The 126,768-nt window shown below is 40.0% G+C and overlaps 1 protein-coding gene and 1 pseudogene across 1 annotated transcript; both read left to right on the forward strand.

Annotated features, from left to right (window-relative positions):
- The first annotated feature begins 309 nt into the window (after positions 1–309).
- Positions 310–1,474, forward strand: LOC148015413 (uncharacterized). Its single transcript, XM_087665201.1, has one exon. It carries the CDS (start codon positions 310–312, stop codon positions 1,201–1,203), a length of 894 nt encoding a protein of 297 aa, XP_087521327.1. The 3' UTR covers positions 1,204–1,474.
- Positions 1,475–2,876: 1,402 nt separating this feature from the next.
- LOC148015414 (cysteine-rich receptor-like protein kinase 42) lies at positions 2,877–116,026 on the forward strand (annotated as a pseudogene).
- Positions 116,027–126,768: the final 10,742 nt, after the last annotated feature.

The following is a 126,768-nucleotide window of genomic DNA, read 5'->3' on the forward strand; positions in this document are numbered from 1 at the left end:
TTTGAGTTTGTATTTTCTATGGTTGAAAAGAAGAGAATAGAAATGTAACCTTCATTGAAATAGACAATTGGACTTTTGTCATGGTAGAAATTAGTTTAACTTAGGATTTGAACCTTGGTGTGGGCTTAGTCATCCTCTCTCTCTCTCTCTCTCTCCATTCGTAGCAGGGAACTTTAGAAGGGTAATTTACCCAGTCAATTAAAGGAGCTTATTGTACCAAGTTTGAACAATTCGCCAACATTAAACGTTTGAATGGAGGAAGACGCGTGATAGTTACTTTTGAAGAAAAAAGGAGAGCGATATTATCAAATGCGTGTAGAAAAAAGGACAGCTCAGGCTTACCTGAACTGCCTCCGCAATACGACTTCCGCAACAGCGCTCAATAGCAGCGCATTCAAGACAAACCTGGACGCGGCGCTGGAGAGGCTGACGGCATTGCCCGGGACAAGGCGGTACAGCACAGCGTCTGCAGGGGAGGACGTTAACGGCGGCGGGGCGGCGTTCGCTTTGTTCCAGTGCCGGGGGGACCAAACCATCAATGGCGATGATCAGGGGGCGTCATCATCATCATCATGCCAGGAATGCGTGAGGGAGGCCACGGCGTCGCTGCAGGCCGGATGCCCGTCGTCGGTCGGGGCGCGCATCCAGCTCGACCCCTGCTTTGAGGGCTGCGACAACACCTCAGACTTTTACACGGCGTCGCGGCCGGACTTCAGCTGGGTGATCGGCTTCCGCTTCGCCAAGACCAGCGACCCCGTGGCCCTGCAGGCCATCCAGACGCTGATGGAGGACGTGATCGGCAGGGCCCCCGCCGAGGGCGGCTACGCCTCCGCCAACGCCAGCGTGGAGTGGGCCCTAGACTCTATCATTGGGCTGTGGGAAGGACTTGAATATGCCCAACAAAGTAACCAGAATTTCATGTTCTTAAAAATAGATTTCGATAAAGCGTACGATCGTCTAGACTGGTGTTTTATCCTCCAATCATTGCAGGACATGGGAATGGGCAGAAAATTCATTAGATATGTAAGCACCCTTTTTGGTAATGCCACTGCTAATGTAGCCATTAATGGAGAAATATCAAAACCTTTCCCCTTATTCAGATCCATTAAGCAAGGGTGTCATCTAGTACCCCTACTATTTGCCATAGCTGCTGATGCACTAGGGTGGTTGATGGAGCATGAAGTCAAAGAAGGCAGGATGTGAGGAATTAAACTCCAATATAAATATGATATAGTGTTGAACCAATTTGTTGATTATACGAATGGATCAGTAAATAATGATCCAAAATCAATTAAGACATTCTGGGATTGTATCTAGACCTTTTGTATGGCCTCTGGATCACTAGTTAATCCTGCAGAAACTAGGATTAAGTCCTTAATCAAGCCTTCTCCCTAATGGCTATTGGATGAAGGGTGCAAAGAGATAGAAGATGGACAAATGTTCAGATTACTAGGGGTACCTATGGGCTTTGGCGTCACCCTAAAGCAGAGATGGGATTGGGTACTAAGTAAAGTTAAGAAAAAATTGGAATATTTAAAAGTTCTACATCTAGATCTGGTAGGCAGAAGGATAGTAGTACTAAAGCATGTCGTTATCCCAACAACCATCTATTTTTTATCATGTTGGAAACCCTCCAAAATTGGTCTTAAAAATCTAGAAAATCTGGTGAGGAACTTCCTATGGGCTGGTGACACTGAAAAACTCATAATACCTAAAGTTTCTTGGGAAACATGTACCTTAACTAAGGAAGAAGGAGGACTAGGTCTCCCAGACATATTAAGCTTAGCAGAGAAACTTGTAGCTAAATGGGTAGTTCGATCCTTTTTTCATGAGAATGAAGACTGGGGCCATTCTTTTGCACAATAGCTGCAAAAACTTCTATCCCCCTAAGTGCAAAAGATGAAAGAATTTGAATGTCATCAATGTTGCCTTCAATAAGTTAAAGCTAAAGATCCAAGGGAGTTCAGATTTAACCAAGAGCATCTAGGGGGATCTGGATATCCTACAAGGAGTTGACTACTCTGTCCAATAATAAAAACTTTACTCTCCCATGGGCTACTCTGGACTCCATCTGGTTTAGTGTGTTCCATGATTGCATAGAAGAGGACCAAGTAAGTCAGGAGTTTAAATTAAATAAAAAAGGAGTAATAAGCTGGAAGGGCATATGGGACTAGGACAGGGGAGATTGGGCTACTTCTGACTCCCTCAAAGAAAGGTATGCCTTATCACCCTCATATATCACATTAATACAACAAAGAATTCACTATTGGGACCCAAGGGTGTGTAAGACTATTCAACTAAATATGAGATTTAACATTAGAGAAATCTGCTAGCTTGACAATAAGCCTCTACTACCCATCCCATATATGAAAACAAGAAAAAACTTCTTGTACATAAGGCTTAATAAGAGATGGAAAGTAAATTGGCACCCCATTCAATGGAAATAAGTTTGGAATGATTTGGAACAGTGTAAATCAACCCAAAATTTCTTCTATGTTGTGGCTCATATTGTGCCATGCAGTATGGACAAATGACTGGGCTTTCAAACTTGGAATAGATAATGGGACCTGTCCATACTGCTATAAATATATGGAATCCATTCCCCATCTATTCCTTAACTACAAAGAAAATACTAATGTGCTAAATGTCTTGCAGGTATTGATGGCTCCTTATCACCCCATTGCAGTGATTTGGAAAGAATTACTTATGGGAGAAATATATGGGATCCCCTTGTTGTTTGGAATTGGCTTAGAGGGACATTTCTCTGGGCTATATGGATGGCTAGAAACAAAAAGATTTTTGAGGAAAAGAATATAGACCCAATGCATATGTTCTTACATGAGGTATATTTGTAGGTTCCACAGATCAAGTCCAAGATGGAGAAGGAGCACAGAAAGTGGTTGGAGGCCAAAACTGAACATAGAGCTGTTGTTCTGGAAGCCCACGAACTCACCTGCAAGAAGAGACTGGAAGAAAGAAGGTTGGTCATAGCAAGGCAAGAGGAGCTGATGGAAGTATCCCCCACATCCTCTACAAAAGGTGTTTTGGAAGATCTACATAAGAGAGCTCAACATTGTAGCATGAAATGCAACTTTATACAGATAGAATGAAGCAAAGCCCATGGTGAAATTAAGGATGCTTCTCTGTTTTGGACCCTAAATGGTTGCAAGCATATATTCCTCAGTGTTTTTGTAATGGCTATAGGCAACCTCCATTCTTTTTGCCTAACATCCGAATGGTCATTTCTTGCATTTGGTTAGACTTCCAACTAAAAACATCATCGATGTAACTATTTTTTCTTACACTTTAACGCTTTCACGAAAAAAAAATCCACTATTAATTCCAGCCATTTTACAAGAGGCTAGCATTGCGAAACCAAACTTCCACATCATCCATGCCTTCATCCTCCACACTTGCTATGTATGCCAAGTCACGTTCTCGTCCTTTTAATCCTCCAAACTCCTCCACTAATCGTCATCAAACTGGTCCTAACTCTTATAAGAATTACCACTCATCCTCTATGACCAAAAAGTTTTGACTCACTAAACCACTATCGTATATGTAATCATACTAGCCACCTTTCACAAGATATTGGTACAATAAAAATAATAAGGAAAAATCCAAATTTAATGGGAATCATGTCAGTTATGCTTCTGACTATGAAGGTAATGATACCCTTTCTGACAACTTTGATGATGTTTCAACATCCTCGAATGCATCATCTACAGAAGATGCTTACTTGGCCTTCATGGCCTCCCATGTTCCTCTACTAGATACTACTTCGACATCGATTTTAGATACGGGTGCTACTTGTCACCTTACCTCTCGCCAATATTGGCTTCATCATTATTGCCCTTTGTCAACCCCATTTGATATACGTTTTGGGGATAATGGTATTCTGCAAGCTCTTGGAGTCGGAACAACTGACATAGAGCTGTCAGATGACAACACGGTCTCTATTGACCATGTCTACTATGTTCCTCAACTTGCAAAGAATCTTATCTCCGTTAGTAAAATTATTAATCCCTCCACATTTGTCGAGTTTCATGATGATCATTGTGCCATACATCGTCGCCTTCCATCCGTCGATCGCACTTATGTCGCGACCTATCCTAAGTATGGTCGTCTTTATTTCTTAGGTCGTATCATAACACCCACTCATCCTGCGTATGCTACCACCTCTTCTCATAATCCTTACAAAACTCTTTTATGGCATTATCGCATAGGACATCCAAACCATCAATCCATGGTACACATTCTTAAAAACCGTTTAGCACTTAATTATATGCTACCCTCCCCGAGCAGCCTATCTCTATGTGAGGGGTGCATTTATGGCAAGCTGTCCAATACAAAATTCCCTGAAAATCGACATCCTACTCATCAGCCATTACAGAATATCCATTCTGATCTATGTGGGCCTATGCATGTTAGATCATTAACACACACCAAGTACTTCATCACTTTCATTGACGATTATACTCGTTTTACCATTGTTTCCTTTTTAAAGGATAAAACCTCTGAAAGTGTCTTACAGCTTTTTGATCATATCGTGGCCTTGTTGAGAATCAATTACCCTATATCATTAAAACTCTGCAATCAGACAATGGGGGGGAGGTATTAAAACTCTGCAATCAGACAATGGGGGGGAATATACCTCACATGTGTTTCGCAATTATTGTCGCATTCATGGATTACAACAGCGTCTGATAGTTACTGATAATCCTCAACAAAATGGCATCGCTGAACGACGGAATCTCACCTTAATGGATGCTGCTCGCAGCATGCTGAAAGTCTCTGGACTTGCCCCGTCTTACTCGGAAGAAGCCGTGTCCACTGCGTGTTATATTCAAAACCGAGTGCCATCTCAAAGTATTGATGCAGTACCATATACAAAATGGTTCGGAAAGATACCTGATTATGCGCATCTGCACATTTTTGGCACTCCTGCTCACGTGTTTGTTCCAAGTGATCATCGCAATAAACTTCATGATCACGCTGTCAAAGCTATCTTTGTCGGTTATGGCAAACCTCACGGTGCCAAAGGATACCGCCTTCATGATCCAAGCAGACGTAAGTTCTTCTTTGCTCGCACACTTCTTTGCTCCGCAATACGACTTCCGCAACAGCGCTCAATAGCAGCGCATTCAAGACAAACCTGGACGCGGCGCTGGAGAGGCTGACGGCGTTGGCCGGGACAAGGCGGTACAACACAGCGTCTGCAGGGGAGGACGTTAACGGCGGCGGGGCGGCGTTCGCTTTGTTCCAGTGCCGGGGGGGCCAAACCATCAATGGCGATAATCAGGGGGCGTCATCATCATCATCATGCCAGGAATGCGTGAGGGAGGCCACGGCGTCGCTGCAGGCCGGATGCCTGTCGTCGGTCGGGGCGCGCATCCAGCTCGACCCCTGCTTTGAGCGCTACGACAACACCTCCGACTTTTACTCGGCGTCGCCGCCGGACTTCAGCTGGGTGATCGGCTTCTGCTTCGCCAAGACCAGCGACACCGTGGCCCTGCAGGCCATCCAGACGCTGATGGAGGACGTGATCGGCAGGGCCCCCGCCGAGGGGGGCTACGCCTCCGCCAACGCCAGCGTGGAGTCGGCCCTGGCGCAGTGCCTCGGCTACCTCAACCAGACCCAGTGTGCCTCCTGCCTCACCCAGCAGTCGTACCGCGTCCTCTGTGACTCCACCCTCGGCGAGCAGGCTCACTACGCTAGCTGCTACTTCCGTTACGAGCCTTACCCATTCTTCATCCCCACCCACAGTACAGTCTCCACCCCTGCCCCGAGCCCTTATTACGATTCGCCTTCCACGACGACGTCGAGTGGAGGCAAACCACAAGGTGTGTGCCATCGCTAGCGCTGCTCGAATCGAACCTAGATTTACTGTAATCCGAACTCTAAATTTTGGAATATTTACATTTAATACTAAAATTAAGATGTGAGGAAGCCTTCGAAATTTGAAAGATTTTAGTATTAGAAAAACTTTCAAATACTCCTATCTTACCTCTATACTTTCAGCGAAACGTTTTTCACCTATTGGGGAGAACGTTTGCCTTTCCCAAGAATTATTTCCATGTGCATATCAAATTACTTACTCCCTTTACCATAAATGTTGGATGAACTATTGTTGGTCATTTCTATATAGACCGCAAAATCGCATCCATTCTAGGTGGGGTTGTCGATTCCCTTATCCTGGCTGCATCCTTAGTTGCTGTGGTGCTTTGTTACCGATGCAGGAGTTACTCGAGCATTAAAATGGGTTAGTAACTTTCATCTCCTCAAATACCCAATCATTTAATAAATCAAAAGCTAATATTAAAATTAAATAGTCGGCTTTGGACACAGATACATATAACGATTTCCTTCAGCCCAAGGTCACGGTCTTCTCTCTGAATCAACTTGAAATCGCAACTAGGGGCTTTCATCTCGACAATAAGCTCGGAGTGGGCGGATATGGCCCTGTCTATAAGGTATAATCGAGATATAACTCTCTACAACAATATATCTACAATTTTACTAAAAGGCATGCTAATTGTAGAATCTACTAAATTTAGTTGTGTTAAAAAACCTAGATTAGAATGCTTAAGTGACTTTAGGTGTTGGTTAGTTACTTTTAAATGCTTTGAGGAAACTTAATAAATGTCTCATTGTTCCATATCACCAACATAGATGGAACTTTAAGGAAACCAATGTTCACCACACAAGGCTTAGTATCATGTAAATTGCTAAAATTTCAAAAAATTTAGAGATCTTCGGGAGAATTTTTTGCATTTTAGGATCTAGGTGACTTGGGTCATAACATTAACAAAATACAAAATCTTAAAAACTTCCAAATTGCCAAGCTTGAAAGTTTTATACTAGATCTATCTTTTGTAAATATTGGAGGAAACTCTCAAGGAAGTTACTATATGTATATTCCCTACATCACGTGCGTTCAAGGCCTATTTATAAATATACTTATCTGTGAATTTTTTATGAATAATACATAACCCTTTTCTATTCAATCTATAAATAACCCATTTATATTACATCGTTCTATATGTAAAAAAATGTATATAATTTATATTTTAAAAATACCTTATTTTGAACCCACATGATGCATGCACATATATTCATGAGTAACTTACCCGAGAGGAAACTTCAAATATGTTCTCATGATTCTCAAGAACCCATAAATTTTTTTTTTTGTAATGTGGTCATTTGATATCAAGTTTTTAAAAAAGCATCTTACATTGACGCTTTTAGCATAAGGCCGAAAAGCTAAGCTTGGAGTAACTTCTTATACATAACTTTATAGGATAATGCAATCTTTTATTCTCAAAGATTGTAGCATTTCTATGACTCTAAAGAAACTTAATCATTAGCACCTCTCAGTAGGTGGATGAGTCTAATGGTTTCCTCATCAAAGGTTCTAGGGTCACCAAGCAATGTGAAATGTGACATTTGGATTCAACGAGCTATTAAACTTGCCTTTCTCAAGCAATCTTCTAACCTACTTCCATATTGGCTAGCCCAAAAAATACGATGTACACACTCCTTTTTCTTGCCATAGAGAGGACATAAAGGAGACATCAAAATTCTACCGTAGCTTATCACATGTGGGTAGTTTGTGGGTAGCACTCTCCAAAGCATAAAATTAAGTTAGGGAGCTTCCACACTTCTGAGTGAGAGCTTTAGAGAGGGGGGGATCATTCATAAATATATGTATATATAACATTGTTGCAGTGCGTAGGGTTGAAGGTCATCACAAGGGTTTGGCAAGAAAACTGGACAAGATAGATGGAGATGTGTCTTCAAGAGATAAGTAGATTACATTGAATGTTTGAAGGTTCAAGAGGTACTTCACGGTCAATCATAGGGGTTTGAGAGAGAAGAATGTATGGGGGTTCAAAAGCTTAGACTCCGGAGATGGTAGAGATAAGAGAAGGGTTGAAGGTTTCAAGCCAAGTTCTTGAAGATGTTGATAGAGCTTCCAATTGCATGTTCTTAGCAAAGATCACAAGAGTATTATCTCATAAGTTCTAACTCAAATCAAGCTTGTTTTCTTGATTGTAAGAGCAATCACAAATTATAAAATCAAGTACAATATGATGTCATATATCATAAACAACTCTGCATCCCAACTTTCATACATGATGCCATAGTATGAATCAACTTTGCATGATTACATTCAATGTAGACTGTTAGAGACAAAAGCTTATGAGTCAATTACAAGGCTTGTAGGGCAAAGATACTTGCTTCAAGAGAGCTTCAAATTGAGTTCCTGATAAGGATAAGTTACTATAGCCAAGAAATAAGAGAAACAACTCCTCTTAATTCAACTCAAAGCATCAATGAATGATCTACAAACATTGCCCTGCCATAGGGGCACATAATACTTGCATATTTTGACAAGATGTCTTTTGTAGAGTAAGAAATGAATTAAAAGAACAATGATGTAGCTAATTCTCTGAATATGACTGAATATGTCAGCCCAAATATATTTCGGAATTCACCTTTGATGATAGCATAAACTTCCCCTAACACGTTGTCAGAGTGTTTGGTGTCAAAAGTCCACCACAGGGTAAGAGACAGTACGGTGAAGGTAGATTCAAAGAGAGAAGTAGACGGAAGAGAAGGGGTTTGAAGAAATTGAAGATGCAGAAGAATACTCCCAAAAAGAATTAGAAAATGTAGAAGAATACTAACAGAGATGAAGCATGTCAGTTTCTTTCAACATTATGAGAAGATATAACTCTAATAAACAAAAATGTGTATAAAATAATACCTTCATCTATGCTGCTTAGATCACCAATCTGATGCTTCCATTGACTCCGAAAGGGGGGTAAAATACCAGTACACCTGAACAAAATTCTGCCAGATCTCTCCTTCTTCATCTCCCCCTTCGGAGTGCTATTCACTGCCTGAAAACAGCGATCACATGTCGCGTGATTTCGTCAATCTCTCTTTTTACATAAAATCTTCTCAAATTGGCTGAAAGCTACATGCTTTCTTTTACATGTCATCCTAATCTAGAAGTTGTCTATAGTTTTATGGATTTTTACAAGAGATAATATCTAAAATATCAAAAATTGACTAAAATCTAATATTTTTGAACCATGGACACTAACACTAATGTCTAAAATGGCATTGGCTCTCTAAATCAATAAGAAAACCACATACTATATTTTTTTACACGGTGTGCGCATAGTGGCAGGACATCCGCCCCCTCCTAACCTGCACATCCTCTAGCATGTGCCAAAGTCTTATGGATTTGCAGTGTCAGAAGAAGTATCTTCTGCCATGTCAATGTCTTCATCTTCTGCCTCTTCTTCTTGCTCTATGTCTTCATGCTCTTGAATTATATCCAAGTCTTCTAACTCATATGTTGAACTTTCTCTTCATTTGAAGAGCTTGATTCTTTTTCCAGCTATGGGTATCTTCATGCTGGTCCCATCCAATTCAACCAATGAATATGTGGCATTGTCATGAACGATCTTTACCACATACATGCCAAACCAATGCTTTACCATCTTCTTAGAAGCACTAAATTGATTGTCTAGGATGATGTCATAAACAAGCACCCAGTCATTTTCTTGAATTGCTCTTGGCTGAAGTTGATGTCACTTATCAAATCTTCTTTTGTTCTTTAGTCTTGCTGTCTTTAGCTTCTCAATAGCTGCTTGAACATCTTCAGGCGTTCTTTTTAGCTGCCATATATGCAAAGTCAGCAACTCTTATCTACTGATGCCTTCCTCCCAAGGTAGAAGAATCCATGTGAGAATAGATTCTTCAATTGGCATAATTGGTTGTTGTCCATGCATAAGTTTAGTTGGTATATGCCAGCCATTGAACTGTGAGTAGTCCGATCAGCCCACAATGCAAAATGTAGCATTTTAGGCCATTCTTTGATCTTTCCTCTACAAGACTTTGCTAGGGCTTTGAGAATAGACTGGTGCCCTCTTTCACTTTTCCCTTTGCCTTCAAGGTTGTAGGCTGATGTTAAAGTCAACTTAATACCCAATTGATCAAAGAAGTTGCATGCCTCATCAGCATCCAACTCTCCTCTATCTGCAGTTACTTTATCCACACAACCATATCTACAAAACACTTCTTCAAGCAAAAAATGACAAACAGATTGAGTAGTCTTGGTTGTTAAGGCTTTGCCTTCAACTTGATTGGTTAGATCCTCTCTTGCAAGCACTAAATACCGCATATTCCATATCCCTGTAGACATGGTTACAAGATCAATAACCCATCTATAATGTATAGACAAGGGATAAGTCGGTTATAACCCATCTCGTTGCTTGACCATAGAATACATCTAACACATATAACAAGTTTCAACAAAATGTGCTATGTTTCGATACATGTTTTGCCACCAATATTTTTCTTTAACTTTACTAAAGGTTCCCCATATGCCTCTATGGCCAACCCACTTGCTTTCATGAAATTCCTTCACATTACTTGTTGTTGCAATCTTTTGTTACCTAAAACTCATGGACATGCGCTCCTTTATTCTTCTTTGCATGCTTCCATAGATGTCATTCTTTAAGAAAAAAGCCATAAGCTTTCCTCTTAATATGCTTGAACTCTTCATTAGTCCATGACTCCTCCTTCTTCATTGTGCTCAAATATTGGCCAATCTTCAGCCAATCTTCTTCAAGGAAATGAACTAGAACTTGAGCAATGCAATGAGCATGCTGGCTTCTAGTTGACCACCCTTCTTCCATAGATAAATCTTTGATCTTTGTTGTTGTATGCTGATTTATAGCAATACCTTTTCATGTTCTTACTGTACTTAATGCTATACCGTTAAAAATATCATCTTCACCTACAAGATTCAGCTTTGGGTTTGTATATGCAGCAACTGAAAAGGTACTTTCAACAGCCATGGAATGAAATTCAGCAAGTATAGATTCTTCAGCTTCATCTTCTTCATCAGCTCTTCTTCATTGTCATATCTTGTACATGGCAGCATGTCAGCAACTGGATTCGCCTTCCTACAATATGCTTTAATTTGGGGTTGAGAGATTTAATATATGCAATCCATCTTAGCATAGCAATGTCGGGTTTAGAGCAATTGGCAATCATGCCCAAGAGTGGAAGAAAATTAGTTTCTACCACTACGGAAGCACCTATAAAGTATTCACGATCACACTTTAATGCTATTACAACTCCCCACAATTCCCTTTTTACTTGTGCATACCTTCTTTGACGTTCATTAAGAACCTTTGCTCCAAAACAAATTGCATACCTGTTACCTTCAAGGTCTTCTTGGCCAACAATCCATTCTATCCCAATGGGACTTGTATCCATAGTAAGGATGATGGGTTGACCATTTGAATAATCAGCCCTTTTGAGAGTGGGGACTGAAATTAACAACTTCTTTAGTTTGCGTACAGTGAGAGTATGCTCTTTCCCCCAAGAGGATCTTTGAACTTTTCTTAATAATTGATAAAGATTTCGGTTACATGAGCAAAATGTGGTATCCATATGAGATAGAATACACATGCGCCAAGAAATCTTCTCACCTCTAAGATATTTATGCATTTTTCTTGTATTCTACGGATGGTATCTATCTTGATTAGTGAAGGTTTACTTCCATAGGGGCCACATAGATGTCAGACCACTAGGACTTCTTCTACTCCAAAAATCGACTTAGCTCCAGAAAGGGTAAGATATAACTCTTCTAGCCTTGTCAAAATCCTGTCACAATCATGAATATGGTTAACTACAAATGTCCTGCAACCATCTTCGTCAAGCTCCTCATTCTTTTCATTGAATTTGCATCCCTTGATAGGTACATGATTAAGAAATGGAAGAGTAAGTTGTGGAATAAAGTCCCTTAAGACTTTGTGCGTGGCATTCATCATATGGGCTACGAAGTTTGTTGCATCTTGTGGTAGAGTGTACATGCGGACCAATCCAAGAGGTGTCTTCATTGTGGTAATGTCTCCGCTTTCTAATGAAAGCTAAAATTGGTCATATCCTCAATATAGGTTCCCCATAGAATAAATTGCTCTACCTGCAAAATCTTCAAACTCGTCAACAATTGGACATAAACCAACATTTCGGATTGTGACACGATTAAAGGCTGTAGATCTTGGATGAATCGTAAAGATCCATTTTTCTTGGGCATGATAAACCATCGATTTGAGTAAGGAGTTGAAAAAGGTTCTAAAATCTTCATTCTGATATTCTCATTTAGAAGTTCCAATAATTTGGGCAAATGCGCCCTTGGAACGGGAATGGGCTTGACGTTCCAAGGCATATGTGGGACCGTAAAAATGACCATAGGAGCCACAATATTTGGATCCACACAACCTATTTCACTTGGTTGAAATGCAAAAGCTTTTCCATGTTTCATTAGCATTTGCATAAAAGAGTGTTTTTTAGCCAACGAAAGGAAAGAATTCTCACATATTTTGAGCTCTTTTATACTTTTAGATGTGAACTTGTGAACAATGTTGGAAGGATCATAAAGACTTGGCTGATTTGTTACCCTATCAACCAGCCAGCCCTTCACTTTCAAAAGGCAGTGGCATTGCCACCAGGCTTGACTTTCTTATCCACCGTCTTGTATTTTGTCTCCACTTGTGCTGCAGCCTTGTTGAGCAAACCAATGTCTTCTTGCTCAACAAAATCTTGAATTGTTTGATAAAAATCCAATGTACATACTTCTATGGATTGAATTTTAGCTTGATTTTGTATATGAGCATTTTCATATTTTTCTTCCAATGTGTCAATAGTAATCAGTCCAAAAAAATACCTGAAATATGTTCATTTTTAGCCAATGTCATAAGTTTTCAGCTCCCTTTTTACATGACATAAATATTTTCTTTCAGCTTTAGTCATGGCTGGAAGAGACTTATAACAACCCATACTATTGACTATACATACATATAGATTTGCTACAGACAGTTTCTGTAGCATAAGGAGGTTCAATATTTTACATGACGCACTGCCATAGTCTCATTTTATAGCAGTGAAGTCCGAAAACCCTTGAATTTTCGGGCATTAGGAGGCACAGGATAATCAACAGTCGATCTTTGCTTTGATGATGGTTAACACACACAGTAAGAAATTGGACAGCTCGTTCATTATCCTTGCTTTGGATTTGAGCGTAGGAAGAATCATCATCAAGGGCTTTTGTTTCCAAGTAGGCTTCAGAAATGTAAGGTTTCCCAAGAATGATAGGGTAACTACAAGAGTCTTGAACAAAAAAGTGAAAATTGTCTTTAACATCTCCAATAGTTACCTGCACATTAGGACATGTAGCATATAACTCCCTAGAAGAGTTTTTTGCAGCTCTCATTCGCCAACCTAGATCAACATCTATGGGCCATCTGCCACTCTCATAGAGTCTCGTTGCCATGACGTTTATCTCTGAGCCATGGTTTAAGAGTGCAATACATGGTGCTTCTTTTTCTCCAATTTTGATGATTGTCTCCGTTGTTGCTCTTGCCCAATGCATACAGGAGTACTGATTGCTTGGAATGAACCGAGCCTCTTTCTCCTCATGCATATGCTGTAGAGGACATTCTTTTTTAGAGGTGGGCTGCCCAACTAGTTTGGACTAGCTGACCATTACATTTTCAACTTTCACTTCTTTAACTTTTGCATTCATGCTTCCTTTATCTTGAGCTTCAATTGCTGCGATTAATTCTTCAATTGCTTCAAGATGAATTCATTGTGAAGTCAACTTATCTTCATCCTGCACAAAAACTCGAAGAACTTGTAAAAAAGCATGCACCGTTCCTTCAGCTTCATCACCAACATATTGTCTTTTTCTTTTGATTACATTAATAATTACATCATGGAATTCACGTTTGGCAATTCCAAGAATTTCACCTAAGGTGAATTCAATTTTGCTTCCCAGAATTCGTTCTTCTAGGACTCATTTGAGATCGGTTGTAGATTCTATGTCAGACTGTAATTTGTAGCATGGCTGCTTGTCTTTCTTCTTTCCTTCTGTCTTCTTTGTTTGTGGCACATCTTCCATCTCTTGATCTAGGGTTATATTTTCAGCAAGCTTTGGTTGTTCAGGCATTCTTCTAGTTACATGTTTCAAAGGGCCAGAAGAGAAAGGCCCTGGTTCATCTTGTCTTCTTATCTTTTCTTCAATCAAGACTCCTTTATGATTGACGTTAGCCAAATGTGCAAAGGCGAAAAAAGAATCTACTAGTTCTTTCAAACCATTTATTCCTCGAATGCACTGATTGGTGTTAGCTAAATCTTCTTTGGCTACTTTATCACGTTCCATTTGATCTAGTGCCTGCATCCATACTTTAGATTGTACATTTTCTTTAGATGCTTTCAAATTTGTTTTAGTTGGTTCGATTTGCAGCCCATAGGTAGTTGCATCAATTGCTGCCTAGGCATTCTTTACAACTAAATCTTTTAATATTTTCTTCATTCCACCATTACCAAAATTTGGCTCCAATGGAAGACTAGTTTCAGTTGCATGAACTTTTTCGTCTTTCCAAAAGACGAGCTTTTGTGCTTCGGCCTCACGGAAGGCACAACACTCCCTCTTGTCATGTTGTTGGCTATCACACCAAATACAATGTCTCTTAAAGCCTTCTCTAATGGGTCTTTGAGTTGATGATTGTCCTCGTTCTTCAACTTTGACATCCAGTTTTTCCACCTTAAAACTAATTTCTGTAAGATTTATATGAAGGCCGCTCATTCATTTAATGAGTTCATCCATGACATCATTTTTAGAAGGAATAGAAGAAGAAAGAGTTGGTTGATTAGTCAAAGGAATAGGGGGTTTTGAAGGTGGAACAGGCTCCATCAATGGAGTTGTTGAAGTTGAAGTAGAGCCCAATCTTAGTCGCATCCGTTCTCTTCAAGCAATCATGTTAACTGCATCAGTAACATCTGTCCATGCAGTCTTGACTCCTGATTCGGAGGTAGCATCTCCTAGGCGATCAACAAGCTTCTCTTGTAGAATGGAATCTGCAGCCTTAAGGAATAATTCAATATTCTGACCTTCCATACTTTGTTGGTCTTCAGCATCAAGTTGACCAAATTTACTTTCAAACTCATGGTATAAAGCGGTTGCAACTAAACCTTTGTTGGGTTTCTCAACCCAACCAATGAAACTTTTCTTTGTCATTAGGCCAGAGTCTTCTAAGAAGAATTCTTCGTGTATGGGATTTTTTGAATATAGCCCAATCCGCATCTTGATGAAAAAGATCATGGATTCTTCCTTGAAGACCATGCTTGGCTAGTCTGGCAAAATAGCGACTCCATGCATGTTGCGGTACACCAAAGAAGAGCATTTTCTCAACATACAAGTGAATGAAAACAAAGACATTTTGATCATTAAATTGTTTTAATTCCCGCCCAACTTCCTCTATGGCCTTGATAGCTGTGAAATCAATCTTCTCTTCGTCTTGCCTTTGTTGTTGTTGTTGTAACATTTGGATTTGTTGTTGCTGAGTCTGCTGCAGTATGCGAACCAACTATTGTAGAGTATCTCCTGAAGAATCCCCCATCTTGGAGTTCTCTTGCACCGACCTTCACGTCGGGTTCACCAATGTTGCAACGCGTAGGGTTGAGGTCACCACAGGGGTTTGGCAAGAAAACTGGACAAGATAGATGGAGATGTATCTTCAAGAGATAAGTAGATTACATTGAATATTTGAAGGTTCAAGAGGTATTTCATGGTCAATCACAGGGGTTTGAGAGAGAAGAATGTATGGGGGTTCAAGAGCTTAGACTCTAGACATGGTAGAGATAAGAGAAGGGTTGAAGGTTTCAAGCCAAGTTCTTGAAGATGTTGATAGAGCTTCCAACTGCATGTTCTTAGCAAAGATCACAAGAGTATTATCTCATAAGTTCTAACTCAAATCAAGCTTGTTTTCTTGATTGTAAGAGCAATCACAAATTATAAAATCAAGTACAATATACTGTCATATATCATAAACAACTCTGCATCCCAACATTCATACACGATGTCATAGCATGAATCAACTTTGCATGATTACATTCAATGTAGACTGTTAGGGACAAAAGCTTATGAGTCAATTACAAGGCTTGTAGGGCAAAGAGACTTGCTTCAAGAGAGCTTCAAATTGAGTTCTTGATAATGATAAGTTACCACAGCCAAGAAATAAGAGAAAAAACTTCTCTTAATTCAACTCAAAGCATCTATGGATGATCTACAAACATTGCCCTGCCATAGGGGCACATAATACTTGCATATTTTGACAATATGTCTTCTATAGAGTAAGAAATAAATTAAAAGAACAATGATATAGCTAATTCTCTGAATATGTCTGAAGATATTAGCCCAAATCATCCCAAATATCTTTTGGAATTCACATTTGATGATAGCATAAACTTCACATAACACACTGTCGGAGTTTGTGGTATCAAAAGTCCACCATGGGGATAAGAGATAGTAGGGTGAAGGTAGATTCAGGGAGAGGAGTAGATGGAAGAGAAGGGGTTCGATGAAATTTAAGATGTAGAAGAATAATCCAAAAAGAATTAGAAAATGTAGAAGATATAACTCTAATAGACAAAAACATGTATAAAATAATACCTTCATCTATGCTACTCAGATCGCCAATCTGATGCTTCCATTGGCTCCAAAAGAGGGGTAAAATACCATCACACCTAGCCAAAATTTTGCCAGATCACTCCTTCATCTCCCCCTTTGGAGCGCATCTCACTTTCTAAAAACAACGATTGCGCATTGTGCGATTTCGATCTCTCTTTTTACATAAAATCCTCTCAAATTGGCTAAAAGCTACATGCTTTCTTTTACATGTCATCCTAATCTAGAAGTTGTCTATAGTTATATGGATTTTTACAAGAGATATTATCTAAAATATAAAAAATTGACTAAAATCTAATATTTTTGAACCATGGACACTAACACTAATGTCTAAAATGGCATTGGCTCTCTAAATCAGTAAGAAAGCCACACTCTAGATTTTTTTACATGGTGTGCACGTAACGGCACGACAATGTGGATTTTCAAAAACCATTTTTACATATTTTGGACTTGCATAAGGGTGCCATATAAAGGGGTTATTTAGAGATTGAATATAAAATGGATGCGTTTTATTCAAGGGAAATTCATAGTTAAGGGCATTTATAAATAGTCCTTGAATAGGTGATGTAGAAGATATACATATAGTAAACCCCTCGAAATTGAGGAAATCTCTTTTTTCAAGTCTCAGTTGTTGCGTGAAGTGTAATGCACATTATAGACCACCAAAGTTTTTGTATTGAAACTTTGCAACCAATTATGGTTCCTCTATTATCTCCAAGAAAGCATATAAGAGGCTTATTAGTTAGCATTTTGTCTAAGGTCCAATTGTCCTTTTTTCTTCCATAATTTCTTGTAACCGAGAAACTACCTTTTTAGATGAACCAAAATTTTCCTGAAATTTGCCAATATTGATCAAGTCATCCTTCGGTTTATCCCATACTATCTTCCCATCTTTGTAAACCTTTTGCATATATACTCTTCGGAATTTTGGGTTCTTGAAGAATAGGTAAAAAGGGGGGAATATGGGCATATGGAAAGGTCCACAAACCCAGTCCCAAGGAGGAGTACCTTTGCCTACCATCCAAATCAATCCATTGAAGGTCTTGAATGATGCCTCTCCATTCTTTGATCAAAGCTTGAGCCACTTGAGATTGAGGTATTGAGATGGGAAGCAAGCTATATTGGACATCTTCCCATCTCATATGTTGCCAAAGCCCTCATTTAATATGCACTCTAGTAATTCGGCTCCTAATGATGTACATCCAATGGTAGTTTCTCTAAACTCTTTTAGCAAGCCTACACTGAGAAAGGTAGCATTATCAACCAAACTAGTTAAGCCCAAGCATGTGTTATCCCAATCAATTTTGTGACTATATGCTAGGGAATAGAGTGCCAAGTCTTCTTGTCCTCAAACATCCACAAAAAAACCCTAAATAGTCTTTAACCTTTTCCCATGGGGTCATATTGAAATGCATTATTGTAACAAAAAATATAGTTGAATCCATTAAGTTACTTCTCAAGATCAACAACCTCCTAGTTAGGGCAGTTGGATATTTCACACTAGTAGAAAACATATTAAACTGCTTGCCCAATGGGTGATTCCCACACCCATTGGGCAACCCAAGTATCGGGACACTTGGCCATGCTGAATGATTTGAAAACTAAACTAAGACATCTATTGTAGGTAATCTCCCCACCCAAGCATAAGGATTTTAGTTTTAGACTTGCTAACTAGAGAGGATTTTTTTTTTTAAATTTCTTGATAAACATACATTCAAGATTTTGTTGATTGTCGATAGGCTTGCACAATGCATATGTTGTCATTTGTGGAGAATAGTACCATAAAGGACTATCCAGCTAGAAGCAAAAGGCCTCTAATCACCCCATCTTGTACTTTCTTATCCACTTTCCTCAAAAGAGGATCAATGACTATAGCAAAAAGGAGGGGGGCCCCATGGGCACCCTTACTGTTGAGAATACCAAATGATGCTTGCCCATAAGTGGCTTTGTATGAGAAATATGACAAAGATGTATGCTCTAGAAGCTCTAGGAAGAGATGTCCAAAATCCCATAAGCACAGAGAAGAAAAGTGCTACTATCCAAAAAGCTATAAAGGCATGTACTTGAAACTCATTTCATTAATATAGAACAATCATTTTGTGTCACTCAAGATTGTGTTTATGAGTCCAAGTTAATCTATCTTGGAACCTAATTCACTTGAGTTATAATTATTTATCTCAATCATGTTTTATGTTTATAACCTCCGTCCGCCATAGCTAGCATACCTCTAGATCCGTGTTTCTTAACATGGTATTAGAGCCATGGTTGAGCTAAGCTAGTAGTGTGATTTCTTCTTCTTTGCAAGCTCTACAATTTGTCACTCTTTCACTCTTCTCCTTGTATAAGTCCACATCCTATTTCCATCTCAATTTCTTCAAGCCATCCACACATCCATTGTCTTGTATGAGGTGAAGGAGAGAGAAGGGGATAGATCGATTCCAATTAGGAAAGCACAAAGAAAAGCAAGCATGATTGGATCAACATCAATTATTATCTTTCTCAAATCAATCCATGCTTGCAACAAGTCTTCCTTCTTCTCAATTACTTTTGGAGTCATTTCTGAAGATTGCACATAGTAGCACCTTATATACCATTCTAGAGAAAAGAGGGAAAGGAAATATGAATTTACAGTTGTTTCAGAGGCATATGCAGAGATGGATCAAATAATAATTAGAGAGAGACAGAGATATGGCCTGCAACAAGGATCGGAAATCTCAGCACAAGTTGTGACTATCATATGGATAGAGACAAAGGCTCTAATTGCATAGGTAGCTATAGAACTGAATTGCCTCGTTGACGAATATACAAGAATAACAGTTTAGAAAAGGAGGTGAAGTCTTTCTTGAGGAGCTACTACCTTCTCTGATAGAGATCGTTGTATATTGGAGATTATATTTGTACTGTGTAATCTGGGTTGAAAATTTTCAAAGGAAAGAAGAAGCACAAGAGTACAGAAACTCTGAAACTAGAAAAATTGGAGGTCCAAAAGGACCAGAGCCAATATGGTACAACAATTGGGAGAATGGCGACCTCACCAAGGGCAAGAAGGCTGTCTTCTTTGCTCTGCCCGAAGCCTTCACCGCCACTTGCTCCCAGAAGCACTTGCCCGTCGCCTGAGTTCGTGGGGAAGGCTAATGAACTCCGTGACAAGGTTCTGTTGCTATTAGACGGAAACCTTGGCTTCACCAAAGCCATTGGAGCGACCCTGGATTTGAGTGACAAGCCTATGGGACTTGGTGTGTAGTCAGTTCGTCTTGCCGAAGGAGGAGGAGAAGAAGATTAAATGTTTGCAGGCTGGAAGATTCGAAGTAAAGCCTTCTCTTACAAACCCTTCTTCATGCCATCTCCTTGAGACCAATCCAAATTTATATTTATTTTAAAAAAAATCATTGTTCACATTGTCTTGTCCATAAACCCTTTCTTACATTGTAAAAAGGCTAGACAATGCCCGAGCTACTCGTGGTAAGACCTCCTTGCATTAATGGTAGACCTTCCCAAAGAAGAGATAATCTATTTGCACTATTCATAAAATCACCAAGCCATGTATGTCAGAGAGAATCTGCTAAGCCAAAATAATGTATTCATGTGTATCCATCTCAAGTTCACTAAGCAGAAAGAATATGTCAAGAAGATTGGAGAAAAAAAAAAGACACATACCACACATTGACAAAAGGGATAAGGAGCACAACAAAATCCAAGGAGCATGAAGATAAAGAAGTCCAAAAAGACGAAGAAGATCAAAGGTTGCCAAAGGAGCAACAAAACAAAAAGAATGAAGAAAATATTTTCCGCTACTACAAACCAACACAGTGTTTTGCAAAAATTTCCCATAGAGGATCTCAAATTCCCTGAGTGGATCCACTTCCCTTAGTGGATGTAAAAATCCTACCAAGATGTAAGTTTCAAGCCTTAACTTGACTAGGCTGCCAAAGAGCACAGAGAAGAAAAGTGGTACTATCCAAAAAGCTATAAAGGCACGTACTTGAAACTCATTTCATTAATATAGAACAATCATTTCGTGTCACTCGAGATTGTGTTTATGAGTCCAAGTTAATCTATCTTGGAACCTAATTCACTTGAGTTATAATTATTTATCTCAATTATGTTTTATGTTTATAACCTCCGTCTGCCATAGTTAGCATAGCTCTAGATCCGTGTTTCGTGACACTTACCCTATCAATGTTCTTGATGCAAAAGGGAAACAAATCTATCCATTTAAGGATATACAAGCATTAGCATTAGTAAGTAGGGTTGCAACCATTTCCTTGAATATTGGCCCAAAGCCCAAGGTTGTAAGAGTGGACAAGATGTGACCACCTAATCTAGTCAAACACCTTATCTAGGTCCTTGTTCAAGAGGGTGAAATTAGTACATGAGCTCAATGCATAGAGTGCAACAAATGGAGGGATATAGAGAAAACTTAAGATATGAATATGCAAGAAATTGTTCCCAAATGATATGCCTTGTCATCAGAATAAATGTCGATAAAAGCTTTAGTATGAGTACATCGGTAAATGTGTTCGAATTAGAGATGAAAACATCATCCAAATAAACGAAGGTATATACCAACAAATTTACCAGCACTTATTTTGATGATTGCAAAAAACTCTTACCAATGAATATACCCATGGTTGTAGAGAGAGAGAAAAATTATGTAAGGATCTAGCCCTTTATAGGGTCAAAACCCTACTTATCCATATTTGTTATCTAGTCAAACATAGTCTAGTGCATTAGTGCATATGTCTATATAAAACCTAGTGGATGCATAAAACAAAAATGATCATAACTAATTAAGTCCAAAAATAAGATATTAAGTACCAATTGAATGTATTTAAAAGACAAAATGTTGTAAAGTCTGTACATCTATATATATAGAAAAATAGATAAGAAAAGCAAGTACAATAGAATCTATACATGCATAGATAGAGAATAATACATAAAAATTCAAGTATAAGATGATGAGATCTCTATTTAGAGATATCATCCTCCGCACATGTAGAACTAAAGATTATTGGATCAAACATTACTACTACTCCTTCATGATGGAATAGTTTTTTCACAAGATGGTCCACTCCATGTTATTGCCCATACTCCCTCTCTAGCATGGTCTTAGCGAGCAATCCACATATGAGAACTTAAAAGAGAAATAGACACAATAAAGTAATATTTCTAGAAAACTAAACATGTAAATATAAAATAAATTCATGAAATAATATCATACTTACAAACTTTTTTTTGAAAGTAGCATAACCATCACTCCCAATGTATGATATTGAGCTAGACTTAACTCACACATGCACCACCTCTCTCTACTCCCACTTGTTAGGATTTTGGAAGATTTTCTTTATTATTATTTTCCATTGTCTTTTCTCAAGCCAACTAAGATGAGATAGGCCATTATTGTAGGTGCCTTGAGCCTCAAAAAGAAGGTGGGAGGGATGTTTAATGATGTACATATGCATATAATCATGCGATATATGCTCTACAAATGGTTGTGGAAATTTGTTATGGAGTGTCCTTCTTTGGGGGTTCTTACTCTCTCCATCCTACTATAATGCACTCAATATATATATCCATATAAAAAATTCATGCATATGATTAATAAAACTTTTTCACTTTGTTTTCATGACCAAGAAACTTGTCTAGTTGCTGATTTTATATGAAAAGCTGAGAAGAGTCACATGCATCCTAAGCCAATGTGGTGTAGATGCCTTGGACATGAATGGGAGGTTGCTATGGGATTGGCAGTCGTTATGGGATAGGCTCTCCTCTTTGCTATATGTATGTGGCTCATAAGCCATGGTGTCGATGTTTATAGTTGGGAGAGAGAGGATATGGTTAGGGGGGAGTAGAAGGTGGATCTAGGGTAGTAGGATCTAAATTTTGGAGAGAGTACAAATGCTAAAGCCCATAAAGCCATAGTCAAATGTGTATGGTATCTAACATGAGAGTGCCACCTACTAAGTGTGGTTAAAGGGCCTTTGATGGCCCAATGGATGGAGGAATTGACTTGGGTATGGATTGAGGAATAGACCAAGTAAGGTCACTCTACCAAGCAGATGATCAACAGTCTCTTCGGTAACAAAGCATCACTGCAATGGTAAGGGTTCCAACCACAAATTTGGTCACAACCCAAGCACTAATGATGTGAGCACTAACTCTACATGATATAAAGTGATCGCTCTAACTTTGCTTATGATATCAAGTGTGACTGTGTAGCCTAAATGACCCACTCTCTGTTGTCAACATCAAGGCTTTGCGAGAACGTGAATATCTCATTGTTTGACATTTTGTGATTCTAGCTCTTAGTGTGCTCTCACTCTCCTCAACTTGTAAGAATAAAGTGATGTATGTTTTGTGCACTTTCTCTCTATCTCCCTCTCCCCATTGCTCACTCTCCCTCTCTTCCTTAGATTTAGCATGACAAAAATCTTCCTCTCTTCCTCAATGTCGCTCAACCAAGTGACAAAAATCTTGTAAGAGAAGAGAACTATGACACTCTGTAGTAACAATTATTGTCATATTCTCTCTACTCCCTCTCTTCTCTCTTTCTTCGCTTACCTCTTTTCTCTCTCCTTCTCTTTTCTCAGTCTTCACTACTTTGTTGTCCCTTTCATCTCTTTACTCTTTCCTTTCTTTATTGTCTCTATATTGTCTCTACTTTACTGTACTTTCTCTCTAACTTTTCTTTGCCTCTTTTTACTCTCTTTATCCTCTCTCTATTTCTTCTCTCTCCTCCCTACTCCCCCTCTCCTCTCTCTATCTTTTCTTTGCCTCTTTTTACTCTCTTTAACCTCTCTCTCCTCTCTCTACTTCCTCTCTCTTCTCCCTCTCTTCACTCTTCTTCTACTATCTTCTCTCTTCTTTTATCTCTCTCTATCTTCTTTTTTCTCTCTCATCTCTATACTCTTACTCCCTCTCTTCTCTCTCCTTCTACTCTACTCTTCTCTCTTCTCTCTCCTCAACACTTTAGAGTGGTCCAAATAGTGCTCTTCATACTTACACCCTGCCTTCAAATGATCGTGCAAGTTTTGATGAGGATGTCATAAAAATTGGTTGTGGTATGCAAGAAATTGCTAATCTTGCTTCAACTTAAGAATTAATGTATGAAGAGAGATTGACACAAGGGCTTGGAATGCCCTTTTTCTTGTAATGGAGGTCATGCTTCATTTAGCCTAGCCTGATTGATTTGCAATCTATGTTCTACTTCCACCATGTTAATCTATGGGTATCTAGTAGCATATAAGAAGCCTAGTTCTGCACCTCCATCACACAACCACTTCTTTGCACTCCCATCTCCCTCCTCCCATGGCATCTTGCCCATTGTATGTATTTATACATGTATTAGGGGAGCAATACCTTTAGAGAGTGAGTGTTAATAGTGTTAAATGGTATTAGTGTCCACTTGAATGTGCCCCCATTTTAGTCCCTTGGTCATTCTTCGACAACCCAAAAAAAAAATCTATTATTTTCAAAGGTTTTTGATTTCAATTCAAATCATGTAATTCTGATTCCAAAAATAAGCTTGAAACCAGTTCTTGAACTAGCTCATGCTCATAATAGCTTACAGATAGTGTAGTAGATTGAAAATCACCTTCAAGAAGTGGGAGTTTCAAGCACTAACTTTGGGTGATAACTTTGATTCTCTCTCTTTCATTGATATAGAGTTAATGGTTTTAGTGCAACAATATAATGATTTAATATTATTTTATTTTTCATGAAAAATGATAGAAGTTTAATACTTAAATAAAAATATCATTTTCCAAAAAGTTGACGAAAACATGATTAGAAAGCTAACGCTAAAACCACGGTCAAAACTAGTTCTGGTTCTGGCCTACACATGGGCAACTTCAACTTCTTGTCATAACGGCTATAAATACTTGCTTTCCTAATATAGTAGTTTTTCATTCATGAGTGCATCCTCAATGGTATTTTCCTATAAAGAATTAAGACATGTAATTTTACACATGCATGGTGAGTGGGTTTAATTAGGAGATATAATGAGTTTTACTAATGAGGTAGATAAATTCTGAGAAAGTGACTGCTTGATGTTGACTAAATCATAGTTAGGATCATAGCAACAAACATACCTTATAAATCTTCATCAACATGATAACGCATGAGAGAAGGTAAATCTTAATATTCAATGTGAGATTAGAAAAGGATGTGATTTAAGGTACATTACAATGAAGGGATTAATCCTCTATATTTACAATAGATATTGGGAGATCTCCCATATCTTTAACATATTACCATATAGGAGTCTAAATAACAGAGAAATCTTAAAATTTTGAGCCAACTACTTGTAATCCTGGTGATATTCATCAATGCTTTCACTATGGCATGAGGAAATTACCGATTACAACACTAAGATATGAATTGACTACTTGGCACATTCTAGAGGTATGATTGAAGCCCATTTGCAACAAGGACTTGAGAAATTCGATGGTTACATCGAGTCCTCCAAGTCTTACCTCAAGATGAATCAAAGTTAGAAGAAGACTACCGACCATTTTCATCTACATAATGAATCTTATTGCCCATGAATATTCTAAGTAAAAGTGCCAATATGAATTTATTTATTTGGCTTTTATGTCTTTTATTTGAGAAAATTGGGGCCTACACAATCAACTCAAAGAGTCCATGGGGAAGAAGATACACAGTGGGGGTGTAATGACATGGCTATGGTTAACTACCTCTCAAATTTGGTTTAGGGCTATGTAAAGACTTGGAGAACTAATCCAAGCACGGTACACTTATTTGGAAGAGTGGAAACAATCATGGATTTGTTTTGTAATTATATTTAATTTATATATTGGTTACACAATCTTAGTTATTTATGTTGAACAGTGCATGAGGGAGACGAGGAATGGAGGAAGAGAGAGAAGAAGAGAAACACTAGACACCAGAAGTCGAACCCCAAAAGTGTGTCAACTAAGCACACATGATAGGAATATATAGAGGGGACATGTGGTGCTATATATAGACAGATTATATATAGCTAACACCCCTGCTCAAATAAAGGTCCCTTACTATGGATGAAAAAACCCTTGGGGGCTCAAGGGAAAAACCCACACCTCTATATAGGCCTACTGTTATATTAATACTCAAAATATAAAATTACAAAGTTGAACTTACAAGAGCCTATTCATAGGCATCAAAGGAGCTACGTCACTCGTGAATTACAACATCAACGAAGAAGGAGCTACATCACTCATGAGCTACATCACTCCTGAATTACAATAGCCTATTCAGAGGCATCAAAAGAGCTTTATCACTCCTAATGTTGTAAAATAAGGATAAGTGACATCACTGCAAAAGATAAAATCTCCAAGAAATTCCTTCAACTGAACTTGGGATGTAAGCAGTATATTTGTCACATCAAAACTTAAAGAAAAATGTTACAGTGACATTAGAACAATACAAGAACTATAGAGACGGTTTGCGACGCCGCTCTATAGACAACATAACACATGTGGGGCCCCATGAATAGAATATAAATAAAACAATTTGTCATCAGTTGGAATATAGACGCTCATCAGCTGGAAAGAATATAAATGAAATAATGTGTCATCAGCTGGAATATAGACCCTCATCAGCTGGAAAGAATATAAATGAAATAATGTATCATCAGCTAGAATATAGACGCTCATCAATGGAATAACAAATGAGGAGATCATCATGCGGGGGAACCGAAGGTATTAGCACTCTCCTGGGCTTATGACATCTGCCTCTTTTGATTCCCAAAACTTGAATGAAGTTGCAACCTCATTGATGAAAGCTGCTTAGTTTGGACAGGACTGAAAGCTTCAAGGTACACTCTGCAGCTGCCTTGCCGTCCCTCACTGCAACTGCCTTAAAAAACTCCAAAATATTGACACGATCATTATGCGACAGCTCTGCTGTCAAGCCTGCTGAGATGTGTTGCTTCTCGAGCAAGATCAACCTATGTCAACATGAAAACTGCAAACTATCGAAGATACAAAATAGCTCCTATGAACATGAAAAGAAGCTCCTGCATAAGTAGCCTGGACTGTGTCACCAGCATGATAGCTGATAAAAATATCCTCATGTCCTGAAGATTTCCTTCCTGCTTCCAAGTCCAAATATGCCCTTAAAGGTTCTCCTTGCCGCCTCATTAAAGGACGAGTCGCAGACTCAAAAAGCAACGCATCTGGATCATCACCTAGCACCTCACTAGACTTCGTCAACATGCAATTGAGGCCGCATTGGCAAGAGTAGAGATTCTCAAGGTTGTCTGGAAGCCATGACCACTGGTTGATATGGACCAATACATGCTTCATGTTCAAAGAACTGCACAAAATTGCATTCGGATCTTGTAGGCTCGAACTTTTCGAATACACCTTGTCGTGTTTTTTTTTTAAAACACACCACATCTCCATCTTGCATCCCACCGCTTGTACGCATCAAGAATATCAGTGAAATTGAAGCCTGCTAAGCTATCCTGATCTAGACCTGGTGCAATTGTCGCCGGTGGTGTGATCCGCACATCACCGAGTGTAAACAGGCAGACGAAAAGCACAGAGGCTAAGCCATCACAGTGCAGCCAGGACCTTCTGGAAAATAGTTTCCATGCAAGGGCTATTTTGTAAACAGGCAGACGAAAATTAGCACAGAGGCTAACCATCGAGCATCCGTAGGGCAAGCCCGGATCGCCAACACCAGGGTTTGATGCAAAAGCATCTGGGCCGAAACCATCTAGGCTTGGTCCATAGCCATCAGCCGAGGACCGAGAGGCGCCGTTGCTGCATGGTGCAGGGTTGCTGAGAAGGGCCCTGAGGAGTCAGCAGGGTCGCTGAGAAGGGCCCTAGGAGTCATGGGGTAGCGGAAGGCGCCATGCCATCAAGGTGTACAAAAAGGCGGGCAGAATTGCTAGCTAGGAGTGTCTAAGGAATGTCTCTGCTTGGACGTTGATGCCATCTCGCCGGGATGGAGAGCACCTATCGATCTCCTCTCTGGAGAAATACATCTCGGTGCTGCTGGATGTGCCGGCCCTAGAGTTGCCCTAGAGCTACTGCTACTGACGGGGGGATCATCTGATTGGCACAGCACGGCAGGGACCTCGGAAGCTGCGACCACTTGGGAAAGCCAGCAGCATCTGTCCTGCTGTTGATGCTGAGGCTGCCGCCTGCGCACCCGGAAGCGAACAAGAAAACACTTAAAAAGCGCCCTTCAAGCGCCCTTCAAGAAGCTTTCTTGATCCACGACAGTGCTTTCAATTCCAGCAGATGAGGATTACGGCCACTATACCTGTTAGCCATAGCCGTGCATGGAAAGGAAGGAGAGGTTGATCGATGCAGACTGCACAAACGATGCTCTAATACCATGTTGAACAGTGCATGAGGGAGACAAGGAACGGAGGAAGAGAGAGAAGAAGAGAAACACGAGACACCAGAAGTGGAACCCCAAAAGTGTGTCAATTGAGCACACATGATAGGAATATATAGAGGGGACCTGGGGCACTATATATAGACAGACTATATATAGCTAACAATTTCATATCTTAGTGATAGGCTTGAAGGATACAACTACACATTCAAGTGTAGCCTTGGGGATCCATTCTCCTTATACACACATTCTTGTTCCATCAAAAGTTACAAAACCCTAAACCCACCATCAAGTGTGTCTTTGATGGAGTTGAAACACCATTCCCTTATAATGAATGGAGCCTCATGACAAAACAAGAATGTACATATGGGGTGAAGCTACACTTGAACATGCACATTACTTTTCACGCTTATCACTACAACACGAATACACTTGAACAACAAGCATTATTTGTCAAGCCTATCAATATAGCATGCACTGATGATTGTGATCCTAAGATATCAATTGAGCACCTAATACATTCCAAAGTTATGATTGATTTAGTCTCAAGAATAAGAAATAGAGTAAATTAGTAACCCAATTCCTCTTTGTCATCCCTTCAAATGATTAATCAAAGTCAAAAGTGGGATAGAGAGCATCACTAGTCCCCAAGTGGTTTTTATTTCTCGTTGATTATAAGTAGTAAATGTGTGGGAGTTAATTTAATTCTTGGGCTTTAAGGCTCATTTGAGTAAATTGGGGCCTACTCACCTTAAAGAATTCAAGGGAAATACAATTCATGATGGGGTGCATTTGTGGCTATTGTCTAATACCTTTGATTTTGTTTGTGATTTGAAGACAAATCTATGAGACTTGGAGGGATGATCCCTCTCAAGTGTCGACAATCTCACTTCCATAGCTTTTGCATATAATTATAGTTAATCCATATCTTGGTGTATGTAATTGCAACAACTAATTCAAATCCTAGTGATAGGCTTGGAAGATTCCAACATGCATTGAATATAGTCTTGGAAGTCCATTCACGCCTTTTACATGTTCTTGTTGTTGTCTAAGAGGTCAACCATTGACCACACTAGAATATCATTTTCCCACATCAACTTCTAATCTTGATTTTTTGGACTCTCTAGCAAAGTCAAAGCCAAAAAGGATGAGGCTTTGACTTCATTGGAGAGTCTTCCAAATCAAAATTGAAAGCCAAAAAGTCAATGGACTTTTTGATGCTACGTCAACCCAACCTATGCATTCAATTTTTTTGGGCTAAGACTAGTTAATGGGTAAACCTTCAAGCCTTCAATGCCATGACCTCCTACTATCACTTTCCATACATAAAGCTCATATAGTGACTACACGTAAGAATTTAAAGAATAAAAAACTCAAACTTGTTTTGCAATGGAGATTCCTAAACCTCCATCCATGGTCGTAAAAACATAGGACATGCAAAGAGGAGGAGGTGACCTAAAAATAATAAACAACAAAACCATGTACAAAAAAATTGAAGGAGTAAGGTGCCATACTTTGAAACCTTGAACCATTGAAAGCCTAGAGGTAGATGAAGAGTGTTTTGAAACACCTTTTGTGAGAATCAAAAGGGTTTCCATATATAGCTCATGGAAATGCCATATCTTTTGGTGTCCCTAAGATTTTTATCACCAAATAATTTGATGGGCACATAAATATCAATTTTTCCCTTGGGTTTGAAATTGAAAGGCAAAATAATATTTTTGTAAAGAAACTAGTGCATCCTCCTCTTTTTGAGAGGAACATCTACTTGTCTTTGTTGGGGCTTGATGGAAATATGGCACATTTTGATCTCTATAATGAGGATGTTTTACATGAAATGTTAGGGGCCTTTGCTCACAAAGCTAAGAAAATGACATGGTTAAACAAGACAAGAGTGGAATTAGTAAAGCTTCAAGAGGTTAAGGTGAAGGTAAATGGGAAGGAGTAGAAAAACCTAGGTTGTGATGTATTTTCTAGTTCTTGTCATAGAGACAAGGTGGTATGTGGTTGCTTGTCAACAAGCAAGAGTTCAAGCGAAAGATTTTGCGCTAGTTAGAGGGTTTTAAGAGCATGATTATGATGAGGTTGCATATGGGTGATAAGTCCTTCCTTGTGCTTTTGGTATATGAACTTTCTACTATATCTAGGAAATGGAATGCATTGGAAGATTTCCTAAAATAAGATTTTGTTTTGGTGATGGGGGATTAGAATACAAGACTAGGAGAAAGTATTACATCACATGCTTCATGATCACTTATTTATGAGGAAAGATGGAGTTGGTAAGTTTGTTACCTCAAGATCATTTAATTAATAGATTCTCACTTAGCATAAGAGGAATAATAATAGTTTGTGGAGGGATGCTAGATTAAATGAGCTCTATGCCATTCATGGCTGGTAGTGGCTTACTTCAATATATAATGCTATATGCTTTACATCATGTTGCACCCTCGAATGATGTGACTTTGGTACTATCTTTCAATTAAATTTTAATTAAAATGGTATGGAAAGAGAAAGACAATCATGCATCCATCACCTAGCAATATAGTTGTGAGTGAAAGGAAAACATTCTTGATGTGCTTGCATGCATGAGCTTTGTACCTTGTTGATTGTGTTCTCTTATAAAGATATATTCAAAGTTAGAAGCTCTTAAAATTGAAGGTATTAAAGTAAAATTCAAGGTATTAGAAGCATTTAACATTGAAGGTATCAAAATACATTGAAGGCATCATAGAGCTTAGAAGGAGATGCACCAACTAAAATATTTCAATGCACTCAATTGTGAACATAAGAGAGAATAGTTGCAACATTAAAGGATGCATATGGTTACATGTGCTAAGAATAAAAAGGTAGTTGAAAGATTTGAGTCTTAGTTGAAATTGCACATATTGAGCCAGATTGTGATGGATTGTATGTGAACAGACTCAAATCCATTCTAGACTACATGGAGAAAAGCCTTGTGGGTAGACATACCTTCAATACTTAATCAACCTATTTCTCTAGAATAGATAGAATATGTTGTTCTCAATATTTAGAGAAGCAAGGAAAATATATTGGCCCTAATGGTCTAGTAATGGAGTTCTTCTCATAACCTCAGGATGTTTGTGAACATTATCTATGCAAACTTTGGAATGAATGCATGAATATGGGACATATTTCTTGTAAATGAAGATCTCCTCAAGCTCATGCCTAAGAGTTTGGACAGAAGGGTAAATTGTTGGAGACCTTTGGTCATGGTTAATTTTTTGTACAAATTAATGGCTAATGAAATGACATTAAGGATGAAAATTTTGGATTTTTAAACTAGTGCATTGTAGGCAACATGGGTATGTTACAAGAAGATCCATGGTGCCATATTCAACATGGAAATGGCTATGTATTATTCTATTGATTTGGAAGCAACATGGGGTTTTTATCAGAAGGTGCATGATGCCATATTCAAGATGGATATGGCTGTGGATTAACCTATTGTTTTGGGCAAGAAATTCACCATGATCAATCTAGTCTTAGATAAGGTCTATGATAGGGTGAGTTTGAGGTTTATGAAAGGAATTGTCAAGTGATTTGGCATTCAATAGCAATTGCTTTGAGTCTTGGAGGCCTTATTTAGTAACACTTGTAGATTTTCGTATTAATGGGTGTGATCCATTGCTAAGGACTTTGGAGAAGAATGTAAGTGAAGGAGCTATGGAAGGTTTGCATTTACTAGATAGGCAAGTTTTCAATGGGAAGATGTTTGTGTTGCTGATGATAAAAATATACTGAGAGAAAAAAAAGGATTTCTTAGTGGCTCTAATGGAGCCATGTGAGAAATTGATGATCCTCTTCAACTTAGTGGTACACATTCACAAAATCAAAATCACATTGATCAATTGTGAGGTGGAAGAATTTGATTGACTGGTGGACTATGGGTTTAAACTAATAGACCCTAGCAAGATTTTCAAATATATAGGTTGTTACTATCAACACTTCTCAACACAATATTAGTGAGTTTGGGAATCTCCCAATTCCCATTTTTTGAATACTGAAAAGGTGGCACCCGGATAACATGCCCATAAGTTTCTCAAAACAATATGATGTGACCCATCATTGGAAAGTGCTTGAAAAATGGAATCTATTGAGCTATAGAGCACTCGATTTGGAGTTATAGTGTTCAAGTTATGACAAATCCAAAGATTTGACCATGTGTCCCAAACTTATGGGAAATTCCCATATTCCCCAATATGGTGTTTCTCCAAGAAAAGTTTGAATGGATGCATATTAAGGTTTAGAAAAAGTCATAAATATGGAATTGAGTTCCATTGAGTAATGAGTGGCATACTTTGGGCTTCTTCTTAATTTGTTGTAGCACTCTTTTCTAATTAAAAGGTTGTGGCTAGCTTGAGAATGAAAATAGGAGGGAAGATGACTCCTTGATTTGTTAAATATAGTTTTGCTGATCAATTAGCCAAATTACTACATAACAAAGGTAGAAAATGCATATATCTATGGGATGAAGGAACAATCCAATTTAAGTGCATCAATTTGACTAAAGTGGGATGAATTAGATATGTGATGAAGACAAAGAAAGAATCTTGGATAATGTCACCCTTTAAGAAACATGATAGCACCTTAAGTATGTGATGAGTCCCTCCAAGAAGCCCAATTTGGAGTACAGGCATTGACATGACTTGCGTAAGAGAAATAACTCTATTTCACAAAGCTAGGGAGGAAAAGTGGAAAAAGGAACGCCCTTGCAATACCTAGAGGGTATGAAAGCACCATATTTTATGGACTTGGAAGGCTACTCTATCACCCATACTCAATTTATTAACATGAATTCTAACATGAAAGCTTTCCACTCATTGGATTTTGGCTAAGTTTGGAAGATCTTCTCCAATGTGTCTTGAATCTACAATAGTGTGAAAGAGGACTTCCTAGAATTATTGAGATTGCATCACTATGGAGAAAATTCAAAAAATGGATTGGAGTAGCTAGACTCAATTCCAATGTTAGTTTTAAGCTTGCTATTATAGGTGACCAAGAAAAGTTGAATAATAATCTTAGAAAAATGGGAAATTTTCTTGAGGGCTTTGGCTTGTGGTGACAATTGTAATTTCATGCATGGCTACATTTGACAAAAAAAGGCATTAGAAATTCATAAAATAATTAAAATATTATTTGATAAAACAATGAGAGAGAGAGAGAGAGAGAGAGAGAGAGAGAGAGAGAGAAGATTAGAAAATTCTCAATAAGGCCACCACTCTATGGTATGTGAATTACCAAGTTGGTCTCTAACAACCCCCAAGCCAATACCATAAGAAAAAACCCAAGGATCGTTAAACATAGTCTAGTATAGGTAGCTCAATGGTAGCCATATAATCAACCTTTTCTTTAATTGTGTTGTTTGAAACCTCAAACCATAGAGTCAAGAATGGCCGATTTCTCTACTTGTGTACAAGTCTAAATACATTTATGGCTCATGACCTTTTAACCATCCATGAAAATAAATTTTCAGTCTTCTCTTGAGCTATCAACAAAGGCATAAAACTTTCTAGCTTTGTAGGTCCTTCTCAATTATTTCCACAACAAGCAGCTTTATGCATTTGAAAGATCTCTCAATATTCTCTATCCATTTAGAGAAGATTGACTTGCCCTAGTGAGAGTGAGCTCCACTACAAGCTTGGACCCAATTATGTTTAGATTGAATCTTTGCAGCGAAGCCTCACTAGGTTAATTCCTGTCTGTGTAATTTTTTCGGTAGATTACCGCTGGAGGAATTATGCATTGTACACTAATTTTTTTTTTAGTTTTACTAAATTGTTCACCTTATAATTAAGAGCTCAAATGCCTCTCTGGATTGTAGTGCTGGAATGGCTAAGTCGTAGAAAATATGTGAACAGTATCAGGAGCGACTTTAGTCGGTTAGCTGCTCATTCAAGCAGCACAAAGTAGGTTATAGAATTTAGCTTGAACAGACGTGGCACATTCTATCTTTTCAAGCATTGAAATATTATCGTCTCTCAACCTCATGTCCGGAGGTAGGTGCAGGTCAGTCATATTGGTCTCTCATGGTATAATGTGCAGGTCACCACGATAGCAATTGTACAAACGGCTTCAATCATGAGTTAAGTAAGTTAATACTAGCCTTGAATCTTATGTCGTGACGTTCATGCGATTTTCTAACTCTATGGGACCACATCACAGGAAAGAGAGACACTATAGGGTCACGAATGGATTTGAAGGAGGTAGGCAAGATGGAGGCGCTTTGGCCGCAGTCGAGCGCTGATGGTGGAGTGCAGCTTCCTCGCGCTCCTTGGGTTTTTTCCACCAAAGAAGAGCGCATTGTGAAGCAAGTAATCAAGTCTATCCGCACTCCGACGGATATGATGCGTTCTCTCAGGTCCGCATTTTCTAAAGATGACCAATTGTCGGGGCTAGAATCCCATGATTGGCATAAGATATGTCAGGTTTGTGAATAGAATGGATTGTAATTAGCGTGGGAATTTTGCAATTTGAAGAGTGTCTTATTATTCATAATGCTTTCTCATTTGTGGCAGTTTGTCCTACCGATCGCGATCGCAGGATGCCTTACTCCAGAAATTCGCGGGGCCATTTACAAGTTGTCGACTTTGGTGCAATGGATCTCACAGAAAGAGATTAAGACGTCCTCTATTGAATCCGCAAGGCGGGGATACCTGCCCACTAGCATGCTCACGATACAAGTCCACCTTCTTGTGTATCTTGTGGACGAAATGGAGATTGTTGGACCTGTCCATACGCGATGGATATTCTTCCTGGAACGCTTCATGAAAACCCCGAAAGGCTTTGTGCGACAACGAGCTCAGCCAGAAGGTAGCATGGCCGAAGGTTGGTTGGTGTCAGAGGCGTTAGTACATATCTCACAATGGCTACCAACGGTGGAACCAGACAATGAAATGCTATGGACGTTGAAGGACGATGATAGACTGACTGGAGATGTGGTGGTTGGAAATGGGGTAGAAAAAATAATGGATGCCTCAATGGAAGAGAAGGTGAATCGCTTTTGTATGTTGCACCATGCCTCCATGGAGACGTGGCTTGCCAAGTACTAGATTGCAAGGCAAGATCGAGAGGAAGCGCAAGCTGAATTTTGACGCAATATGCGTCATCGACCGATTCGATATCCAGAAGGCATGGAGGAGATGCTGCGGTTTATGTCAACACGATGGTTGCATGGAGCCTTGACCGCAGCATCCAGCGAAGGGACAGAGCTCTCAATGGAGGAGTGGGAATTCTCGAGGGGATGTAGTCCAAAGGTGATGAGGGGTTTAGAATATGTCATATCTAAATTTTATAAGCGACATCTAATTTGAGTGTTTCAATGTACAGTACAAAATATATAGTGCAGCGTGGTTGCACGGACAACATTTTCGCGTGGAGCGTATTGACAAAATGCGCTCCATAATGGACTGTGGTGTCATGGCAAGGTTTGAGCAAGAGAGCCGGCGACGAGCAACGGATCTGAACACGGTTGTGGATGAGATGGAGTATTTTGGGAACTTGCAAAGTATTATTACGATGGATTACCGTAGCTTCTCCATGATACTATTCGATGTGCAGTGGTTCAAAGTGGTACTTGGAGGAGCTGGAGCAACAGTTCGACGAGGTCCATCTGGATTTCTCGAAATAGATTCCGAAAAAAAATGGACGGATTTGTACGACACCTTTGTGTTGCCAGCCCATTGTGAACAGGTGCATAGAGTCATTTGCTTGCTAATTGTAATATGGCATGGTTTATGTCACAATGGTTTGAACTCGCTTTGTACGTGTTTGTGAATAGGTAATCTTCTATCCAAACCCCCGACAACCTCGATGGTGGTATGTTATACCTTCAACTCCTCGAAGTGCGAGAGTATATGATCAAAGCGATGTTCCGGGCATAGATGAAGATAATATGCAAATAGAGGGGTCGATATTACAAGGGGTGGAGGCCGCCGCAAGCTTGGAGCCGGCATCGGCTAAGAATGATGGAAATACAGGAGTCCAAGAATTTTTTGAGAATGAGGTAGACTTATTCTTTTATGGTGACATGTCTATCGACCTTCCAGTGTATGCAAAGTTATGTTAGGAGATTAACATGGGACCATAGGATACTTCATTCTTGGAGAATTGTATTACTCAATTCGTTGTTTAGATCTCTTATAAAGGTACATAAGATATGCATTTTAAGAGGGATTTTTTAAAAATGATTTATATTACTGTGCTTTGTATAGTTTAAATTGATTATTCTAACACCATTTTTTATTTGTACAGGTGACATTTTTAGGATGAGTCGAGGGATGAGTCGAGGGATGAGCGATGAGGAGTTTCACGAAATGATGGCACGCATGTCTCCGGACCAGCTCGCGAGATTCAGAGAGATGGCAGACTAGGAGCTGTCTCATTCTTCGTCAGGGCGCTCTGCTAGATCTGCTTCAGCGCGATCAGATGCTTCAGCTTCGAGCAGATGATCTCGACGCTTACGACTTGGGCCAGAGGGAAGGACTGCATCGGGATTAGGGGGATGCTGCTGTGAAGACACGGATGTGGTATCTCCGTCTCGTCGTTCAGCTGGAGCTGCGTCACCTTCGGGATTTGTCACATCTATGGGGACGTCTACTCCAGTTACTCTGGCTTTTGCGCAGCCGTCAGCAGGTGGCACCCCTTTTGGTGGCACCCCTTTGAGTGCCACTCCGAGAGAGGTTACCCCCGTTGGTACATCGGATGTAGAGGGGTCTCCTGGATATGCCCAGGAGCATGGACGGAGATGGAAGAGGACCCATCTTAGGCAAACTCCTAGGTGTTATGGATATCTGGTTGATAGTAGGTCAGGAGCCATCATCATGAATGATGAGGGGAGGAGGGTGATGGCTCGTATGAGAGAGTTGTGCCAACAAGTTTTTCGGCACAACGTCCTAGATCATTGGAAGAACATACCGGAGGGGAGCAAGGACTACATAGTAGCATCCTTGCACGAGGAGTTTCCAGTGCCAGTCGCAGTAGATAGATTCTCTACAGGCTGGATGATGGATTGCATGCATGCATACATGTCACATAGAAGATCCGACGCACGCAAGGCAATCAAGAGTGGGGCTACAAAGCCCGAGTGGTTAGATGTAGACGACTGGCGCCGACTGAGGGAGGAGGCTACAGATTCGCCAAGACGTTGGAGTCAGCAGCAGGAGGTGGCGAGGGCACGACTCGAGGCCGGAGTAGTCTATCTTGGTAGTGGCGGCCACAAGACATATTTGGAGGACTTTGTAAGTTTCTCTTTTGTTTTGCTTGTTTGTTTTTTTGAAATATTATTTGTACTGACAATCATGTTTCTAACAGTTAGCATTTTGTTTTCTTTGCAGCACTCCACTACAAATTGCGATCCACAAGGCCTTGAGACTCGATATGCAGAGAGGCACGGTCTCAATGCATTGATCGACCGATTGTATAGATGCAGCAGCCCTGTAAGTCACTCATCTTTCTTGTCCGTAGTTACCATGAGATATTTGAATGCATTATTATATGGTGGATTGATGTGTTGTTTCTTTTTCTGCAGAATCCGTTCGATGCTCCTTTGCGACAGGACGAGCTTTCGGGGGACGAGGATTTGTAGCTCGCCCTTGGATCCTTGGAGCTCACACACCTTTATTTTTTAGTCGCCTGATCTATGTAGACATTTTCTATGTATTAGTGATATCCTGTCATGATTGTACCAATCGCTTTTTATGCAATCATGTATTTATTTCATATATCAGTTTTATGATTTCAATATACATGCTTTTTGTTTGCAAGCGCTTTGTATACAGTAGTGCAGAACATATTTTGTATGGCTCTCATACAGCACACAGTAAGCTGCCCTGCCACAAAATTTTTTTTCCCTGTTACCGTCGCTATTTGCGTCGCAAATTTACTGGTTGCATCGCTATTGGCGTCACTATGTGCATTGCAAATTTACTGGTTGCGTCGCTATATGCGTCGCATTAATGCGACACATATAGCGACGCCAATAGCGATACCAATAGCGATGCCAATAGTGACGTTTCTATGGCGTCGTCAATAACGATGCTTTTTGCGACGACGGGGGCAAATTTTGTTGTTTGTATTTTCGTCACTTTAAACGTCGGTATAAGGTCTATATCTTGTAGTGATGCCTTTTGAACTAATCAATATGCCTACAAACTTCAACAAGCTAATGCAATACATTTTTTGGCCCTATCTTAATGGCTTTTTCCTTGTCTTCTTCAATGATATCCTAACCTACTCAAAGAAAGATTAGGATCATGACCCACAATTCCAAGTTGTCAGTAAAAGAATGAGGATACACAAGCTTTATGTGAAGAATAAGAAATGTGGCTTCTTCAAGAGACAAGTTGAGTGTCTTGGATTTATTGTATCCAATAAAGGGATTGTGGTAGACCCTACCAAGGATAATAATGGTTAAGAAAGTCCAAAGGTTTTTGGGCTTAATTGGATGGTACAGGATTTTTATCAAGGATTATGCTTTGATTGTTGCACCTCTAATTGATTTACTCAAGAAGCAAGTTGCTATTGTGTGGACTCCCACTAAATAGTCTAGCTTTGAGAAGCTTAAACAAAGCATGGTCACACTTCCTATCTTGAAATTACCTGACTTGAGCCAAGGCTTTGAATTTATCACCACTGATGCAAGCTCTCTTACATTGGGTTGTGTACTCATGCAAGAAGGCTATCCAATAGGCTATTCTTCTAGGAATTTGAAGACTCATGAGAAGAATTATGCTACCCATGATTTGGATCTACTTGCTATGATTCATGCTCTCAACTATGGAGGCACTATTTTATTGGTAACAAGTTCACTTCAATCACTAACCATAAGAGTCTCAAATCGATCTTCACTTAGCTAGACCTAAACATGAGGCAACAATGATGGATAGAATTCTTGCATGAATATGACTTTGAGATGAAGTACAAACCAGGAAAGGAAAATGCCACTGTGGATGCCTTAAGCTGCAAAGCATTCCTCAATACCCTTATCTTAGAGGAACCCTCTAAGCCAAGATCTCTAGTAGCAATGGTGTCAATTCCCACTAATTCAATCATAGAAACGGCCAAAGAAGAAGCAAGTAAGGATCTAAAATATCAATAGATGATAAAAGAGATCCTATCCAAGGACATACACCCTAAGCACAAGCTCAAGCATCCAAACGTCTCTATAGAGGGAGGACTTGTCTACTTCAAGTCTAGACTATATATCTCCAAGAGTCAAGAACTCAAGAAGAAGATACTTTAGGAATCCCATGATTCTCCTTTCTTAGGATGCCTAGGCTATGCAAAGACTCTCAATGCTTAAGAAGAAGCTTTCATTTGGAAAATATCAAAAGAGATGTACTTAAATATGTCACTGAATGCCTGAGCTACTACCAATGGGTAAAGGTTGAGTGTGTTAAGATGCCAAGAAAGCTCCAACCACTCGACATCCCACAAATGAAGTGGGAATTTATGAGCATTGATTTTGTAGTTGGATTACCTTGTGTTCAAGGAGGATACAATTAAATCCTAGTGATTGTGGATATGCTGACTAAGGTTTCTCAACTTATGCCAATTAAGACCAACTACAAGGCTTCAGATTATTGCAAAGCTCTTTGTGAAGGAGATCTTTAGGCTGCATGGATTGCCTAAAAGGATCATCAATGATCGTGACTCTCATTTCACTTCTCACTTATAGAAGAGCTTATTTGAGGCCATTGGTGCCCAACTTTGTTTTAGTACTGCTTGTCACCCCCAAACTAATGGAAAAACTAAGCAAGTTAATCAAATCATTGAAGACATACTTAGAGCTTACCACTATAGGGAACCTAAACAGTGGATATAGTACCTACCTTTGGTTGAATTTTCCTACAGTGCATCCGATCATCAAATCCTTCAAATGACCCCCATGGCAATAATGCCTTTCCACTAAACTTTTCCAATCCTATACTAAGGGTAGAAGCTTCCACAAAGATTTTGGAAGAGATTGATGAACAAGTTAAGGCTATTAGGCAAGACATCAGACAAGACATCTATGCTACCAAAGATCGGAAAAAAGCATATGCTGATCTAGGAAGACAAGAACGGATCTTCAAGGAAGAAGACATGACTTTTATTCGTGTTTGTCCTAAGAAGAGTTCCTTGTCTTTGGAACAATTCAAGAAACTAAGCCCAAGATATTATGGGCCATACAAGATTCTCAAGTGTTTGGGACTCAATGCTTACAAGTTACATTTTCTTGAACACTTGAAAATTCACAATGTATTTCATGTTAGCCTACTAAAAGTATATGTGGCCAATCTTGATCATGTTCTTGATGATCAACAAGTTGTAATGCCAAGCCAAGGAGTCCTTGAGCTTCAACTTGATAGAATACTTGATGTAAAAGAATGCACCATCTGAAGTAGAACCCTTAAGGAATATCTCATCAATCCAATGGAAAGACTATCATAAAGAGGATGTCACTTGGATTGATGAAGATGCCCTATGTAAGCAACATCCCCAGTTTCTTTCAAGATGAGGACATCTTGATTCCTCTCAGGAGAATAGGATGTAATGTTTCTCTCTTTTCCTACCCCCCTTCATGTGAACTTGGGTCTAGGAGGGGACACACTTTAAAAAAATTAAATCTTAGAAAAAAAATTGAGCATCGAGACCAGTCGAACTACGATGCCATCATTAGATCAAACACTGCTACCTTCCCTTGAGCTTGCCAGCATCATCTACATCACCGCCTCCCATAAAAAATAAACGATACTTACTGCTCGATGCCTTCTAGACTGCCATGCCATATACATTGTGTGATACAATCAAATCAGAGTGTACGACACCACTATCATAATAAGGCACTTAGCCCTTAGCTAAGGCTTATAAAAGCCTTGGCTTAGGCTAGCTAAGAAATCTTTTCTACTTGTAGTTGCTGCTAATAAATGCTCAAAGAGAGAGAGAGAGAGAGAGAGAGAGAGAGAGAGAGAGAGAGGAGGAGAGGAAGGTAGGAGGAGTAAGAGAAGGAAAGGAAGAGTAAGAAAGGAGGATAGAAGAAGAAGGAAAAGAGTTGAAGGAAGAGGATAGAAGAAGAAAGGGAAGAGTAGAAGGAGAAGGAATGAAGGGGATAGAAGAAAGGAGAGAAGAAGTCTAATGAGAAGAACTAAAAATTTTAAGGATAAAAACGGGATAGAGAAGGAGCGAGAGAAGTAGAAAGAGAGAAGAAGAAGAGATAAGGAATGAAGGAAGGGAAGGAGAGAAGAAGAAGAGGGTGGAGCAGCAAAGAGAGAGAAGAGGAGAGCTGCAAAGAAAAGAGGGTCAAGATTATCGAACCAAGAACCACTACCGTCGATAGAGCTCTACTTGCCTCAACTATAGCATCTACTACAAATGTCTCATTCATCTCTAAAGGATCTCCGACTTGAATCAACGCTCCCAATCATACCCTTTAAGACCGATGAAGATCAGAAGCTAATGTACCAAGACTCCCTATCTGCAATGGCTCTGAAGAGACAATATGCTACAGCGAAAGTGCGGGAGTTGCCAAAAGAGCCGTGAGCGTGGACAACACACCATCTCTTGCAACACATTTCTAGGTTCCTTTCATAAGCATAATGTAAGTTTTTCCAAATTTTAGATGAAAATTTTGTAATTAGAAAATAAGAAAATAATTTTTTTGTTGGAATGGAGTAGAAAATATTAATTTTGAATGGAAAGATAATTGTATAGTATCATAATGTATTGAATAGACTCGAACTCATTTTTTAAAGAAAAAAAGAAAAGAAACTCAAGGGTAGCTACATGTAATCAAGTGCATCAAATAGATTAATATTAAATTCAAAAGGATTAAATCAACGAAAAATTGTTTAACAAGAAATAGAGACCATGTAATTACATCAAAAAAATATTTTAGACATACAAACCATGTAGGCATAGGGAAAAGTGATTAAGGTAGTTAAATAAAGCTCATTAAATTGGTTATTAATTTAAAATAATTAAGTAGAAGGTACTTTCTTTATAGAGTAAATTATGTTCATTATTAGTTAAGTTGAAATTATTAAATTACGTACTTAGTTGTTAGCTAAGATGAAATTATCAAATTGCATACTTAGTCATTAGTTAAGATTAAATTATTGAATTGCATTCCTAGCCATTAGAAACTAAGGATAATTAGAATAAAACTCATAAAAGATTGTAGTACTATGAAGATTAGCTAACTAAAGAAGCAAAATATAAAAGCCTAAGTGATCCTCTTTTGGAAAAATTAGAAGCTTAAAATTTCCTAGGAAAAACACTTGCCTTATCAGCTTATGTAGCTTCTAAAAAAGTTCACTTGAGAGGACTCTAAGGTTGTCAACTTAGCTATCACAAGCTAAGGCAAGTGTTAGCTATACCCTAACATATAGAAGTCTAGTAAAATTGTTAAGGCTCGTACTAAGTAAATCGACCAACCTTCAACAAGGGATTAGGTAAACTGATAATACTCAAGGAGAGGTCCAACGTAAAGAACCATTTGAGGGTTCAAAGGAACCTAAGAAAATCCAAGAAGGGGAAAAACCAAGTTGGAAAGAATTGATGCTAGGCTAAATCCTACTCTGATTGCCTTTATGTTTGTGTAGAAATATTGTTTGAAAAGTATTGCTTGTGATTACAATGGTGCATGTAAATTTTCTTGATGCACTTAGGAGAATTGATTGTACTAGTTAGAATCCTAATGTACCAAATTTACAACATGGTTAAAAGGAATCATGCTAGACCTCCCCCAAGACTAGTTGCGGAATCCTTCACCAAGGGGGATTGGTTGTTTTACCACCTTGAAGAGCTCAAACTAGCCCCGATGGCGAGAGGTTGCTCCATAGGGAACCCTTGGGTAGGAAGAGATGAGGGTGCCAACAAGGAGGCTTTGGCTAGTAAACTCCTTAGGCTCCTGTGAGCTACCCAAACCCATGCATGATTCAAGATGGACTTCTTGAGGGCTCTATTACTAGTTAGGGGTGAAATCTTGGTAAAATAGAGGCCTCCGAGTCATTCTTCTGTATGGACGAAAGGTAGAAAGTTGTATAATACTCTTTAATAAATAAAGAAATTGTATGCCAAAGTATTGTTTTCATTGTTTTTATGTTGTGACTTAAGTTACATGAATGAACACTATGACTTAAAATTCTAATTCGTGACAAATCTACCCTAAGGAAAGGTGGTCTTAATAAGCCAAGAATTTCTACATAGTTTGATGCGTTATAGTATAGGTAACATTGACCATGTAGAATCAGCTAGTACTATGACACTATATCATTTTAGGGTAACAGAGTGAGACTTTTCCCTATGCGCACATGGTTGATGTGCCCACGCTCCCCTTCATTTCTTACTCTTCTTAAACCAAGTGGAACATGAGTTGGCTCCGGTTTGAGTGATTTGGCATAAGCAGATGCTCGAAGATCATTGATGCTAGTTAAACTAATAGGTGACCTTATTTTACTTAGGATATTAGAATTCAAGTCGATTCTTGTGGGAATGGCTAAGTCCTTCCATTACAAAGTGGACTTGAGAGAGCCTAGATAGCAAACCGCATGTTATTCCGAACGAGTACCAAGCGGCATCCCCTAGGAAAAAATCTTGATGGACCATTCAATCATGCCACTAAGGATGTCTTAGTTATTCATGTCTCACTCTCTATGATTATCCTCCCATCTCCTAAGTCAATTATGGATTATAAACAAGGGTATGGGTGTTGGAAAAATGTTCCTGCAAATGATCAAGGCTTCACTGATGGGAAGTTGATGGTGGCCTTTGACTTCTTAGGCTTGCTAACAAAGCCCAAGCTTTGTTCCTTGGATTGCTTAAAATGGTGGATGGGCGGGTTGATGTCTACATGGCAAGAGATCTTGTCCAAAACTAGGTGGGTTGGGTCTCAAGATAAAAGAGGAGATGTATCCCTTAGGCAAGTGATTAGGACCTTTAAGGATGCATATGACCCATCTTACAGGCCTTTGCAAGAAAAACCCCAGGTGGCAAGAAGGTCGGCCTACAAAGCCATGATTAGGTGGGTGGACTTGCGGGACTTGGCCTCAATGGGCTTCATCAGTTTGGATGAGATGGCCACTAAGTTTGAGTTGTCTAGCTCTAAAAGGAGCTTTCTAGCTAGAATACTAAGAAAGCTCAAGGAATCATGGCCCATGTCCAAGAGGGCGAGGGGTGGAAATATCACTAAATACATGGTTTCTCATAAAGGAAAATTGCTTATCAAGTGTAGGAGCAATAGAGACTTGGTTAAGAAAGACCCCTCACATATCATGTGTGCTATTGATAGTTGGAAGAAGTGGCATCCTAATGCAAGGAGAAAGACGGGTTAGTCGAGTGCTAAGGACCAGGAGAGGCACACCATCTTGAAGGCTAGTTTTTTTTCTTTGCAAGTGAGCAAATGAATCCACTAGACATATCTTGTGGGAATGCAAAGAGGTGAGGGGAATTTGGAGCATGATCAAGATGTGGATTGTGAAAGCATGTTTTGATGAGTAGCTAGATGTTAAGTTAGTTCTCTTTGGTGATCATGGAAAAAAAAGATGAGCAAACACTCAAGTTATAGAAACTATTGGGAGATGTGACCCACCAATAGATGTAACACTCAAGTTATAGAATCTATTGGGAGATGTGACCCACCAATAGATGTGAAAGCATAAAAATGAGATTGGTTTTGGCAAAAGAAAGGGGACTTGTGGGACTGATGATTTGTGGAATAGGATTAGAAGGAAAATCCTAGTAGCACTTTGTGGTTGTGTTTTGTTTGATAAAGCCTTTAGGGTCTTTTATAAAGCTTTGTCTAAGACCTAAGAATTCTTCTTAAAATTGGCCTTGCTAGTGGCTATGTACATATTCCATTCTACTTTGATAATATAATTTCATAATTTTATTATTTAAAATTTTGAAAAATTTAGCATTTATTCCAATCATCACTTTCGTCCCAAGTATATTACGACTTCATTTCTTGATGAAATAAATGGAATGTCCTACTCACTAGCATTGGGCTATGACTATGAATAAATCACAAAAAAAAAGGCATCTTGTTTAGAGTTGCACCTAAAAACTCTAGTTTTTACTCATGAATTACTTTATGTTACATTCCCTTGTGAGAAGTCACCACATGGATTAATAATTTTACTTAATGATGAAGAGGACATACTAAATACCACCATCAATATTCTTTACAAGGAAATTCTGCAATAATCTCTCATTCTATACTTCACTAGTCTACCAATATTTTGGTTAATCAATGTATGCTTTTTAAAATATGAGAAACTTCTTCGAAATTGTTCAAAAATTGGTGTGATCCCTCATTTCCTATTTCAATAACCCTCTGATTTATTTTATTCACATAAAGTCCATCATTGAATTTATTTATTCAATGATAGTAGTTCTCTTACTAATGTACTTTCCAATTATATTAATTTGCTAATGCATGTTGCTACATTTATATTATTTTTGTCATTACATTTACATGATCATAATGATAATATTCTCTAGTGTTTTTTATAACATTTTTTTGTTATATGGCTACTCTATTGTTCATGATTACTGTGATTCAACTTATCAATTGAAATTGCAAGTTACTTAATGTCCGATAGCTATAAATGACATGCTGTGTAGAAGTATTGCATAAGTTATGGAGAGTCTTGCTAAGTGATTCTTATTTTCATATATGTGCTCCATTATACTATAGCTAGCAATGTTATTATGTATTGCCATTTGACAATTGTCATTTCACTCTAATATGAGGTCTCTTTCATAGACACCAAAATGATATCCAAGGATTTGAGTAAATGGAAGCTCTAAAATTTCTTATATTTAGTCACTTTGCATTAGTTCCACCTAGAGTTTGCATTCCAACCAATCATATGGGCTTGATGTTGCCTAACAAAGTACTAGCATTTCGAAGCATGCAAGGAACACTCTCCCACTTTGTTGCCACAAAGTGGGGTGACAGGGAAGTATAGGTGAAGTAGAGCCCGAAACCAAAGTTTGTTCTAAGACTACACTAATAACTTTGCACCACAAAGTCAAGCATCAACAAACCACAAAGCATTACTCCTTGATTGTGCCTATGCATTTGTATCCAAATGTTACACAAAGGGTCTCAATGTGAACAAAAAATCAAAAATTTCCTATGGAGCCTAACCAAAACAAAGCCTTATTTTCTTTGAGGAATCATTGCGGATTCCATTCTCCAATACAACATGGTTAACTAAAGCAAGTCCTGTCGCCACTCCTTGTCTTGGCAATGGTACAAGGAACATGATAGTCTTTCCTCTCTTTCTTGCACCTAAAATTTTAGAAATCCACAAGGTAAATGCAAACACATCTAACAATTGACAAAGAACACTTAACTTTAGAATAACAATACTCGGCCTAACATCTGCAAACCACTCAATAGGCATTGTCATAGCTTGATGTAGTGTCACAAAGCAACCGAGGTCTTTAAATTCATATGTCAACCACCCCCTTGGTATTCTATCAGTGTGGGATCATTGAAATCTCTTATCCTATTCAGCTTCACCTATATGCACTCAAAAACACCGAGTATATCCACAATGCACCACCTCAATAAAAACTAGAAGTAAAATCTCTATATTGATATCATCATATAAACACTCAATGACCCTTACAAGCATTCTTCTTATAATATCACACGTTGTTACTGTGTGCAAGATACATTGCAGTTCCTTTTGATACTCAGAAGCTGGATAATAGCCCCAACTTGGAGTAGGCATCTGCAAAAATTAGGGCAAACACTTAAATATAGCGTAGGAAACAATCAGTTACTACTGAGTATATGCCAACTAAACATGGTAATCAGTTACTACTGAGTATATGCCAATCAGTTAGTTACTACTGAGTATATGCCAACTAAACATGGCATAAAGGCCATTTCACATATGTGCCGAGAAGAGACTATGAAGCTGTCAAATTTCAATAGATACATACCGCCCTCCAAAAAACACGTCTATGTATGCATCCCTGCAAAAAATTAATACACCTTATTGCACCTTTTGAAGCACATCCTTGTATACAATGTTCATTGTGACATTCACAATGCTCCCATTTTCATCCAGCAAGACTCTTGCACCACATGAGGATTTTACCCTTGAAAATGCAACATACTACTATCCATGTGTAAATACCAGTGTCTTTAAGTAAAGACCAACAATAGACAAAGTCTGGCCCTATGACTTATTGATCGTCATAGCAAATGGCAATCCAACAAGAAACTGCCTCCGCCTCATAGTAAATGGAAATTGCAAAGTGCTAGGAATAAAAGTGATCCTAGGAATGAAAACTTGTTCCCCTACATTTGTTCTCGTTATTATCTCAGCATCTATCACCTTTTTATTAAATGCCTTACATATCAACCATATACCATTACATAGACCTTTTCCTGGATTTAAGTTCCTAAGTAGAATAATAGGTGCATTCATCTTTCGCAGTAATAGACCCACCTCTAAGATCTAGTGTATTTAAATACTCTTCGGAGTACAAAAATGAGCTATCACTCGTCTCTACAATTGAATCCGCACTATAGTATTGTATAACCTCTCCTGGCATCAATTGCAATGCATGATGATTCAAAGAAGCCACCTCTATATTTTGTGCTGCAAGTATAGCACGCTTGCTGAAATATGCTCCAAAGTCTCTCATTGTGGATGCTTCACTATACACAATATCAACCAACGTTTCAATGGAGTGTCCTTCCAATACCATGCCAAATGGAATATGTAACTTATCACAATTCTTTGTAATACCCACTCCATCCCCTATCCCCTGAATCCAACTAATAAACCCATTATCCATTACATCACCAATGGTGGACATTCGCATATTGCCAGACAACCTTAGCACCTTAACATACTGCCATAAATGAGAGTAACATAGTGTCACATTAACAATGTCTTCATGGGAGCCCTTCATCACGACATGTGGGATTTGTCTAAAATCACCTCCAAGTAAAGTGACATTTCCACCAAATGGTCTATCACAACTCATAATATCCCTTAAAGTTCTATCAACCACTTCAAATGCATACATGTGCATCATGGGAGCCTCATCCCACAAAAGAAAGCTTGACCATCTCAATAGTTGAGCAAGATCGCTCTGAACAAGAATATTACAGGTGAATCGATTATTTAGATCTAATGGAATTTTAAAACTTGAGTGAGTAGTACGACCACCCTGTAGAAGCAAAGCAACAATGCTAGATGATGCCCTTACTAATGCTATACAATGATCATTGCATAACCTAGCAAGCAAACACTTATAAAGAAATGTCTTCCTAGACACACCGAGACCACCCAAAAAAAAAATCTTCCACAGTTTGCACCAATAGCATCTATAAATGCACTACATGCAACTCTCTGTCCATCATTCAACATTGCCTCCATAGAAACACAAACTCTACGTTGCTCCAATACATCATATCTTCCAAAAGAGAGTTAGCACATAATTGAGAATTTGTTTGATGAGGTTCTAGAAATCCATCAAAGTCAAATAATCTTCTCCCATGTTGTTGTAAAAGATCTTGAAGATGCAATAAAGCCTTGTTTTGATGCCTCTTGTTGTAGAATTATAGAAGATGCATTCACATGTACTAGTTGTAATTTAAACAGAATATCCTCTACCATTGGTGCCATAAACCTATCCCAAAGCTAACCAGGCTGAGCATGCTCACAAAAGACCGAAATTGCAACAAAAAAAGCATGCTCAGCCTGGTTAGCTTTGGGATAGGTTTATGGCTCCTTAAAAGTATTGTATATCACATTGCCAATGCTACGCAAATCCTCAAAAGATGTACATCCCCAAGACATTGTCAAGAGCATTTGTAAGTAATAACTCTCCCCACACATAGGCATCACAAATTATATTCGACCACATGTATTTTCACGCTTTCTCTTCGTCCACACCTTTCAACTGTGCATTCCACACCCAATACACTGTGAAGTCTTGATAGCAAATAGCTCGAGCCTCTAGATGAATACAATTGCATGTAAACCATTCTATAAGAGTGGTTTTCTTGATATCTTCATTTTGCATAATATTTGATATATTGTACGTATCTTGAAACACCACACAATTCTCACTGGGAAAGTGCACCTACAAACACTATATAGAAAGCTTCTCATTATGCAATGCATAGTCATATATTCGCCAACATGATTCTGAAGTAGAAACATATAATGCATCTAAATAACTCTCAATCTTGTCCACTTCATGGATGCTTGTACCATTCAACCCTGAGCTTCCAATAAAAAATTTAATGGTTGCATGATCATGTCACTTGTATATATACTTATACAAATACCTAACATCTGCCATTGTTGAGCACGCCTCAACATTTATATGTACATTGTATTTTTTACTTAAGTAGGGAAGAATCCATCGATTATCAATAGTATTACCCTTTATTGTGACTCTATTTCCATCATCCCATCTTCTATAAATAGGATAGCCAAAGCTATCAACAGTTGTCACATTCACAAACCTCTGAGGAAAATTTATAGTACATTGACCATCACGCATGCAAGGGCTTCTGGGATTCAATGCACTGCAAGGACCATGGACATTGCACTTTGCGATAGTTTCAAACAAAGCTGAAAACCTTGCTCTATCTGGAAACTTGGCACAAACAAATCTATCATAATGGCATGCTTCAAAGGGTTAAAAAGGATGCTCCAAAATTAGCAAAGTATGAGAATGTGGTAGCCCTCACTTTTGAAACTCAATCACATTAACATAGCCTACAACATTTCCAAACAAATTCCCTTTCAACAATGTATGCATCATATCAGCATGTTTTTAATGAAAGACCTGAGCAGTCAAATCAAGTCGATCATAATCGGTCTGCTGTCCAGGAAACAAAGCATTAGTTATCTCTGACTACTTTGGATTACATGTCATTGTTATAAAGAGATTAGGTTTCCCCTTACTCCGCACTATAGCCATGGCATCTTGATATAACTGATATATGTGTCTTGGCCCACCAGTAAAAGAAGATGGAAAAATCACCCTTTTATCAACAGAGGCACCAATAACTTGTATTGGCCCATTATCCATCACTCCCATCATATCTACCAAGCCTTTATAAACTTGCAAGCGTAAAACTGATTGATTTTGATGACACCAAGCCAATCTACATTGCTCTATACTACAATAAGCATCAACAACAAGTTGTTGCAACAATCGACCACCACATGCAACATGCACACCTCAGTGTCCTCATGCACTTGTAATTGAAATTCACAAAATTGCATCTAAGTAACACGGTCCTTATTAGACAATGCATGTATATTAATTGGAATATTAACATTACTATAATGTATCTTTATATGCCAGCCATCTTCACCCATAAGAAAAAGAAGAACATATAACATTGACATACATGCCCTATGCAAGTTTGAAATAGCAAAACATTGTCCATCTCGACTATAACATGCATGTCTCGATGATCAAGAGTATTCTCATCACCTTATCTTGGCATGATAGTCGCAAATTTAGTTGCCTTTGGAGCTGAGTATTGTTTATTAGCCTTTTGAACTCCAAAAATAGTCATTCTTAAATCATGCAAGGGATTGTTTTGCAATTGCATACCCACATATCTAAAAGCCTGGGTATACACATTGTGTTGATGCATCATAGATTGAAGCTCCCCAAGTAAATTCGGTAATAAATTAGGCATAACACCCAATCGATTAGATAACTCATGCTCAGTATCATCAACATAAAGTTGTGCAAATCTTGGCCTTTCCTATCGTTGCACATTAGGAAGCAGAGGGCCTATATGATGATAAATGGAGCCATGTACTCTAAAGGTATAAGAATTCCTGCAATAGACAAAAACTAATCAACATTGGCACCAAGTGACACAAATGCAAGAGCACTATTATATGCCCGTATACTATCTTTGAATACTCTACTTTGAGGATGTATTCCATGCAACAAATCATGCAATGGTTGCGGTGGATGTTGCAACGGTGGCAACATTACTTTTCCATTCTGATAACAATGTTTACCAAACAAAATTGATCCTTGCACTTGAGTCTCACATCTCCACAATTTAGTTGAACATTGCTCACACACCTTAGAAAGACTTCCCATGGAATGCAGAATCGGGTCTTGAAATAGAAATATTGTAGTTGTAGGATGAATACCCATTGTGGGTAAAGCATGCAAAATGAAGCAAAAACCTCCACTTTGAGGGCTAAAGATTGGAGCATTATTGACACGTGACTCATCAATAATAGGATTTCCTAGATTTTGGTTATTTTTAGTATTGCAATTATAATTCATAGCAAATTGTTGCTCGATTCACTATTCCCACCTAGAATCCTCACGTGAAAAGGCATATTTTGCATACATGCACCAAACCCTGAACTCCCACATGAATCAAGCTATCATGACTTAGAGCTTCTGTTTGTGAAATATCTTGGCATCCAATCATGGCAGAACACATCTCTTTGTGCCTTCTCTGATTATGTTGTAGCCGAACCATTTGCGTCGTAAGCCTAGCAACTTGTCGTCATCTATGCCGCATAGAGTTGAGTCTATGCCTATGAACATGTAATACATTATCTCTTCTAATTGTCCAATGTGAAAATCCCATATTGATTGGATTCCCACAAAGCCTGCACGTCAAGAGTTTTTATGTGTTCTTTCAAGGAGATACTTGATCGGGATTATTATTTTCAAAAAGACTTAAAAGTAGAATCAATAGAATCACATAATCCAAAACATTGTAGCAATCAAATTTAAAATGATATATTCTATATAATCATATATCTCATCCAAAGAGAGACAAATAAAAAGTCTATCTAACCAACAAGCAATCCCCCAAGCCTATAACTCAAATGAATGCACATTGTACCCAAAACATTAAGATTCTTAAATTATTTCCAACACTAATCACTTCCTCAAACGTTATACATGGGTATCACTAAGAGTTGAGAGAGAGAGAGAGAGAGAGAGAGAGAGAGAGAGAGAGAGAGAGAGAGAGAGAGAGAGAGAGAGAGAGAGAGAGAGAGAGACCCAAATGAATGCATACGTTTTTAACATTACTCAATATTAAATTATCTACACATGATCTACATACAAATTCAAACACAAATCTCTAGCCACAAACTGGACATTTAAATGAATCTCAAAGCTATTTTCATTATCAATTACCTTCCTAAGTGCAATGGATGCACAGAGAGAGAGTGTGTGTGCAAGTGAAAGAGAGGGAGAGAAACCAATGCATACATATGCATTTAATATGAAATTATGCCACTACTTACCGAAGACTTGACGGAGATTCAGAAACTACCTTTGCCATGACAAAAACAGTAGCAGAGTTGTTTCTTGATACATCTACTCTAGCTTAGTTTAAGTTTGTCACATGAAAAGTGTTGTGCCCATGAAATGCAACTTTATACAAAGAAAGCACACAACATTACAAAAAGAATGTGTCATGCACTAAGTATTTTGTAGAGAATGTTAAATCCTAGATATCAAAATTAAACTATACACTAAGTATTTTGTAGAGAATATTAAATCCTAGATATCAAAATTAAACTATACACTAAGTATTTTGTAGAGAATATTACTCTCTCACATGTATAACATTGCAAAAATCAATTAAGTCTTCTCTCTAGATTGCAAGACACAATAAGTCTTTACATAGATTAAACCTCAAGAAAGAGGCATTACATTGTATGTACCCATTACAATTCAAAACCGATGCAGGCTTCACAAAAAGGAAGTATATATTACCACAAAAAAGGGTCGGCTCAAGCACTTTACAATAAGCAAGACAATAGTAGCTTATAAGTTTCATCCCGAGCAACAAATACATAACACTATAAGTACCCAATACATTTTACTTGGCCTAGCTTTGTCACATCAAAACCAACACAAACCTCACAAAAAGGGAGCACACATCATCACAAAAAAGTGGTGGCCCACACACTTTAAAACAATAAGTGAGATAATAATGGCCCATAAGCTTCATCCTAAGCAAGTCCTCCTCCTTAGTTGTGACCATTCATTTGAGAATTCAATTGTTGCAACAAGGCATTAAACCTATTAACATTCATTTGAAACTGCAAGAATGATAGTCGACAACCCCTTTGGCAAATCACAGGCTCCTGGTTATCTCCAAGCCCCCAAAACAATGGCCACATATCATTCACCAATAAATTCATCAACCTGCTTGTCTCAGAGACAATTGTCAAAAGTTCCCTTACTTCACCACCCGAACCACTCAAAACTTGTTGAAGAACAGTCTGGGTGTGCTTTGTCTTGCACACAACACTATACAAATCTTTAGTTATTCATGTAGCTTTTCAGAGTAAACGGCAAGTGCATGATCGACAGTGTGTATAAACTCATCCGCAATTTCATCAACTCATTCATATTGGTCTTGAGACGCTTCAAGTCTGAAGAACTTGAAGTAGCATTTCTGGTTCTTCGAATCCTTGATGTTCTTGTAGATTTAGCAACATGTGTTCCCTGTTGCCTTGCCACTTCTTTCATTTTCCTCACATTAACTTTATTCACTCTATTAGACTCCACATTTTGGCTACAACAAAATATAAAAATAATTAACTCCAAAAAAAGCATACAACACCTTGATATAAACACAATTAGAACTACCCCCCATACCCATGTGAATGGCTCCAAGTAGGAAGAGATGATGTCATGGTCATTTTCATTAATTCTACTGAATGAACTGCATTCAATGAAGTCGAATGCACTATGTCTAGAACATCATCCATGGCTTTGTTTTGTTCCATGATGGCTACACGAAACTTTCAAGAGAGTATAAGAGTTCTAATAGAGAAATTTCAAAGATATTCAAGATACAATTAATAAACACATTTGCAACCGAAAACCCTAAATTGATGACCCAGACTCAAAGATGAAAGATGGAAAAATAAACCATTAAAATGGTTCTTTTTTTTTGATAATTTGGAAGGGATAAACAATGTATTTCAAAATGGAGATTTTCATCATAACTCATTCAAAAAGCCTTGTAGAGGTTATATATATATATATATATATATATAAAGCAAAGCATGGATGATGTGCTTGTGTGGCTATTCATCCAAGTCAACATTGCCAAAAACTATCAAGATAAACTTTGAAAGAAGCAAGTTGCACATCAAGGGCAATGTTCTCTAGTGCAAGGGGATGAGCCTACATGGCGACTCATCTCGGTCAACATCATTGAGAACCTATTAAGACAAACTTTCAAATAAGTAAGTTGCACATCAAGGGCAATGCTCTCGGGTGTGACCAAGCTCTCATTCTTGTGAGCAGTTAACTCACATACTCCATCCTCTATACGACCCACACTGTCAATAAGATCTTTCATCTTCTCATCACAATCATCCAAGGATCTGGCATGTGGCCAATATTTTCAAATATGGTCATATATCTCCCCTATATGGCCCTTGATTTCTTCCAACTCATCCTATATCCTCACTCCATCACCAAGGTTCCCTTCATATTTCTTCCCCAATATTCTCTCAATCCTCTATAGATGGCTACCAATGTTCTCACTAAGAGAAATCAAAGCTCTTTGATGTGGAAATAGTGTCTTCACTTACTTCTCAATCCTGTCCAAGCAATGAATGATTCTCAAGAACCCAATAGAACTATCATACCCTCCAACATGCTTGAGTGCACGACAAATTGCCTTCTTCCTTGTAATCTCTTTTGCCTTACGCATACCCATTTCCACGTTGGGAATGCATTGTACAACATTTGACGTAGACACGTTCTTGTTTGCTACAAAAGTCTCCATCCTACGCAAAACACATGCGTTAACATTGAGGTGCATATCAACTATCCTTAAAATTTAGAAACATGGAAAAATCCTAGACGGCATTACATTAGCCTTCCAATGCATTAAATTTGAAACATACGTGCTTTACACCATGTGATCGATTACGATAAGATTTACTATAGCAAGCATCACTTGGAGTGAGGTTCCAATATGTTTATCTCACACAGAGAACTCAAGTGGGTCTTTCACCAACTCACATACAAGTCATGCACGTGTCTTCAAGCTTCCTAGTAGGCGAGAGATTAGAGTTGTTGTCGCAATGGATGTATTCATTTGAATATCCCTATGAATACATCCATCATGATGCGAAACCCCTCTCTTAGTCTCAAGTTTGACAATTTATCTTTGTTCACAACCCATGGAAAAATTCAAAGTTCTATATAATTATACCCACCTCGCAAATTGTAATGAGCAAAATTGAGGATGGATCTTTTAATGCACCTAATGTTACAAAAACTAGTGAGTTGGCCTTTTAATTGGAATGAACAATCCCCATCCCTGCTAATAAAATCCACATTAAAAAACTCCCAAAGTTTAAAAATCTCAATAATAGGGTTTTTAATGTCATTAAAGTATTATTATATGCATACTAGCCTCAAAAATTACAATGAACAAAGTAAAGGATGGATCTATCTCTCAATAATGAAAGTCATGAATAAATAATATTATCACTTAGCCCATGGTGCACTGAATGCTACAACTACCAATGAGTTGGCTTTTCAATTTGAATGAGGCCTTTTCTCCAGCACAAACAGCCTCATTACTTGATCTCATTCGCATGTATAAGATGGACCCCTATAGTCCAAGGGTGCACACCACACAATATCCTTCCCTAGAAAAGCGTTATTTGATAATCCGTGAAGAACATGAGTATAGAAATTCGTAGTCTCTACATTTGAGTTTAAGATATATGGCTCCATCCTGGTACCTATAGGGGTTGAAAATCTAACACATATCTTAAAATTAATACAAGAGATAATAAAATAAACATAGATTTAAATCCTCATATTGTTGATATCTTACATTCCAGGTCTTAAAATGCATATCTTAAAATGCTTATACATAATGTAAATCCTCATATTTTAAAGTGTGTGGGCAGGTGTTCTCTATATAAATCCAACATTAAAAACTCCACTATTTCAAAAGCTGAGAGAGAGAGAGAGAGACACACACACACACACATATTTTGCCTATAAAACCAAATTATTACACAAACTCAAATCAAAATACTAAAAATTCATACCCTACATGTGAGAGAGAGAGAGAGAGTATTGAATCTTCCACTCCATGTACTAAAATCAGTGTAAAAGATAATAAAATAAACATAGATTTAAGTCCATGTATTGTTGATATCTTCCATTCCATGTCTTAAAATGCATATCTTAAAATGTTTATTCTAATCTAAGGTAGATCTCTCTTCCCACTAACAAATAAAATGTTTATTGAGAATTTTCTAATCTTCTCTCTCTCTCTCTCTCTCTCTCTCTCTCTCTCTCTCTCACGTCACAAAGAAAACTCTCACTAACTTTAATTATTAACTACCAACTCTAACAAACAAACAAATATAATATAATAAAACCAAATAAAAATAACTAATTAATCAATATCCAACTAACTATAATTAGTTAAGGACTCTCTCTCACTCTCTTACTCTCTCTCTCATTAACAAATGTGATAACTATATAAAAACAACTAATAACAAATAACAAGTTTTAAAAAAAACTTATCTTAATCTTAATCTTATCATTATTAATATTAATTATCAACTTTTAATAATAATATAACCATATAAAAACAACTAATAACTTATCATTAATAACTAATCTTATATTATTATTATTATTATTAACTCATCAAAATCAAAATCAATAATTAATAGCAATAACAATTAACAACAACAATAACATCAATATTAACATTAACAATTATAGTTAACAATAATAATAACTTACCTAACAATAACAATGTTAATAATAACAATATAATATAACATGATAACTATTAGTAACTAACAAATACAATATAATATACCTATATAAAAACAACTAAAAACTTAACTAATAATAATAATCTAATCTTATCCTAATAACTAATAAAAAACTAATAACTAACTATTAACTTAACTAACCATCTTATCTTAATTTTAATATGAATTCTTATTGTTAATAACTTTAATAAATATTAATTAATTAATCAACTATTAGTTAAATATGAAATAATAATAATCATTGTCAATTAAATTAGCTATGCTCTAATTATTTAATTATATATAATTAGCATTAACCATAAACTATATATTCATAACTATAATAACAAAATAACTAATCAAAATCAATAATTAGCAATAACAATATGAATTAACATTGACATTAACATTAACAATTTTAATTAATAAAAATAATTAAAATAATAAAATAATAACTTACTAACTAACAATAACAATAATAATAAATAAAATGTAATAATAATAGAATAATAGTAACTCATCACCATGATAATAATAACAACAATAAAAATATAATAACTATAACAAACTAACAAATACATACAATATAATAAACTATATAAAAAACAACTAATAATAATAATAATAATAATAATATAATATAATAATAGTAATATGATAATAACTGTAACAATATAAAAATAACTCATAAGTTAACTAATAATAATAAAATAATCTTATCTTAATTGTGTGTGTGTGTGTGTAATTAATTATCAATCAATCATTCAATTAATTCATTCACTCAATTCAATTCAATATTAAAATCTAAACTAAATAATAGTTATAATTAATAATAATAAGCAACCATTAACTATTAACTATCAAATAATAATAATAATCTATAATGTATTTATAGTTATAACTATAATATAATAAAAAATATTAAAATATTAATTAATTAATAATTAATAATGTATACTAATAAGTAATAATTAACCATTAATTGAAATGAATAGTAATAATAACAACAATAAAAATAACGATAACTAACAATAATAATAATAATAATAATTAACAATTAAAAAATTAACATTAATAATAAATAAAAATATATAATCTATCTATAACTATAGTTATAATATAATTAAAAATATTAAAATATTAACTTAATAATAATAATAATCATCATCATCATCATCATCATACTAATAATAACTTAATAACAATAATCTATAATCTATAATAAATATAATAATATAATAACAATAACAATAAATATTAACACTAATATTAACATTAGTAATAATAATAATAATAATAAATAATTAATAATTAACTATTTAACTAATCAATAATTAATATAAATTAATTGTAATATGCTTGTTTATTGGCTGTCCAAGTATGTTTTAGCGGTCCATCAAGAGACGAATCTAAGCGAAGCTGCACGCCGACATTTCCATGGAATGTTACGGGGTTTGTCGCCTAGGGTTTCTCGAGTCTGCCTTGCAATGGAACGTTTGTGGCCGAACCCACTAAGATCGACCTGAAATTTGGGTTCCTAGTGGTCGAGGTCTCCTAACAACATTCTAGCATTGGATATCCTACTTTACACAGAGATACACAAGCCAAAGCAAATCCATGTCGTACTTGGTTCAAAGATAATGGAAAATGAGAGGGATGCATCACTTAAACTCTCTGCCCATAAGGCATTGTCCCATTTTAGTCCCCTAAAATGATATGAACCAGGGTTCTAACCTAGTATTTTTCTAAGATGAAGATAACTTGTGAGAAGCCTCCCAGTTCTCTGGGACTACCCTGCCGTAAGGCGGATCTGTCGAGGGTTCCACCCACTCGCTTCCCTTAGTAGGCATTCTCTAGTTATTTAATTAGGTCCTACCACAATTATGTGTGACATTTAAAATCAGCTTCCTTAATTAAGTCTTTTAGGGAACGTGGTTCATTCGCGTAATTTATAGCACAGACACGAATACAAAGCAAGTAGTCCTTTTGACAAACAAGTTCAAACAAGTTCCTGAACTTATCTTCAAGTTAATATTTGTCTCCTACTCATGCAAGAGAAATTATATGTCCCTTCTACCCTGCAAAAGTAACTGGTCCAAATCACATGGCACCACAATTTCCATCCTCTATCTAGAATAGGATCTTCCAATGCCACAAACATTGGGGCCACGGAGGTCTTCAACTCCATTTCGGACTTGGCAAGGGGTGTCTAGAGCTCCCTTGACCCACAAACTGCCTGAGAGTGAAACATTATTCCCGTAGTTGGCCTTTTCACCACTCGACCTTCAGCCCGTGAATCGAACAGTGCCTTTTTTTGGGTTGATCTGTGATACAATCATGGAGGTGATCCACCTGTGCAAAATATCATTCCTTAATTAATCCAATTAAGAATCAAGCACAATCAATGCATTCAACCCTAATATCAATTTTCAGAAAAGGCATCCTTTTATCTCCATGGCAAATTTGTCATCACAGACCCTACCACGAAATTATGTAACTAATCAAGCACTTGGACAATTGTCCAAAATCGCAACCAATAATTAGTTTGGAAGCACAACTATTATGGCAGATGTTTGATTAACCATCAAGACCATTGCATTTCTTCAAAAGGTGCACGAATAAGTACAATATCACTTTTCCCTCATGTTCGCTCTCCCCCTTGGGATGCAGGAGCAATACTATGCAAAATTTTTCTTAACACTCACTTCCTTTGGCTAAGGCGTATGTTAAGGTCTCATACAACTATACAAGTTGTAAGTTCTATTGATCACTTACATTGATCAACAATCCAACATTCTTCCTGTAACGTGTCCACCTGTTCACTTGTAGGACACATCTTAGCAGCCCATCGGGAAGAGAGTCTAGAAAGCACCGCCCGGCACTCCCACGGAATGTCACGGGGTTTGCGATCTAGGTCCTCCCAAGCCTGCCATGTAGCGGAAGTGTTCCGGCCATTCCCACTTAGGATCGACCTGAATCAAGGTTTTCCTAGTGGTCAAGTTCCTTGGAAGTAACTAGCGTCAAGCCCCAAACGAATTACTTTACATAGAAACGCCAGGGTTGAAGTGGATTCATGCTACACTTGGTTCAAGGAGAATGGGAAATGAGAGGGATGCAAAGCTTGACCTCTTTTCCCATAAGGCATAGTCCCATTCCGTTCCCCTAAAATAGCACAAATCGGGACTCTAGATTCCTAGATTCTATGCCATCGTTACCTTGTTGTCAACTTCTTTGAGAAAAGTTCTCGGCCAACCGGGACCACCCTTCCGTAGGAGGACCCATGGTCACATCCACCGCACTTTCCTCAGGGTTGCTTTAGTTGTCTAATTACCTACCACATTTAGTTTGACGCGCAAAAACAGCTTTCTTAATTAGCCAATTAATCACCGATTCCTTCACGTAATCTTAGCACTGACATAGAAAAAAACAGTGTCAAACAAGTTCCTTTTCAACAACTAATCTTATTTATCAGTCTTTGGAATACATCATATAATCCAACCCGAAGGCTATTCCATAATCCGCCCGAAGGCTAATCCATAATCTGCCTGAAGGCTAATCCAGCAATCCTCAGGGATTACTAATCCAAGTTTTTGCCCGTAGACTAGTATGCAGGCCTCGAGATCCAATCTCGAGTCATGTTGGCCTCTTGTGCAGGACCCGAAGGCAAGGGATTTTCGGCCAGAGCCCCCTTGGCACCCAAGCGTCCTCCTGCTCCAAGTAGCACCCACGGAGAGACCTCTCGTGGGGGTTCGGTCCACGTATCCGGCGCGGCTAACAACCCCCTTGATTAGGGTCAGGCAGACAGTCGGGGGTAACTGATGCTGCCTCTCCCTCCAGGCCTTCAACTTGAAGCATTAATTGTTTTTCCATCTTTAGTTCCTTGAGCAAAGAAGTACAAACAGTGCTCCTAATTGTACAAACACAATTAATCCAATGGTCATTTGTTTGGCCAACTGCTAAGGTGTGAATCCTTCTCTCCGAATGCATCCAGCATCCGATCAGGGATCAATTGCGACTTGACAAGATCCCTAAGGGTTTCGTTGCTTGTTTACCCTTTTAACCTTGGGTTAGGATTTATACCTTGTTAACCCAACTAACAAACACCTTAGGTTCCTTAAACTAAGACAGTAAATCCGAGCAACCTTGTCACTCTAACTTGATTTGTCAATTGCTTGCTAGGCAATTCATAGTTACCCTAACTTGGCAACTTAGTCTCATAGAAGGGTGATGTAATAGGATGACTACTCATCCACTTGCAAATTAAACTTGTATTTAGATCCCGCCAACCTTGTTCCAAGGAGTGGAAAATCTTTCTTATGATTTAAACACAAGGTCATGCGGCGTTACAACTTGTTGCACGAGACAAGTGTCGTACCTAACTTGTGGGATCATTTCTCCCATCGTACGGTATTCCTTGGTCAAGAGATACATTTGGTCAAGATGTAGGGTTTTGGGATGTCCTCTTGACTCAACCCAACCCTAATGTTACTAAGTTGACAACGTTTGGCCCTAGGGTTTCTAAACTCAATCGGAAGTCTAGTATTAGGCCAATTTACCCTTAGGGTAAAAACCCTAGATCGTTCTTGCATTTAACTAATCTTAACATTCCGTCAATGTGGGTAGGATCTTTAGGATTGAAAATATTAAGTCGGTTTGCCGAGTGCGATACTAGTAGGCAGAATTTTAACGCGGCCTAACTCTACCTAGCGCATTGACGTGATCATCGCTTGAGTTACACCTTTGCAAGCGAATTACCTAATTGATCTAATGGTCTTCCGACAAGAGGTGATCTCTTCTTAGAGATGCAAATATTTTTTTCCTAAAAATACGTAAATAATTTCAAAATGCAACATTCCATGCAAATATGCGGTTCATGGACTTTTTCCTTCTATGCAACTATGAGATTTACAATGACCATTTCTATTCTTTGCCTAAACTATAAAGATTGACAATTTAGGGCTAGCTCGTATAAACCCTACATTGAATTTCAATAAGAACTATACTCATAACCCTTCGCTTAATGCATTGAATTCAAGCTTTAATATGAAATGCATCTTTTTCTAAAACTTCGATAAAATAAGTTCATGCATGAGTGAATGTCATGGGACTATTTATTGACTTAATCCGTCCTACAACACCTAATCCAACCTAGGATGTAATTAACATCGCATGCAACTTGCAAGGTACATAAATACCTTTCATGCAATGCAACTACTTGGACAACATCCAATGGGCAACAACGATTATCTCATACAAACCCACAACTAGAAAATTATTACCTAAATTCCTTATGTGTTTTTCTTTTTTGTGGGCAATCAAGGTTGCATTTAACAAATCCACCTTTTATGAAATATGCGATTAGGTTTGCAACTTGGAAGTATAAACAATGTGCAACATGCAACTAAATCTTGTAAGACGAATGAGTAATTGCATTCATAACTTTTCCCATGAAAATTAAACGTGCCTAATGCATCCCTTTTATGCGGAATTAATCTTTTAAGAACCTGGGCATTGGGGTTCAGGGTGTTATCCACACGCGAACTCGAAGTAGAAACTCCCGCATGTGCGCCTCGCGTGTTTAGCTTCGGAGCCATCTATGCAATGTATTTTGTCACAATAGCTTCGTTTCAGCAATTATCCTTGCCCTTGTTCTTGATCTCCAAAACTGCCTATTAGGCCGATAATTCTCTCCTCTGCAGAAACTGGGGCCTTTCAGTTACGATTTTGGAAAACCTCAAAACATGGGGTGAACAAGGATTATGGAGAGCTTCAATAGAAGCTTCCAAGCTTCTTGTGTCAGGTTGAAGTCGTGGAGAGAGAGTGATGATGAATAGGAGAGGGTGATGATGTTGATGACGGTGATGATGATTACGACGAAGATGGAGATGGGGACGGTAGGGCGCACAGCCTGGCGGCAGCAACACGGCGGCGTGAAGGAGCACGGCGTCCTCCTCAGGCGGCACCAATCCGTCTCTCTCCTCCCCCCAAGCTTAAGGGGGAGGTTATATAGCCTTTAAGGGGGGGGAATAGCCACCCTCGTGGCATACGTGCATGCCTTCTCCCTCCCCCATGCTCTCCACCTCTCAAAGACTTCTCACCCTCCCTCTCACACTCCTCTTCCCTGCCATGCATCGGCTGAGGGGGAGGGGTTATTTTAAAAAAAAAATGCCTCAATTGTAACCATTATCATTTTTCCTTTCCTGTAAAGGTTGTTCTTGTGCAGCCTTGCGGTCTTCAAGCTACGGCCTCTTATGGACCATGCGGGTGGAGTTTATTAACGTGCAAGGGTGGAGCATTTAGCCCAAGATTCTTTTAGTCACGGGGGGATTATTTTAAGCTGCTCTTGTGTGGGGCGTGTAGTGATCAAAATTCATTAATATTTTATGCGGAAATGTAAAATATTACACGGCGCAATGAACAGAATCTGGGAAAGAGATAGAGAGTACACAACAGATAAGAGGATAATCAGTAAATTCTTTAACTCCAAACAACTGATACAAAGATGGCTCTGTCCACCCGTGCACTTCCACTGTGTGAAGCTTAGATGGTGATCTAGACAGAAGATAGGTGAAGAGCTTAAGGCTAGCTGGAACAACAACTCTGACTGGGTGAAAGATGAGTGATTGATGGCTATGAAGGGGTTTAGCTTTTATAGCCTGCGAAGGCTGTTAGGTCGGCCTTACCGACCTACCATATGAGCCTCCACTAGTCGGCCAGGGAATATTCCAGGGAATATTACCTTTACCATTGGGCCGGGGGCGCTGCCCTTGGACCCCCGCCAGGGGTGGCCATTGGCCCCCTTGGGACCCCCTAGCCAGGGGCCACTTCCGCGGCCCCCGGACCCCACAATAGGGGCCCCTTTTAACTCCCTTACCCCGCAACTCGATGCAATGTGCCTCGAGTTGCTACCAGCTTAAGCACTCCATCTAACCCAAACATTAGACCCACAACGGTTACCTTTTTGCCATCCGATCACATAGACCTCATCTGATATACAAGTCAGGACTCAACCAATGTTCGGGCTCATATTTGGCTTCTCCTCATAATGGGGGCCTTCAACTTTGAGCACCATGGATCATTGGTGGCACCTAATGAGGGTGGGGCATTGATCATATCTAACACCCCCCCTCAATGTCCACCCATAGGTGAACTATCTCCTCGGCCCAATGCCGAGTCTTTGAAGATGAACTTGAAGCAGATCCTTCGTAAGTGCTTTGATGAAGATATCTGCTCCATTCTCCTCTGTTGTACAGTAAACCAGTTCCACTATCCCATCCTCCATAAAATCATGCACATAGTGATACTGGATCTCTATATGTTTGGTGCGTGCATGAAACACTGGATTTTTGGCAATGGCGATGCAACTCTGATTGTCACATCTCAGCACAGTTGGTTCTTCATCCTGCACTCCCATATGCCATAGAATCCTTCTCAACCATACTGCTTCACATGCAGCAAAACAAGCTGCCTTGTACTCTGCTTTAGTAGAAGACAATGCCACTGTTGGCTGCTTCTTACTAATCCAAGAGAAAATTCCTGAACCCAAAGAGAAACAATAACCAGAAACTGACTTCCTAGAATCACTGTCTCCTACCCAATTTGAGTCATAGTTCCCCACAAGAGAAGTTTCGAAACTGTATGTGATACCATAGTCAAGAGTTTTCTTCAAGTATCTGAGCACCCGCATCCTAGCCTTCCAATGACTCTCATGAGGTTTGTTTGAGAATCTGCTCAAAACACCAACAGCAAAATTGATATCTGGTCTGGTGTTACACAAGTAGATCAGACTGCCGACCAACCTCCTATACCTCCCAATGTTTGCTAGTGCTGATGTATCCTCGATGGATAAGTTTGCATTCACCTCCATAGGTGTAGATATCTCCTTGCACTCGGTCATGCCAAATGCCTTCAAGATCTCCCATGCATACTTCTTTTGAGAGATGAAGATCTTTCCTGGCTCTTGCTAGACTTCAATCCCCAAACAATAGTGCAACAAGCCCAAGTTTGTCATTTCAAACTCAGAACTCAAAGCCTTTCGAGTTTGGTTGATCATATCTTCATAGTCACCTATAATAAGAAGGTCATCCACATATAAGACAATCACTACAGACTTTTTACCATCCCTGTAAACATACAAGTTAGCATCTGAGGCACATCTTTTGAAATTTAGGTTTAAAAAGAACTTATCTATCCGCTGGTACCATGCTCTAGGGGCTTGTTTCAGCCCATATAATGCCTTCTTCAACTTACACACTTTGTTCTCAGAATGGGGGGCCTCAAATCCTAGTGGCTGAGCCACGTACACCTCCCCCTTAAGATCACCATTTAAGAACGCTGACTTAACATCCATTTGGTACACTGGCCACTTCTTGTGGGCAGCCACTGCAAGTACCGTGTGAATAGTGGTCATTTTGACAGTTGGGACAAATGACTCTTGAAAATCAAACCCTTAAACTTGTGAAAATCCTTGGGCAACCAGTCTAGCTTTGTACTTTTCTAAGGTACCATCAGTCTTGTACTTTACCTTCCAGATCCATTTGGTGCCAATAACCTTCCGCTTTGCTGGTCGATCCACTAGCTCCCAAGTGTCATTCTTTATTATGCTGTCATACTCCACCTGCATAGCAGCCTTCCATGATAGATCTGCAAGTGCTTCTTCTAAGTCAGTTGACTCCTTTAATTCTCTCATAATCTCAACCATCAAGGCCATATTGACTATGTGAGCAGAAGCCCTCCTTGGTCTATCTGCCTTCTCCTCAACAGATGCAGGCATAGGATTATTGTGGTCATAGAGCTGCTTCACCCAGCGCGGCAATGGATTTTCCGGTGGGGTGATGTCAGGTTGGTGAACTTTTTCCTCATCATCTGAAGATGATGCTTCCTCCTCCTTAAGGATAGGGATAGCTCTCGGGACAGGTTCATAGTGGACTCCTTCTTCGCTTGATGATAAAGTGGAAGAACTTGCCTTCTCCTCCTCCACTGTATGCGGCTCCTCCTTGAACACCACATCACGGCTCGCGATGATCTTCTTTGCCTCTTGGTCATATAATTTGTAAGCCTTCTGCTCATCACTATAACCCAAGAAGATACATTTTTTGCTTTTTGGTTTTAACTTGTTTCTCTTCTCATCTGGAACATGTGCATAACATTCGCATCCAAAAATTCTGAAATGTGAGATAGATGGTTTCTTACCAGTGTAAGCCTCATGAGGTGTTTTTCCCTTGAGAGCCTTTGTGTAGCTCCGATTTAGAATGTAGACTGCAGTATTAACAGCTTCAACCCAAAAATGGGTAGGCAATCCCTTGCCCTTTAGCATGCATCTTGCCATCTCTGCAATGGTGCGATTCCTGCATTCCACAACACCGTTTTGCTGAGGTGTGTGAGGCGTCGTCAATTGACGCTTGATCTCTTTGCTTTTGCAAAAGCCTTCAAACTCCTTTGAGTTGAACTCACCACCACCATCTGTTCTAAATTTCTTCACACTTTTCCCTATTTCATTCTCAACAAGTTTTAGCCATGCTTTAAACTTACCAAAAGCTTGAGCCTTATTACGAAGGAAGTAAACCCACATCTTCCTACTGTAGTCGTCGACAATCAATATAAAATAAGAAGATCCCCCTAAGGCCTGTGTAGGCATCTTACCACACAAGTCAGCATGCACCAACTCTAGAGGAGCCTATGCTCTATTCTTGCTTTCTTGTGGTGAGAGCGGAATTTAGGTGACGGGAAGTGCTTAAAAATAGCTAAAAATTATGAATATCAAGGGAAAAATATTCAATGTCAAAGGCGGCGGCTCGATCTAGGACGATTTTAAGCGCCAAAGTGCTTTAAAGGCGCCCGAGCGACACTTGTTGATTTTTCATAATTTTTCAGACAGTCGTGCGGGTTGACACGAGCTATTGGCCAATGCGGGATGCTAAGCCAGACGCCCAGGATTTTTGAGAGCTCGATTCCGAGTCCAGACGGGGAAATGGCCAAGAAACCGGTCAAGATGCGAAGGGGTGGACAAAATTTGGCCAAAATGGGCAAGTGACCTTTGGGAGCCCAAAATTTAAATGTAGCATGAAAGTTTCATGCATTAGAGGAGATGAAATCGTGGAGAGAAGGCGTGGCTATAGGCGCCAAAAAATGCGCTATGGAGATGGAGGAGCATCATGCTGCTTGCAAACAACCCCTGCAAATGATGATTGCCCCTCATTCCCCTCTGAATCCTGACTCTATCGCCGCCCTTTGCTCGCGCAATGATGCCCTCTTTGAAGATCTCTGATTTCAGTCGTTCTCTCTCCTCCCTCTCTCTCTTCTAAAGGCAAGTTCATGTGGGAAGAAGAAGGAAGAAGAAAGAATGATGGAGTCTTGTCCGGCATGGATCGGATTGCTCCACGGGCTGGAAATGGTGATTTGTGATTGTGCTGGACATGAAGTGCTGCTGATTCTCAAATTTGCAGCCATGGACACAAAACCCGAAACACGCAAATCAGCGGTAATTCAAGATTTTCAAAGGAAATTTGAGGTTTTATGGCTTTTGATTGATAAAATGTTGTTCATGTGGGCTAAAAATTGTTTATGTTGCTGTTTTCCATGAGTTCTTGCTGGTCATAATCAGAAAATCGAAAAAATATGCATCTTGTGGTTCAAAATAATACACTAAAACACGTAAAATATGGAAAATCAAGGGAAAATGATGTTTTTGGGCATAAAAATGGAAAAATGAATAGGAACACCAATTAAACTTTCAATTTTGCTGCAAGAAGGAACTAAGGGCCACAGCCCATAAACTATCTTGAATTTTCAGTAATAAAATAATGCGGAAAATAAGGGAAAATAGAGAAAAACCATGAAAAATAGGGGAAAAATGCATTTTGGGTGCAGAAAATTAATGATAAATAAGAGCAATGTTTGTGAATGTTTGTGGGGACTGAAGCATGAGGATTTGCCTCAGTTCAACCGCATCTTCTTGTTCTAGTGTGGTTTTTCCCGCTTTTTACACATAAAATGATGGCAAAATGCCCTATAAACCCATACAACAATGCAACATTTGATCGATGGGAGGGTAGGGTAGTTGCAACATGTCTAAATGCCGTATGAGATGATGGAAAAGTTTCTGATTTCTATGCATAGCATTTAGGACGGATAATAATTATAAAATAAGAGCCTAGTAGCACGAGGGTTTCCCTTGGTGCTAGGTTTGTGCAACGACGCATAAGAACGGTAGTTGAAAGTCATTGAAAGGATGTTTTCCACATGTGCACAATATTGATTTCATAATTGTTTGAGCACTTGGCATCCACACTATGCACAAATCATGGCAATATTTAAAGGTATCAGAAATCCTGGATGCACAACAATTGTTTTCATTAGGACATTGACCTACGTTGAGCGAGAGACAGGACACCCTAAGCCATATGCTAGTCGTGGGGTCCAGGGAAAAGAGAAGTAAGGACAATGGTACATTCCTGTATACGATTAAATGGTACCTTGAGTGGATTTTGTGCAAAATGTTTATATGTTGAGCGACGCATCGAGGGGCCAATCCCCAAGGTGTAGGAGAGTCGCAGAGGGTTGACGGCATTCAGCCATAGGAGGAACCCCATGTGTATGTGATTCAAGCCTTTTGGCTATGTGCAAGGGACTCCCTCTGAGGAGTAGTGCGTGAGAGAAGAGTGGACTACAAACGACATATTACAAACGCAATGTTTAGGAAGGCATAGATTTTGATAGACACTCCTGGCCGCGAGGCCGAGGGGTTGTCTTGTGCGTAGTGACGAGGCCCGGTTAGTGCATGAGCCAGTGCCGGCCCGTTTTTAGGTCCATCACTGGTGCGTCTGCTGGGAGCCGCTTAAAAGTGGCGGTCCTCAAATCCTGGTCCAACTAGCAGTTTATGCCAAAGGATACTGAGATTGATCCATTATTTATCGATAAGCATCGTCTAGCAGAAATCCAAAAGCAAGAAAGAGACGAAAGAGCTAGGCGACGTGCTGAAATTTTTAGGAGATATTCCCCTAAACGTAGCGGTGCTGAACCTTTACGAGGGAGTGGATCTACTGGTCTTGGGGTCACAAGCAGTAAGTTAGGAGAAGGTGGAAGCTCTAGTGCTCCCCTTTCTGCCATAAGTCAGTCCACATCAAGTGCGGGAGGTGTAACCCCACCGTCCCTTATTCCTAGTGCAAATCCAATCCTCGTCATGGCGCAGCCTATTGCAATTCTAGCAGGAATGACGGATTTACCGGCTCTAGGTTACCCGCTACCCATTTTTAATGGGCTAGTAGAGGAAGATGCGGAACTCCACATTAGGGAGTTTCAAAAGCTGATGTTTAACTGTCGCATTCAAGAAGAAGGACATTTAATGATGTTCTTCAATATGACTCTCAAAGGAAGAGCCGCTATATGGTATCATGGTTTAGAAGCCGGAACCATATTGAACATCGATGTATTTTATGGAGCTTTTCGAAGGGAGTTTGCCCCTGAAAGGGGTGGGCAATATTGGTTGCGTGTACTTAATGTGACCCGCCAAGAACCACACGAAGATATTCGTGCTTATGCGAATAAAATAAAAGAGGTTTTCTGTAAGTTGGACACCTCTATTCCTATCCCCACAGCTGCCCAATTGCAATATTTCCTACATGGTTTGGACTTTAATATCCAATTGCAGTTGAGTAGTGTCCCCTTGGGGGATATAGATACTGCCATTACACGAGCACAAGAGGTGGAATCCCGACTACAAGCAGCCTATGCTTCTTGAGGCAATTCGAATATGGGTTTAGTATTGGGAAATAATATGGCAATGGCCAATGGCAGTAGTGGCCAAGGGATAGAAATGGCTAACCCTAATGGGAGAGGGAACATGATGCATAATGTCCCTTTATTACTAGCTCCCCCTAGCATGTCGATGTCTACAGGCAGTCAAATGACTCCAAATGGTGGAGGCTAGGCGGTCAATTCTAACGCCATGCCTGTGGCTCAACAACCAGTGCCTAATCGAATTGTTAGGCCGATGGAACAACATGGTAATGACCAAGGCTATGAGTCGAGTTCTTCCAATGTTCTTGGCGAGGTTAAGGACATGATGAAGCATTATACCGACATGATTACGGAGCAGTATCGGCAAATAGCCGTTGATGTCAACTTCCTTAAAAAACAACAAAATTTGATAGGAAGTAGATACTCAGATGAGGGTGCACCTTCGAGGTTTAGTTGCAAATGGTGTGGTGGGCAGCACTATCCAAGAAATTGCCCAAATGTTAAGTGCGACATTTGTGGAAAATCTGGCCATTTAGCAGCTACTTGCTGGAGTAAGATCAGTTCCCTCCAGCGAGGAAGTCGGCAACCAGGGCCTGTTAATCATCGTGCCCAAGGAAATGATTCCTAGCGAGAAGATGGGCCTAAACAAATACTTCAACGACCAAAGACTACAGTGGAGGAGCTACCTAGTGGTAGTGGGGTTAGTTTGATTGAGGCTGTACGTGTTAATGATGCTGAAACCTCTAATCTGCGAGTTGTTCTTACAAGAGGTCAAAAGGGTAGAGAAGCCGACAAGGATAAACCTGTCGACGGAAACCCTAAACAAGGCGACAAAGGAACGCAAGTTTTGGATCCTGCCCTGGAAGGGGGACCTTTGAAGCTTGTAGAAAGTAAAGTCGATAAGGAACCACCAAAGAAGAAGGTGAAAGTTAAGAAAGAGGCAATAAAGCCGGTTCAGCGACCTAAAGAGCGGATGGTGTGGCGTGAAAAGCGAGCTCTATCGAACTATCATGAATTCGATTTGGCGAGCTCTCTTTGTGAAGTCAAGCCGGATGTGAATCTTTTACAGCTTATTAAGCTTTCCCCAGGAGTACGCAAGGAATTTAGAAAGATTTTACGTACCGGTTATATCGTAGAACCTTTGAGTATTGCGCGAGTTGGTGATGACTGGTTCGAGCATGCTGAGAAGCATTGCCCAAGGGTTGTAGCCTATGTCGATGGGATATTAGTAGATTATGCCATTGTCGACACGGGATCATCTGTTAACATTATGAGTTCAGAACTAATGGAATGGTTGGGTCTTGCGATCCAGAAAGATACCTTCACAATTCTCAGAATGGCAGATGATAGTTTGAGACAGCCGGAAGGCTGCATTACTAAGGTCCATGTCACTGTGGCAAATGTAGAATGCCTGTTGGACTTTAGGGTGATTCGTTTTGCAGGCCGTCCAAGTTACCAAGTATTACTTGGACGACCTTGGATATTGCAAGCGGACTGTCAAGTAGATATACCCGCCGGTTGACTAATATTCGGCAGAGGTGCCTAGCGTGTGGTAGTTGATGCTTATCCTGAGTCCCCGCAGAGTGAGAGAGCTCCTCTATCTTCTACAGAATTGGAGATATTAGAAGATTTATCTGCCAGTGAGACATCCTCGAGTGATGAGTCCAAAGAGGGATCCACCACGGAAGACATCTATCAGATCACTTTGAATGAGCCGATAGAGGGCCAAGATCGTATAAGAGATGCAGATGTTATCGAGCTAGACCTTGGTACGCCTGATGATCCGCGGCCAATCAAATTAGGTTCTATGCTCAGCACAGCAGAAAGAGAGGACTATGTATCCTTGATTCAAGAATTTCGTGATATCTTTGCCTAGAGTTATGATGAGTTGAGAGGCATTCCTCCTAGTCTTGCTGTTCATACAATTCCGTTGAAAGAGGGCAGTCGTCCTGTACGGCAGAAAGTAAGGCGGATGCCTTTCAAACTGAGGGACGGCCTGTTTGAAGAGTTACAGAAGCTTCGAAAAGCGGGTTTGATTTTTCCTGTGCAACACACGGAATGGTGTTCGCCGGTTGTGATAAGAAAGAAGAATAATAATCAAATCCGATTATGTGTAGACTTTAGGGAGCTGAATAAGCAGACAGTTAAGGACTACTACCCGTTGCCATTTATTGACCAGATTTTGGATCAATTAGCGGGTAGGGAGATATATTCGTTTATGGATTGCTTTGCAGGATACAACCAAATGGCAATTGCAGAAGAGGATAAGTTGAAAACAACTTTTATCACTGTATTTGGTACTTTTGCGTACCATGTGATGGCCTTTGGTTTATGCAATGCGCCTGGTTCGTGGCAACGAACAGCAGATAAGACATTCGGTAACATATCCCCTGAAGAGTTGAAGGTGTTTATTGATGACTTAGGGGCCGCCACCGTGAGAGAAAGGCAGTTGATCATTTTAAGAAAATGCTTTGAGCACTGTAGACAATTTTGCATCGCCCTGAATCCAAGGAAGTGTGTTTTTGGAGTACCTTATGGGCTGTTGCTGGGTCATGTGGTCAGTTCAGTAGGAATTGCGACATACCTCGAGAAGGTTAAAGTTATAGTTGCCATGGGTCCACCACGCACTCCAAAAGAGGTTCATAGCTTTCTGTCTTCGGTTGGTTACTACCGTAGATTTATTAACGCCTTGGCAGAAAGAACGTTGCCACTTACAAATTTATTGTCTTTTAGCTGTTCGTTTGTATGGGGTGACCCTTGTAAGGTAGCATTTGAGGATGTGAAACAAGAGCTAGTAAGAGCGCCCATTTTAAAAGTACCTAAAAGAGGTGAGGTGTTCTATATATTTTCAGCAGCCACCATGTATAGTATTAGCTGCTGTTTAGCCCAAATTTGGGAAGAGAAGTGGTATCACCCGATTGCTTTTGCTAGTCGGAAGCTGGGGGTATCCGAAATCAATTATACCTACATGGAGAAGCTGTGTCTAGCGATGGTCTTTGGGACCAAGAAATTCAGGCATTATATCCTCTATGAGAAAGTCGTGCTTTATACGAAGGCGGAGGGGCTTCGATTATTGATGAATAAGCTACAGCCGCCTGATCATCTAGCAAAGTGGTTGATCACTTTGCAGGAATTTGATTACAAAATCAGGAGTAAGCCACCAAGGTTGCAAGGCATCGTGGAATGTCTTGTGGACTTTGGGGAGCCCAAAGAATCTGTGGCTGAAGGTAGTGACATGGAGTTGTTATTTAAAATAGATACGGCATCTATTCCCTCCTGGTATGCTGCAATAATACATTATTTATCAACGGGAGAGGCGGGATCCGAATTATCTAAAGCTGAGAGAAGGAAAATTAAGCAACAAGCATTAAAGTTTGCCTTGATTGTGGGTACATTATATGGGCAAGGGGTTGATGACATCTATCGCCGGTGTGTGATGCCTGACGAGGTGCCATTCATTTTGGAAGAGTGCCATGATTCTTCTTGCGGAGGCCATTTTGCTGGACGGCTTACAGCACAAAAGGCTTTAAGAGCAGGTTATTGGTGGCCTGCCATCTTCCAGGATGCGTTTGCGTATGTTAAGAGATGCGATATTTGCCAACGACATGATAGTCGAGAGAATAGGAAATGACCACTCACCCCTATTATGGCGATACTTCCATTTGAGAAGTGGGGAATAGACTTTGTGGGTCCTATTACTCCGTCGTCGACTACGCAAAAGAGGTACATCATTGTAGCGACCGACTACTTCACGAAGTGTTCAGAAGCACGTGCAACAAGGAAAGATGATGCTAAAGAAACTGCTAGTTTTCTTTTAGAGCAGATAATATGTCGGTTTGGTCCGCTGAAAGAATTAGTGTCAGACCGCGGAACCCATTTCCTAAATAAGGTGATTAAAGGTTTGACAGAGATGTGGCAAATCAAGCATAACAAGACAACCCCATATAATCCGCAAGCCAATGGGCAAGTTGAGAGCACCAACAAGCAGCTTGTGGGCATCCTGTCCAAAATTGTGTCAGAAAAGAAACGGGATTGGGATAAAAAGTTATACGTGGCAGTGTGGGCTTATAATACGAATTTCAAACGAGCCACTGTCCATACCCCATTCAAGTTAGTATATGGGGAGGAGTGTGTCTTGCCTTTAGAAATTGAGCTGCCGACCATTCGGTTTGCCATTAATCATTCTTTGAGCGATGAAGACACACTTTTTGAGCGCTTGACGACATTGGCACATTTAGATGAGCTTAAGTTGCAGAGCTTATTGCACCAAGAAGTGGGGAAGCGCCGAATGAAGCAGCTACACGACCTCAAAGCCAAGAAATACACCTTCAAGAAAGGATAGCTTGTTCTGTATTATGATGCACGACATGAATTATTTCCAGGCAAGTTAGAGCCCAAATGGGATGGGCCCTATAGGATCGTTAGAATAGGAAAGAATAAATCCACAGTATTGTTAGCTGACCTTGAAGGGATAGAATTTAAAAATAAGGTTAATCTTAATAAGATTAAACCTTATTATTTCTGATTGCACTAATGCTATGACTGCCTTGCAGGTCTAGGCGAGATCGATCAAACATCTGCAAGGAAATCGTGATAGAGGTTGATGGGTCGTCTGATCCCTTATTTAGAACACCCATATTTGGAACAGAGGTATCATCAGGGAAAGCTCATTTGGTGGAGCAAAGGATACAAAGGTGATTGAGCAAGAAGGCGGGACATTTATTTGGGAGATCAAGGTCTTTTGCCATCACTGCCTACAAATTTTGACGAGCATCCCTATTGAATTCAATCATGATGGAGGGATGGAGCCTACAGTCCACCCGTTGAATATGCTGGATTTCGATTACCATAATTACGAGTAGAGTTCCGAATGGCGAGATATGTAAACCCTTTATGGACGTACACCTTGTACTTTGATGGGGCGTCCAGGGGTGCATGCAAAAAAGGAAGTGTAGGAGTTGTCATCCGAGACCCCCGACGACGCATTGTTATGAAGTTAGCTGCTTATCTCGGGGCGAATTTTACCAATAATATGGCAGAATACAAAGCCCTGATTATGGGTTTGAATATTGCAAAGAAGGGTGGTATCTGCCAGTTGTTGGTGAAAGGGGACTCTGAGTTGGTTTTAAATCAACTCAATGGGACGTACATGGTGCGAAACCCCATCCTTTGCATGTACCATCATACTGCCATAGCCCTGCTAGACGAATTTGATAGAGTATCTTTTCAGATGATTCCACGGAATTGGAATCAGTTTGCCGATTCTTTGGCTAATTTTGCGTATGAAGAAGACCTCTTCTTTAATTGTGGGCCTTGTCCCGATATATCTATTGATGGTGAGACAGGACCTGGTCGTTTGTGGGGTATGCTTTCTGAACATGCCCTCTTTGGCAGGCGATGGTTGATTTGGGTGATGTAGAGGGTAAGCGAGACTCATCTGCCTTTATTATCTTGGACCCATAGACTGATTAGACGACATGTGATGCGAACACCTCTTGCGATATACGCAGGAGGGATAGGTCATAATTTAATGCACCTAGTTTAGGGCTACGAGCCCTGTTCCCCTGGGACTGGTATGCTTTGATGTCTATCATAGTTGTTTCCAGGAGGATATTATGTAGTATTCTTTGATTTCATTAGGCCAAGAGGGCCAATTCAGTTTTGTAGTGAAGTGTTTCATTTCATTAGGCCAAGAGGGCCATTCCCCTATCTAGTGCGGGTGCGTTTAATCGGGTTTTTGTTTTAAGTGTTGTGCTGGACAGGTTTCGCAATTCGTGGAATTTTGTGGAGCCTGGAGGAGCCTTTGCTGCGATGGAAGCTTCTTGTGGCCAATCCAGGTGATATCTCTCCTTTATGAGTACCTTTCTTTCCTGTTATATGTGTATTTGTACTTGTCGAGGGGAGATATTTTTGTTGGGGACCGGCAACCAAGGCATGAAGTCCCAGGTTGAGGTTGAGTATGTTTGAGGGAGGTCGGAGTAGTCATTGCCTCCTGCAAAGACATTGTTAGACATCGAAAGCCCTGTTTTAGAAGGAAGTTCTAGTGGCCCTGTTCTGCTAGCCTGCTCGGCAGCCGTTCTAGGAGTTCTTATTAGTAGTGAGGCAGTTAGAGAAGCCTGCCAGAAGATAATAATGATGATGCCAAGAAACTCTGTACATCCTAAAATATGAATATAAATACGAAGGGGTGTAAAAAGGGGTTCTAACCCCTATCCCAAGAAAAGAAAAGAAATGAAAATATATAAGCAGTTGATCATTGCCTTGCGAAGGCCTGGTAGGTTCCTGGGGACGAGTCAGACCTGGGGCCGATACCTTGTCTTCCTAGGGGTGGCTTCTTGCTGAAAAAAAAATGATGACAAAACAAGGAAGGTTGGAGCGAAAATAAAAGTGAGCGTTAGAAAAGGATTAAGTGTCGCCTTGCGAGGGCTTGGTAGGTCCTTGGGTGCCGAGACAGGTCCTGAGGCCGATGCCCTGTTCTCCTTGGGTCACTACGCTCAGCTCCCTTCTTTTTACATGCCCAAGTAGGTTCATCCAATATAAACCCTAAAAGAAGAACTATACTGAAAGAAAATATTCTTTGATTAGGCTATAGGAGTCCTCGCCTTGTAGGAGCTCCTAGTTGTGTTGTCTTTAGTTGGTAAGTAGTGCAGACTACCACTTAGGGCAACCTCTTGGATAGGGTTTTTAGTTTGGCTGTGTTGGAGTAGCTGGTTAGTGACTCACTTCGGATCTTCTATTAGATGATGCTCGGCCTACTCCTTGTGGGTGTCATGCCTTGGTTCTGTTCAGGGGCAGGGGGAGCATTGTGCTGAGTTTTATTATATAATTGTGTTGTATCAGTTTGATGCTTCTTGGGTTGTTTTTGTGCAGATATGTTCGTGGATTCAACGGGCTGAGTCGCCCTATCCTGTGGTCGCCAATGAGAGCGGAATTTAGGTGACAGAAAGTGCTTTTAAAAAAAATTATGAATATCAAGGGAAAAATATTCAATGTCAAAGGCGGCGGCTCGATCTAGGACGATTTTAAGCGCCAAAGTGCTTGAAAGGCACCCGAGCGACACTTGTTGATTTTTCATAATTTTTCAGACAGTCATGTGGGTTGACACGAGCTACTGGCCAATGCGGGATGCTAAGCCGGACGCCCAGGATTTTTCAGAGCTCAATTCCGAGTCCGGACGGGGAAATGGCCAAGAAACCGGTCAAGATGCGAAGGGGTGGACAAAATTTGGCCAAAATGGGCAAATGACCTTTGGGAGCCCAAAATTTGAATGTAGCATGAAAGTTTCATGCATTAGAGGAGATGAAATCGTGGAGAGAAGGCGTGGCTGTAGGCGCCGAAAAATGCGCTATGGAGATGGAGGAGCATCATGCTGCCTGCAAACAACCCCTGCAAATGATGATTGCCCCTCATTCCCCTCTGAATCCTGACTCTATCGCCGCCCTTCGCTCGCGCAATGATGCCCTCTTTGAAGATCTCTGATTTCAGTCTTTCTCTCTCCTCCCTCTCTCTCTTCTAAAGGCAAGTTCATGTGGGAAGAAGAAGGAAGAAGAAAGAATGATGGAGGCTTGTCCGGCATGGATCGGATTGCTCCACGGGCGGGAAATGGTGATTTGTGATTGTGCTGGACATGAAGTGCTGCTGATTCTCAAATTTGCAGCCATGGACACGAAACCCGAAACACGCAAATAAGCGGTAATTCAAAATTTTCAAAGGAAATTTGAGGTTTTATGGCTTTTGATTGATAAAATGTTGTTCATGTGGGCTAAAAATTGTTTATGTTGCTGTTTTCCATGAGTTATTGCTGGTCATAATCAGAAAATTGGAAAAATATGCATCTTGTGGTTCAAAATAATACACTAAAACACGTAAAATATGGAGAATCAAGGGAAAATGATGTTTTTGGGCATAAAAATGGGAAAATGAATAGGAACACCAATTAAACTTTCAATTTTGCTGCAAGAAGGAACTAAGGGCCACAGCCCATAAACTATCTTGAATTTTCAGTAATAAAATAATGCAAAAAATAAGGGAAAATAGAGAAAAACCATGAAAAATAGGGGAAAAATGCATTTTGGGTGCGGAAAATTAATGATAAATAAGAGCAATGTTTGTGAATGTTTGTGGGGACTGAAGCATGAGGATTTTCCTCAGTTCAACCCCACCTTCTTGTTCTAGTGTGGTTTTTCCCGCTTTTTACACATAAAATGATGGAAAAATGCCCTATAAACCCATACAACAATGCAACATTTGATCGATGGGAGGGTAGGGTAGTTGCAACATGTCTAAATGCCGTATGAGATGATGGAAAAGTTGTTGATTTCTATGCATAATATTTAGGACGGATAATAATTATAAAATAAGAGCCTAGTAGCACGAGGGTTTCCCTTGGTGCTAGGTTTGTGCAACGACGCATAAGAATGGTAGTTGAAAGTCATTGAAAGGATGTTTTCCACATGTGCACAATATTGATTTCATAATTGTTTGAGCACTTGGCATCCACACTATGCATAAATCATGGCAATATTTAAAGGTATCAGAAATCCTGGATGCACAGCAATTGTTTTCATTAGGACTTTGACCTACGTTGAGTGAGAGACATGACACCCTAAGCCATAGGCTAGTCGTGGGGTCCAGGGAAAAGAGAAGTAAGGACAATGGTACATTCCTGTATACGATTAAATGGTACCTTGAGTGGATTTTGTGCGAAATGTTTATATGTTGAGCGACGCATCGAGGGGCCAATCCCCGAGGTGTAGGAGAGTCGCAGAGGGTTGACGGCATTGAGCCGTAGGAGGAACCCCATGTGTATGTGATTCGAGCCTTTTGGCTATGTGCAAGGGACTCCCTCTGAGGAGTAGTGGGTGAGAGAAGAGTGGACTACAAACGACATATTACAAACGCAATGTTTAGGAAGGCAGAGATTTTGATAGACGCTCCTGGCCGCGAGGCCGAGGGGTTGTCTTGTGCGTAGTGACGAGGCCCGGCTAGTGCATGAGTCAGTGCCGGCCCGTTTTTAGGTCCATCATGTGGAAATGCCTTTCTCTATTGCTTGCCCATCATACAAGCTTCACATGGTTCCTTCAATTCAGTTATTGTAGGTAGGTGAGCAACCATACCTTGCTTTTGCATCTCCTTCAACACTGCAAATCCGATGTGTCCAAACCTTTCATGCCAAAGCTTACTTGTGCCCACTCCAGCGGTGGCTGTAAGAGCATTTAGCTCATACAGGTTGTTCCTTCTTTCTCCTTTGCCAACAATTGTGCCAGCACTATCAAGAATTTCTGCACCTGTCTTCTTGAACCTCACTTCATGACCAAGATTAGTTATGGTAGCAACTGATAAGAGATTTCTCCTGATTTCGGGAACATACAACACATTTAAAAGCTTTTTGACTTCACCATTTGCAGCAACAAAAGAAATAGTACCTGTGCCCGCAACAGAGCATTTAGCATCATTTCCAACCGTCACAGTGATGGATTCTTGTAGAGGCTGCATAGAACTGTATAGACCTTTCTTGTTGGTCATGTGACGGGAGGCCCCACTATCCAACACCCATGAGTCAGTGGTAGATTCTTCTTGCGCCGAGGAGCACACTTCCTCAATGGTCGCCATGAATAATTCCAGCTCTGCTTCAGCCGTATTGGCTATCTCTTTCTCTTTACTTTTAAGGGTACCATTCTTTTCATCTGCCTTCTTGACACGACAATCTGCAATTGCATGTCCTTTCTTCTTGCAGTAGAAGCACTCTCCTTGAAACTTCTTCTTTCTGCCCTTCTTCTTTTTGTCACCATCATTTTTGATGGAGGAACCACCTTTGCCTTTTGCATTGGCAGAGAATGCAGCATCTCCATTGTTGCTTCCTTCTCGGGCTTTCAGCCTCAACTTCTCCTCCATTAATAATGCACAAAACTCCTCAAAAGTCAAAGTTTGAGGTCTCACCTGAGTATTAAGGGCAGTTACTAGTCCATCAAACTTTTGTGGACAAATCCGAAGACACCTCCAAGCTAGCTCTTCGCTAGTCTTTTGTATCCCAGCACCAGCCATCTGGTCGCGCAGATTCTTAATCCGAGTGATGAATGCTTCAACAGTCTCTGCTTCAACAAACTTCTCCACTGTTAGTTGATTCTCCAAGTTTTGAATCCTTGTTTGGTTTCGTGTTTTATACTGACTCCTTAGTACATTCCAAGCCTCTGACGCTTTCGTTGTATGCTGAATCAAAGTCAGAACACTGTCAGAACAACTTGTAACTAAGGCACACAATGCATCTGCATTCCTTCGTTTCCAAGCTCGTAGAAGATCTCCATTCGGAGGAATCATCACACTAGGATTTTATGGATCGGGGGTAGGCTGTGGTTCTGCGTCAGTCCCTAGCACAGTCTCCAAAAGCTCATAAGAATCAAGGATAGTTGTAATTTTGAACTTCCACAAGGTGTAGTTTGTACCATCTAACTTGCCTTCACTGAAGGTTGGTGGACGAATCCTCAGTGTTTGAATAACCGGTACAGTAGCACCACCTCCTGCACTGCTTCCTGATGTGCTAGAACCGCTTCCGAAAGTCGACATAGTTTCTCTTTGCTGTTGAAGCCTTTGCCTCTTGCACACTCTCCGATCTCTAGAGCCCCCTGGGCTCTGATACCATGTAAAATATTACACGGTGCAGCGAACAGAATCTGAGAAAGAGATAGAGAGTACACAGCAGATAAGAGGATAATCAGTAAATTCTTTAACTCCAAACAACTGATACAAAGATGGCTCTGCCCACCCGTGTGCTTCCATTGTGTGAAGCTTAGATGGCGATCTAGACAGAAGATAGGTAAAGAGCTTAAGGCTAGTTGGAACAACAACTCTGACTGGGTGAAAGACGAGTGATCGATGGCTATGAAGGTGTTTAGCTTTTATAGCCTGCGAAGGCTATTAGGTCGGCTTGACCGACCTACCATATGAGCCTCCACTAGTCGGCCAGGGAATATTCCAAGGAATATTCCCTTTACCATCGGGCCAGGGGCGCTGCCCTCGGACCCCCGCCAGGGGTGGCCGTTGGCCCCCCTGGGACCCCCCAACCAGGGGCCGCTTCCGTGGCCCCCGGACCCCACAATAGGGGCCCCTTTTAACTCCCTTACCCCGCAACTCGATGCAATGCGCCTCGAGTTGCTACTAGTTTAACCACTCCGTCTAATCCAAAGATTAGACCCACAACGGTCACCTTTTTTCCATCCGGTCACATAGATCTCATCTGATATACAAGTCAGGACTCAACCAATGTTCGGGCTCACATTTGGCTTCTCCTCATAATGGGGGCCTTATAACTTTGAGCACCATGGATCATTGGTAGCACCTAATGAGGGTGGGGGATTGATCATATCTAATAGGAAATATTACATTCTCTTCCCCTTAGAGGAATCGAGATGTCCTCATCTCGACAAGAACTGGGGGTATTGTTGGTTGAGAGCACTTTCATCCATCCAAGTGGCATCCTCTTTGGGATAATCTTTCCACTGGGACGAGGTATTCTCTCAAGGTTCTAGATCTCAAATGCCTCTCCCTAACATCTAAGATCCTGTCAGGTCGTAGCTCAAGGAAACGATGGCTGGGCATTACAACTTGTTGATCGTCAAGTACGTGACTAGGGTTAGTCACATACTTCTTCAATAGACTGATATGGAATACATTATGAACTTTTAGGTTCTCAAGGAGTTGTAGTTTGTAAGCATTGGGTCCTAGGCACTTGAGGATCTTGTAGGGTCCACAATACCTTGGACTTAGCTTTTTGCATTCACCCAAGGATAGGGAACTCTTCTTTGGCCGTACGCGAATGAAGATCATGTCACCTTCAACGAAGGATCTATCTTGCCAATTCAAGACCGCGTAAGCCTTTTGTCTATCCTTGGCGGCTTGGATGTCTTGTCTTATTGACTTGATTTGGTCATCCATATCTTCCAGCATTTGTCTTGAAGCTTCAACCCTCAGGTTTGGATCCGAAAAGTTTAAAGGACTTCAACAATCGTGCCCATACAATGCTTGAAAAGGTGTCATCTGAATGCTTTGTTGGTAGGAACCATTATCGGCAAACACAACTAGTGGCAAATATTGAATCCACTTTTTGGGCTTGTGGCAACAATGTGCCCTTAGCATATCCTCAATAACCTGGTTGACTGGCTCCGTTTGACCATCGGTTGAGTCCCAATGGCTTTGAAGATAGATCTCCAGAAGTGTGATGTGAAAAGAGAGTCATGATCACTAATGATTCTTCTGGGCAACCCATGCAGTTTGAATATCTCCTTGATAAATAACCTTGCAATGTTTGAGTCCCATTTCATTTGGGGAATGTCAAGTGGTTGAAATTTCCCTGGCATTTTGACATGTTCAGCTTTAATATGTTGGCAAGACAAACATTCAGTGACATATTTGAGAACGTCACCTTTAAGCCTCTCCCAGTAATAGCTCTTTCTGACTGTATTGAGGGTTTTGGCATAGCCCAAATGTCCTAAAAAAGGGGAGTCATGAGCTTCCCAAAGTATTTTCTGCTTGAGTGACTAGCTTGCCGATATACATAATCTCGTTCTATAGTAGACAAGTCCACTATTGATAGAGAATTCTAGATACTTTACCTATAGCTTCGGGTCTTGATCCTTGATGGGGATCTCCCTTAACAATTTCTGATAGGTTGGTTCATGGCATGCCTCTTCTCTAGCTAGCTCAAGAATTGGGTTGTTTAAGGATAGGTGTTGATACCAAGCTTTACTTTAGTTTGTCAAAACTGGATTGTTCAGCAGTTGACCATACAATTGATGTTTACTTCTTCAGTAGATCGGTCTCAGCAGTGCTACAATCAATGCATAGTTTTTGATAAAAACCTTGTACCATCCTATAAATCCAAGAAAACTACGTATTTCTTTGACAGTTGTTGGTGTTGGCCACTCCAAAACATCTCTGACATTGGTCGGATCTACTAAAATTCTTTCCGTTGAAATAATGAATCCTAGATATTCAATCTGTCGCTTGAAAAATGCACACTTCTTCTTCTTGGCATAAAGCTTGTGTGCCCTCATTGTCTCAAGGACAATGTAAAGCTGGGGTTCATGATCTTCTTCCTATTTGGATTAGACTAAGGTATCGTTGAAGAAGATGAGTACAAAGTCATCAAGATAGGGCCTAAAGATATCCTACATTAACATGTTGAAGGTAGCAGGTGTATGTGTCAGTCTGAATGACATGAATGTGAACTCAAAGTGTCCATATCTTGTGCTGAATGTTGTCTTTGGGATATCCTCTTCCTTAATCCTTATCTAATAATATCCAGACCTGAGATCAATCTTGGAGAATATATTTGCATATTGAAGACGGTCAAGAAGTTCATCTATTCTTGGAATAGGATATTTGTTCTTAATGGTTGATTGATTCAACCCTCTGTAATCAATACATAACCGAAGTGTTCCATCTTTCTTCTTCTGGAACAACACTAGAGCTCCCCATGGTGAACTACTGGGACGGATGTAGCCTTGGTCTAACAGTTTCTTGAGTTTCTCCTTCAGCTCAATCACTTCTGGGATGGACATTCTATAAGGTCTCTTTGCAATTGGTGAAGCTCTTGGTGCTAGCTTGATTTCATAATCAACTTCCCTTTGAGGCGGAAGTTCTGTCAGCTATTCAGGAAATACGTCAGCGTACTCCTTTAGCCATGAAGGTTCTTCCTTAGACTCCTGATTCTAGTCTAGCTTATTAAGCTTAATCAAATAGACTCGTAGTCCCTTTCTAACTCCCTTTATTATTCGAGATGCTTTGGCCAATTGAATTTTTGGCTTCCCAACCTCTCCTTGAGTTGTGACCAATTCCCCTTCAGAATTTTGAAAGGAAACTTGGCCCTTTCCACAGTGAATGTGGGCATCATTAGGTTTAAGCCAATCCATTCTGAGCAGACTCTCATGGATACCTAGGTTCATAACCCTGAATTTGATCGAAGTCGACTTTCCACCCAGTAGGAATTTCACCTTAGCAGTTTTCTTGGTACAAGTGACCTCACGAATTCCACAAGTAAGGTAGGTGCATCTATTGTGGCTATTCCTAATCTTTTTGCACAAACTGGTGAGATAAAGGAATGTGTACTACCAGAATCAATCAAGGTTCTGAAGCCTTTACCTTGATAATCCGATGGAGTCTGAATCACCGAAAATTGGTGATTTGGGCCTTTCTTGTGAAGGGCGGCATGGACTGTCGCCCTCTCAAAGTCTGCTTCCATGGTGGTCAGGTCTTCTTCATCGCACATCTCCCTGTTGGCAATACTAGAGAATCTTCCTTTAGTCGTGACGACGGCTCCTTGGCCACGGACGGTTCCCTGGAATGGTCCTTAACGTTGTCCTTCGTTAAGCTTAGGACACTGCCTTTTAAAATGACCGAGCTCATTGCAATGGAAGCAACGGAGATTGTGGCCATTACCTTGGGTAGGAACAAAATTATTGACAGTGTTGGTCCTAGCTTTCTTCCTTTGTCCCTGGTTTTGGCCTTGCACTCTCTTGGCCTGGGACCTATATACTCCCTTTTTTTGATCCTTGTAAGACCAAGTCTTGTTATTTCTTGGCCTGGTTTGCACTTCCTGAATTATGGGTGCAGCTCGAATGAGTGCATCCTATAGATCTGTTGAGCGCATTGATTCAAGGTGGGTGTTTATAGGTGGGTTTAATCCGGCACAAAACTTTGACAGTTGTTGTGTCATCCATTTGTCGCGCGTACTACAAAAGAGAGATGAACTTTGAATAGTATGCATCAAGAGATAGTCCAAGCTACTTTAGCTCATAGAACTCGTTCATCTTCTGCATGCGGTAGGCAGGTGGTAAATATCTTCCTCGCACAACTCTTTTAAGCTTTTCCCACGTAACTGACCCTTCCGAGATCCCTTGGTCTCTGCATCATTGCTTCCACCAAAGTCTTGCTTCACTAGTAAGCTTCAGCTTGGCGAGCATAGCTTGGTTAGCAGGTGCAGCTGCTTCGAAATAATCCTCCATGGATTTGATCCAGATCTCGACATCAATTGGACAGTCCTTCCATTGCCATCAAATTATGGTGGCTTGATTTGCTTGAGAAGAAACTTCTTCTCTTGAATCACGGCCGTACTTGGTGTAGGGTTCGGACTAGGAATCTGCACTTGAGGTTGTGCCCGGGCATTGAAATTCTCTACGTTAAAAACTTGCTAAACGTTTCTCACATTACATTACATGCCCAATTCAGCTTTTAGCCAAGTGACCTAATCACTTAACTTCTTTATCAATACTCATAGTCAAGACAATCATTGATAAAAAGTCTATTTCATTCATATGGGCATAGCCCTTTTCGAGTACAATTATTCTTGGGATAATGGAACAAGCTAATGGAGAATAAGATTGTGTTACATTCAGCTAAGGGAACTGAGTAATAGTATGGACTGGGGTCATGGATTTTCAGAAATCGATAGGTCATAGGAAGCTTGGGGTATCCTTTCCTTTGATACCCGTTCTTCTCATAACGTCCCAACACCTTGATTCTGTCGGTAGGTATTATTCGAGTCACTTCCTCATACACATATGTGTTTTGCTTGACCTTTCGACTGCCGACATGTAGGGTTGCATTTATGTGAGCTTCCACAAAGATGAACAGCTTCACGATCTTTAAGTCCTCCATCCACTTGATTCTCTTCAAGTTGGTTTGAAGGTACGCAAGTCGGTGGGAAGCTCTGTAATAAATTTCTGAATCACCCGTCCATCTCCGTTCCACGTACAAGGGTGAAGGATTGTAGATGCGGTCTAGAATATTCATCATATATAGCCTCCGTCGATAATCTGAGGCATGCATCGCAGTCATAAACATGACCTCAAACACCAAGAATCTATTCCATGCTTCGCGACTCTGCAGGTCAGCATCGATAAGTAAGTAAGGAAATGTTCTTAACAACAACATTTGCTCTATTTCCCCTCATTAAGTTTCCATGAAATTATTAGATCCTCGTTGGTTCGCTCTAATATCAACTGTAATGTGTCCACCTGTTCGCTCGCAGGACACGTCTTAGCAGCCCATCGGGAAGAGAGTCCAGAAAGCGCCGCCCAGAACTCTCACGGAATGTCATGGGGTTTGCAATCTAGGTCCTCCCAAGTCTACCATGTAGCGGAAGCATTCCGGCCATTCCCACTTAGGATCGACCTGAATCGGGGTTTTCATAATGGTCAAGTTTCTTGGAAGTAACTAGCGTCGAGCCCCAGATGAACTACTTTATGCAGAAATGTCAGGGTCGAAGCGGATTCATGCTGCACTTGGTTCAAGGACAATGGGAAACGAGAGGGATGCAAAGCTCGACCTCTTTGCCCATAAGGCATAGTCCCATTCCGTTCCCCTAAAACAACACAAATCGAGACTCTATGATGACACTCAAAAGAAACATCAAAACAAGGCACAAAAGAATCCAAGCATGCATCATATTTTTATTTTTTGTCAAGAGAAGAATACTACATTGTTACAAAATCGCCAAAAAGAGATAGAGATATGAGGGGGCCACATCCACATCTATCATAAATAAATGATATACACAAAAGTGTTACGTGCATGCATTTGTGAAGGGTAGGAATACTCAAAATTAAAGGCCAAAGGTCTTAGAATATCAAATGTATCAAAGTTTCAAAGAAATAATAAAATACAAAGGGGTGTGCTTTTTGGAGAAGAGGTGGGGGGAAGTGCACGAGTGGTTATGTGCCGCTTTCCCTTCCATCTCTTGTCCAATTACATATTCCCTTTTTGGTGGTGCAAAAAGTTGTTTTCTTTTCTCTCTCCTCTGTCTTTTGTGTAGAAATTCTTCTTTTCTCTTTTGTTCTTGTATAATGGTTGAAGATATGGATGAAGATGATGAAGATAATGAATTTGTTCATTATTAAGTGGAAGATTTATGGTTTCTTTTCAGTTTTTTGATTAATGGCTCAGCCATGTGCATAGATTTTGCACACTTCTACCTTGGTTTCATGTTCATTTTCTACTGTGGGAGGGTTGCTGTCATTTTGGTGCACAGCCGAGGAAGAGCTGATCTCAACAACTAGATCTTGAGAGGAAGTTATCAAAGGAAGAAGAACAAGAAAATACAACTTCTACCTTGGACAAGAGGGAAAAGAGCTTAAAAGAACTCTAATAAGGAAGAAGAAATGAAAAGAAGGAGAAGACAAGTATTTAAAAGTGGCAAGAGCAAGTAGGTAATGTTGGCCACCCCCACCAAGTGAGACAAGACCAAGAAGAAGAAGGAGAAATGCACCTCAGAGTCCCCGCATTAAATGCCAAAGCTGGCCTGAAGCAGGCATTGTGATGAGTCATAGAATCCAGCAACAATCAGGGAATGGAGTTGTAGGCAATCATCATTTAGGCTATAATACAGGAGGAGAAGAAAAAGAAAAAAGAAGAAAAGTAATGCCCTGCAGTAGCAACCAGAAGAGGCGAGGAGGCAGGGGCAGTAGGCAATCTCCATTTTCCTACAATGGCAGCATTGGTGGTGGCAGAGAAAGAAGGGATACTCATGCCTAGAGAACAGGAGGGAGAGAGACAGAGAGAAGGGGAAAGGGGGAAAGGAGGAGGATTGGTGCAGAAAAAAATAAAGAGGGACTATGATAGGGGGAGGGCTGGTGTATCTGTATATGGGAGAGGTAGAGCAGCAGCAACAGTCGCAGTAGTAGAGACTCATTTGATATGGGGAACCCTCTGTCAGACTCAGAGGGGAAGGCCTCGGAGGACAATTTGATGCCGCTAGACATCATCGATGGCTTCAAGTGAAAGAGCGTGGTGCTGCTGAACCATTTGAACAACATGAAGCACACAGAGAGAGAGAGAGAGAGAGAGAGAGAGAGAGAGGTTCTTGTCTTCCGTCAGTCATTACAATCGTTTCATTGGTGCACTGTTTCTCCTCGAGGTTCATGTCTTTGAGGCTTATCAAAAGTGTCAAAGCACCAAGCGTTGGTAGGAGTTCCTTCTCATATGTACTGTGCACCTACAAAGAGACAGAGAGAGAAACAAAGACAAAGGTTTCCCTTTCACCATCTAGCATCAAAACGGATTAAAGATAAGCACACTTCAACATCTGATCGACATTAGCATCGTCATCAGTGATGCACCATCTTCAAGGTCTTCCAGGACGCCATTTCCTCACAGGATGCATAGCAACCTGGTAGGATAAAGGCTAGGAGTGGAAGAACAAAAGAACCTGCTTGCCCCAAGGGGGACGCTTCCCCCAAGGACTCCCCTAAGCCACCATTGGCCAACTGAAGGGCATGCGTTTACCCATGGATTTAGAGCAGAGCAGTTGGACACGATGTCATCGTGTTAAGGGTTGAAGGTCTACCTCCGGGGCTTAGCGCAGAAGAAGAGTAAGGGATTCAAGGTACGGAGAAGGGAAAATGAATGGGGTTTGACAAGATTCGGGTTTTAGAAAAGACTTAGATGAGGAAGAAGATTTCAAGCTTTTTCTGTGTTTTTTTTTGTGTATTTAGCATACATGAATGGAATGAATGCTTCTATCTTGAGTACATCAAATGCATTTGGAAACATAGACCATTACACAAAGGATATTCTCAGATTTTTAATCCAAATGCAAATATCAAATGCAAGCTCAAATGGCTTTTATCTCATGTACATAGATGGATTACAACTCCAGGAAACAAGTATTATGATGGTAGATTCAAATACATTCAAGATATGGGACAATAGTACACGAAATGCATTGAAGGAGCATAATTTTAACTTCAGCCCTGTTTTAAAACAGAAAATTCTAGCCCATAATCAAGCTCACAAAGAGTGCATAAACTCATAAATAAGCTCCTCTGATCAATACTGAGTGAAGTCCTGATGAAAAGAGTTCATTTTCTTCTATTACAACCACATAAATCTCTTGTTTGCTCATCAAAATGGACAAGAACAGTGGGTTGCCCTGTTTATGACTAGTTATTTCAACCCATAACAGCCCATATACCTTCAAAATCCTCTCCCTTTGCTTGCCCCAAAGTCACTCAAGTACTTGGGTACAAGTCGGGCTTCATTGGACCATGAATAAGGTAGACAAAATGAGAGAAGACGTACATAAGAGCAGGCTGAATCATTTTCTCTCAGATTTTTCCCTTTTATAGACTGTCATACCATGCATTTTCGTCAAAACAAATGGATGGATAAGTGGAGCTCTCACCTTGTTTGTATCTTCATCTTTAGCTCTTGATAATCTTCAGTTTGCATGCTCCAAAGCATGCACCATAGCTCCCAGCTCTCTCCAGTTGCAGTCAGGTTGTGCAGGCCCGCATTTTGCACCGGAAAATGTGGGCTGCATCCTACTCAGGCCCATACTACTTTTTGACCTACTCAGGTCACTTGCTGGTCACATTAGTCCATAGCTTCATGTCCCCCATGAACCTAGTGGACTTTTGGCATTTTTCTTGAGTTGTAACCATATTTTTGCACTTGAATCGATATGATTTATCCTGCAGACTATCAATTACTTCCAGTTGACCAAGTTGTAGGTCCCATAGACTTATTTTTCTATTAATATACATGGTACAACTGAAAATTATATGCTAAATACAAAAGAACTTATGTAACTAAGTTGGTTCTTGAGTAACAATGACTGAGTTTTGTATGTAAATTCCTCATATAACTCCCAGTGAAGTACTTCTGTGTTCATAATAATTCCATGATTTATATTATGAACAATAAACTCTTTGACAATGATATCGTGATTGAAGACACGAGAGAGGTCATGCACGAATATATACCCATCCTTGCATTCACCATCGTTGCCTACATCAGTGCTTTCCATTAAATTACCAACAACAGCAATAGAGCAGAAGAAGAAGAAGGCCAAGAGGTGCTCGTGAAGTTGGTAATGGCCTTGGTGCCCATAGACACAGCGTGCTTGGAAAGCTCCCTAGCAGAATGAGGAAGACTGTCGTTTGGATCTCATGGATTTCCTGTTGTGATGGGTGAGGTAAGAGGTCTCATGATATTTTCCTACCTTCTTATCGCTAGCTCTCTCCTCTACCATTGTGTCACGGATCTCCTTGACATCACCTCGGGCTGCCTTCTTTGATGATCATGATGGGATCTAGCCATGTGCTCCCTCCTTCATCTTCAAGGAGGGAAGGGAGAGTTTGTCTCCCTTCTTAGAGGCGCAACCACAAAATCTGGTTAAAAGAAGACCAACAATTTTAATGCTTAGTAAAAAACGTAGCCTACATACCTCTAAGAAGAAAGAAAAAAGAGATAGAAGAAGAATAAGAGAGGGAGCGAGGATGTGAAATAATCGATGATGACAGAGGAGCAGCCGCCGCACCACAAGAGGGATCAACAATGTAAGATGAAGATGAAAATGAAAAAAAAAAGGAAGGAGAATTCCAAGCAACGGCAATAGCCACCGTACGCCCTGCACTGTTGTTCAATGTGGCCTTCAACCTAAAAGAAAAATTCAAGGGCAAAGAGGACAAGGAATGGAGGAAGTGCAGGGCGCTACCACAACCCCCAATGATAGCGAGTTAGAAGAGGAATGAATAGGTGCATGGAGAGAATGCCTACCTCGACTAGCAGGAGGGGAAAAAGGGGCACACTAATTAGTAATTAGGTCTCTTCACTCCAAAAGGGGTCAACATCACCATTTCCTCAACACAACTTCAACCCCCTCTTTCTCTTCTCGATCTTGATGTCCACATGGCCAACCCCTAATGCCCTCTTAAAGACACAAAAAATAACACAAATTTAAAGTGATGCATAATACTATCAAATAAACAAAAAGCTAAAAACATCAAACCTAAGCACATATTCTAAAATTTTAAAACACAACCTTGTGATACCTATCACTAGTAATCACAATGAAAACCCATTTGCAAGGGGATAACTAGCTCAAACAATTTTATCCTCGTAGCTAAAAGTGCTAGCAAACATTAAGTGGGGTTGGAGCCACATCATGGGAACATCTTTCTTTCCCCATGGGATCCTTTATTGAAGATAGAACCCTATCTTTTGAAGACTATACAAGTTTTTCAGTGTGGGAGTGCAATGGAGGCAGGAGTTCCCTTACTCTGGTGGTCATGGATTTGGAGTCCCCATACCCTACCATGGCTAGGCCTTGTGATCGAAGTTGTTTTACCAACAATTTTGGAAGTTGTTTATGTTAGACAGTGGTTCCTCTTTGACAAGGTTCGCGAGGACGCTTCACATTTCAGTGTGGGAGGAATATGATGACACTCAAAAGAAGCATAAAAACAAGGCACAAAAGAATCCAAGCATGCATCATATTTTTATTTTTTGTCAAGAGAATAATACTACATTGTTACAAAATCACCAAAAAGAGATAGAGATATGAGGGGGCCACATCCATATCCACATCCACATCTATCATAAATAAATGGTATACACAAAAGTGTTATGTGCATGCATTTGTGTAGGGTAGGAATACTCAAAATTAAAGGCCAAAGGTCTTATAATATCAAATGTATCAAAGTTTCAAAGAAATAATAAAATACAAAGAGGTGTGCTTTTTGGGGAAGAGGTGGGGGGAAGTGCACGAGTGGTTATGTGCCTCTTTCCCTTCCCTCTCTTGTCCAATTGCATATTCCCTTTTTGGTGGTGCAAAAAGTTGTTCTCTTTTCTCTCTCCTCTGTCTTTTGTGCATAAATTCTTCTTTTCTCTTTTGTTCTTGTATAATGGTTGAAGATATGGATGAAGATGATGAAGATAATGAATTTGTTTATTATTAAGTGGAAGATTTTGGTTTCTTTTCAATTTTTTGATTAATGGCTCAGCCATGTGCATAGATTTTGCATGCTTCTACCTTGGTTTCATGTTCATTTTCTACCATGGGAGGGTTGTTGTCACTCTAGCTTCCTAGATTCTAGGTCATCGTTACCTTGCTGTCAACTTCTTTGAGAAAAGTTCCCGGCCAACCGGGACCACCCTTTCGTAGGATGGACCCATGGTCACATCCACCGGACTTTCCTCAGGGTTGCTTTAGTTTTCTAATTACCTACCACATTTAGTTTGACACGTAAAAATAGCTTCCTTAATTAGCCAATTAATCACCGATTCCTTCACGTAATCTTAGAACTAACATAGAAAAAAACAGTGTCCAACAAGTTTCTTTTCAACAATTAATCTTATTTATTAGTTTTTGGAATACATCATATAATCTAGCCCAAAGGCTATTCCATAATCCGCCTGAAGGCTAATCCATAATCCGCTCGAAGGCTAATCCACAGGGATTACTAATCCAAGTTTCCACCTGTAGACTAGTATGCGGGCCTCAAGATCCAATCCCGAGTCACGTCGGCCTCTTGTGTAGGACCCGGAGGCAAGGGATTTACGGCCAGAGCCCCCCTGGCACCCAAGCGTCCTCCTGCTCGAAGTAGCACCCACGGAGAGACCTCTCGCGACGGGTTTTGTCCACGTACCTGGCATAGCTAACAACCCCCTTGGTTAGGATCAGGAAGACAGTCGAGGGTAACTGATGCTACCTCTCCCTCCAGGCCTTCAACTTGAAGCATTAATTATTTTTCCATCTTTAGTTCCTTGAGCAAAGAAGTACAAACAGTGCTCCTAACTGTACAAACACAATTAATCCAGTGGTCGTTTGTTTGCCCAACTGCTAAGGTGTGAATCCTTCTCTCTGAATGCATCCAGCATTCGATCCGGGATCAATAGCGACTTGGCAAGATCCCCAAGGGTTTCGTTGCTTGTTTACCCTTTTAACCTTGGGTTAGGGTTTATACCCTGTTAACCCAACTATCAAACACCTTAGGCTCCTTAAACTAAGACAGTAAATCCGAGCAACCTTGTCACTCTAACTTGATTTGTCAATTGCTTGCTAGGCAATTCATAGTTACCCTAACTTGGCAACTCAGGCTCATAGAAGGGTGATGTAATAGGATGACTACTCATCCACTTGCAAATTAAACTTGTATTTAGATCCCGCTAACCTTGTTCCAAGGAGTGACAAATCTTTCTTGTGATTTAAACACAAGGTCATGCAACGTTACAACTTGTTGCACGAGACAAGTGTCGCACCTAACTTGTGGGATCATTTCTACCATTGAACGACATTCCTTGGTCAAGAAATACGTTTGGTCAAGATGTAAGGTTTTGGGATGTCCGCTTGACTCAACCCAACCCTAATCTTACTAGGCCGATAATGTTTGGTCCTAGGGTTTCTAAACTCAATCGGAAGTCTAGTATTAGGCCAATTTACCCTTAGGGTAAAAACCGTAGATCGTTCTTGCATTTAACTAACCCTAACATTCCGTAAATGTGGATAGGGTCTTTAGGATTAAAAATATTAAGTCGGTTTGCCGAGTGTAATACTAGGCAGAATTCTAATGCGGCCTAACTCTACCTAGTGCATTGACGTGATCATTGCTTGAGTTACACCTTTGCAAGTGAATTACCTAATCGATCTAATGGTCTTACGACAAGAGGTGATCTCTTCTTAGAGATGCAAATACTTTTTTCCTAGAAAGATATAAATAATTTCAAAATGCAACATTCCATGCAAATATGCGGTTCATGGACTTTTTCCTTCTATGCAACTATGAGATTTACAATGACCATTTCTTTTCTTTGCCTAAACTATAAAGATTGACGATTAAGGGCTAACTCGTATAAACCCTATGTTGAATTTCAATAAGAACCATAATCATAACCCTTCGCTTAATGCATTGAATTCAAGCTTTAATATGAAATGCATATTTTTCTAAAACAACTTCGATAAAAGAAGTTCATGCATGAGTGAATGTCATAGGACTATTTATTGACTTAATCCGTCCTACAACACCTAACCCAACCTAGGATGTAATTAACATTGCATGCAACTTGCAAGGTACATAAATCCCTTTCATGCAATGCAACTACTTGGACAACATCCAATGGGCAACAATGATTATCTCATATGAATCCACAACTAGAAAATTATTACCTAAATGCCTTATACGTTTTTCTTTTTTGTGGGCAATCAAGGATGCATTTAACAAATCCACCTTTTATACAATATGCGATTAGGTTTGCAACTTGGAAGTGCAAGCAATGTTCAACATGCAACTAAATCTTGTAAGACGAATGAATAATTGCATTCATAACTTTTCCCATGAAAATTAAACGTGCCTAATGCATCCCTTTTATGCGGAATTAATCTTTTAAGAACCTGGGCATTGGGGTTCGAAGTGTTATCCACATGCGAACTCGGAGTAGAAGCTCCTGCATGTGTGCCTCGCATCTTTAGCTTCAGAGCCATCTATGTAGTGTATTTTGTCGCAGCAACTTCGTTCCAGCAATTCTCCTTACCCTTGTTCTTGATCTCCAAAACTGCCTATTAGGCCGATCATTCTCTCCCGCGCAGAAACTGGGGCCTTTCAGTTACAGTTTTGAAAACCCCGAAAACATGGGGTGAACAAGGATTATGGAGAGCTTCAATGGAAGCTTCGAAGGAAGCTTCCAAGCTTCTTGTGTCAGGTTGAAATCGTGGAGAGAGAGTGATTATGAATAGGAGAGGGTGAGGATGCTGATGACAGTGATGATGATTATGACGAAGATGGAGATGGGGACGGCAGGGTGCGCAGCCTGGCAGCAACAATACGGCGGCGTGAAGGAGCATGGCGTCCTCCTCAGGCGGCAGCAATCCATCTCTCTCCTCCCCCCAAGCTTGAGGGGGAGGTTATATAGCCATTAAGGGGGGGGGGGGGGGGGGGGGGGAATAGCCACCCCCGTGGCATACTTGCATGCCTTCTCCCTCCCCCATGCTCTCCACCTCTCAAGGACTTCTCACCCTCCCTCTCACACTCCTCTCCCTTACCATGCATCGGCTGAGGGGGAGGGGTTATTAATAAAAAAAATTGCCTCAATTTTAACCATTATCCTTTTTCCTTTTCTGTAAAGGGTGTTCTCATATGGTGTCGTACTGCTGCGCATCCGAGGTGTGGAATCCACCAAAATGTTGTGTGTGTGACATTTGTTACTTTGTACATACTTAGTCGTTGTGTTTACATTTTGTTTTCTCTGCGTGCGAGTATAGAGGAGAGAAGTTTGGAAGCATTGTGAAAGCAGAGATTGTGTTTGATGGCTTATCAAGACCAGATGTTGTCTCGTGGACTACAATGCTCATCACTTATGTAGAGTTAAACCAGGGGAAGAAGGCACTTCAGTTTTACAGACATATGTGGTCGAGCTTCAAGCATGTGGCATTCTAACACAGAAGGATAAAGCCATGGCCGAGACAGGACAGTTGAGTAGAGCAATAGCACTGATCATAGGGCAAGCATTGCATTCGGATGCACAAAGTAAAGGTTGAGCATAGACGACCTCATGCCATTGCTTGGGAGGGTATGATAGAGGCAGCAGAATATTAGCTTGGTGCTAATTTAATATATACTTAAAAGTTCAAATGGGGGAACTTGGAGGATGAGCCACAGAAAAGAACAGCTGAGGTGGAAGAATCAACACATCAGAGAATGAGTCCTGTTCATAGAGCTGAATACTCCAACCCTACCATACATACTCTCTCCTTGGAGCACTCAAACCTTGGTGAGGGTTCTCATCCTGCAATACCTTTTGCTGTTTTTGATGAGATCCAAGAAGGGTCACCTGCAGCACTTCATGGCCTCATGTTCGGAGATCAGCTTCTCAAATTTGGAAGTGTAAAAGGTGGAGATCATCTTCTGCCAAGGCTTGCAAGTGAGGGCTAGATGAATGAAGGTAATGTAGTACCTGTTATTGTCATGAGACAAGGGATTCAAGTGCACTTAACTGTAACTCCAAGGAGATGGTCAGGTTATGGTTTCCTCGGGTGCCACATTCAGCCACTTTGATAGTGGTCAAGCAAAAAAATCAAGAATATGACTCTATATCTAGTGAAATATTTGTTGAGGAAAAACCAAGTCTCAAGGTTGCAGTGCAGAAATGCCTTCCAGAATTACTTCAAACTTTTACTACTGTTAAAGGCTGATCCATCCTGGATTTAGACATCACAAATATATTTTGCCAAATGTGTCCATAGTTGGTTATTTTTATGCTCTTGGTGCCTTTTGGTTTAGTACTTTTTGGTATTTTAGTTGGGAGCATAGTTTGGGAGGCAAGGACAATAATGGAACCTGCTTTTGTATCGGCTGGAAGGAAGCTCGACAGGAAAAAAAGAATGTGCAAAATTCAGGCGCAGAGGAAGGAGAAGCTGATTTGAGAGCAATATGCGATAGGCACAGAATCATGATGGTGAGAGGGCTGATACTTTTATGGCAGTGACCATCAGTGGGAATTGAACGGAGGGGCAAAGTTGTAGCAGAATATGAGAGCTTGAAGAAGAACAAGGCCGCAACAAGCCGAAGAGACCCTGTTCCTGAGAGCAACTGAACTGTGGCCACTCTTCCTTCTTTGATCACTGGATTATCAGCTCCAAGAAGTAACTCTGTAGTGACTTTGTTGAAAGCTGCTAACCCCTCAATCGGAAGATATTCTTTGTTCTCGCTCTTCTCTAACATAAGCTTTTCAGCCTTCTTCACAACATTCAAAACAAAAGGCTGTAGGTCCTTTGTCCTGTAAGCTCCCACCCCTAAATTTAGCTTCAAATCGCTTGTGTCTGCTTTGAATGCCTCAGACACTCTCAAAATCGAATTTGGAGGTGCCATGGGAACAGCATGGAATCGAGATGCTTCTGTTGCAACTGTCATGGTCACCTTGCTCACAGACTTCAATTTCAAGCTGGAATGATCGTTCTGGACAGCAGCTTTTCTAAGGCCACAGAAGTTGCGCGCTGGAGAGCATATTTGAGGCACGGCCTGGGAAGAAGGAAGGGAGAGAAGACGAAAGGAGTGTGAACTGCGACAAGAAAGCAGAAGTCCGAGGTTGCACAAAAACGAAAAGGGGAGAGATTTTAGAGGCCTGGGGGGAAACCTCGTAATGTCTGCACATCCAAGATAGCCTCACGGATAGCTATGCCCTTTTCTCGCTCACCCAGAAAACATCTGTACTGGCAGTTGCTCTCCGGGATCATCCTCAATGATGGTCATCTGGCTTATTGGGTCGATCGAAATGCATGTGAAGGATGCTTCATGTTACCCTCCAGAGCATTATCCATAGTTTGGATTGAGGATCTGCATTATTGGAAGTGGGAACCTATTGCAAATTCATGGTTTTAAGAGGATGCTTACCTGAAAATTGTATGCTGGTTTAAAGTGCAGGGACAATTTGAGATGCTTTTCCAGCCTGGACTTTATACAGTGTCATTCAGTGCCACCTACCAATTGCAATAAGAAAGTAGTATAGATTACTTATTCATTTTTGAACATGTTTTTGTGTGTGCATGTGTGTGCGTGTGTATGCGTGTATGTTTTCCAAGAGTTGTAGGTTGAAGAAATAAGGTGAAGACAAATGCTCTTAAGAGCCTATGTGCGCTCCAACATAATATGCCAAATCTATTCTATATATTTTTTAAAAGTTTGGTTTGAGAATCTCAAACCAATGAGAAAATCCCCAAACATATGTGGCATAAAAGGGGAGGTTTGGTATGCAAAAAGATCTCTCTCTCTCTCTCTCTCTCTCTCTCTCTCTCTCTCATTAGTGTGAAGCACTAATATTAGACATTGGTGCTTTGAACCTGAGTGTGAAGCATTGGAGGAAGACACATGATAGTTACATTTATTGAGTACCAAGTTTGAACAATTCGCCAACATTAAATGTTTGAATGGAGGAAGACGCGTGATAGTTACTTTTGAAGAAAAAAGGAGAGGGATATTATCAAATGCGTGTAGAAAGAAATTATGAATGGGCAAAAAGAGTACCAAACTTGTGTGATTGGTTGCTTTAAATTGTATACAAACTCAGAAAAGCCATCTAGCTACATCCATCCCCCCTTCCAACCACTTCACATCAGTGCCATGGGACTGGCACTAAACTAGGAGGGGATGATGTTAACCTCAGCACAAGAAGAAAGTGAAAAAAATGGAAAAGCGCAAGTTGGGTCACCTAAAAGAGGTAGCCCAGGAAGGAATTAGACGCAATGGTTGGAAGAGGCATAATGGAAAATGGCTAAAAGCGCAACGGCGGCCTCTAAAATCAAGTCAAAGGAAAAAGCACATTTTTAAATGCAAGGCGCCCCTAAAACTATTGTAAAAGAGCACCAGGCTCCCTCCTGTGCAAATTATAAAAGGTAGGTGGGCATAGGTAAGAAATAAGGCAAATATAAGCAGCATAGAAGGAAATGGAAAAAGGAACTTGCCACAATGACGGGTCATGTAAAAAAGGATATAAGGGAATGACCGCCCAAAAAGGGATTTAGGATTTTGTTTATAAAGTTGAAATTGTTGGCAAAGTTGACTCTTCTAGCAAGGTGAAGGTAGATTCAGAGAGAGGAGTAGACAGAAGAGAAGGGGTTTGAAGAAATTGAAGACGTAGAAGAATACTCCCAAAAAGATTTAGAAAATGTAGAAGAATACTAACAAAGATGAAGCCTGTTGGTTTCTTTCAGCATTATGAGAAGATATAACTCTAATCAACAAAAATGTGCATAAAATAATACATTCCTCTATGCTTCTCAGATCGCCAATCTGATGCTTCCATTGGCTCCAAAAGGGGGGTAAAATACTGGTACACCTGGCCAAAATTCTGCCAGATCACTCCTTCATCTCCCCCTTCAGAGTGTTGTTAATTTTGGACTTGCATAAGGGTGCCATACAGATTGAATATAAAAGGGATGTGTTTTATTCAATGAAAATTCATAGTTAAGGGTATATATAAATAGTCCTTGAATAGGTGATGTAGAAGATATACATATAGTAAACCCCTCGAAAGTGAGGAAATCTCTTCTTTCAAGTCAGTTTCGTGAAGTGTAATGCACATTGTAGACCACCAAAGTTGTTGTATGAAACTTTGCAATCAATTATGATTCCTCTACTATCTCCAAGAAAGCATATAAGAGGCTTATTAGTTAGCATTTTGTCTAAGGTCCAATTTCCTTTTTTCTTCCTTAACTTCTTTAACTGAGAAACTTCCTTTTTAGATGAACCAAAAATTTCATGAAATTTGCCAATATTGATCAAGTCATCCTTTGCTTTATCCCATACTATCTTCCCATCTTTGTAAACCTTTTGTATGTATACTCTTCAAAATTTTGGGTTCTGGAAGAATAGGTAAAAAGGGGGGATTATGGGCATATGGAAAGGTCCACAAACTTATCCCCAAGGAGGGGTACCTTTGCCTACCATCCAAATCGATCCATTGAAGTTCTTGAATGATGCCTCTCCATTCTTTGATCAAAGCTTGAGCCACTTGAGATTGAGGTATTGAGATGCGAAGCAAGCTATACTCGACATCTTCCCATGTCATATGTTGCCAAACCCCTCATTTAATATGCACTCTAGTAATTCGGCTCCTAATGATGTACATCCAAGGCTAGTCTCTCTAAACTCTTTTAGCAAGCCTACACTAAGAAAGGTAGCATTATCGACCAAACTAGTTAAGCCCAAGCATGTGTTATCCCAATCAATTTTGTGACTATATGCTAGGGAATAGAGTGCCAAGTTTTCTTTTCCTCAAACATCCACAAAAAAACCCTAAATAGTCTTTAACCTTTTCCCATTGGGTTATATTGAAATGCATTATTGTAACAACAAATATAGTTGAATCCATTAAGCTACTCCTCAAGATCACCAACCTCCTAGTTAGGGCAGTTGGATATTTCACACTAGTAGAAAACATATTAAGCTTCATGCCCAATGGGTGATTCCCACACCCATTGGGCAAACCAAGTACTGGGACACTTGGCCATGCTGAATGATTTGAAAACTAAACTAAGACATCCATTGTATGTAACCTCCCCAACCAAGCATAAGGATTTTAGTTTTAGAATTGCTAACTAGAGAGGAAAAAAGGTTTTCAAATTCTTGATAAACATACATTCGAGATTTTGTTGATTTGTCGATAAGCTTGCACAATGCATATGTTGTCATTTATGGAGAATAGTACCATAAAGGACTATCCACCTAGAAACAAAAGGCCTCTAATCATCCCATCATGTACTTTCTTATCCACTTTTCTTAGAAGAGGATCAGTGACTATAGCAAAAAGGAGGGGGGCCCCATGGGCACCCTTACCCTATCAATGTTCTTAATGCAAAAGGGAAAGAAATCTATCCGTTTAAGGATATACAAGCATTAGCATTAGTAAGTAGGGTTGCAACCATTTCCTTGAATATTGGCCCAAAGCCCAAGGTTGTAAGAGAGGACAAGATGTGACCACATAATCTAGTCAAACACCTTATCTAGGTCCATGTTCAAGAGGATGAAATTAGTACATGAGCTCAATGCATAGAGTGCAACAGATGGAGGGATATAAAGAAAACTTAAGATAGGAATATGCAAGAAATTGTTCCCAAATGTATGCCTTGCAATCAGAATAAATGTCGATAAAAGCTTCAACATGGACACTAATACTAATGCCTAAAGTGGCATTGACTCTGTAAATCTAAAAGGAAGCCACACTCTAATATTTTGAAGCCAATGCCTCTTTAGGCATTAGTATTAGTGTCCATGGTTCAAAATATTAGATTTTTTTACACGGTGTCGAAGGGTTTGGAAAGCAATGTCGCAACTTCAGAAGTCCTTGATAAATTTCAGGATAGAAAATCAAGCAAGAAAATGAAGTCAAATATGTTATGACAACAAATACTTCTTGTAATGTTGATCAGTTGGGAAGATAAAAAATGTACATGAACATATAGAATTTTGTTTTTATATTGAATGAACTATCTTCAAAAACATAGAAGAATTCTGATAATATGTATCATGTGTATCTCCCTTTTTCAGCATTGCTGTTAGAATAATCAATATGCTTTGGTAACGGAGTAGATAGAATGGAAAATTTTAATAGCTGACCCTTCATCCTCAGCTAGATGATTCCTGCTCCTGGGCGTTGAATTGTGCTAAGATTTTTCCCGTGTTTGATGCTGATGATAAAGCTCTGGTCAATTCAGTTTCTGAATCCATGTACGAAGGGCAAATATGCCATGGGTAATAACAGGCCCTGATGTAACTTAACCAGTCCCACACAAATGGTCTAGCTCCATCGGTTTATCACTAGTTCCATCGGTTTATCAACCAATGTTTCAGCTGTAAGGCCGAAGCACTGTTTCTTCCAATAGGTATTTTGGTAGATTTTAGAGCGAAGAATCTTCTCAACCAGGTTCTAAGGGTTGGTCCCATGGATGCTGCGAGCTGCAGAGTCGGTATGATTCGCCATAGTTGTCCTGCGGGCTAGAACACAAGAGATATAGACAGCTTAAGATTGGAGTTCCGATGATGATATCTGACGCAAGAATGCCATGGCTCCAACAAAGATGCATTCAACTATAACCAGAAGGGTGGAGACCCATTACAAGCTCCATCGTCTTGTTCTTCTTCGTTCGCTTCCTGGTTAGAATCATCCTCTGTCGAGTATTATGTTCGCTGAAGATCATCACCATTAAACTTCGTCCTTCAATACCAATCCTACTCCTCCTCGCAGTCACTCTGAACTCAGAGCTCGCCCTGTTTTCTTCTTGTTAGAGCCTTTTCATCCCTTGTGAATCTTCAAAAATTTATCTATCTTCCTCCATCTCCCGTTGATCCTCTCCTCATCCAGTCAAAACATTCTGTTCATCGAAGTCGCAGAGTACCATCGATGTTGAAAAGCACGAAGGATCACTGAAATTCCCTGCTCTCTATTGTCGATGCTTCCCTCCTCAGTCAATCCTCGAATGCTCTATTCCTTTACGCATTGAATTCGGCACCCTTTTGTAGCCACATCACAAAATTCTGATCCTGCGGAGAGTGTCTTCCTACTTGACCCTGAAGATCCGTGTCATGAATTGTCACAGTAACATCAGTATCGCTCGCCCTCTGTGGTGGATACTGTTTTGGTCGTAGAGGAACCTTCCACCTTCGTGCAATATCGCTCCCTCCAGATTCAGATCATCATTCTGATTCCGAGTAGCAGAGCCAGTTGGAGTAGGGGAAGGAGATGTCGGAAAAAGAAGAGCAAAATCGCGTGTTCCGAGCTCCGTCAAAGCGATCGTCCCCGATGCCCGAATGGCTTTGCATGAAATGGCCTTCTAGCAAGATCGAAGACCGCTCCTCTCAGCTTCTTCGTTGAATTGTCTTCTGTTGTCGATGCTTCGTCGTTGAAGCCTCGTCCTCCTTCATGCACAGCTGATGCAGTGCTCGTAGATCCACCCACCCTGCATTCCCATGTTTCTCTACCCCCGAATACTCTGTTTTTCCCTCCTTCCCAGATTAGCTTCCCCTTCTTTTTCCGTCCCATACGCCTCCTTTTCCCTCCCTCTTTAGCTTTTTTAAAATCTCTCATTAGTCTCCTCCTTCCATGTTTTCTGCGCCTTCCTGACCTTCCTTCCCGATTCCTCTCCAAAAGCGGCCCTTTCTTTTCTCCCCTTTCAAATCTGCTTTTCCCCCCCCTACTCGTACAAACTGGAGAAGTAAGCTGCAGCTTAGCAAGATCTGTTTTCACAGCAAGCACACGGGCACCAGTAGACATAGAACCGATATTTAACATCAACACTTCTCCTTTAGCTAGCTTTGAAACCTTTCCTTGCAAAGCCTACATGTGTTTTTCCATAACCGAAAACCGTGTGATAAGCGCCCATGAAAACATCTCCAAGAATCCATAGAGGCCTTGAAGAAACATCCAAACCCATAAACCCACTAACACATTACATTTAATTACACTCCACAAAATGTTTCTGTGAGCATGGAAGAAACTTGATCACACTCCACAACTCTCTCTCCATTCAGATTCGGAAGACATTCGCACATCTTGCTAGGATACGCTTTGATAAGCTCTCTAGACTCATCATGATCAATTGGTTCTGTGCCCATACTACTGCCATTCACACATAGAACATCCAGTTGTAGATGTTAGAAACATCCTCACGAAACCCATAATCAACATATCTTGAAATAAGTATAGCCATGAGATTGCATCTCAAGTTACCAGTCTCCCAAAACTCCTTGTTCTTCTTCGTCTTCAGCATAGAATAAAAGAGCAAACATAACATCTAAATATGTACAAAGTATCAAATCACACACACAACTTTTGGGTGGTTTTCACACCTCGAATGCGCAGCAATACGACATCCACCCCCTCTAATCCTGTGCATCCTCCGGATGGGCCAACTACCCATGATCGTTATCATCAAGATCCACAAACAGATCAATCTCTTCGTTATGCATTTCCAGTAGATCAACAAGATTATCTGTCATATCATCTGTCTCTTCCATTGGAGTTTCTTGTGGTTGCTCTTCTCTTGAAAATTCTTCCAATGCATAATCCTCATCATTTCTTTTCTTGAAAATCTTGATTCTTTTTCCAGCAATAGGCACTCTAAGCACTGTCCCATCCAATTCTGTCAGCTCATATGTTGCATTATCAAAGACATGTCTGACTATGTACAGCCCAAACCATCTTTTCACCATCTTCCGAAGTGCAGTATGCTGATTTTCAAGGCTGCTATCAAAGACCAATACCCAATCTCCCTCTTCTATTGCTCTAGGCCACAAGCGATGTCTGCTGTCAAACCTGTCCTTATTCCTTAGTCTAGCAACCTTCAACCTGTCAATAGCTAGCTGAATATCCTCTGGTCTCCTCTCCAACTGTCGAATCCGAAGAGCTAAGAGCTCATCTCTCATCAAATCCTCTTGCCAAGGTAAAACAGACCAAGTCAAAGCACAAGTCTCAATCGGCATAATAGGTTTCTGACCATACATCAACTCTGCAGGCATATATCCTGTGGTAACACTATGAGTCATATGATCAGCCTATAAAGCAAATGGTAGAAGTCTTGGCCATTCTCCAATCCGTTCTCTGCATGCTTTGGCTAATGCTTTCACTATCGACGGATGCCCTCTTTCACTCTTTCCATTTCCCTCTGGATTGTATGCTGTGGTTAAAGCCAATTTGATTCCTAGCTGAGAGAAAAACTCCCTAGCTTCATCTGCATCCAATTCACCACGATCCGCAGTGATCTTACCCACACAACCATACCTGCAGAAAATTTCCTCCAATAAGAACTTACACACTGCACTAGTGGTCTTCGTTCTCAAAGATCTGCCCTCAACATGATTGGTAAGATCCTCTCTAGCCAAAACAATGTACCTCATCTGCCATAGACCCATAGGCATGGTAACCAAATCAACTACCCACTTATAATGAATGTATAGCGGATAGGTCGGATGAAGCTCATCTCGATGACGCACTACTGAATACAACTGGCAGTCTCTGCAAGTCTCAACAAAGTGAGAAACATCTCTGTACATGCCTTTCCACCAATATTTCTCCTTGATTTTCTCATAAGTAGCCCACACTCCTCTATGACCAGCCCAAGGACTTTCATGAAACTCCCTCATCACCTGTAGCTATGTCTCTCTATCGCAGACAACCCGCAAAGGTAATCCGCCTCTTTTCTTCGGATGCTTCCAAAGAAATCCGTCCTTGAGAAAATAACCATAGGCTTTCCTTCTGATCTTCTTGAACTCTTCATTCGTCCATTCATCTCTTTTGCTTAGTGTACTAAGGTACCTGCCAATCTGCAACCAATCTCCAACATAGAGTTCTTCTGTGAAAGCTACAATATCATAGACATGACAAACATGATCAACCATAGTGGCTGAAATTTTTGCATCATCCTCTTCTGCAAGTAGAGTCTCCTCATCATCATATCTGGCTCTAGACAACATATCTGCCACTGGATTATCCTTCCCTGCTATGTGTTTAAATTCTGGATTTAATGACTTGATGTATGCAATCCATCTCAGCATAGCTATATCCGGAGTAGAGCAACTCGTAATCATACCAATCAATGGCAAGCAATCTGTCTCTACCACAACTGAAGCTCCAATAAAGTACTCCTTGTCACATTTGAGAGCCGTGACAATCCCCAATAACTCCCTCTTGATTTGCGGATATCTCCTCTGTCTCTCGTTTAGGACTTTCGCCCCAAACCGAATAGCATACCTATTTCCATCTGTATCATCTTGACCCACAACCCAACCTATGCCAATTGGACTAGTGTCAACTGTCAATACAATAGGCCTTCCACAATTATAGTCCGCTTTCCTGAGAGTAGGAGCATTCTGCAATAACTTCTTCAATTTCCACATAGCTCTAGTGTGGCTCTCATCCCAATAAAATTTCTGCCCCTTTCGAAGCAGCTGATACAAACAATCTGCTATGTGTGCAAAATGAGGTATCCAAATCATATAAAACACACAAGCACCAATGAATCTCCGTACCTCTGAAGTGGTAGAACAATACTCCACAATCTTGCCTATAGCATTCACCTTATCAGGTGAGGGTTTCCTGCCATAATATCCACACATATGCCCAACAATGACAACCTCATTCACTCCAAAAACAGATTTTTGCCCTGAAAGTGTCAAGTTCACTTCTTCTAACCTGGCCAAAATCTTCTCACATGCTGAAATATGATCAGCCACAAAGTATCTGCATCCCTGCTCATTTAGGCTCTCATTCTTCTCTTCTTCTGCACACCCCTTAATGGGCACATCATCCAAGAAAGGCATAGTAAGCTGAGGTATGTAATCACGAAGGACCTTATGCATGGCATTCATCATATGCGCAACAGAATTAGTGGCACCTTGAGGCAAGGTACACATCCTGACAAGCCCAATAGGAGTTCTCATGGTGGTTATGTCCCTGCTTTCCAAAGCCAGCTGAAACTGATCATATCCTGAATACAAATCACCCAAAGAATAGATGGCACGTCCAGCAAATGCCTCTGCAAACTCATCCACAACTGGACCTATACCAACATTCCTGATAGTAACTCTGTTCACTGGTTGCATGTCCTGAATAAATCGAAGAGTACCATTTTTCTTTGGAACTGTAAACCACCTGTTTGAGTATGGTGCAGATGAAGGCTCAAGGATTCCCATCCTGATTTTCTCATTCAATAAATCAATCAGCTTTGGCAAGTGTGCCTTAGGCACTGGAATAGGTCGGAGATTCCATGGAATATGAGGAATAGTAAAAATGACCATAGGAGCAACAATATCAGGATTCACACATCCAATCTCATGTGGGAAAAAAGCAAATCCCCTTCCATGATGCTCAATCATCTCCTGAAAGCATTGCTTCTCTATGGGTAACAAGAAATCACCATTTCCAATTTTCAATTCAGCAAGTGTCTCTGCTGAAAATTTATGACCAATATGCTCCGGATTCCTCAAAATTTGCTGTTTAGCAGCCCTCTCTATTTGCTGATCACTGTCAGATGGAAGCGGTACAGCAACCGGCTTCACCTTCTTATCCACAGTTTTGTATTTCGTGTCAACCCTGGCTTCATTATGGTCTTCTGCATTACATAAACCTTGCTGTAAATCAGCAATTCTGCACTCCAATGGCTGAATATTATTAGCCCTCTGCTCTATGGACTGCATAGAAACAACCCCAAACTCTGAATGCTGAAATATTTCAGCAGTAAACTCTGTTGGCTGAAATTTTTCAGCCCTCTGTCTCTTTGAAAGTTGATCATAACTAGCTGGAAACTCTGTTTGCTGAATTTCTTCAGCACTCAACACTCTTTGCTGAGTTACCTCAGCCTCTGACTCAATCTGTGACATAAAATCTGCAATTTCATGAAACATGTCTAGGGACTGCACTAATACATTACCGTGACAATTCAGCATATCAGTTTTCAGTATATCTCCCATCTCTGTCATCGTATCTGCACAAATCACACTGTCATACATCCCATCTATATGCTCATCATCCTCCAAAATTCCTGCATTTTTCAAATTTTTCTCCTTCCTGCATATATACTGCCTGGCAGCTCTAGGCAACTTAGAAGTCTTTTGATAACTCATCAAACTGTTTGCTGAAATCCCAACATAATCGGAGGAGAAAACACTGCTGCTGCCAGGAGGCGAGAACTCCAATCTCCTCTTCTCTATACCACCGTCGTCTCGCGAAACGGCGGTACCTAATGAAAACCCGAATCCCGCACAGTGGGCAAAGGTGCATCTCTGAGAGTATCCCTGTTTCTAACATGGTTCACACATACAGTCATAAATTGAACTGCTCTCATACCATCTTTACTGCGAATCCGTGCATAAGCAGATCCATCATCCATGACCTTTGTTTCCATGCGCATCTCTGTAATGAATGGCTGACCAAGAATTATAGGATACGAGCATGAATCTTGCTCAAAGAAATGAAAATCCTCCTCTACATCACCAATAGAAACCCTGACACTAGGACAAGCAGCATATAAATCACCTGCAATGTTATTGGCGGCTCTCATACGCCACCCATGCTCTACATCCATAGGCCATCTGTTACTCTCATAAACTCCACGAACTATGAGATTAATCTCTGAACCATGATCCACCAATGCAACATAAGGCATCTGTTTCTCTCTAATCTTTACCATCGTCTCTATAGTTGCCCTAGCCCAATGGCTCCACGAAAAGTGACTACGCGGTATCATGACAGGCTCATCAATTTCAGCATAATGCATAGGCTGAACCCTCTTCTCTACCTGCAGAAAAACAGAAGCATTATCAACCATAACCTCATCATCATCCTCATCCAACTCCCCAATCAAAACTCCCTGTGTATCAGTGGTAGCCAATGCATGTCTTTTCCTCTTCAGGACCTCCTGAAACTAATCCTGAAACTCTCTTTTTGAGATGCCCAAAATCTCAGAAATAGTGAAAGTCACCTCACTGCCAAGTATCTTATCATTAAAGATTTTCTTCATGTCTGTAGATGTCTCAATATCGGACATCAATCTGAATCCTGGCTGCTTTCTTTCTCTAGGCTCTTGCCTCTTTTCTCTCTTTTGAGCATCCTCCATCTGTCGATCTGGCCCTGATCGTGAAGACGGTCCTGCAGTAGGTGGAGTAACAAACTCACCCCCTCTAGTCTTCTTAGCTGCACTTGGATTTTCTTCATCCCTCTTACGCTTCTCCTCAACAAATACATCTGCACCATGAGACTTAGCCAAATAAGCATAAATAGAATACCTGTCAACAGGCGAGTCCCAACCTGTCTCTGATCTGATGCTAGAGCCTGCACTAGTCAAAACAATTTGCTGAATTTTCCCCTTGTTTGCAGTCTCCATAGCATAAGTCCATAGCGCTGACTGAGTCTCTGATCCCTTCTCAATCTATACTCCATATGCAGAAGCATCACCTCTAGCTGTCACATAAGAAGTACGCGCAGCCATGACCTCTACTAACTTCTTCATTCCACCTTTACCAAAGTTTGTAGCAAGTGGAGCTCCTGTCTCAGTGTCTTGCCCCCAATATACCAAATTCTGCCTCCTTGCATCCTGGAAAGAGTCACAATCCCTGCAATGCTGATGCTCCGTACTATCACACCAAATACATCTCCGATCTCTCCTAGGTGCACTAGGAGCACTCCTAGGTGCAGTAGGAGCACTAGAAGAAATAGTAGGTACAGTTGAAGCAAATTGCTCCTTCAACTTTCCCACTAACTCCGCTTTGACTGACTCAAGTGTCAAATCTGTGATGCCTTTGATTATGTCATCAAGAGAGGTAGGCACCGATGGAGCGGATGGTTTTGGAGCAGAAGGTGTAGGCATTGGTCGTGGAATAGGAGGAATAGGTGGAGTAGAAACAGTAGGCACTGGCATAGGCCAAGAAACTGGCTGAGGAGGAGAAGAAATAACAGGGATAGAAGTAGGCATAGGAGCAGATGATGGTGTAGGTGTCATGGAACCATTCTGTAGGCGAGTCTTCCATATCCTCCTCTTGGTCAAAGTCGAGACTGCATCCTGAGCATCCTGCCAATCAGTTTTAAGACCCATAGGCTTCGTACGATCTTCAAGAAGCTCACCCAATTCTTCTTGAAGAGCAGGATCTGCAGCTTGCAAGAAAAGCTCAACTTTTTCAACATCCAATGCTCTTTGTTCAATGGCATCAAGCTGACTATACCTCTCTTCTAATTCTCGAATCAACTCCGAAGCAGCGAGACCTTTGTTTGGCATGTAGACCCACTCTCGGAGTGACCGCCGAGTAGCCATACCAAAGTCCTCAAGGAAGTATTCTTCTTTCAGGGCCTTCTTAAAATCTTGCCAATGTGTATTTTGAATAAAAAGATCAGTCACTTTTGTCCTCAAAGCAGGTGTGACAAGACGAAGGAAGTACTTACTCATAAGTCCAGCAGGAACTCCAAAAAACCCCATCTTGATCTCATATGTCTTCAAATATGCTGAAACATTATGCCCGTCAAATAGCTTCTTCTCATTTTCAACTGCTTCAATAGCTTTAGTCGCACTGTTTGCATTCTCCTGCTCCGAATAGAGTTGCCTTTGCTGAGACAACTGCTGTTGATGCAATTGTTGTTGCTGCTGCATATACAATTGTGTTTGCTGATTTTGGAGCTGCATATACATGGACATATTCTGCAAAATCTGCTTTAGATCCTCCGTTGAAGTACTTGACGCAGCAGTCATTGATGGAGCTGAAGTAGACGTAGCTGGAACTGTAGAAGAGGCTAAAATAGAGGCTGAAGTATCTCTCATCCTGAAATTTCTGCGACGCTTTCACGTCGGGTTCACCAAAGATGTCAAAGGGTTTGGAAAGCAATGTCGCAACTTCAGAAGTCCTTGATAAATTTCAGGATAGAAAATCAAGCAAGAAAACGAAGTCAAATCTGTTATGACAACAAATACTTCTTGTAATGTTGATCAGTTGGGAAGATCAAAAATGTACATGAACATATAGAATTTTGTTTTTATATTGAATGAACTATCTTCAAAAACATAGAAGAATTCTGATAATATGTATCATGTGTATCTCCCTTTTTCAGCATTGCTGTCAGAATAATCAATATGCTTTGGTAACGGAGTAGATAGAATGGAAAAGTTTAATAGCTGACCCTTCATCCTCAGCTAGATGATTCCTGCTCCTGGGCGTTGAATTGTGCTAAGATTTTTCCCGTGTTTGATGCTGATGATAAAGCTCTGGTCAATTCAGTTTCTGAATCCATGTACGAAGGGCAAATATGCCATGGGTAATAACAGGCCCTGATGTAACTTAACCAGTCCCACACAAATGGTCTAGCTCCATCGGTTTATCACTAGTTCCATCGGTTTATCAACCAATGTTTCAGCTGTAAGGCCGAAGCACTGTTTCTTCCAATAGGTATTCTGGTAGATTTTAGAGCGAAGAATCTTCTCAACCAGGTTCTAAGGGTTGGTCCCATGGATGCTGCGAGCTGCAGAGTCGGTATGATTCACCATAGTTGTCCTGCGGGCTAGAACACAGGAGATATAGACTGCTTAAGATTGGAGTTCCGATGATGATATCTAACGCAAGAACGCCATGGCTCCAACAAAGACGCATTCAACTATAACCAGAAGGGTGGAGACCCATTACAAGCTCCATCGTCTTGTTCTTCTTCGTTCGCTTCCTGGTTAGAATCATCCTCTGTCGAGTATTATGTTCGCTGAAGATCATCACCATTAAACTTCGTCCTTCAATACCAATCCTACTCCTCTTGCAGTCACTCTGAACTCAGAGCTCGCCCTGTTTTCTTCTTGTTAGAGCCTTTTCATCCCTTGTGAATCTTCAAAAATTTTTCTATCTTCCTCCATCTCCCGTTGATCCTCTCCTCATCCAGTCAAAACATTCTGTTCATCGAAGTCGCAGAGTACCATCGATGTTGAAAAGCACGAAGGATCACTGAAATTCCCTGCTCTCTATTGTCGATGCTTCCCTCCTCAGTCAATCCTCGAATGCTCTATTCCTTTACGCATTGAATTCGGCACCCTTTTGTAGCCACATCACAAAATTCTGATCCTGCGGAGAGTGTCTTCCTACTTGACCCTGAAGATCCGTGTCATGAATTGTCACAGTAACATCAGTATCGCTCGCCCTCTGTGGTGGATACTGTTTCGGTCGTAGAGGAACCTTCCACCTTCGTGCAGTGTCGCTCCCTCCAGATTCAGATCATCATTCTGATTCCGAGTAGCAGAGCCAGTTGGAGTAGGGGAAGGAGATGACGGAAAAAGAAGAGCAAAATCGCGTGTTCCGAGCTCCGTCAAAGCGATCGTCCCCGATGCCCGAATGGCTTTGCATGAAATGGCCTTCTAGCAAGATCGAAGACCGCTCCTCTCAGCTTCTTCGTCGAATCGTCTTCTGTCGTCGATGCTTCGTCGTTGAAGCCTCGTCCTCCTTCATGCACAGCTGATGCAGTGCTCGTAGATCCACCCACCCTGCATTCCCATGTTTCTCTACCCCCGAATACTGTGTTTTTCCCTCCTTCCCAGATTAGCTTCCCCTTCTTTTTCCGTCCCATACGCCTCCTTTTCCCTCCCTCTTTAGCTTTTTTAAAATCTCTCATTAGTCTCCTCCTTCCATGTTTTCTGCGCCTCCCTGACCTTCCTTCCCGATTCCTCTCCAAAAGCGGCCCTTTCTTTTCTCCCCTTTCAAATCTGCTTTTTCCCCCCCTACTCGTACAAACTGGAGAAGTAAGCTGCAGCTTAGCAAGATCTGTTTTCACAGCAAGCACACGGGCACCAGTAGACATAGAACCGATATTTAACATCAACACTTCTACTTTAGCTAGCTTTGAAACCTTTCCTTGCAAAGCCTACATGTGTTTTTCCATAACCGAAAACCGTGTGATAAGCGCCCATGAAAACATCTCCAAGAATCCATAGAGGCCTTGAAGAAACATCCAAACCCATAAACCCACTAACACATTACATTTAATTACACTCCACAAAATGTTTCTGTGAGCATGGAAGAAACTTGATCACCCTCCACAACTCTCTCTCCATTCAGATTCGGAAGACATTCGCACATCTTGCTAGGATACGCTTTGATAAGCTCTCTAGACTCATCATGATCAATTGGTTCTATGCCCATACTACTGCCATTCACACATAGAACATCCAGTTGTAGATGTTAGAAACATCCTCACGAAACCCATAATCGACATATCTTGAAATAAGTATAGCCATGAGATTGCATCTCAAGTTACCAGTCTCCCAAAACTCCTTGTTCTTCTTCGTCTTCAGCATAGAATAAAAGAGCAAACATAACATCTAAATATGTACAAAGTAACAAATCACACACACAACTTTTGGGTGGTTTTCACACCTTGAATGCGCAGCAATACGACAACGGTGTGCGCATAGCGGCACGACAACGTGATATAAAGTGATCGCTCTAACTTTGCTTATGATATTTTGGCATTCAATAGCAACTTCTTTGAGCCTTGGAGGCCTTATTTAGTAACACTTGTAGAGTTTTGTATTAATGGATGTGATCCATTGCTAAGGACTTTGGAGAAGAATGTAAGTGAAGGAGCTATGGAAGGTTTGCATTTACTAGATAGGCAAGTTTTCAATGGGAAGATGTTTGTGCTGTTGATGATAAAAATATACTGAGAGAAAAAAAGGATTTCTTAGTGGCTCTAATGGAGCCATGTGAGAAATTGGTGATCCTCTTCAACTTAGTAGTACACATTCACTAAATCAAAATCACATTGATCAATTGTGAGGTGGAAGAATTTGATTGACTGGTGGACTATGGGTTTAAACTAATAGACCCTAGCAAGATTTTCAAATATCTAGGTTGTTACTATCAACACTTCTTCAAGAAAAGTTTGAACGGATGCATATTAAGGTTTAGAAAAAGTCATAAATATGGAATTGAGTTCCATTGAGTAATGAGTGACATACTTTGGGCTTCTTCTTAATTTCTTGTACTGCTCTTTTCTAATTAAAAGGTTGTGGCTAGCTTGAGAATGAAAATAGGAGGGAAGATGACTCCTTGATTTGTTAAATATCGTTTTGTTGATCCATTAGCCAAATTACTGCATAACAAAGGAAGTAGAAAATGCATATATCTATGGGATGAAGGAACAATCCAATTTAAGTGCATCAATTTGACTAAAGTGGGATGAATTAGATATGTGATGAAGACAAAGAAATAATCTTGGATTACAACAAATTCAAAGTCTAATATGCGCTACTATTGAATAGATAATGATTATATCTAATTATTTCAAATTCTTAGAAAAAGGATTCAATTTTCTTTATTCTAGCTATATCAAAATAGAGATTACTACAATCATGGTATTATTTTCAAACATCAAAAGGTATAAAACTCATTAAATGGCATAGTGATGATGTGCTTTGTAAAAGATTGAAGGCCTCATAAAAGTTGGGTGTGGTTTTTTTAGCATCTTATTTTGCATATATTAAGTTATTGTACACCTTTTTACACATAAATAAATTTAGAATGTGCATACGAGTAATTATATCATATAAAAGATCAAGATCAAGGAGATATGCAAGTAGTAGAAACTTGAAGTCAATATTAGATTTTGTGAATTGTGCAAAGGGGAACGTTTGAGCTTGTTACATGCAAAATCAAAAAGGCATGTCATTAAGACCTAAAATAAAAGCTTGGGTATATCTTGACTACTATCCATTTAATCTTGCCTTATTAGAATATCTAATTAAACCATATTAAGCTTCATGAGATCTACTTTTTTTTTTGGATAAATGAGGAATACAATCTAGTTGTACAAGCTTTATGCTTGTAGAATATTTTAAAACATTGAATAAAATGTGAGTTTAAATAGATTCAAAGGATATAGTAGCTTCATTATATAATAAAGGTGAATACCATGTGAACAACCAACCATGCCATAACCAATTCAATTCGTCATACAAAATTATAAATATAGAGTCTTAAGGTATAATTAGTAAATAAAGATGGGCCTATGCTTAGCCTTGCATTGAGTATGGGTGTGTTTATTGTGTGTGTATATGCAAAAGTGCATTGAAAGGACAACTAATTACACCATGATTGAAATCAACACTTGAAATTGTTCTATATGCATTATCAAGATGGCTCCATTCAAAAACCGTTTTCCCCCTTGCATGGGCAAGTTTTGCCAAGTGGTAGCCTTCCAAAACAATTTCCAAAATTTACATGATTGTAGTTGTATATATGGGGGAACAAATAGTATGTGGGGTGAGGAGATGAGTACACATAGGTTGTCTAAGAGTAATCTACTATAGGGACAACTTGGCTCCTTGTCATATGATACCATCTAATAATCCAATATGGTTATGTAGAATAGCTAATGTAGTGCTTATTAAAATAATTCTAACATTCTATAACATTCGAAACCTTATAACTAGCTCCACTCACTTTTGTTTTAGTAAGAAATACATGGATTGAGTTACATCCCCTATCTACTTTAGATGGTTACTTGGTTGCTACCACCTTCCTAAGTAAAGATTTAGCTCATCTCTTGACAAGACCTAAGGCATCCATGCTTCCATGATTGTTTCCACCTTCCTAAGTTTGTGATTTGGTTCATCACCTTACAATATCTAAGAGCTAAGAAATACTTATCTACAAAACCTACATAGATATACTCACTTGGACTACCTAATTCTATAGTGTAGGGACTAAATTGCTTATATGCACTTGAGTGGTCTATTGTATCATCTATGTTGCAATGGCTTGGACCAAGAGAAATTTTGAGGTTCACTTCAAAACCTAGGAATCTTTTTTCTCCTCATTGTCACATGTTTAAAGTAGTCTCAACATGTTTTTTTGGCTAGTAAGATATTAACTCTAATGTTGATGCAGGGAGCTTTACCTGATGCCAGGAGGCATATTCCACGGTGGATTCCGTGAGGTTTTACGGTGGATTCCGTAAACTTAGATAACCGGGGCTCATACGCAAAGAGGATTCTTTGTGCGAGAAGTTGATGGGGACGCCTGTCCTTTTCGGGCGTTTCATTAATTTAGTGTGTACATGGGTGATTCCATAGCGGGTGATTCCGCAAAATGCATATTAAATTAATAAACGTTTATGAGTTTAGAGTGCGCACTCGTAATAAATTAAGGTTAGGATTTATTTCTAACCAGTTGATTTATTTATGTAGCTGAAGACTGCTAGGTATTCACTTTTGTCGGTTTAATTGTGTTATTTTACTAACGATTGTGAATGCTTCAGTTGATGTGTGGAAAAGGACAGACGTCCCCATCAACTTCTCGCACAAAGAATCCTCTTTGCGTATGAGCCCCGGTTATCTAAGTTTACGGAATCCACCATAAAACCTCACGGAATCCACCGTGGAATATGCCTCCTGGCATCATTACCAAATGGACAACAAATTGCAGTAAAGAAGTTATCATCATCAAGCACGCAAGGGAAGAACAAGTTCATGAATGAAGTAAATATCATAAGCAATGTGCAACACAATAACTTGATAAAGCTATTAGGGATATGCACGGAAGGCTCTAACAGAATCCTAGTTTATGAATATCTCCCAAACAAAAGTGTGGATAAGGTCTTATTTGGTATGATGACACTTATTACTCACACATGCATGAGGATATAAGAAGTGGTGAAGTAGTGCTATTGATAAGGGTTTCTTTTCTTGTCGGTAGGGGACTCGATGGAGGAGGGTATACCAAAGCTAGATTGGCCTACTCGTTTTGGGATCATTCTGGGCATGGCTCATGGTTTGGCGTACCTTCACGAGGAGTGCCACGATCATATCGTCCATCGAGATATTAAGTTAAGTAACATTCTGTTGGATGACCGTCTCAACCCAGTTATTGCGGATTTTGTCCTCACGAGGCTCCTCTCGGAGGACGAGTCACATATAAACACAAGGGTGTAAGTGTATGACTTATTAATTCCTACAATATTATTGATGGGAGGGGATGATTATTAGATATTCCTTGTGCCTATCATATATATGCTAGCTTTACCATAGATAGAGTAGCAAGTCGAATTATGTGCATAATGCCCTAGTGTACTAATTAATTACATTTTATTCTTCATATGAAACAGGATATCTCACCCCTGAATATGCTATCCATGGGGAGCTCAGTGAGAAGGTTGATGTCTTCAGCTTTGGTGTCGTTAGCCTTGAGGTCGCAACCCAAAGGAGGAACTTCAATGGAGGAGTTCTTGACTTGGTAAGAGATGGATGCATCAGCCTTCCTTCATGAGCTATTATATATTGGGATATTCATTTACCTAATGCTTCTCATTAGGTTTTGCTTAGAAACAAGCACAATGGCCATTAATTAAGTCTTCCCTTCTATAGTATATTATATTATTAAACCAATTGCTTTGTTGAAACTTGTTGTACTAGTAGGCATGGAGATTGTTCTAACAAAGGCAACAGTTGGAGCTTGTAGACCAACGTCTAAGAAGTGATGCCTTGTCTACTGGAGAACTTTTGTGTGTGATTCATGTTGCCCTCTTGTGTACGCAAGCAAGTCCCACATTGAGACCAACCATGACAACAATAACCATGATGCTTTCTGGGGAGTATGAAGTGTTATAATTACATACGAAGCCACCTTTTGTGGACCTTACCACAAATAATTCTAAACCTTCTACCAATTGAATATCCAATCATAGCTCATGGTCCTATGTAGAAAGGGGATTTTAGATAGTTACTCCACACCTACAACTTCTTGTGTTAATCCAAAAAGGAAAAAAAAAAAGTCATATTTTGCTCTACATACACTAAGCCTTATGATCGAATCAGGTATTTATCTCTATAAAGTTACTTTTAAACAAATGTGGGTCAAGATTGATAAAGCACATTAACGAAGGTGAGTGGAAGACTCAATGCTCTTGTTTGCCATTCGAGAATAGATGTATGTTGATAGGTCTCCATTTCACATGTCTATATGCATTATATGCATGTGTGAGTGTGTGTGTGTGTGTGTACATGCATTGTATGCATATATGTGTATGTATGTGTATATGTGGATGTGTGTGTCTATACATGTGCATGTGCACATGTTTGTATGTGCATATTTTATAAGTGTGTGTCTATTATCTCTCCCTTTGCTCTATCTCTCTCTCTCTCTCTCTCTCTCTATATATATATATATATATATATATATATATATATATATATATATATATATATATATATATTCTCTCACTCATATATATTTACATGTGTATGAGCATGTCTCCACATACACACACACACACACACACACACACACGTATATATGCATACATGTGTGTACACTCGAGGAGGTCAATTTTAAATGTATGTATGTATTACATGAGTTCAACGTAAGGGAGTTTCAAAATACCATTTTTACACACTTTTAACATACAAAAGGGTCCCATATGAACGGTTTACTTACATATTGAATAGAAAATGGTTATGTTTTATTAAGAAAAAATTTACAAGTAAGGATATTTATAAATAGGCCTTGAACACATGTGATATATAGGATATACGTATAGTAAACTACCCGACTGTGTACATACTTGCATGTGTATATGTACATATATTATTTAATATCTTTTTATAGTCTATGTATATTTGTGTGTGGTTTTAGAGTATGTATATATTGCATGAATATCTTCAACAATTAAAACTATTAACCCATCCTATAATCTTCAATGAAAAAAGAAACTCAACTCTTTTTTTATTGTATATGCGCATTTGTGGATGTTTTTAGAGTATATATACATTGCATGCATATGTTCAACTATTAAAATATCATTTCATTTAATATGTCTAATCAAAAAACAAATTCATCTCTCTCTCTAGAAAGAGAGAAAGAAATCGAGAGAGAAAGACAGGGAGGGAGGGAGGGAGGGAGGGAGAGCCACATACACTTGTTCAAAGACTCACCTTTCCCCTTTTCATAATCATATCCTCTTTTCATAATTCATCACAAAAGAGAAAGAGAGAGTGTGTCTATTCTCTCACTATGTTAGAGGACTTAGCAAAATATAGAAGATGGATGAATCAACCATGCTTACACATAGATGTCAATTGAAGATAATAATTAACTATAGTAGGTGCAGTCTTGGGAGGTTCACCTTCTAGGAATAATTCACAAACTTCTCTCAAATTGAGCTAAGAATGATTTGTTTCTTCTTATGAAATATAGTACTAGATTAATTATAGACATATTTATATCAACCCCTCAAATAGGGGAGATGAAGTCTAGTTGGAAAAACAATATAGCTATACTCACTTGGATCCTTGTAAACATCCCTGGTAGAGCAATTCTTCTTTCTTCATCCTTTCAAAACAATAGAAAATTACTACTATTAGTATTGCTAGAATGAATGAGTTGAGAGGAGAGAGGAGAATGAGCAGAAGAGAGAGAGAGAGAGAGAGGAAGAAGAAGGGAGAGAAAGACTAGAAGAGGAGAGAGAAAGACATGAAAAGGGAGAAAAGGAGGAAGGAAGCCATGAAAGCTGAAGGAGAAGGTGAAGAGTTAGTTCTTGATTATGTCTCGATGTCCTAAATCAGTCTCTTATACCTTATATATCCTAGTCAATGTGATTGGGTATCTAACTCCTAGTTTTCGTATATCTTGCTCATTACTACATGTATATCTTACTCATTACATTCCATCTCAACCTTGAAAGTTTTTACTCTAAAAAATAAAAGACAACTAGAGGAACTTGACAGAGTGGTTAAGGATTGGAGGTGCAGAATACTATTCTAATCCACATTACACTAAAAATTTTGGGTGAAAGACTATGGACATCATATTGTCCACTACAGACATGTTGAGGTAAATCTGCCATAACTTTTGATGGAATACTCTAAATAGGGCATGCCACATATCAAAACGAAGCTTATGAGACAGACAGTTTCATTCCATGTAGGAAGCACATGGCTATAACTAAGACATGTACAAAACTATTCTAAAATAGTGTGCATTGTGCAAGTAGTGTGGAGTCAAATAAAGGGGATATATCCAACTAGTATTACACCTTGGGCCTCTTCAAGATGAGAAAACTCTTCCACAATGGTGGCTGGGTGCCAAGAGGCTTCTTCCAGGGGCAGGCCTTGCCATTTGATGAGATATTCCTTGATGGATCGAGATCTCAAGTGTTTATCTTGCTACCCAATGATTGCCTCAAGGATATACTAAATGATGTCTTATTTGTCTATCGGAGTTAGCTCTTCCACATAGTCCACTGAGGTCCCAATGAAAGGCTATCTCAAACGGAGAAATACCAATGTTAGAGTAGGTGGATTTGTTATTTTAAAAATTCAGCCAAGTGGAGCTACATATCCCAATTGTGTTGTACATAATGGCAAAAGTACCATAGAAAGGTCTCAAGCCATTCATTTACCCTTTCAGTGACTATCAGTTTGTGGGCGATATGTAGTGGATGGAGCAAGCTTGGTGTCCATAGATATAAAAACTACTTGCCAAAATTTGCTCATAAACTTGACATCCTAATCATGCACTATGACTTGCAATAACCCATGGAACTTAAATGCATGCTTCATAAACTAAGTGGCCACTTGAGAGGCAGTGTATTGCATCTTAGTTGGGATAAAGCGGGCAAAGTTAGTGAGGTAGTCGACTACTACATACATATTGTTCCATCCTTTCTTGGTAATGGGGAGGCCAATAATGAAATCCATAGTGATATGCGTACATTTCCCTTTAGGAATAGGTAGGGGTTGCAAAAGACTGGTGGGTCTAAGCTTGATGTCCTTGTTCTATTGGCATGGGATACAACTAGCCACAAAATCCTTAACATCCCTCCATAGACCCTTCTAGTGAAAGTTGTTAGTAATCCTATCGTATGTTTTGAAAACACTCGAATGACTAGCAGTGGGGTAATAATGCATCTCTTTCATGATCTTTCGCGTGAAGGGAGAAGAAGTGTGGGGGATGACAATCTTACCATGGGACCTAATAAGGCCATGTTTGAGCTTATATTGGGAGTTTTTATCCATTACCCCATGCTATAATTTTTGAAATATGTGACTGAAGTCCTCATCCAACAAATAGGCTTCTTGAAACTCCTCAATCCAATCACTATGCAACTCTAAAATGGAAGAGACTCTGCATATCCACATTGAGAGTGAATCAACCACTATGTTATCTTTGCCCCCAATGTGAGAGATATTAAATTCACAATTTTGCAAGGTTGCACTTATCTCCTCTCCTTAGGAGTCAAATTAGACTGAGTCAGGAAGTACTAGAGGACTTGATGGTCGCTCTTTACTCTAAATCGGATGCCATATAGGTGATGGTGCCATTTCTTAATACCATGGAGGATGGCCAACATCTCCTAGTCATAAACATTCATTTGCATCTATTTATCATCAAGCTTATGACTCTCAAAGCAAACATACCATGCTCTTGTAGCAACACAACACCGATACCTCAGCCACTAGCATCATAGTGAATGGTAAACTCCTTTAAGAGGTCATGGCATATGAGGATGGGGGACTAAAGTAAGCATTTTCCTCAACTACGTAAAGTTGCGATTTTAGTAATAGCATCCCAAAAGAATGATTCCTTAACCAATCAGTAAAAGGTATTGCAATACTCGTATAATGCTTGATGAAGTATTTATAAAATGAAAAAAGACTAAGGAAACCACATAACAAAGTAGTGGTGGATGATATGGGCCAGTCCTTAACACATTGCACCTTTTTAGAGTCAGTCTCCTATATGCCATTCTTGCTAACAATGTTCCCCAAGTGCTCCACTAATGTCTACATGAAGATACACTTACTTTCCTTGGCAAATAGTCTATGCTCTCTCAAGACATCAAACACCCTTCTCATATGTGCCAAGTGCTTGTCTTGTGATTTGCTATAAATAAGAATATCATCAAAGAAAACAAGCACAAAATTGAACAGGAAGGGCTGTAAGATTTTGCTCATGAGGCTTTGAAATGTGATAGGGGTATTAGTCAATCCAAGAGGCATTATTGGAAAATGATAAATTCTATGATCAATCTTAAAAGCTATTTTGGTCTCCTCACTCTCCCTCATGTGTATCCAATGATAGGCAGAGTGTAGATCAATCTTAGTGAAAAACCATGCCCCTTTCAACCCATCCAACAACTCATCAATTCATGGGATGGGATACTGGTTCTTAACTATGATCTTGTTTAAGTCCCTGTAGTCAATACACATGTGGAAAGAGCCATCTTTCTTCTTAACTAGCACCAATGGAGATGCATAAGGTGAGAAACTCAGCTCAATAAACCCCATCTCAAGTAACTCTTTGACTTGCTTTGCAACTTCTTCAAGTTCACACTTAGAGAGTCTATAAGGCGCCTTATTCACTGGCTTAGAATGGGACTCTAAATCAAGTGGGTGGTCCACTTGCATCTAGGGGAAAGGGTTGTAGGCATCTGAAATAAATCATTATAATCCTCAAGTAAAGCCTTCAATGATGAATTCTGAGACACTTTGGAGGGCTGGTTTGAATTTTTTGTATTCAAGTGCGAGACAAAGATCTGCGAACATTTCTTAAACTCCCTTTTGAGTTGCTTTGTTGTAATTAGCCAACAATCATTATGATCATGAATTCCCTCTAAGTGGATGAGCTGTCCATGCATAATAAACTCCATGTAGAGCTGAGAGAAGTCTATAGCAATTTTACTCAAATGTTTTAGCTAGTCACAAAACCCAAGACAATATCAATAGGGCCCATGTCTAATATAATTAGATCAACTAATGCCACATAATTTTCAACCAAGCATAGAGGAACTATGGAGCACAAATGTGTATTGATTTCTTCTTCACCATTTGCTACCTAAACTTTCAGGGGGGTGCTATAATTCCATAATAGTGCATTTCAATTGATCTGGTTGATTTACTGATAAATTTGTATGTACTACCACTATGCATAAGGATAATAAATACACGTGTTCCATTAATACTACCTTGAATGCATAGAGTATTGGGGTTCTTAGAGCTAGTCCATTCATCCATGTAGATGGAGCAAAGGAAAGTGGTAATCAGGTGGGGTGTAGTAGGGGTAGTCAAATCAAGAGCATGAGATGGGAAACCACCTGGGTTAAAGGGAAACCCATCGTCTAGATCATAGAACTGCTCTGGTCCAAATCCTTAGCATACTCCTCATTTTCTGCATGTAATTCCTTCTTCTCATTATTCTGATCTTCCATTACATACATGCTATGAGCTAGCATGGTTGGCCGTGTACTTGTCACCCCATTTAGAACATAGGCCTTTTTATTTCTGCTCCTTCGTAACATTTGGGGAGATAAACTTTTGACCACTTGTATTAGTTGAGGTTGATACAGTTTGGGGTCTATTTTCAACATATTTACTCTCCCCATTAGAGCCAAGTGCTGTCCCAAAAGTACCATGTTTTCTTTCAACATTAAGGGCAGTAAGTAGGTACTTTGGGGTTGCTACTAGGCATGGGTTTGCCTCTAAACTAAAAACACCCCCATATGGGACTGAGCTCAATGGGTTGCAGGGCTATCCATAACCTTGCTAAAAATTCTCATTTTTATAGTACTTTCTTGCATATCTTTCAACCAACAGGATTGCATCAAATAAAGTGGAAGGCTTTTGAGCCAATACATTAGTCCACAAGCTAAGCTCTAACCCATAGATGTACTTATGCAATTCTACATCATCACTAATAGTCTCAACATACAGGATCAAGTTCATGAACGAATCAATATACTACCATACTGTGAGATTATGTTGGTCAATCTGATACCATTGTCTTGCTAACTGTTCTTTCTCCATTGGGGATACAAAAACCTGAATCATATGCATCTTGAAGTCTTCCCAATCAATGAATTGATTATTCTCATGGTAGATGTAGTGCCACCATGTGTGGGCAAATCCCTCTAGATGGAGAGAAGTAAAGAGAATTTTTCTAATCATCAGTGCGTGGATAAATATTGAAATAGGACTCTAATTTGGATGTCCATTCTTCCAAATTCAATGGGGATGGTGATTGCACATTATACTTGGTAAGAATGATCTTGTCACGAATTTCGTCGGGGCCTTGCTACCCATGGTAGTATTACTATCCATGCATACCATGCTACCCATACATACCATGTTGTCCATATATGCCATATTGTGCATTGAACCCATACTACCCATTGTTACCATGATAGCCATTAATACCATGTTGTCCATGATGGGGCTGAGCCAAATAAGGCCCACTAGGGCTCTTAGGGAGAGTGGGTGAGGTTTGGCTAGTATGGGATAGGGGTCTTATAGGGGGATTGGGTGCATGGATGATGGTAGAGCTCAAGAGAGACTCATCTTGACTATGAGAAGGCTAACCAATCTCGAATGTGGAGGGGGGATATCCTTAGTTCCAAGAATACCATGTGGGCCATGAAGCGGGTCCAATGGTGGAGGCCATCGTGATTCACGCTTGGACTCGTTTGCCTTGTCTTATACCAAGGTGGTGGCCAATTGGGCTACAAGGGGGCACTCTATGAATGGCTCATGGGCTTAGGAGTCCAAGCATTGTAATGAAGGAGATCTAGGAGAGAAGGGAGAGACTATAGAGAGGATAGAGAAAGAGTGAGAAGATGAGAGAATAAGAGAGAGAAAGACTAGCAAAAGACAGAGAAAGATAGGAAAAGGGAGAGAAAGACAAGGGATTCCATGAAAGCTGAAAGGAACGGTAAAAGAGACTTGATTATTGGTAATTGATGCTACAATTTGGTCTCTCAACATCTTAAATACCCCATTAGTGTAATCATGTATTCTCATGCTAACCCTGTGTCCTATCCATCTATCTCCACTCTTTTACATTCCATATTGACTCCAAAGGTTTTTGCCCTCAAATACAAAAAGAGGACTTATTGCTGGGTATAGCTCATAGGGTACTTCTCTGCTCAACATTTCAAAGGATAATATAGGTATGGGGAAGTACAATCCCATGTTGAATTGGGGGACATAAATATGTTAGAAATCAAGCTCACCGTCAGTGTGTCTTCATCTATGACCGACATCTATGACAGCTAGTGTGTACAGCTGTCTACATGTGACTACATTAAATAAGTCAGGTTAGTAGTCAGTCAGTGACCTAACTAGAGTTAGTCAGTCTAGTCTACACTAGGTCACTTTATCTTGTAGTGTGTGTGCTTTTCAGTTTAGTGTGTGGAAATGAAGGAATGAGCTTGAGAGCCTTAAGGCTCATGGATATGGAGTTTTTTCCCTTTCTCTCTCTCTACTCTTTGAACATGGTATCAGAGCTTCATCCATGAGGCTGTGGGAGAATGGGCATGACAACCTGCAGTGCAAAGGAGATGGAAGTAAGGAATGAGGAAAAAGCTGGACACTTGCAAATGAAGCCATAGTCAAAGGAAGGAATCATCGTGGACTGCCTCCTGAAAATCAACAACCTGTATTTGAAAATCTGCGCCTACTGATCTGAATGGACAGCAACCTGTATCTGAAAATCTACGCCTGCTGATCTGATTGGATAGCAACCTGTGCCTGAAAATCTGGGTCCCCTGGTCTAAAAATCAGCGCCTGCTGATCTGAGTGGACAACAACCTGTCAATCTTCAGTGGGGCACCTGGACAAGGTTCATAGAGTATGTATGCTCACTATTGAAGGTATTTGAAGTGTGCAAGGAGTAAATGCTTGTGTGGGAGCTCTGTTATGAGCTGGAGTGACAGACACAGACCTATAATCATTTCTGAACTGCTGTAAACATGAATGAACAGCATGCATTCAGTCATTACTAACACACAGGAGCCTTGTACTACACTCAGAAGGCATCTTTGTTGCACAAGAATGTGTCAAAGCATGTATACATTGGATCAAATGTCTTGGAGCTGAGATCTCTTGCTCAGAATACTCAGATCTGAAAATCAATGACAGGCTGAAAACTGTCATACACAGTCAATGACAGAATACTCAGATCTGAAAATCAATGACAGGATGAAAACTGTCATACACAGTCAATGACAAGTACTGTGCATTACTGAAGCAATACAGGTCATCTTGGGGGTTCCATCATCTACATGAACTGGCCTATACATGCTGAATGTATGGAGAATTGAAGCAAGCAATGAGCATCATTGAAAACTGAATTTTGAAGCTGAAGTAAATGCAGTTACACTGTCCTGGTTAATTACAAACAGCTCATGAGGTTTATGCCATTGGTCAATGAAGACAGGTTGTCTATGCCTACTCAGATGCTCATGTATTGAACTTGCCACTACAAAGTAAATGTATGACATGGTCAAAAGACATTTTGGAGCTGCTTGAAGCTTGGTATGCTGAATTCTGGTTGACTGCAACCTGAAACTGAATTTGTTGACACACTCAGTTTTGGACTTGAAATTGATGCTGGTTACTCACAGTTTACAGTTTTTAGACTGCATGTATGTACCCTGGCAATGAGGTTACATAAGCTTAAGCTGAAGCAAACACATAGCTTATGTATTGAAGTTATATCTACAGTTGAGACCACTTGTTTGAGGGTTGTTTTGGGGTGTCAGTGGGCTGAAATACCCTGGTTTTTTTCTGCAATTTAGTGCAAAAAACTGTCATAAACTGTTACGGACTGAACTTAGTTAGTCATACTTATTGGACTGCAGGGAGTCAGGCACTTGATAGATAGTCTATTGCATCATGGCTAATGCACATGGGACTGACAATATCACTCAGATAGTTGGAGAGAAGTTGGATAATAAGAACTTTACATTATGGAAATTCAGAATGAAAAACTTTCTGGTTGGCAGAGGTTATTGGGATTTATGTACAGGAGATGAAGTTGCTCCTGAGTTGCCTGCACACAATCCAACAAATGAACAGAAAAGAGCCTACAGGTTATGGAATGAAAGAGCATGCAAGGTGCTGCATTGGTTTTCCTTATGTATATCTGATGCTATGGTAATTCAAATCACTAGATGTGAGACTCCGAAGGATGCTTGGGACATACTGATGAAAAATATGGAACCATGACACATGCAAGAAAGATCCAGTTGAAACAGCAGTTCAACAACATGTCTAGGAATGGCAAGAGCATCCAGGTATACCACGGAGATTAAGACCATAGCTGATCAACTTGCTACTATTGGCTCAAGTGTATCAGAAGATGATATGATTGATGTTGCTTTGAATGGCTTAGGCAAAGAGTACAAAGCTTTTGACACTTCCATTTCTGTCAGAGAAGAGCCCCCTAGTTGGGAAGAGCTAGTTGCTTTGTTGCTGCATGAGGAAGTCAAACTTGGTTTGAATATATGTTCTAGTACATCTCAGAGTAGAGACATTGTGTTGTACTCTAGCCAGCGTGCCAGAGGATCTAGAGGTTGTGGTTCATTTCGAGGCCGTGGTGACACTCGTAATACTTATGGACATCAGCAGGCAGAGTAATTGGCATGGTGCAAATACACAAGGCCAGCGTGGATCTGGTGGGTTTAGAGGTAGGGGGAGATCACCCCGAGGTAGAGGTGGTGGTTCTGGTTCATGGCAGTCGTCTGATCAGTCCAACAGGGACAAGGACTGCCATTATTGTGGCCGGTATGGGCATATTGTAAAGGATTGTTACAAGAAGCAAGGAGATATGAAGGCAAAGGGCAGACAGCATGGGCACTATGCATCTTCCAGTGGTGCTCATGATGAGTCAGTTGATAGACTCTTTGCCATGCAGCATGTATCTAAAAATGCATTGAGACATGATAGAGATGACAGATGGTACATTGACTCTGGAGCGTCAAACCACATGACCCCGCATGGAGAGTGGTTTGATGAGATGGTTGCAGGTACACATGGTCATGTATGTACTGGGGATGACACCCAACATGACATAAAGCATAAAGGGATTGTTCCATTGATGATGCCTGATGGCAAGAAGAAAGGCCTGCATGATGTCTTACATGCACCGACCATAACAAAGAATTTGTTGTCTGTGGGTCAAATGGCAGAACAGAATCTGCAAGTGAGGTTTAACAAGGATGGATGTTTCATTGAGGAGTATGGAAATGGTTGCAAGCTAATTGCCAAGGGCACAAGGGATGGCAAGATGTTTACCTTGGAAGCGACCATTCCTGAACTTAAAGCAGCTATGTTTGCTCATGATGAGAGTGCCATCAGAGATGTAGAGATCTAGCACAAGAGAATCGGACATGTCAATGTACAAAAGCTGAAATGTATGCAGAAGAAAGAAGTCGTACTTGGATTACCTAAATTCAAGTATAATGATTTTGGTCATGTATGCCCTGCATGTCAGTTTGGGAAGCAGGCACGGTTTCCTTTCATGAGACATGTAAAAAACAGCACTAGGCCTTTACAGTTGGTACACTCTGATGTTTGGGATCCTTCACATAATGCTTCCTTTGGCGGTGCACGATATTATGTCTCATTTATTGATGATTTCAGCAGGTACACTTGGCTTTATATCTTGAAACATAAGGATGATGTGTTTGATGCATTCAAAGACTTCAAGAAACATGCTGAAAATGAATTGGGCTGTTACATATCATGTTTGAGATCAGATGGAGGAGGTGAAT

This window comes from Lygodium microphyllum, chromosome 24 (genome assembly GCF_053477565.2).
Source record: "Lygodium microphyllum isolate KBCC chromosome 24, Lygodium_microphyllum_v1.1.10, whole genome shotgun sequence".
Taxonomy (NCBI): Eukaryota; Viridiplantae; Streptophyta; class Polypodiopsida; order Schizaeales; family Lygodiaceae; genus Lygodium; species Lygodium microphyllum.

Bases quoted from the DNA above. Each gene is read 5' to 3' on its own strand.
- LOC148015413 (XM_087665201.1), top strand. From the start codon at position 310: ATGCGTGTAGAAAAAAGGACAGCTCAGGCTTACCTGAACTGCCTCCGC.